Below are 107,055 nucleotides of genomic sequence, written 5' to 3' on the forward strand. Positions count from 1 at the left end.
ACACTAAAGAGCCTGGCAAGCACATTCAGGTGGAGGAAGAAGCATGTGTATGAAATCTCTGGTCACCTGTCTCTTCTGCCTTTCCACACAGTGCCCTTTTACATCTTCAGCACACTTTATAAAGGGAGGAAGTGTTCTTCTTCAAATGGCATTTCCCACAGTTGTATTTAATTGCTCATGCCCTCTGGATAGAAGTTTTTATTTTTAATCTTGGCTGATTGAAGTTGTTCCTAAAATCTTTGCCCCCAATTGCCCAATCAAGTAAAAGGCAAGAAAATGAATTCCACGCAAATGGGCTATTTTTGTTTTGTTGTTATTTAGGTGGTTACCACAACCAATTACACTCTTTCCCATTAGCAGTGTTGGGAAAATGTCTTTTAAGCAGCCACTTTTGGTTTTGGTGTTACTTGTTTTGTTCTTTAGTAGTATAAATGTGTAAGAAAAAAGATTGGTAGATTGACAGGCAAGTACGTGTTTACAACTTTGGATGACTCCGATAACATTTACATAGTTTGTATACAAAAACAAAAACATCTCCTGACACTGCCCTGGCAAGGTGGATAGGCAGAGCCCTGACACTTGAAGTTCCAGAAAATACATGTGCACATACTGCTCTTGGTTTCCCTACAGAAACTCTCTTCCTATTTGATCTACCAGAGAAACTAATTGATCTTGCAGTATCTCTGTCATCTACTGTCCCAGAGTATATAAAAGAAAGGAAAGAAATATAAAGCAATGGTGAAGTGCCGTTTACTTTAAGCCATCCTACACTGTGACCGGTTTTATAACCTAATGTTCGTTTCCTCTTCACACATTTTCATCTGCTGCTGTCAGCCGTTTTGCAGTTGCAAAGAGTTTTCATTCCAACACTGCTGAGCATCCCCCTGATTCTTTTCTTAGTCTCAAATGAAAGCAGGATTGGACCAGTCAGTTCAAGGGTCCTGATGATCGCCAGGGGACAAACACTCTCTCATTCTCAAGGAAATAATAGAAAATTCTTGCCAATGCATCTTGCAAAGGAATGCAGAATTGACTACTACTGCTACAGCATATCTGTCTGCAGCAAAATCCTGATGACGCCAAAGCTCTCTTGATGCTCCTTTTCCATAACCACAAGGACAGCCCTGTGCAAGGCACTGGATTCTGGCCAATTTTTTCAGTATGTAGACGTAAGAGAATATGAAAGCGCTGTAAAAAAGGATGCGAGAGGTTTCCAAGAGGCCTATTTTGTTTTTCAGTACACCTCCCTCAAGGACACCTTCAGTGATAACGTACCAGGTACTGTGCAAATGCATGGGATGCATGGGCAGAGGCTCTGCCTGCAACCACAGCCAGAACAGTAATGGTGAAGGAATATGAAGCTGAGCAGAGCTGTGGAAGGAGCCCGGTATTATCCTTCTGAGATGCCAGCCTCAGGTACCCCCTGCAGGGTGCAGCCACAACTGGATCAGCTCTTCCTGTCCTACACTCTACTTAGAGTTGTAAAAACTTAGAGGTTGGAAAAGACCTCCAAGTTTACCCAGTCCAATCATCAAAGGATGAGGATCAATGGGTGAGGAGCTAAGAGATACAGCTTAGTGGCTTGTGATAGTGATGGTAATGGGAAGACAGTTGGACTAGATGATCTTGTAGGTCCTTTCCAACCTTGTGATTCTATGATTCTATGATCAGCCCACACCCACCATGCCCACTGCCCACATCCCTCAGAGCCACATCCACATGGCTCTTGAATGATTCCAGGGACGGTGACTCCACCACCGTGGAGCGTCTTCAAGGAAGCCTTATATGGGAAAAAGATTGCCTGGAAACACCAGGCACTGGTCTGACTTTTCAAGCAACAAGAATTGACTTCAAATTTAAATATCTGGTATTCATGTACCTTTCTTTTTCAACAAGAGATACACTATGAATCATTGGCATAGCTAAATACTGTCTTTTAAGGTCATAATCACACCTGAGATCAAGAAGAAATAAGATTAAACATCATAATAGAAGCATAACATGGAATGTCCTGGGTTGAAAAGGGCCACAAAGATCATCTAGTTTCAACCCCCCTGTTATGTGCAGGGTCTCCAACCACCAGACCAGGCTGCCCAGAGCTACATCCAGCCTGGCCTTGAATGCCTCCAGGGATGGGGCATCCACAGTCTCCTTGGGCAGCCCATTGCAGTGCATCACCACCCTCTGTGTGAAAAACCTCCTCCCAGTATCTAACCTAAACCTCCTGTCTTGGTTTAAAACCATTTCCCCTTGCCCTGTCACTGTCCACCCTCATAAACAGTCATTACCCCTCCTGCCTATACACTCCATTTAAGTACTGGAAATCCACAGGGGGGTCTCCCCAGAGCCTCTTCTCTAAGCTAAACAATCCCAGTTTCCTCAGCTTTTCCACATAGGAGAGGTGCTCCAGCCCTCTCATCGTCTTAGTAGCCTTTCTCTGGACCCACTCCAAGAGCTCCACGTCCTTCCTGTACTGGGGGCCCCAGGCTTGGATGCAGTACTGTAGATGGGGCCTCACAAGAGCTGAGTAGAGGGGGACAATCACCTCCCTCTCTCTGCTGGCCACTCCTCTTCTAATGCAGCCCAGGACATAGTTGGCCTTCTGGGCTACAAGCGCAAAACCTGTAGTCTAGCCACAAGCAGGAGCTGAGACAGGTATATGCCAATTGCAAAAAGTGTATCTTAGATCAGCAACAAGGTAGGATGCTGGTTAGACTAAAAAAATCTCCTGATAGGATTGCACATTTTAAGATAAACTTTCAAGCTGTGGCACTGTCTTATGAAAACTGCATGTGTGTATAGAAAACTTTCCCTTTTCTATACAAAGTGACTGTTTATTTCATCAATGCTCTATTTATAAAGGCCCACACTCAGTCTTACAAAACTTCTATTCAAACACCAGTGACTCAGATCTTTGGGACTTTCCTGCTTGTCGGGGAATAATGTTTATAATACAAATGTCTAGTTAATAAAATGCCATTTTATGTGTGTCACCGATCTTTTTGTTCTGCAAAAAGCAGGGAAATAGCACCAGTCCTTCTTTATTCTTGGAAACACGGAATTACTGTGTTTCACTAGCAGATAACAGTGACAGATTCCGTGTTGATCAAGAACTACTTCTTCTGTACATGTTACTGCAACCAGAAAAGTTAGCACAAATGAACACACTGCTTTCCCTGAAGTAGTAGTGTTATTAGGTTGAACTGAAAACTTTTCCTCTGTTTTCACAGTGCTGAATCCATCAGTGCCCATAAGAAAGGTGCTTAAGCATTACAGTAATATCATGTTACGGTATAAGACACGCTGCTCATTTCTTACCCAGGGAAGAACCCCTCTTAGACTCACCCAGAATGAGTCTCCTCATACAGGTGAGAAGGATCTCACTTCTGTTGTCAGCACCTCGTCTGCTTTGTAAAATATTCTTAACAGAGCTGCTGTGCCTGCCTAAACTGCTTCACAGTATTTCACTGTCCCACTTACCCTTTAGTTTATTTAGAGAAGCTTCTTCATATATCATCAGCCAAACCAGATTTGGGATTTCCTGTAATTTTAAATGACACCATCTTAAATGTACTGACCACAAGTTTGAGCTTCTTCATGGAACCACCATCTGCCAAAGACCTCAGCAGGATTAGGTGCACAAATCAGAAAAGCAACATTTCAACTTCTGGAGGGGATTGCAAGCTTTCCCAGCATGATTTAGGAGCAGGGTGCAAAGTATAGATGCTCGCAGATGTTAGAGCAGTGCCAAATCCTGGCCTTAGTCTTCCTGTACTCGAATTTGTCTTTATCTGCTTTTGTATGCAGTGGCACCTGCACAACTGCACAGGTTGTCTTCCTCATAACACTCTGCAAGATAGCTGTACTGGGTCAGATAAAATGTCCATTCAACCCAATATCTTGTTCCTGGCAACAGCCAGTAGCAGGCGTCTGCTACGGGAGCATAAAACCAGAGTTTTTTCTGTGCCAGCACCTCCCTTGGGGGACATGAAGGCTGGGGTGGAGGTGGTGACATTCCAACATCCCATTTGTCCTTATGAACATGTCAAATTCCTATTGTCACCACTGCTCTGTGACAGTGGTCCCCACAGCTTCACCCCACACTGGGCTGGCACACCAGTTTTGACTGTAAATCTTCCATCTGCTAGTTTAATTTGTGTTCCCTTCCTGCCTCCCTGCTTCTTGTATCAGAAGAGACAGCAGCCTTGTTAATTTTATTTCCAGGACTTCATTGGCTTTTCCAGTAATCAATGCCAATTTTCCTCTCCTCTTAAATATCTTGGTATTTCCCCTTTTTAAACTCTATCTGCTCTAACCCCTCATGTTTTCTTTAGGAGGAAGAGCCTACAAAAAGGTGGCAATAATACTGAAAGCAACATCAAGTTTTTTTGGAAGGCCTAAAGATTGTTGAAAGTTTTCCCAACATTTCAGTTCTCCAAAGGACAAAAGACAGATGTGAATTTATTCCAGAATAAAAAGTACAGGATGCAATCTGACCCACTGCAGCACTGTTCTAGCACACACAGATGATGGATGGAGAGATTCAACAACAACCCACGCTGGGAAGAGGGCTGGCCATGCAGTGAGCAGAGCTGGGCCTCACCAGGCCTGGACTGGGAGGAAGTGAAGATGATGGGATTGGTGGTAAATGCCAGAGAGTGATCCAGGTAAAGTGACCACACCTGACTTATGGTGAGATGAGACCTTGAACATGGGACCTCCAAATTTTAGTGCTCTTAATACAGAACTCACAGAGGACCCATCATACAGTCCCTGGATCTGGCTCCTTACAGACCCTAGTCCCAGACAAGGAATCATGTGTGTCTCCCAGAGGTCATCCCATAAGCTGCAGTTCCTACATATTCAACAGCAGCACAGCTGTTTGGGTTTACTTATATGTTTCTGAAGGGCTTAAATACAGGACAAGAAGCTAATTGTCCCCAACTTCATAATGTTCTCCATTACCAAACTGGGTTGTCATTGGCCAAAATGCTGGGAAAATAGAAGTTATAAGAAGAGGATATATTGCTAAACAGAGAAACAAGAACGTAGAATCCCCCTAGAAGTAGTTTCTACTGCAAATGTAAACTGCACTCTGAGATGCTGTACTCCAATAGACTGAAAGAAAACAAATGATCTGGCAAGACAGACCAAATTCACAGTCCTCCCTCTGCTGCTGGACTGGGAGACTATTGCCAGCAAACCCTGGAGCACTATGAGGGCTTGCTACAGGCAGAACATACGCTGGATATCTAGCCAATTTCTTAAAAGAAGTTCTAGCTTCTTCTACTCTTTGTACCTGATTCTGAGTCTTTCTGACAGCACTGTTTTCCTCTTTTTTTTAATGTTCTCATTTTTTTTAACACTCTGTAATATTTGGAAGGTAAGTGTTAAGAAGAGGAGAAACTGAGTGGTTGATCAGTAGTCAGGGCAAAGAGTAAAACAAAGCCTTGCTAAGTATCTGCCAAATTAATAAAAAATAGAAAACAAGCAAGCACTTCTGTCTGTACTCTCTTTCAGTACTCTTATATACCATACGTATAAAGAATGTACAAAAAATTTACTTCAGGTCAGGTGGGCTACTTTATACTGCGTACTATTTTGGACTAGGGTAGTTGGACTAAATGATCTTAGTGGTCATTTCCAAGATGAATGATTTGATTATTCTGCAATTCTGTGAAATGTGGAGCTGCATTTTACTCATGTTATTGGAGTTAACTGAGTTCCCTCAGGACAGAACGTGTTTGCAGATCGGGATCTGAAAGGGAAGAATCCACGAAGTGTACAAGCTACTGGTAGGCAAATCTGCAGACACTGTGCTAGACCGTCTTCTTGGTTTAATGAGTGATTTGGGTTTGCACATCTTGCAGTATGTGGCAAAGGAAAACAGCCATTAACACACTCATAATTTGCTGGCAAGTCACCTGTAAGGCATGTAATGAAAAGAAGTGTGTGACTAAAAGCACAGACTGAATGAAGGCCTGCCAGTTTTTTGCAGGATTTATTTACCATATACAGCATGTTACACACATTCTTTTCGCTGGCCAAAGAGTGCTTAAGAGTGCATCAATGACAAGATATAAATTGTTAAGATAAATGCTGCAGATGGAGCTGATAGACAGAAACACGGCCTGGCATCCTCACAGAATAGGAATAGAGCAACAAAACCCTCTGGAGTCTTACGGGAGCAAGAACCCCATGGGAAAAGTTTAAAAGAATACATTTTTTTCTGCTGCAGTTCTCCTGCCCCTGGCTGAACAATGCGCACTTAAATCTGCCAGCTTTCTCTGTGTTTCCATCAGCTTGTCTCCCATTGTTCATTATCCAATATCGCTCAGCCTTGTAACGTCTGAACAAAACCAGGGCAGCAGGCATGACACTTAGTTACTGCTGGTGATTAACTGCCTGCTCCCTGCCGCCCCCAGGGAAAGCGGAGATTGAGCTCTGGGGAATTCCTCTAATTAATTTAAACTCTATAGGCTCCAGATACACTTCTCCAACTGCCATAGTTTGGAAGCTCAGCACCGTGTGCCCAGGGCTGATGTGGATGCACACACAGCGCTAAATGGAAACCCAATTGGAGCCTTCTCAGATTTTTTTCTGACAAAGGATTTCCCAGGGGCTGTCTGACACCATCACTGATCCCTTTCATGCCTCCAGCTCCCTGGGGATGGTATTTGTCCCAGGAAACAGAGCTGGGGAAGTGCTTCAGCATGGTATGTTGGCCTTCGGACGTGGCCGACATGACCCTGAGCTGGCACCCAAGCACCGCAATGTCCATGCGCCCTTATCCAACGTGTCATACACTCTGCAGTATCTGGACAGAGAAGGCTGATGTTCGTTAGGTTGGTTAATTATGGGAGTTTTGCAGCTCATTGCTTAATATCGAACAAATTGCCAGTTTGGGTGCACACAATTACTGTCCAGATTGATAAATAACTCTTTAATTGGCAAAGCTTGCGTGAGATGAACTTTTAAATCACAGCATTTCCACACAATACAGTGTGAAATTTCTTCCCCCTCCCCTGCCCCCAGCTTTTTTTTTTCTTTTAATGAGTCACAAAGAACTTGCTTTAAGATATATTGCTATCTTCTTTTTAAGTGGAGTCAGAATGGCTGTACCATAGCCTAATATTGCCAGCGCTTGGTGCCAGCACTTTGATCCATGCACATGAACTGGATATAGACATAAGAGCTTACTAAACAAACTGGACAGAGTCCCAGTGGGAACACTCAAAAATGTATTAATCAAAGTCAAGAGGCAGAGCAAATTGAACCAGTTCATTAATTATGAAAATTCTCTCACGAAGTGACATGTTGTTAACTGTGCGGAGACTTAACACATTTTAATCTGTAGAGCTCTCTCCATACATGCAAAAATCAGTTAGGGATGGGAATTTTCATTTTTCCTTCCACTTCTTTCAATTTTAACACCAAAAATAAATGCAGTATAAGTACCATGTGGGCATGGCCGTGAATAGCGTATTTTTTGCTGCTTTGCAAAGGTAGGTGAATCGAAGAGTCAGGAGATCTGGGGAAAAAAACACTGTGTTCAGCAGTTTTGGGAAACACACTGGTGATTTTGGGAAGCGGGCAGTCAGCTGCACTGAAGGGCAGCCCTAAGCAGCACTGGTGCCTACACAGTCCCAGCAGGACTCCATGGGCTGCTGAGCCCTGAAATCCATACACAGAGGCAGGTGATGGGCAGAACAGTGGGCAGGGGATGGTGGCAGGCAGACAAATGTTATGTTCCTTGTCAGCTTGGAAAAAAGATGAAATAAGGCAGAAAATGTCCTTATTTTGCACGCTGATGTACAAACGTCACAGGCAAGTGGTTTTCAGTTCCTTGTGTTTGATGAATTCTGTTACCTTTAGCAGACCTTTTAAATATAGACCAGAAACCCACATATTACAGGTTTAAAACAAATGCCAGACAATATTGTTTCCCTTTCTCCCAACAATGGAAAAGAAACAGTCACCCCCAGATTAAATTCTGCAGCAAAGTGGATAATTTTAGAAGAACTTTTGCAGAAGGTAGTCTCAGACTCCTTGTGGGATGCAGAGCACACATCCTCATGGTCCCCATAGTGAAGGAACAATGGAGAGCAATGCAAGTGGGCATTACTGAAAGAAGTGATATCAGTTATATCAGAATGCTGTGATTATCCATCCCATGGATGCTGTGATTACCAGCCCTGTAATACACACTTTTTCCTAATCACCTTCACTTCTGTACATGTGGTAGTTAAATATATACATGACCAAATGAGAGAATGTGGTTTTAGATATTTCCCATCTTTCAGGCTGATTCACATAAACTATCCTTCTAGTGCAGGAAAGAAGATGATGGAAATTGTATTTCTAAAGTAAAGATAAATTAAAACATTCATATAGCCCAACACAGCATACTCGTTCTGATGATAGCTGCTTTTGAGAAGAATAGAGATGCTGGTTTTCATCAGACAGATACAGTTTAATCGAAAAAATGTGTTTCATTCCAAGTTTTCAGATTTATTCCGGGTATTTTCTGTTTCTTCCCAAGGTTTCCTCTGAGCTCTTTCAATTTTTTTTCCTTGTTCACTTGGTTAGAAATCTTTATTCTTTCTCTTTTTCTCTCTTCCTGACCCCCAAGAATTTTGAACAAATAGCTACAGTTTCTCACTTTAAGAAATACAGTAATCAAAACAGAGTAGCACATTTCGTTTCGGTGTTTTCAACAGGAGAGAAAAGCACTAGCTGCCACACACCAGCATTTTTTTACAGAAAGACTCAACTTCACTTCAACTAATTTCAGTCTTCCAGAGGTCAGACCTTTAGTAAACCAGCCCTTTGGGTTTCCTCTGTCAACAGCAGAAGCAGACACGTGCCCAGGTGGTTTCATCCTGCCCATCTTCACCACCTCTCTCGGGATGGGATGGATCACATTTGGCAGAGCTGAGCTGCTGGCTTCCATTACGCCTGGACCTTGAGGCAGCCACAGCCTGGCTGGAGGAATTCCACCCACAGTGAATGCACACGTTGTGATGAACTGCAATGCTTCTGACACTAAACATTCCAGTAAGTCTCAGCAAAGCGGGAGGGCATTTTGACTGGCAACACTTGTTGCTATATTTAGTACAAATCTAGTTAAATAAACACTCTACTCCACACTTCTACATTCTTCAAGATTGTTGAGTATTTTTCCCTCAAATTGCGTGTTTTCATCTCCAATTCAAATCTGAATTTCAAGTGAAAGATTCAACATTTTAGTGAAATTAAAGTTACTTCTGCACAGCTTGGTTGAGTAATTACTGTTCACAAATTCACTCCACAGATCCCAAGAAAATACCACATGCATAAGCTCTGCTGATGTAGGAGATATTTCAAAGAAAGATCATGCTTTGCAGTAGGGGAAAAAAACAAAACAAAAACCAAAACAACTAAACACAACCTATTTGACACATGAGCCAAATGGTATGGGAGTTCATGTTTGGGAGACTAAGATTTCCGCTGATTTATGAAGAACTTTGGTTCAAGGAATAGGTGAATTCAAACTCAACAGGTTGAGGCACCATCCCTGCATGTGTTTAAAAACCATTTGGATGTGGTACTCAGGGACTTGATTTAGTAGAGTTAGAGTTAGTTAAGGTGGTATGGTTGGGTTGTGGTTGGACTTTATGATCATTAAGGTCTTTTCCAACCTGAGCAGTTCTATGATTCTACGATTCTATTGTGACTCTGAGCTGAAGGACAGTGGCCCCGTTTTGCCTTCCTTTCCGAATGGAAAGGACAGCTAGCTCTCTTTCTCATGGTACCATAACACATTAGCCCAAATCCTCCCAGTATCCAAACAAATCACTACATCCTTTGGAAGCATCTTTTCTTGAGTGGCAGTGATCTGATGATCTGCTTTGCTCAGTAGCGTCCATCCATAACAGGAGGACACAGCTTTATCACAAAATGAAGGCAGAAAGGGATTTTTTGTTTCTAGCATTTATAAACCAAGGGAAGTAACTGGTTAGGTTATTACTGATACAACCGTTCTCTTGTATTTGCGGAGTTGTACTGCTACAACAGCCAAAAAGACCACTAACGCAGACACCTAGCAACATCTAGTGACCAGACCAGGCTAATGCAGCAAAATATCAGGAATGCGCTCTTGGAAAAACACTTAAATTTGATTCCAAAACTGGTGATGATTTTAAGCTATTGATCCATATGCATAAAATTCACTTGATTCCTGCATAAAGTGTGCTAGTTTTAAAACAGTCATTGGCTTTAATTAACATATAGATTTTGGGAGAAAACTCTGTCTCTCTCTATAAAAATTTCCAAAGTCCCACACAACCAAATGGGTCAAAAAATGGATATGAGATTTCTGGAGGTTGTTGCTCATTGGAAAAAAAAAAAAACAAAAAAAACCTCCACATAACATATCCTGCTTTTTAGCAGCACTGATGGTGTAGAACCATTGGAACCGCCATGATAGAATTTGAGAATGTTGTTCTATCTTTCTTTAGGAGTTCAGAATGTAATATATAGCATATAAAAACGTAAGCAATAAGATATTTTAAGCAATATGTTTAACAGATGGTGATTACCCTCACTCAGTGCATGAGTGCTGGAGTTACATACAGGCAGCGAAACTGTTCTTTTTTTGTTCTTTTTTTTTTTTTTTTTCCCTTTTTCCTTTTGCTTCATTTTACTTTTTTCTCTTTTCCTCTTCTGTCTTTTTCTTTTTTCTCTTTAAACATTGATTTTACTTGAGGGAAAATGTAAATGGAGGGGTGAGGTGGGGGTTCAAAACTTACTGCTGCTTTTTTAAAACAAATGAACCAATCAGCTCTTTCCCATATTAAATTTAACAAAGACCCATGGGGGAAAAATGTGCATTTCTGTGGGTAGATAAATTACCAGCAAAGAGACAGAAGTGGCTAATTTGTGACCATGTCAATAGCACTAATTTGGGATATAAATCTCTGGGGCTCTGTTCTGAATTTCTCAGACTTCCACAATTCTAAGAACTTGTCTACTTAAAAAATTAATTCCAACTAAGAGACAACATAAATGTAAAGCAAAATAGCTATTATTTGACATTAGCATGTGTATGGTGAGGCAGTGGCACAGGCTGCCCAGAGAAGTGGTGCAGTCATGGTCCCTGGAGGTGTCCAGAGCCGTGTGGATGTGGCACTGAGGGACGTGGGCAGTGGGCATGGTGGGGGTGGGCTGGTGGTTGGACTGGGTGATCTTAGAGGTCTTTTCCAACCTGGATGATTTTGTGTTTCTATGGTTCAGCTCCCAGCTGAGAACTACAACACCTTGTTTTAGGTGAATTAGCTGTTTCCATTAACAGAGCCCAAGACATGTGAGTGGCCCTGGTGCTGTCACCCCAACACCAGCTCCCTGGGGTAGCACAGGGTTCTGACTCTCTTCCCAAGACTTCGATCATATATAGGGAAATCTACTTCTTACCTGTGCATAAAAAAAGTGAATTTAATGAGCACAGATTCTCTACTGTCTTTTCTGGTACCTTCTATTTCTGCTAAACCAATTCCAAAGTTCAGAGCAAGAAGGGTGCGTGAGTAGAATAACTCAATAGGATGTACAGGCACAGGCACATCAGTGAGGGTCTTCGTCTTGCTTTTGTTTTTGAAATAATTAGATATCAGCTTAGACATGCTCAGCAAAGCAGTGTCCTATTGCTGCTAGCACTCCTCTCCTGTTCCATTTTACTGATCTTCAGTGAATGCCTCTTTCCTTCCTGCACAGAATTTTTTTTTTCCCTGCAAAGACATTATAACACAAGCTGACTCATCCATAATGTAAATACTGAAAACATTATAGCAGAAGCCCACTTTGGAAGAGTTTTGCAATCATTTATAAGAAGAACAAAATGAATACTCTCACATCATTGCCTACGAAGAGCAAAGCAGCTTTTGCGTCTATCATTCATGTGAGATCTACCTGTCTATGTGGTAAATACATACAAAAGTTATATGCATAGCATCAAACCCCAGCTGAGTTCAATATCACAAGGCAAGGACAAGATACCTCATTCCAGAGCATCACTTCCTTAGACTCACACATTTTCTTGGGAAGAGACAGGCAAGAAACATACTCAGAGTCTGTTCCAAAGCCTCATGTCACTCTCCATCCACAATGGGTGAAACACTGCTTTTTTTTCCCTCCCAAATGATGCTAAATATATATTTAGAAAAGTGAATGTACACTCTGATTATTACCTAATCTATGAGTAGCTCTCACTTCCTAGGCAAATGGAGCAACTCATTACATAATTATTGATTTTTAAAATTCTGGGTAAATGCAACAGAAAATTCCCATGAAAATTCATTTGACTGTTTAAACGAATTTCCTATGACCTCGTTCCTGATTTAGTGGTTGGCAGCCCAGCCCACAGCAGAGGGATGGAACCAAATGATCTTTGAGGTCCTTTTGAACCTCGGGCATTCTGTGAATGTATGATTCTATGACCTCTTGAACTCATGTTCTCATAAGTAGTTTTCCTGGCAAAAAGGTTTACTAAGACAGAAGCCCTCCAGTGAACACTGCGGGATGCATCAGAAAGCAAATATGCACCCACAGCCTGGAGAGCCTGCACCAGGAAATCCTCAATATGAGGCAGACATGGGGTTGTCCCACCACATATCATGCCCAGTCAGATCAGGTCCAAATTTGAGTTTAAAGTCTGCTTACTTGGTTCTGGAAGGACAGTTTACACTTTTGCCCACAGTCTCTGACCAACAACCTGATCACCTTTCCCAGCCAGCTCCTCATGAAGCAGCAGAATCATAAAAGAGCTTTATCAAACAGCTCTTTGCAGAGATCTGCTGCATGAGAAATAACCTTTGGCAGTGGCAGTGAAGTAACATTAATAATACAGACAATCTAAATATTTCACATCTAAATACATTTATAAAAGTGTTATTTGGAGGCATTTTTGTTATGATTTTGCTCAGAGACTACTGAAAACCAAAGGCTGGCTAGTCTTATAGAACAGGTTAAGCTCCAATTCTGGAGAGCAGAAAGATTTCCTTGGGTAGTTTATGGTAAAAAACAAGTTTAAGTAAATAAAATAACATATTTTATTCAAGTAAATTAAGCTTCTGAGATCAGTGAGATTTGAATCAATATATTCAGGAGGTTGATGGCCCTGCCTGTGGCAGAGGGTTGGAACTTGATGACCTTTGAGGTCCCTTCCATCCCAAGTTATTCTATGATTCTATGATTGTATGATCCTATGATTCTAGGATTCTGTAATTATATATGTGTTATAAAATCTGCTAACATTCTCAATCTATCTGCTACAAAATAACAAAACTCAGCCTTGTAGAAAATAAAAAAGGGGTTAATTTCTGTAATAAAGGAGGCCAGAAAGGTGAAACTTCTCAAATTCACACATGCAAATGTTTTTCTGACACTGTGAAGATACTCACAAACCTCCTTGCAAATGCAGTGCAGTGTCCACATGTGCCAATTTTCATTCTTTCAAAGACTTCAGAAGTCAGGCTTAGTGCATATGAGAGCAGCTGATGACTTTGATTGAGGATACTGTTATTACTGAATGCAATTCTGTCACATTTGCTCATCTGAATGCAACCTCTGTGGAGCTGTCTGTGCACAAGCTGCTTTAGAGAGTGTGCAGCGCAGACCTTTTCTTTTTGATATTACATATGTTTGTTCTCTTGAAAGGCTTTTAGCCCTGAGGTAAGGATTAGACAACAATTTAGCAGCCTTAAAAGACATCATAAAAAATAGACTCAACTGTCATCTTCAGAAGAAAGAGGCCTCATTTGGTTTTCAAGGGTGTTGCATTGTTTTCTAATCTAGGTTTACTGCTGCTTACAGCAGATGCAAAACAGAATCGTTTATGTAGATGAGAGTAGTCTGAGAAAATCCACTGCTGTAATCATATCTATCTGATTGCTTTTTCTTCAACCAATGCTCTTCAAACACAAAATTTGCAGTTCACCTGTTAAATGGCATTCTTTGAAGTGAAACACCAAAACAGAGCCCACTGCCTTGCCCATCTGAAAATCCCATCACTCTTATTTTTCCCACTGCTCCCACTGCTCCAGACAGAACTCCCACCCCACATCAGCTGGCGTGTTATCAGATCATCTCAGCAGCCCTCCTGGGGAGTGCTTGCTCCCTCCTCAGGCAACAACACTGAACAAGCGGGAGGGCAAGAGCATGGCAGCGTGCTTTTTTCCTGGAGTATTAAGTTTCTGCAGAAACTGCATTCTCTTTCACAGAAATGAGATACATTAGTGCAGCCAGAAGGAGCAGGGATGTGATCATCCCTCTGTACTCAGCACCGATGAGGCCACACCTTGAGTGTTGTGCTCAGTTTTGTGAATCTCTCTACAAGAAAGACAATGAGGCCCTGGAGCATGTCCAGAGATGGGCATCAAAGCTGTGAGGGGTGCAGAGTACAAGTCTTACAGGGAGTGGCTGAGGGAACTGGGGTTGTTGAGTCTGGAGAAGAGAAGGTTGAGGGGAGAGCTTAGCACTCCTGAAAGGAAGTTATGGCAAGTTGGGGTTCAGCCTCTTCTTCTGTATAACCATCAATAGGATGAGAGGGAACAGCCTCAAGTTGCACCAGGGGAGGTTCAGGTTGGATATTAGGATAAATTTCTTCTTAGAAAGAGTGTTGAGGCAGTGGCACAGGCTGCCCAAGGAGGTGGTAGAGTCATCATCCCTGGAGGCGTTGAAAAGCCATGTGGATGTGGCATTGAGGAACGTGGTCAGTGAGTGTGGTGGGGTTGGGCTGACAGCTGGACTGGGTGATCTTAGTGGCCTTTCCAATCTAAGGTTGGATTCGATGTTTCTATAATTTTACTTCAACCTTCTCCAGACAGTGTTGGTGGTCAGAAAGGTATGCTTTTAGATATTTTTTGCATTGCCCGCAGTACAGGGAACCACAGCCCTGTTGTATCTGCACAGACAGGCTCGGGTGACAGTTTGTGTATTAGAAAAGCAATTAGAGCAAGAGAAAGCATAATATGCTTTAAATCAGCAACATGCCAAAAATGCTGTTACATTTTACATTAGTGACAAGTGTAATGAATGCCCAGATTTGATGTAGAAGTGCATAATGAATCCATAAACTTCATTTCTGGAGCCAGGTGACTATAAGAGTGAGAGCACCCACTGTTGGTCAAACATTCTTATAGAAATAGTCCTGAGTAAAAAATATCTGTCATAAAGGCATTTGGTACTGATAGAGAACATGCAGAAGTTTGGCTACTAACTGTTAGTGGAACTGACATTTGATTTTGCTCTCTGCTAGGAATTCAGAAAAGAAAGCAGAAAAAAAAAATAACAACAGAAAATGTAACAAAGAAGGCAGCAAGGAAGCACCAAACACAGGCTTTGTGGCTGTGACACAGAACAAAAGTTGAGAAAGTGAGCTTTTAAGGCATGGCTTGAATCTGTTACAAAGATGCTACTCTTGCTTGATCCAAAGACATAAGAGATTGATTCAAGCCTCAGTTTCTAATAGGAAACACCTGGTGGGGCCCAAACTGCTTACTAAATGCTTCAGGCCAAAAAGGGGCTAACAGGATGTACAATCCAACATTTGGAAGCCGCTCCAGAGCACTATTTTGCCGAACATACTGCCCTGGGCATCATATCAAAGAGGTAGACCTCAGCTAGATAGCCAAGTTAGAAAGCTGGTCTCCCTTGGATTCTCTTGGTACTGTCATTCAGGACTGACAGAGTCTAAAAAGGGTCTAAATGAGCTCAGCAATGACTTAACCCATGATGTTCCAGTTACTGTGCCACTGTGGTTACACTCTGGCATGTCTTCGACAAGGTTTGCAGTGAAAGATAAATTTCATCTCTTTCCTCCTTCAACAAAGAGAAAGGGGAAGCAACTGTGCAAAAAACATACATTCTTCCTCAGAGCTCCACCATTTTTTGAATGGTTGATCAGACAGACTATGCTACTGTTAAGTCCTTCTTGCTTCCAACAGGACAAAGATGCCCTTGTTAATGTTGAGTTTTACAGCTAATTATACATGAGTATGGTCCACTATAATACCTCAGAGGGAGAAAAGAATGCATGATTTTAGAGAATCCTGGAATAATTCAGGCTGGAAGGGACCTTAGGAGACTCCAGGCCAGTCCTTTGCTTAGAGCCTCCTCCTCCAACTAGATCAGGCTGAGATCAAGCTGGACACAAAAACTAGTATGGAATTCTCCAGCATGGAGCCTAATCATTGCCATAAAGCAGAATCCTGCAAAAGGGACCAGAATAAGGCAGCACAACAAAGTGCTGCAATGAAATGTGTGGAAAAATGTGTGGGAAATATCAGGCTGGGCTAACATAGCACAGGACAGCACAGAATTCCCATTGAATTCTTCAGCTACTCAGACACATTCCAAAAAGGTTTTGTTGTTGTTTTCTAACTTGCAAACATTGAGCAAAACAAAACAAAACAAAAAACCTAAGTTTCACATTGAGGTCTTCACATCTTTCACGCAAGTGGCTGGAATTTTCATTCAGATTCTGATGCTTGGTGTACCATACATAACAATGAGATATGAAACATATGTCCCACTGAGCATGTCCCTATCAGGTTAGTAGAGAACTGGGATCACAAAGAGGGCTTTAGTGATTACTTGCTTATGATTCAATAGGAGAAAGCAAACATGAAACTGGATGGTGGAGAAAAGTCACTGATACTCAAGCTGAATAGAGGACAAAGAAACTGCACAACTGCATTCAATCGAAACCTCAAATGTGATTTTTGAGAAGTTCTAAACAAAATGAATTATCAGACATTGAATCTTGATGAGGGCAATGTGACATTAATACCAATGCAGGCACTTGTGCCAGTACCTGCACACAATGCTGCCAGTGACTCAGAAGCGTTAGCTGACCTTCTCAACAAATTAGCCAGGGCTACAACAGTCATCAAAAGGAAGACTTGAAGTCCATTTTATCTTGAATTATAGTAGATATACTGTATTATTTACCAGACACTGGGAAATGGCTTATACATCTGAAAAATTAGATAAGAGAGAGAGACAGATACCTGATTCTGCTATGAGCCCAGATATCAGAGCACAGATACCTAATTCTGCTATGAGCCATGCTGAAATTTTTCAGAAGGCTCTTGTTCATCTCAGTGGGTCTCTGAGTCAGTCTGTAGCTGACAGGAGTTTAGACTCAGTATTTTGCATTTACATTCCATTGTTGAATATTCATATATTTCCACAATAAGCATCCAACACCAGCCTTGTGAAGTATGTTTATCAAATCATATCTTTTCTGTTACGCCACTGTTTTTATGCTTTTTTTATTTTATTTTATTGCTTTTGCATTTTTCTTCCATATGACTCAAACTAATAAAATAACTCACATATAGAGGTGAATGAGGACAGTCTTCTAAACTTAGTTTGCGCAGTAGCACAAACTTCCCTGCTGTCAGCCCTGCACTTTTCAGCCAGGTGCCAGGACTGATTATATAATGATTCCACATAATAAATCCCCTAACTAAAGCAAATAAGAGCTTACCTCAGTCAGGGACTGCCCAGTACAGCTATTTATCAGAGACCTGAGAAAACTGGATTACACTTCTGGCCTCCTCCATGTGACAGTTTCCTGACCCTAGGCAAGACTCTTGCTTCCACTCCTCTCTCATCCTGCCTCCTCTGATGAAGTGGCACCTCTCCAGGACAGTCATTCTTCATGCATCGGTGCTTGCACATAGCCCAGTGCCACAACCAGCTTGGCAGAGACAACTGAGAGTAACTACTCCATAGAGACTAAAGGTCATGGATATGTAGGAATGATTGACATGGTGATCTAGGATGCCAGGAAATAGTCATAAAAACAATAATAAAAGATGTCAAGTAAATGTGCAGGTTAAAATGTTATTGATTCTTTCGTATTACACTCGTCGGTAATATGTAGTATCCAAAACATTCTGCACTCTATTTGTACAAGTTCAATTTGAACAAGTCTTGAGAAAGCAGGAAAAACAATAGAATCATAGAAAATCCTGAGCTGGAAGGGATCCATAAGGATGATCAAGTTCAACTCCTGGCTTCACCAAGCAGTGGTCAGATGCAGCTCCTTGCTAGAAGTCATAGGTTGGAGCCAGACATACCTGGCAGGGGAAGGACTGCTGAAGGCAGAGAAAGAGACTGAAGAAGTACACCTGCATCCCTTAGTTGTCCCTGGAACTATTCACCTATCAATGCAAGATATGGCCCTTAATCTGTATGGAAATCTTATTATTTCAACGATCTGACAAAATTATTATTATTGGTTACATGAACACTGCAAGACAGAGATCTAAACAAAATAGTACTTTCTGATTTATTTTTTTTAATTATGATTCCTGGTTCAAAGTGCTCCAGATAACATGTCAACACATTTTTTCTTTCATTTCTTAAAGCATCTACATGAGATTTTGTCATGCATGCACAGAGTAAATACAATCTTAACACTTAGGAAACGGTCTTTGTTAACTTATAATCTCTTGAGCTTCACACTATATTCCACCTGTCAGTAGAGAGATTAAACTGTACCTTTTCTGTGCCTTATTTATTTTAAACATTCAGGACTCAAACCCATATCAAAGGTAAGATTTACTGTACCAAAACAGAAATGCATAGTGTTGTCTGAGGGAGACAATGAAGGACTGTGTATGCTTTCACTGACATATTAGCACTAATTTGGAAGTAATCCCAAGTATTCATTTCACCCACTGGGAGCCATCTTGGTTTACAAGTACAATTACAACCCACTTGTTACCTTGTTGTTTTTTTGTTTTGTATTGTTTTGGTTTTTTGTACATTGTAGATGGGGAGGATTGGACTTCAGTTTGCTGTAGTCATTGACATGAGCAGTGCAGCAACCAAGAAAGCACTAGGACATACACAGGTCTTGGGGGGCGGGGGGAGGAGGGGGGGGAGTTGGCATGGGAATGGGACGGTTTAATCTAGAGAAGAGAAGGCTCAGGGGAGACCTCATTGCTCTCTACAACCACCTGAAAGGAGGTTGTGGTGAGGTGTGTGTCTGCATCTTCTCCCAGATTACAGCGACAGGATGAGAGGAAACAGCCTCATGTTGTGTGAGGGAAGGTTCAAGGTGGATATTTGGAACAATTTCCTCCCAGAAAGAGCAGTGCTGCAGTGGCACAGGCTGCCCAGGGAGGTGGTGCAGTCACTGTCCCTGGAGGTGTTCAAGATCCTGTGGATGTGGCACTGAGGGACGTGGGCAGTGGGCATGGTGGGGGTGGGCAGGTGGTTGTACTATGCATAATCATACATAACCCAGAGTACTGATAGTTTTAAAACCTGTTTAATACATGAAATAGAAGAAGGTGTTTAAAGGACTTTGGTGGAGAAGAAATTTGTCCATTTTCTATTCTGTATGAGTTATTGCTGAACAATGAAAGGATAAAAAAACAGCAGAACAAGAAAGCAATGGTAGGTCTGGTTTCCTTGTGAGGCTTAACACCAGAAAACTGATGCTTTAACTTTCATTCAAAAATCAGATCTGTCCTTTTTTGATACAAATCAAGTCTTAAAAGAAGGGTTGCACACATTCAGATATTGCAGGATTAGTGTCAGGCATCCATCAGAATAAAACTTTTCTTTTGAGCCTTGGTTTTAAGCTTTCAGTGGTAGTCTTGCAGACAATATTCTAAAATATAGCCATTCCCTCTAAAATCTACCTCTAAAATGATACACCGAAGAGGATGCTGACTGAGAGAAATCTTGGAGAGAGGTCTGATTTTTTTCTTATTACCAATAAAAGCATGAAGTGTTTTTGCCACGACCTTTACTGTGATTTCTCACGGCTCTTGTGTATTCTCATTCTGTATTTTTTTATTAATAAGAATGATAGATTGCAAATAATTTTTTACTCTTGAGATATTTCAGAAAAATAAGTGACACATTTAAAATCCACACGCTTAGTGGGTCATTAATTACTGCATTTAGGAGTTGACAGCTCTCATGTCATACTAAACATTGTTTTTCAAACTGTCACACCCACACTCTGCCTAAAAGCTGTTGAGTATAAGCGTCATCATTTATAATGCAAAATGGGTATCATTGATTATGTCCTGATTATTCATCATAATGCTTTCTTTCATGTGTACTTAATCATTGCGGTTTCTTGGAATATGCAAACCTTTCAGGCAAATCTTTCTGCAGACCAACCCAAAGAGTGATCTGAGCTGACACCAGCTGGGCAAACAGGGCCAGCAGGGCTGCGAACAAAGCCATGGCACTCACTGCCCGCAGACCAGTGATCTGGGTGCTGGGAGGGGGCACTCAGGGGGGAGGATGTGTCAAGCTACGAGGTATGGGTTTGATTCTAATCCCAAAGCCACATGCAGCTTGGGTCCATACATTTGTGGTGGCCATCCTACTGCCATGGTTCTGTTTCGCAACAGAGTGAGGACCTTGCTGACACTGGGTAGCACCAAAGTGAACCAGAATTTGACTGTGTATTGTTTTAAAGCAGTGCTATGAAGAAAGTAACAAAGCTTTCCAATGCACACTTCGGATTTTAGAAATCACAGAAAAGGGAGACAAGTGTCCAGCTTGTCATCTCTCGTCAGGACACCAGCACAGACATCATTTCTCCTATTTACCTGAGTGACATCACAGCACTTTTCCAGATCTTCTACATGTCCTGTTCAGAAAGCATCCCCACATCAGGAAAACAGCTTGGTATTTACCTGGTATCTACCATTTACTTCGTATTTATCAAGGGAAAACAGGCCACTCCCAGTTCACCCAGAGGTAGCTCTGAATTTTGTGGCATTAACACTCTGTGTACAGGGCCAGGTCCAGCCTAGCCAAGCCTGTGGCATGCAAGCCACACATACATTAACACAAAGACTTGGAAAGAAATGTCTTTAATGAGACAGTGACTACAAAGACATGAGCACATCCTTTTCTAGGAAAGCTGATGAAGCAGCAAAATCCATTCACATTTGGCCTACCTGGAATATGGAACACTGGCTAGCAGTGGTTCCCAAAATCACACTGCTTTCTTCCTGATTGCACCTAAAAGTCCTAATTTATGGTAGATGCTTAACAAGGTGAGCATGATCTCAAAGACATTTGTGAAAAGCGAAAGATAAATGACCGTGTTCTAGGGCTTTACCAACCGAGATGGACATAAATGCTAAGTACAAACAACTGACGTTTAACTAACTAATGAGAAAAAGTTACCCAACACATTTTTAATTATGAATTATAAAAATAATCACAAATCTATGGTGCTGTAACTGTTTCTTGCTATGTTTCTATTTTCTCCAATGAGTTTAATAGTGATCAATATCGTCTTAAAGTTTCATGGAGCTACTTAAGACCCTTCTGTTGCAGAAGCTCCTCGCCAGCCCCATGGGTCATGCCCACCATTTTGGTCTCATGCTCATCCAAGAACACCAAGTGCTGGAGCACAGCAGGAAATTGGCCTCAGGAACGAGATCTGCTGTGCCTGGAGTTCAGCCTTTGCTTCTGTGAATGCATTTTCAAAAGAAAGCTCAAAGCTTAAAATATTTATTGGTTGGAGGAGAAGAGCCCTGCGGTCCTGAATGCTTTCAGTCTTTGGGAAGGGGCCTGAGGAGTGAGTTTTTCTTCTTCTAAAAAAGGGAGCGAGAACATCTCTAAATGCTAGCACAGGCAATGCTTCAGTTGACAGAGATTAAATTATTCCCAGAGGAGCTGTATTTCTCCTATTAAAAAACCTTGCTTTTCACATCTGCGCGCATGAGGCTCCAGCTATTTGGCAAATGCATACTAAAGTTATTTTAAAGGCAGAACGTCACCTCCTGGGAATATCACTATGTGGTGCTAGTCAGAGCAGGAGGGAGAGGTTTGCCTTTTCATTATTTTCAATGTGGGGATCAAAGAGCCTTGTCTCCATCCTCTCCTAGAGGCCAGCACAGTCACATGAAGGGCAGATGCAGGGATAGGCTGTAGAGGAGGAAGGCTTCTACCTCTTCACCCCTGGGAACAGCTGTAGGTACCCAAGCCACCAAGCCTCTGGTGTAGGAGGTGAGGAGTGACAGGGGTTGAAAAAGCAGAGCCTAGGCAGAGCACAAAGAAAATCCACACAGGGAGCAGCATCAACCTGGGAAGTTATACCAAGGAAACACAGCAGACAAAAGCAGATTGCAGCAGTCTTGTGCTTTCTTACTTACAAAGCACTTAACTCCAGACAGAAAATGTCAAACTAACTTGAGGTTTTGCATGTACAGCTTCCATTACAGGTACTGTAGAGGCCTGATCCTACAGGAATCCTTCCAGAACTTGAGGCAGGCCCTGAAAACACAGTGCCTCCAAGCAGGGTGCAGGGAAACATACAGTCTTTAAAATGCTTCAAAGTGTCTGCCATGCCTTTACCAAAAATAATTGTATAGAGTATTTCATATTATTTTTCTATTTTTTATTCACTCTAAGGTAAGCAGAGGCCTTATTCAGGGGTTGAGACTCATTTATGCTGCGCTATGAGAATTAGAAGAAACTGTTCATGGGCCTCTGAAAATCAAGCTGCAAGCAATTTTCTTCCTGAACATTTTAATTAAGCATCCTGAACTGTTTAATACATAAGGCAGGTCTGAACCAGAACTCTAGAATTAGTCATTCAGGACTGAGATTGAACAGGGAAAGACAAAGCAATCTAAAACAGCGTATGGCCTTGGTGCAGAGCCCTTTCTTTCTGAATAAAGCAATTGATAACTCCTTCTCCAAACACCCACCCTATCAACAGTGAGGCTTAAGGATATGTTTTCCAGTTAAGAAAGCTTTTCCCAGGCAACCCTGTAGACCACTTCACTTCATATTGATTATTTTTAAATCCTAATACAGTTTCCAAAAATACCAATTACTTGCCTACAGGAATAAGTACATATCCGTGTTACATCTTTCTGCAGGCAATTCTGTGTTCCTCTGAGGACAGGACAATTTCCAGTGTTACAGAGGACCCAAAGGTATTAAAATATCTCCCACATCAGTGGAAGAGAATCAGGGAGCAGAACAGACACCGTTGCTGTTTGCCATCTGATCAATTGGATACTTCCTTTGCAAAACACAGTCTTGCAAACTGCTGAAAACATTTCTTTTGTGAAGACTACAAGACATGTGGAAGCTACTAAGGGGTCCTCAAAACATCAGACCACAAAATTCACTACAGTTAAGTGCTAAAGCTACGCACATGGTGTCAATGTTAAGACTAAAATGGAGAACAGTGTTACAGTTCTTAATGGCAGAAAAAGTAATGCTGATAACATTATCTGTAAGGTTAATTAATGCATAATTGTTCGTTGGAAGTCTTTTTCTTTTGTTCCAAACCAGGTTGTTTGCCAAGCAAATGCCAATAGATGTGTGAACCACCTACAGCAAATGTTCATACAATGAAAATTTCAGAAGTGACTGGTGATATTTGCTCAGGTATTATTTTCAGCCACCTGCATGGAGTTTACAAAGCGGGCGGGCAGCCGTCCTATCTTTTGTGTTTCCAGCTTTTGTTGCTGAGTTACCACAAATCATTCCCAACAGCGAAAATAAACTTATCCGTTTTATTCCTCTGCCTGAACCCCAGGGTTTCCAAAGCGAGATCATGGACCTGAAAAACGCGAGAGGACCCTGTGCCTTTTAACTCCTTCATGTGTACAGACAGAAGCTGCCTTTAGAAACCCAGAGCAGTGAATGGTGATCTAGGGGATGTATTGCTATACACCCGATGAATGTGAAAAGTGCTCCAAACAGCAACATCAGATCTTTGGTATATTTTCTCTGATCACATCTTCCTGTGGCCCTTTATCTGATTTTCACAAGTCAAGAGGGAAATGATTGTGAGAGATTACAAGTGCCTCCCTTCTTAGCAAAAGCCATGACAACCTCTTTTTGAAAGTAATCTTCAGTGTGAGTGTACAGCACACATTTCAGAACAGGGATCTAATATCTGACCTAAACCCAAATAATGGTGACTGAGGAGCCAGAGGCAGGCAGTGCTGGAGGCTGTGGCAAGTCGGAAAAAAATTTAATACAAATGTAAGAATGAAGGAGAAAAGAAGCCTGGAAACTGTGCAAAGGAAGTGCAGAGATGGACACAGTGGCCATGGCTAATAGGACAAAGGAATATTCTCTATTAAGAGGTGTAAGGGAAAGAGCAAGGCAGCCATAGAAAGAGACACACATTAAACTGTCATAGAAGTGATCAGACAAGTTTTGGCAGAATTCTTCTTTCCAGTTGTGAATGTGTTGAGAATTTTTTAAATAAGGCTTGCTGTTCTTTAATTTCTTGTCAGTTGATCCCAGGAGGATACGAATGGCAAGGCAGATACAGGAAACATCTTAATACAAGATGCTTGCAAAGCCCAAAGTACGTACTCCAGGAGCTCAGTAGCTAGGTTATAGATCACACTGCCCAGGAAATGTGCCAGGCACATAAGCAAACTTGCTGATGGCCCAGAGCAAGTATATCAAGACCACTTGATATTCAAGCCCACTTTACTATAGATTGTATGGATTCACAGTTTGGTTCCTACCATAACAGTTCTGTCTATCCAGAGTGTAGACTGAAGCTTGAGTTGTGATGCTATAGAATCATAGAATCATTAAAGTTGAAGATCACCCAGTCCATCCACCAGCCCACCCACACCATGCTCACTGCCCACGTCCCTCAGTGCCACATCCACATGGCTCTTGAACAACTCCAGGGACAGTGGCTGCACCACCTCCCTGGGCAGCCTGTGCCACTGCAGCACTGCTCTTACTGAGAAGAAATTGTTTCCAGTATCCAAAATACATTTGTTCACGTGGTCATCTACTTTGCAAAGAGGCATAAAACTACCTTTGCTGTCTGTCTTCTGAATAACCAAAGGTTATTCAGTTATAATATTCAGAAAAGTTATTATATTCAGAAAAGTTATAATCATTAACAAAAGTGTTAAGTGGCCCTTTGTCTGCAGTTGTGCCTTGAAACTAAAGAGAAATGCCCAGAAACATTATTTTTGAATGCAGTTTTTCAAGATAAATCTCAGAGAGATATAAAGTACTAGAAATTGAAGCTGTTCAGTGGTTTCAGACAGACTCTGAATCCAGGTGACTGCAAGGGCTAGAATGCCTGCAATGCTTTGTAGCAGCAGGGTGTCAGCATAGAATACTCAGTTCTTCAGTAGTTTTTAATAATTAAGTAATTCAGTGTAGCTTGTGTGTGTGTGTAGGTGAGAACTAAATTAAGGATGCAGGGTGCTGGGTTGTTGTTTTTTTTAACATAATTGCAAAAGACAAAAAAAAGCAAGGTAAAAAATGACCAACATATATGTTATATAGACATCTTGTGTGCAATGTGGCTTGCAATTAGCACATAAAAGAACTGCTAAAACCAGTGTGAAGTATGGGAATTGTTTCTGAATATCTTTGGAGCTTTTTATTTTTCATTTGGGCAGTATTTTGTTGGTGTTCTAATAGGACGATAAATTGGCCCCAAGTCAGAATGTTGCCTATAAACTGAATGACAATCAGAATGATGGTATTGTACACTTCCAGTTAGGCTGTTTTAGAGCTGACAGATGGACACCTATAAGGAGATTGCTAAGAGGCAGCCAAAGTTTCTGTTTGGACAGAAGGTGATGACCTGGATTGAAGGGTATACCTCTGACTCATCAGTGTGAAGATTAATGTGTTTACGAATAAGATTATCTTGAGAGAAAATGTAAAAGAGCATTTCATAGATGGCAGGAGGATTAAATGTGAAGTAAAAGTCTAACGTTCCGAGAGAGTAAAATTATCAAAATTTGTCTCATAGTGGTGCATATAGCACATCAAAAAAACTTCAGCAGAACAGCAGCAGCTATCTTTCCTAAGATAGAGTCACTTACTTTCCCCATCATCTGTATGAACTAATTCTTTACCATGTTTTATATTCAAGCAGGTACAGACAATTCATATGACGCAAAAAGGGAGCGTGTGTTTGTTTTGGAAAGTGCTGTGTTAAATTCCACATTCAACATCACAATACAACACACACACATACACACAAATAAATATGCACTATTGCCAAAATATGACAAATGTCTCAGTGCATGAACTCATATGCTTCCCTGCCACCTGCTGCCATTCCCTTCTGCAATGGGACATGCAGTTCTTCCTTCCTTGCGAGGGAGCAGGCATTTTGAGCCCAAGGCAGCAGCTTTTCCACGTGCAAATAGCACAGGCTTTGAGAAATCCTTTATCACAGAAAACCACAGTGTGTCATCAAAGATTTTATCATCAAGGAGTTGTTTGCTCTTCAGAGCGGAAGCGTGCAGTTATCTCCACATACTCAAGAGGCTTGCTACCCACATCCCTTCAGAACTAGTGAAAGCAGATGGAGGCCTTAGTGCAGGAAGAGGCACACGCACCAGAGTGGTTTATTCTCATCCAGACATATGTGTTCAGTGCATTTCTCCAGCAGCACTGAGCAGTGGGTGGGCCACATGACTGCTGCTACTACTTCAAGAGCTAGGATTTTATTTTTATTGGCTCAAACTGTACAAGTTTGCACTTCAAGGCCCTGAGGTTCAGGTTCAGTACCACATGCAAAGACACTGAAAAACAGCAGCACCCTCCATTCACAGAGAGAATGGGCTCTGCAAATAAATAAAAAATAAAATAAAAAAATAATAAACCACTGAGTAACTCTATTAGAAGCATGAGTCTGTCTCACCATTTAGTGGTACTAAGACTGAATATTAGGATAAATTTCTTTTTGAAATTCATTCTTTTTGAATGAAATGTCCAAGAGTCATCCTCTTGGATGTGGCACTGAGGGATGTGGGAAGTGGGCATGGTGTGGGTGGGCTGATGGTTGGACTGGGTGATCTTAGAGGTCATTTCCAACTTTATTCTGTGGTTCTGTGATTCCTGTCTAAAAGGTAGAGACTAGCTCATGTTCAGCTGGGCACAAGATGACTATCAGGTAGCTAAATCAGGTTCTGCTTAATTAGATGGCTTCTCAGATTGGAGCTGCAGGCTGCTCCTTGCACTAGTGCTTTGGCACTAGCACTGAAGAAACTAGCTCAGATATGTTTAGAGGAGATGCCATTATACACCTCCAAAATCTTATTTCCTTCATATTGATCCTATGAATCAATCAGAAGTGTAATAAAGAACCACTACTACAGCAAGAATGCTGTAAAACCCTGTCCTTTAAAACATGTCTCTGGCACAGCTGGAAGTACAGGCCAAGTTACCACCTCAGCTTTGGGTGCTCAAGGTAGCCAAGGCCATCAGGTGCTTGACGTCAGTCTATTTTCTCTGTATACATCTGACACAGCTTCAAACCCCATGCTGCCATACCTTTCCAAGCAGCCCTGTCCCTCAGGAGTGTGACCCTGGTGTTACCACTCGCATGGCCACACAGCACAGGCCTCCCCACAGCCCCATCAGCAGGAGTCAGCTGGGATGCCGCAGGAAGATATGTTTTCCAATTACTCTCCTGGTCTGCACGTATCACCAAAGTGTATCAGTGCTGAGGTTTTCGTGGTAAGTGGGGAGAGGAGTTAACAGAGTGCTACTAGCACTATCTAACCTCAGTTGTTTTATCCCAACATGGCTGTGGTTTAGTCTTTAAACAAGTTGAAAGATAAGCAAATAGCTGATGTGACCCCTCTTGCATCATGTATGTTTTATGAAAGCAAACAGCACTGTGTAATGTTGTGATTCATACCTTACCACCAAGCACTCAACAGACTAATCATTTCACCAGAACAGGTGTTGAAAGTGTTTTTATTCCTCCCCAGAATTAACACTGAGGAAACTCCATGCAGAATCATAGAAGCCTAGAATCATTAAGGTTGTAAAAGACCTCTAACATCACCCAGTCCAACCATCAGCCCACCCCCACCATGCCCACTCCCCATGTCCCCTAGTGCCACATCCACATGGCTCCTGAACACCTCCAGAGACAGTGAATGTATCACCTCTCTGGGCAGCCTAAGAGTGAGCATCCAAAGGATCCTGTATTGATCTTTCGGCAATTCTCATAGACAAGTGACCAGATAAAACACAGGCAAAGAGTAGTGGCACATAGTGATAAAATGATAAGACAGCTTTTGTGATTCTCTTCCTTGCTTAATGGGGCACAACGTCTTCCTTGTCACTAGATCCCCAGAGTTACATTTCCATAATCGTTCACTCGATTTCTTTTAAAAATAATGCACGGGCTACACAAACAGAAGAATCTTATTTCTATGAAGCATCTCATTGCAAAGGCATCCTGAAAAGAGCAGAAAAAGGCAAAAACAAACAAGGAAAAAAAAAAAAAAGCAGCATTCACGTCATTAGTAGAATTACACAAGTCAAAAACTAAAAACAATTGAACATAGTTCTCAGCTCCCTTGAGAGCTGACATTTAAATCTCACATATACTTCCTGAAAGGCTTACAGACCTTCTAAAAAATACTCTTGTCTGCAGATGAGTGATGAAGCACCAAATCCAAGCCATACACACAAAGAATCTTAAACTGATTTTTCCTTAATATCTACTGTTCTAAATAATTTTAAATTAAGAACTGCAGTTTTGAGTAAGAGACACTCTGAGCCAAGGATACTAATATCTTTTTTTTTTAATTGCATTTAGGTTTGAAAACATCTGGAGGAAATCTATAAGGCAGAAATAAAACAGTGTTTTAAGGTGGACTTCTAGGATCCTAAGGACCTGAAATACCACTGAAATCTACTAAAAGATCATGTTTCTCTTTTAAACATTATAAAATTTAAAATTATTTGCAGTTTTAAAAGGAGGAGGGGATTATTACAGTGCCAGCACTATTCCCTTAAAAGCTTATCCTGACTAAATGAAATTTGTAACCCAGAATGAATTAGCCAAAGAAAAGTTATGATTTAAATATAAAAATGTTGAGGATCTCTTAAGTTTGTTCTTGAATTGTAAGGTTGGACAGCTGAAACAGACACAGGAGACTCATACATTTAATAAGCACAGCTGAGTAGATAAAGGGTCAGGCACTGCAAGTTTCCGAAGTGCAACCATATCAGTTGCTAACCTGTGGACTCTGTATTGCATTTTCAGTCCTTTGGAAACATTGGATGCCCTGTGCCAATCTGTTCTTTTGTTTTTACTTTCTCATGTATTGCAGTACAACAGTATTATCCAGTAATTCTGGGAAGTAATAATTTCCTTTCACTCTGCCATGAATAATTCAGTTTGTTGCTCAGAGTTGTCTCTCAGGTTCATCTTTTGCAAAATCAGAAAGAAGCTCTCCATCAGCACATGTCTTGAGCGCTATGCTAGTGCCACAGACACCTCTGAGAAACTAGCTGTGATGAACTAGTTCTGCTGCGAGCTATACTACTGGAAAATATAATCAAATGCTAAAACATAGACAATAAAACATAGACAATAAATGGTGATGCTGTATGAGAACTAAGAATATTTGTCCCAGTGTCCAGTCTCTGACTGCAGCAGTAACTCAAGGAAAAAGCATAAGGCACAACATAAGTACGGTAGTCTTGTTGCAGTTTGCATCCAGACCATTGTGCCTGTTGTTGTCTTGCCCCTTTTGGAAATCAAATCCTTTTGGCCTCCAGGACATCTTGAGACTATAAGCTCAATAAACATATTACATACCACTGTGGAAAAGTTTTCGTTTTTGTTTTTGTTGTTCTTTTTTCCTTTATAATCCCACTAGGCACCCCCTACTGTTTGTATTTTGAGAAAGAATAAGTATTCTTTTCTTATCTGCACTGTCCATACTATTCCTGATTTTATAGTCTCCTATCACAGCTTTTTACCATTCTTTTCATCTGTTTTCCCAGACTTATGAAAACTGGTACATTTAAATTCACTTCTTGCAGGGATCATTTCAGTCTCCGCTCTTCTCTTTCCCTTTTCTAGTTTTGTAGTATTCAGTTAGTGGTAACCAAAGAGGGGACTGTTCAGTTATTTAAGCTATACTGCATTATCCCATACTATGCTGCATTATTTTGTTATATTCAGAGGTTACATGTTGGATATTTGGAGATGGGCTGATGGTTGGACTAGGTGATCTTAGAGGTCTTCTCCAATCTTAATGATTCTGTGCTTCTATAATTCCTATCTAAAAAGTGACATGAGTTGTACAGTGACTAAAAAAATGCAAATACCATACTATAGAAGATGGACATACATTGTCCTGAAGGGGCATTAAGATGAATTAATTCAATCAATAAAATAATTCAAACTAAGCTCAGCTGACATGTAGGTGCAGTGTGATAGCGAGATGAAAGTTAAGAAGTAGACTTTAAAATACTCTTTAAATTAAACACACTTAACGACGAAAAAAAATATGTTAGCTATTAAAACATTAAGAATTTTAAAGCAACACACATCTGTATAACTTATAAGGTCTAAGATATTATACAGAAACTATACCAAGAAACTTAAAGAAAATGACAGCTTCAAATCCAAGAAGTCTTAATCTTGGTTGGAATTTCAATGCACTTTCAAGTATGATAAATTATTTAAACAAAACCCAGGTTACATACTTTATTTAAATAGTTGTTTATAAAGATATTTGATCGACTGGCACCTAGGGAAAGCTATATCGTAAACTGTGATATCATTTCTGCAGAATATTTCTGCTGTTTAAAAGTCCATTACATACTCAGAAACACTTATTCATGTGAAAACCATGACTAATGCTGATGAAAACCCTGTGAGTACTGCACGCACTGTTCTCTTTTTCTATGCCTTGCAACCGTCTCTGCATCTTTCTCAGCAAGAGAACCAGCCCATTCTCCTATACAGCCTATATTTCCAGTGCCATGACTGAACAGTCCATTCTCCCTTACCTTACTCCTCCAGTTTCTGACATGCCAAGATGAATATTCCAGCACTACCAGGTTCATTTGCATGAGGTTGTTCCTGAGCCATTGTCAGGAGATTGATCTGAACTACCTAATCCAGACTGACCTGAAACATCCCTAAACTTGCAGGTTTTAGACCCTGAACTCTCATTTGGATCTATCCCCACTGTGCTCTCCTACTTCTGAAGGATGCCCTAACCTCTCCATGGGCCTCTTTTGCTGGGTCTGGCATCACCTTCTAGACCAAAGGCCTTTTGGCCAAAAGGCTTGAACAGAACTATTTTGTAAAAGCCTGTGATCATCTGTAAGGCACATCCCTGAGCCATTAGCTCCATGTGAGACAAATGGGTTTTTTGTTCATCTATTGTTCTTTTGATTGGTGATAAAAGTAAAGCAAAGTGTTTCCGAACACTCTCACACAAGATTTACAAGAAGAAAACAGTAACTGCCTGTGGATAATAATTAAACGAGGCCCACTAAACTTCTGGGGCTAGAAGGCTGTTGCAGCTTGTCTTTAATTTTGCTCATGAGCTCACATAGTTCTGTTGAATAATAGTGCTATTGACTTCAAAATCTCCAATGTGCCGTTAATTCAGGAACTGTGAAAAAGTGACAGTCGGATCTGCAAGCAGATGTGGCTGAATAGCTCAAGTCACAGACTGCAGAAAGAGAGGTATTTCTTACTGAACTCTGCCCAGCAAGAGTGAATGAGAATCCCTAGAGGCAGGAGAGAACAAGCTCTCATCGCAGACAAGTGAGAAAACACCACCAGACCACACTAAAACCAAGTTATTCCGTAGGTGGCAAAATGAACAAAACCCTACTTCCTTTGGGTTTGTGGCATGGATGAAGCAGGGTGGTGAACACATGCCGTGTCCCTGCTTCCACTGGGCTCCCTGAGGTGGCATCCCACCCTCTGAGTCCTTAGCCAGCCCTTATAATGCTCCAAAGAGTAGCCTGTGAGGAGTCTCAATCCACTACGTGCCCACAAGCACACCAAGAGGGGCCCTGGTGGCACCCAAAGGCCTGCTTTTATCTGACCAAGTCTCTGGTTGCAACCACATGAGCTTTATCTGACCTCCCTTCTTAGCCAATAATTGCACAATGAATCAGTGCAAAACCCACAGTTCTGAGTGGGGGGAAAATAACTCTGGTTTGGTACAATGTAAACATGGTGCTGATTGTAAATAAGTTATCCTTTTCCCTCTCATGGAATTACACTGTAATTTTAAAGGTGAAAGGAAATGCTGATATGTAAAACTGTCCATGTTTGTGAATATTTTGTACACAGCCACCTCACTGTGAGCAGTGTGTCATCTATAGGCATGGCCACATTTTGTTTAACTGGAGCAAACTAAGACGTGTTATTGTAGTTTTCTTGCAGATAACCATCATTTTAGCGTGTCATTAATTGTTGGTCATACAGCCAAGGTATAGATACAGAGCACCTCATAGCTGCCCACAGTCTTTAATACAGAAATTAAAGTCTCAGTGTGTGAAAATAAATAAAATAAATAAAAATAATTCTAATGTTAAAGTGTTTGCAAGATGGGAATTGGCTTTATCACACCCTTCACATGGCACTGGGTTTCTAAATTTCTGGGGAGCAAAGAAGAGGTATTTTGAGTAGTGCTGGAGGCTGTCAGAGCTCTGGGAGTCTGTGCTCATCCACTACTGTGTCCTCCACTCCCTTGTGCTGGGCTTTACCTGGCACTAGGGAAATCTCAGCTCTCTGGGCTTGAATCACAGCATTAATGTAACATGCTCTCCATCCCTTGTCTCGATGACCGAAAAGCGCAGGGGCAGAGGTGACCAGAGCAATAATACATTTGTCCAATTGCATTAAGGAAAAGTGATTTATCGCATGGCAATCTGTGAGGGAAACACTATTTAGAAAGAGCACATCAGGAGAAATATGTGTCTAAATAGAAATGCAGATGAAATGCAATAGCCACAGTTATCATCGAGAGGATCTGAACCTTGCCAGTGAGCAAAACCACAATAAATGGCTAATAAAAACGAATCCCTGTAAAGCATTAAAAAAATGTACATTACCATTATGTTGTGGTTAATTCTCAGACAATACTGCAAAATAACATTGAAGTGTTACTTCCTGTCATTTAAAGGAAAAGAAACCCAAACACCAAGAATTCTTTGGGCTAAGGAATGCAGACATACATCATGTCTGTGAGAATCATAAAAAGATCAAATGTAATATTTTCTTTCAGCGCAGACAACTGCTTTGAGATTTTCCATTCAGACAGCCTTGAAAACCGCCTCCAGCATTTGCCAATTACTACTGACAAATACCATTTGGTAGTGAGTGATGTTTTAAGTGAAATAAAACAGTGAAGAAAACTGAACATGATGAAAGGATTTTTTTCTCCCTCTGAAGTGACTGTAAGTTATATATTCACAAGGTAGGGTTTACGCTTCCTGCCAGTGACAAATTCCATGTGATGTTGAGCGCGGAGGTGAAGTTTGTTTGACAGTAATAGGAAAGGAAGACAAAACTCGTTTTCATGTTCTTTTAAGCAGTCAGATATTTTTTAGCTATAAACAAAGGAAGAGTTGCTAATATCTCTGTTCCACATCATTCTTCATAATATAAGTGCACTAATGGAGGGAATGATTCTCTAATATTAAAGTGGTTGGAGTGCAAAGAGGGTATATAGTGGATCTTCCTGTCAGGAGCACTTGATTTACATACAAACTACAACCTGCAGCCAGTAACAACTAGCATATACCATATTTTTAAAATATTTATTGTTCACGGAGAGCTTTGAGACGAGGAAAAATAGCTCAAGCCATACAACTGGAAGAGGTGTTTAAAGAATGATTTAACTAACTGACTATTAGTACTCTTTTGACCTTTTTTCCTTTTAAACACAGAATAGCAGTCCATTTAGATCTGCATTTACTACCTAAGATTGTCAGAAGCATTTCTCACAGGTCCTCATATCATGATATCTGCTTTCCTCACATTCTCTGACTCTGCAGCCCCACAGGAGGCAGGCAAGTGTTTATGAGGAAGGCACTGAGACCCCAAAGCCCTGACTTCAGAGATATCCCCTCCGATCTTTGCCTGGTCAGGGCTCACAAAGCATCACAGCAGTGTTGCTGTTGGCTCCAGGATACCAAGTTACCAGAATTCTGTCTCTTCCTCCCAAGGGGAGTAGCATCTTTTTCTAACTTGTACAAATCTACGTTGCTGCAGCAGCTGTTTTCTGAATTATCCAAGTAATGTTCATATTTTCCCCCCTGTTTGACGTTCAGCAGTTGCATCTTGTTATTGACTCCGATTCAGATCTTACTTTCATCTTGAAACCGTGGGGAAAATGGGGAAAAATCCAGAGAATGTGGGTACATTAGGAACATTTTTCATGCTGTTTCATTTCGCTATGGCCTGGGGTTTCTTTGTTTCACAATCCTTTGCATGTTAAAAATGAAAATGCTTAGCAGTGCTCAATCTATCATTTTTCTATCACCTCTTCTTTCTTTTAGGTAGAGAAGCAATCATCAGGGGATTCTTCCAATACTTTTGAAAAAAAAAAAAATTAATAAAAACAGTCAATGTTGTGACATGAGTTTCCACTACTTTCAATGCTACAGTTGAAAACTTCGGCAAGGATTTTCCTTCAGATCTCAGGAAAGGACTCCTAGCTCAGGCTCCTTGATTATTCTCAGAGAGGCACAACCCAGGGACTCTCTTGACAGCCAGTCCCACAAGCACAAACAAAGTGATGCATTTATTGTTTGTCCAATGCCAGGTGTCCAGATCATACACAGATGACATGAATCAGGCTGCACACAGGTGCAGAGCTATTGCCTGACACACATACATGACAACCGTCATGCATAGGTCACACTGGACTTAGAGATGCCGCGTGGCTGTGTGCATGTGGCTGGCCAGCCGCCATGTGCCACTGCTACATAAAAGGGGCTCTCTGCCTTCTGGACGTCCCAGAGTAAGAACCAGTTTCTGCTTTTTCCACCTGAACAACATTCCTTTTGGGAATAACAGACATGTGGCCTACCTTCAGCACTTCAGCTGCATCAGCATGTAGCTTTGTCCCTGTACCATTACTGGAGGAGAGAAAGAGCCAGTGCAACAGCAGGTAAATGGAAGCCATGTGAACCTTGCAACTGTGAGAGTTACATCCGCAGTGGAGGATGCTGGTCCCACCTCAACACAAACATGACATGCTTCAGGATAGCCAGAGTGACCTCTTAGGCAATCCAGCCACACTGCACGAGAGGGAACTGGAGATCAACATATTTGGGATTCCCCATGCACCCAGGTGCTTCCAGTGCACACAGTGGGTTGATAGACAAGTCCTGCTCTCTGATACTTCCACGAGGCTGCAATAATTCCCATATAATTGCAAAATATTATATTATTTTCTTGTGAAAAATGAACATCAAGCTTTGACCCCTCCCAAAAAAAACAACAATTGATTTCTGTCAGGAAGATTTGGACCACAATTATGCCTAGTGAAGCCCTAAGGCCAAATATCAAAGGTGAGATGTAGCTCCATTCAAGCTAGTGGAATTAAACTGACATAGTATGAACTGATTTTCCAGTTTTAGCCAGAAGCAGTCAGGGAGAGACAATACTAGGTCTCCTGTGGTTCAGATAAGACTGATCTGTGCTTGTGCCAACCATGCATACTTTTCTAGCTGTATCTAGAAGCGGAATGGCCATTCCCCAAGGGCAGGGACCTCTTCAGAGATGTACAAGCACCTATCATTGCAATCATCTCCAATATAGTTATGCTCAAGTTTGGCTTCAAAGCATATTAAGTATAATTTTCTGATTTTCCGATGTGAATTTAGCTTGGAGTCACAAGGAAGCAAATCTCTGTATATCTGACTGCCCTATCTTCTCCTTTTCTCCTTTATTTTTCTGAATACATTAACCAGCTTATACCAATGTGACATAAAAATAGTCTCAAAGCAGCAGTCACACCCATGCTGTCTCTTTGAGTGCTGTTGGCTGTACCCACAAAGCCCAGCACTCTGACTATCCACTGTCTTAGCCTTGGAGCATGCTCAAAGAACTGATCATGAGTGCACCCCATTGGAAATGCCTGAGGAAACTTGCCAAAGAGGACTGCTCATTTCTTTCCAATACATACTCCTTACTTCCCCAAACAGCTCCACACCTAAAGTCATCTTAACCTGAGCAACTCGTGTCCTCCCAAATCATATCCCGTACAGCAGGACAGCCCCACCAGTGAACAATGGTGGGATGTGCTGCATGTCACAGACAGGCTGATGCTACTTCCATACCAGCAGCAGCATGACTGACATGACGAGGTGAATTTCTCACATGGAAACATGGAGGGATCCATCCCCATCTCCTTGTGAATGACAGCATAGAGAAGAGAAGCATCCTGATAGATCAGCACAACCACGGGGCTCCTTCTGTCACTGCAGTTCTGGCTCATACAGGGCTGTTTCTCCCTTGCATTTCAGCCTAGGGACCCAGCTCTCATGCTCTAGTGCTGTGCAGCCAAATGAACCCAATAGCCCTGCTCTCAGGGAGCTCAGATAGCACTTGCTAACCACAGCATGTCACACACAGACACTCATATATGCTTGCCTTATGCTATATCATTTTCTAATGGTTACTGATCCATACTGTGTGCTAATCCCCCTCACCTTCCTACCCACTGCCAATCTGTACAGAATTGGTGACCCTGACCACCACGCCATATGATGTGTGCTCTTTATGAGGGTACAAAACATCCCCTGTCTAGTGGGACCATGTTGTTCCTCCTGTTCGAGCTCACCCTTTCCCTTCCACCTCCACAGCCCAGACCACACTGCACTTCCAACAGTCCTTTAGGAGTCTCCCATGACCCACGCAGAGTTTTCCCACTCCTGAGCCAGGGGCTCAGCATCTAAGTAAGTTCTACTTAGAAACATTTCAAAGCAGTATGAGTCATCTTGGGATGGCAGAGTCCCTTATGATCTCTTGCCAACATCCTTTGCAGACCAGCCCACCCACACCCAAGCAACTTTGTCCATATGAAGTTCATCTCATGGGAAGGATACACAAATGCACTGGCTCTTTATTGTTACAAGGAGGGCTGGCTTCTTAAGGATAGAGATACAGACTCTGGAAGCTGGCCCAGGCTGGATGGTACAGACAGGCATGGCACCAGTCTCATGCTGAGAACGTCCCTCTGTCCTCTCCATGGTCATCACTGTCTGACAGAGGTCAAAAGAGCTGAAATGCCACTGCCAGCTTCTTTCAAAGCAGCCCCAGCAGGAGGGAGCAACTAAAATAACACATCTGCTCATCTGGATGTATCTGCAAAGGATATGGTGCTAATCTACCAATTTATCCAGCCCAACCCTAGCACTCTAGCAGAGGGTTCTGCACTGGAAATGTGCAGGTGTATGTAAAAAGGAAAAGTAATCTTCAAAATTGCACTGAGAATTCCTGCCTCATGCCGTGCTCATAGAATAATATATCATAGAATGGCCAGTGTTGAGAGGACCTCAAAGATCACCGAGTTTCAAACCCCCTGTCACAGGCATAGTTGCCAACCACCAGACCAGGCTGCCCAGAGCTACATCCAGCCTGGCTCTGAATACGTCTAAGGACAGGAGATCCACAACCTCCTTGGCTATCCACCCTCTGAGTGAAAAACTTTCTCCTAAAAACCAAACCAAAACAAAACTACCTCCTCATGGCGGTACTAGAGCTCAGTCCACTTCAGATCTTTCAAGATTGGCACATTGCAATATTATGCAGCACTGGAGACAGAGGAAAAAGAAGATAAGGAACAGGAGAGAGGATTTCAGAAGAAAACAGTAGCTTTGCAAACAGCATTTCTCTTCACTCCTCTCTTTTATCTACAGGACAATTGGAACAATTCAAAACAGCCCCGAAGATGTGCAGTGTAGACACACACCATGTGTTTTGGGAGTCCCTTGGGTAACAAATATACATCAGCAGTAGTAAGCAGTCTCATGCCTGACCAATCTGAAGGCTTTCTATGATGGAGTGACAGCATTGGTGGACAAATAGAGGGCAACTGATATTGTCTACTTGGACTTGTGCAAGGACTTTCATGTGATCCCATACCACATCCTTATCTCTAAACTGGGGAGAGACAGATTAGAAGGGTGGACTGTTCTATGGATAAGGAATTGCTTGGATGGTCACAGACCAAGGGTTGTAGTCATTGGCTCTATGTCCAGGTGGAGGCTGGTGACAAGTGGTATCCCCCAGGTGTCCATCTTGGGGCTGGTGTTCTTTAGCATCTTTATCAATGATGTAGACAGTGGGACTGAGTGCACCCTCAGTAAGTTTGCTAATGACACCAAGCTGAGTGAGGTAGTTGCTACTATAGAAGGGACACCATCCAGAGGGACTTGAGCAGGCTTGAAATGTGGTCTCATGGGAACAAAATGACATTCAACAAGGTCAGGTGCAAGGTGCTGCACTTGGATTGGGGCAATCCCAGATATGAGTACAGACTCTGAGAAGAACCCACCAAGGGCAGCTCTGTGGAGAAAGACCTGGGTGTCCTGATGGATAAAAAGCTGGACATGAGCCAGCAGTGCATGTTCACAGACAACAGTATCCTGGGCTGCATCAGAAGAGGGGTCCATAGGGAGAGAGAGGGTATTGTCCCCCTCTGCTCTGCCCTTGCGAGGTCCCATCTGGAAGTATTGCATTCAGGCCTGGACACTCACTACAAAAAAGACATGGAACTGTCAGAGCAGGTCCAGAGGAGGGCACGAAGATGATCAGAGGGCTGGAGCATCTCTCCTGTGAAGACAGGATAAGGAGATGAGCTTTAGCCTGGATAAGGCTCTGGGGAGACCACATTGCAGCCTCCCAGTACTTGAGGGAAGCTTGTAAACAGGAGAGGGACTGACATTTGCAGAGTCTGATAGTGGTAGAACAAAGGGGAATGGTTTTAAACTAAAAGAGGGTAGATTTAGGTTAGATGTCAGGGGTAAGTTTTCATTCAGAGGGCAGTGAGGCACTGGCAGAGCTGCCCAGAGAAACTGTGGTACCCCATGCCTGGAGGTGCTCAAGGCCAGGTTGGATGGGGCCCTGGTCAGTCTGAGCTGGTGGGGGGTTGGGGCAGTGTGGGCTTTGATGTCCATCCTACTCTATGCCACTCGGTGATTCTATGAAAACGGGCAAGGAAGAAATCTCCAGGGAAGGAAATTAATGGTTAAACATCAGCTTATTACTATTATGCACTAGAAAACAGACACTAGGCAGAGTCCACAGAAACACTGTGCCCAGCAGAAAGATTTCAATTGGAGTTCATTCAGCTACATCAAAGGTCATTACTGGAGACTTGTGCAAATGATTGCATCTGGCACCTAAACACTAACAAAAAAGGTGCACAAGTAGATATTGCAACCCTACTAACGAAAGCATTAGGATTATGATAATAAAGACAATGTGACTCATTAGTTATGGCTCGGGTGATAGTTTCATGGAAGAGAAGCCAGACTGAACATGAGAAAGAGGAACTCAGGTTAAAAACTGAAAGACCTAAGTCTATGCATCCTCAAGTTTCAACTGAACTCATCAGAAAGAAAACCACATCTTTTAATTATTTATGTAATACTAACTACGGTGTACCCATTGAAAACTACATTGTCTACTACTAAAATATAATATAGTATATAGAATTACAGTTGCTTGTAGCTACGCCATGAATTCTATTTCTCTGTAATGCAGCTGCATCATCTAGTGGACAATGAAGAAATTGCACCAGTTTTATTCAGTGCAGTTTGAAGTTTGTTAAATATCCTTCAGTTTCTGCTTCATATAGCTCATCACAGTGATATCTGAAAGTTAATTCCCGAATTAAACGTATGCTCTAAAACATTCAAGTGCAAATCTTGGAGACGTTTTTTGTTTTACTTTCTACTCCAATCTTCAGCATGCAAACACTGCCTACATTTTGTTACAGGCAGGAATACAATTGAGTTCTTTTAGTTAATTCCAGTCACTGAGCTGGGATTTCCTTTTGCGCTGAAATGATACAAATCATGACCCCTCAGGTGGCTCAAAACCAATTGCTGTGCCAAACTCCCCAAGAAAAGGAGGTAATCCTTGTAAATCTCCTAATAACTTTACTTCATATTTATTGCCTACACAAACTTCTTGTTTTGATGGGAAATTTTCCTTCAGTCATAGTGTTCACCCTATCTATAGTCACATTTGCACCAAGTGCAAACAATCACTTCAAATTCTGCCAAAGTGTGGCATTTTTTAAAGGGGTATTATTTACCTTCCAGGTAGGGAGGGGCTACATACCCTGGGAGACATCACTTTTAAAAGCTTCCTTTGGAAATGTCATCTTTGAAATGTTTTCATAGAGCATCTAAAAGCTTTAATTATCAGAGTACGAGAGTTGATACTCCCTTATCTTGTCCTGAATAGACAGGCCTAAAGGCACTTAGCAATGATGGATGAGCTCCACACATTACAGCTGAAGAAAACTGTAAACTAGAAGCCACTCTCTGTAGAAGATCAAAGAAAATCCATGCTGTATTTACATAAATTGACACAGGAAAGATACTATCATAAGGTTTCGTGTTTATCATTTTTCAGTGACTTGAGGCTGCAGTAGATCAACTCCCTCTACCCTGCAAGTAAAAATAAAATAAATAAAATAAAATAAAATAAAATAAAATAAAATAAAATAAAATAAAATAAAATAAAAATTTAAAAATGAAGTTGTACTGTTTCTCACTTTTTAATCACAGAATATAAAGCTTCTCTCGTTGCACCAATTCAAACTCAGCGTCTACTCTGCAGGCGCACAATGCAGTCCTACTTCAGCTCGCTTTAAGCAATAGGGCACAAGCTGGAAGATAATCCAGCTCACTGCCATGGTCTATACTAGATTTGTATTGCCAATGGTGAAAAGCTGGGGCTTATTCCTGCTATTGGTGAGATTTGCAGATAGGATCTGAAAGGAAATTTTTAACAAGAAGGAAATAAATCATATCTTTCCACACTAGAATCACAGTTAAATTCCTTTTTAGACTAACAGCCAGAGCCAAATGTTAACAGCAAGTCACTAAAGCTACAAGATATTTGAAGCTCAAAGGGGTTCTGGATGGAGGCTGACAGTAAGTATCTTCGCTCTTTGAAAACGACTTAATGTTCTCTAAAACAGCTGGAGAATATTCCCAGTGCAGTTCCTTCCTCAGGCACCCTACCTCATAGATCAGCTTAGGATGTCCCTTTGGCCAACAGCTCAGGTCAGATTCAAAAGAAGCATCCAAGCTTTTGCTGATGACACCTGTAGGCATACATATAAATGCTGATTCATTACCTATGCTATGCCAGCTTATTTCTGTTAAAAATACACTGCTATTGATGCTTTACAAAAGTGCTAGTCTCAATTCCATAATTTATTTGGGCAGGAATTTGTCTTTGACATTAAACACACATGGTTCTACTCAGAACACTTGCTGCAGTGCTTAAGGTAAAGCTGGGGGCTTACTGCTGTGTTTACATCCAAGAGACAGACAAGCAGTTCAGGCTGCCTACTATCTTGCACTGCCAGATCTCCTTCCAATAGTCCCTCAGGGAGTGTAGGAGTTACAGAAGTAGATAGAGCCCATATTCAGAGCAGCTGGTATAAACGTGTGGCCTATATTGCAATAAACTTCTGTCAAACTAGTATCCATTTTGAAAGGCATGAAAAAACAACCACTTATCTTTAAGTACAGTACCTTCTCACTAAAAAATTATCTCAAAAGCTTCAACTTAAGGGACAAAATAAAAACAACGTATACTTGTTATACTTGTATGCATGCTAGGGCTAGCATGGCCCTACTGACTGCAGTGGGACTGTATAGCTTTACCATATCTGGGAAACATATCTTTTCTTAGAGAATGAAAAGCATACCACAAAAACAATCTAAGAAGGCAACCACTTCAGTGCTAACCATAAACACAGTAGAAGGTATTTACAGCAAGTGTCCCTCTAGCCCAGTACCACCCTTTCTCAGAGTGCCCACCTCAACAAGAGTAAGAACAGGTCGAGCATATATAATACCAATATGCATACCAATATCTCCTTCAACTATCATGCAGCCCAGGAACTACCCAAGACTGAATTGTTTTTTGGGGGCTAGTAACTGTGAGTGTCAGGTTCTCAGCACTGCTATCACTGCTGTAGCCATGCTCAATGATAGAGAAGGCCTCTTAGGCAAGCATTGCCTAACATTGCCCCGGTGGGATTAGCAGAAAAGCAGAAAGTCATCTCCTCGAGGGGGTACTTCAGCACATGACCAACCACAGTATTAACTGTGGTGCCAAGTGATTTACGTGGGTTAAAATCACAGCTTAAGCAAACACAAAATTAAGTTGGTCCAAAGGATATAATATATATTCTTCTAGTTCCTGGAAGCACTCCAGTTCTTCTCCCAGTCAATTCACTTTGCTCTCTTCTGTGAAATACAAAGAAACCACAGACTGGCAGCATCTCCACATGAACGATCCAGAAAGCGTGGGAGTACAAGAGTCTCAGCACACACAGGTAAACAACTGCAAAAACAGCTCATTTTCACAACTTCCTAATCCCAGGTATAAGTTAGGAGGACAGCACCTCAAAACCAAGAACAACTTCTGTTTTCAGTGACACAGAATCTCATTAACAAACAGTTACTTCCCAGTTCCCCTCCTTTTAAATCCAAGCCAATATACTTTTCTATTTAAGACAAGGCCTTTCTCAGAGCTCTGCAGTTTGGTAAATTTAACTGGGGGGAGGAAAGAAAAGAAACAGATGTCATCAATAGGACTGGGACGTAAGTGAGATTGGGACGTAAGTGAGATGCAAGAATTCTGGGAGATGACAAATACATATACAGTAACATTTGTTCACAAAGAATGTTCACAAAGAAACTCAGAAAGTACATTTATGCTTATTTCTTCACAGTTTTCACTTATTGCATTTTTTTCTTTAAATGATATTAGCTAGACTGCCTTTATTGCCATATATTACTTCATTGGTTTAAAAAATAGATAAAGGTCTTGTAAAAAATCCATATAATTACAAAAATAAACATTCTCTAAAAGTACAATTCTTTAAAAGACCTAAAAGTACTAATGAAAAACTACAAAATGAGAATCTCCATACAATGGGAAATATTTACAACACAACAATTACAGAGTTTACAACACTTAGACACAGATCCTGTTTGGAAACACTCCTAAAAGAAGCTTCCTTGAGACCTTGAGCTCCTTATTTAGGCTCAACTAATAGAAAGGCAGCTTATGAGAATATCCCCTTGAAGGCAAGATTAAAACATCTGTCAGTGTCATCACCAGAAATGACAGAAAATAGTACGAAACGCCTGGGTGGGCTTCCAAATAAGAAACAGAGTTCCGACTGATGCATCCTTTCTGTTCTGATTTCCAGCAGGAGGAGTCAGAACAAAACCAAGTGAGTCTGGAGGAAGCACTGAGAGTAAAGGAAAGAATTCCCCTTTCCCTAAGTTCAAGAAACATAAACTGAAACTGTGCAGGGAACAATTTGGCATCAGTCACAAAAGGGCTGATTGCAATCTCAGTTCTAGCCCACATTTATTGAGTCCATGATGAATTGATACTATGTGAACTACTTATTCTTGGGCACATGTATCAGGGAAAGGATAAAGGATTAGTTCTAGGTATATACAAGTATCTCCCTCCTTTCCCTCTCTGTCAAGTGCCAAAACTCAAAATATATGCTGAGGAGCGTCTGCCTGACCCTCTGATCCATCCCTCTGCCCCACAGGCATGGATCAGAGAGTCTGACTACTGGAGTCCCCAGTCCTAGAGCTGCTCAAATTACCCCATAAGCCGTTTTGCTCAAAGCAATCATGATTTGAATGAGATGTGATGAAAGGTGACAATGCTCCTCCCTACCCCTTGGGCTAACCTTTTGTTTAATGAAGATCAGTAAAGAACAAAATAAGCCTGTCGTGCCCATGTGATCCTGTAAACTAAGCTGGGCATTTTATGATGACTTTAATGTTATTCTTTTGCTGCCCAGGTCCATTAAAACAATTGAGCAAGGCATGTCCATAGCAAATGAGATCCAGTCAGCCGCAGTCATCACATCTCCAGGTGGATCAAATTGTCGTCATGTTCAAGTTGCAAAGAATCTCTGCTGATTTTTGTAGTATTTTCAGATCTTCCAAGCGTAGCGTTTCTACCAAAGTCAGCTGTTGTTTGAGGTTCTCTTTGTCCCTCTTCATCTGGGAAATCTGAAGTTTATACAAACGGAATGAAATTATTCAAAATTCCATATAGAACGTGAACAGAAACTTTATGGAAAGCTCACCTACCATTGGGATCCCATGTAATTATGTCAAAATACAGGGTGTTTTTTATCTTCATGTAAAAGTTATTTATTAATACTGCAGGTACAGAAACATTAAACATGATTCACTTGTTTACAGTGTTTTGTAATGTCCTGATGTTTTAGTGTTGCTGAGCAGTGCTCTACATAGCCAAGGATGTTTCAGATTTTCAGCTTCTCATACTGTCCTGCCTGTCCTGTCAATAAGGGGTTGGGGGGAGTACAATTAGCTGGGGGAGGACAGCACCAGGACAGCAGACCTAAACTGGCCAAAGGGATATTCCATACCATATGATATAATATGATAAAAAATAAAGAACTGAAAGCAGTTGGCCAGGGGGCTGCCATTGCTTGAGGACTGGATGGGTAGCAAGCAGCAGGTGGTGAGCATTGCTTTGCACATCACTTGTTTTACAAATGTATAGATATAAATGTATGTAATTACTATTGTTACTGTTATTTCTCTCTTCCTTTTCTGTCTTAGTAAATTGTTTTTATCTTAACCTGTGAGTTTTACTTGGTTTTTTTGCAACTCTCTCCCCTAATCCCCTGGGAGGTAGGGGGTGTCAGGGGAAGGCTGTGTGGTATTTAGCTGCTTCCTGGGTTAAACCACAACACACGTCAGCTCTGTAACATGGTTTGTTTCTCTGCTGTAGCCATGAGTTCTGCTGAGTAATTAACTTAGGGGTGTCAGTAACCCTGGCAACAAACCCTATACCACCCCAGTGAAGTAAATTACCCCCATTGCTCCATTCTCAACCCTGAAGATTAAGCTGCTTTATATTTATACTAGGGATAGAAAATGTCTCAGCTACCTGGCTCTTCTAGCCAAATTACCTGCAGAAGGACATGCTGCGTCTCCTCTGTTAAAAAATGACATATCTTTGTTGTTATATTCAAAGCCTGCTGTTCATTTCTGGTTGAAATTACATCGCCAAGTAGTGCTCTCCTCCAGCAAGTACTAGAAGCAAAATGTTTGAACAACACATAATCACTTGCTGTATCCCACAACTGAATAATAAACATGTGGTTGTATTAAGAATAACATCATTGGCATAAAGAAATGCAGGTTAACATATCTGAAAAAGGCACGGAGCATACATCAGATACAAAGCAAGAGAAAAAGAAGATTTAAGGGTCCAGAGCAGCAATTCCAGTCCTCCAAGCTTACCCTTTTGGATGAAGACACAGTCTGCACTTGGGCCAATGCTTTACTGCTCTGGCATGCAGCCACCAACTTCAACAGCACCAGTTAGGAGTGCAAGCTGTCCTCTAAGAGCTTAATAGCACAGCTTCTGCCACACTTCACATATCAACATATTTTATGGGCCCTAAAATTGGTGTAGCTGGGATTTATTTTTAATTATTATAACCATCTTATTTCACTCATCAATCTCTGAAGGACAAACAGTTATCAAAATCAATACCAAGAGTAAATGTTGGGGTTTTTTTTCTACTAATCCTACTTCAGACAAATTTGTCAATTGGAACAAATGAACAAAACTGCACTGATAGCCACTGGAGACGAATTTCAACAACATTTTCGGCCCAAAAATTTCAGAAACAGCCTGTGGAACACGTCAGAGAAATCAAGCAAGGCTGATAGCATTTAAAAGTTCCATCAAACCAACCGAAAGATTGACTGCTGTCAGAATCTTAAAGAAACATTTGGTTCCTGAAACAGAAAGGGAAAACCACGGGGTTTGTATAGCACTGAATACAAGAAATCAAAGATCAAAGCAACAATTTAAAACCTTCAGTCCTTAAATCCTACGCAGATCAAAGTGAGCTCTATTCTAGTTCTTAGAAATACACATAAATATTTTGATAAAAGACCAAAATGCCTAATGACTTCACAATATATCCTTTTCTCATAGTCTCATAGTCTCGTGTGGGTTGGAAGGGACCTTAGAGACTATGAGACTATGAGAAAAGTCCAGCCCCCGGGATTCGAGCCTCTGTGTAGCCGAGCGGCACTTCTACCACTTGCGCCACAGGGGGATTCGAACCTAGGGCCTCTGGTGTTGCAATGCGGCATTCCTAACACTTGCACCACTTTCTCTGACATTCTTCTTTTCCTTTCCCATACTGAGTCAGTAAGACTGATATAGGAGATCCAGAACAATTGCTCCCAGCATCTCACAGGCAGCATAGAACAAATAAAGGAAAATGAAACATGCACATTTTTAAAACATTCTAAAAGTACTGAAACTTACAATTCATCTTCTCCAAGACTTAACACCTTGAGGGCTGTAAGAAGTCTCCAAGATGGTCCATCCCATCCAAAGGTCAAGTTTCTAAAAAGTCAGAAGTGCTGAGATACAGAAAATACAGGGTATCTTCTACAACCTGACAGCTTTCTTCCTGGCAGTTGCCAACAAGAGAACACCTACTCTTCAGAACTAGAAGATTCATTGACTAGCCTTACTCTGCTACTATCCACAGTTAGAAGGAAGACAGGCTGGACAATGAAGCCTATCTCACATTTTGATATTGGTATTTACCACTCGCGTGTTCTCTCACAAGCAGCAACCAAACCAGTTTGATACATAAAAATGACTTTATGGTGGATTTTTATATCAGAAGCAAAAGTTGACTCTCAGAAAAAAATGAAGAGTAAAAAAGAAAGCTCACTTAGAAACAAAAAAATTCAGATACCTACTCTAATAAATCATGATCCTTCAGAATGGAAAGCTTTGCATTTTTCTGCTTGTCCGCTGGTGGTAAAAATTTTAGGAGAGTATCTGCATAAAAACAAATTTAAACATTTATGTAAACCATATGTAGATGAAACCACAACTCTCAATTCTGAAATGACATTTCATCTGTATTTGTCCATTAGCTAAAGGAGAAAAGTACTAAATTGGGGGGAAATTTAACATAATATATTTGGGAGGTGCTCACTATTTCTCAAAAGCAATCAGCAACCTGCAGAACTGTATCCTTACAATGAAAATTATGACTAACATAACACCTCCAATTTAAAACCTTCAGTCCTTAAATCCTATGCAGATTAAAGTGAGCTCTATTCTAGTTCTTAGAAATACACATAAATATTTTGATTAAAAGACCAAAATGCCTTAGTATGCATTGTGCATAAACATATATGCAAGCATGTGAAGCTCTTCACTATCCTTTAGCTGTCCATGTGTCTAACCACACCTCCTATTGAAGAAGCTCTGCTCTCTACTATTGTACCTTTCAATGTTAAGTCAATCAATAAATCCAACCTGATGAGACATAAACACTGCTATGAGGGTTATCAGTGGCAACAAATCCATATTCTAGTAGCAGTCGCTGATTGTCATGAGGCCCATAGCAGATGAATACCTCTTCATACTTCTTGCACTGTGAATCTGTTTGAATTTCATAGCTTCTTGACTGTTCATTAAATGCAGCCTTTACCTATGATTAATAAAAATAAAAGGTTTTACTCGCAGCAGGAAGACAGGGGGACAGGAATCAGATCTCTAATATTAAAATCCAACAGAATTAAGTACTTCTCTAATTCTGCAACATCAGGGTGCAAATAAGTCTTTTAGATGTCTGAAAAGGCAATATATTTGCATACCTGCACACTAAAATTACTCTAAAAAATATGAGTATGAAGAATGAAAATCAAAACCTTAGTGTGAAGAATGTGCCATCCACTCTGTGGACGTACTTATTACAGAAACCCCAAACCTGCAAATAAATCCAGACTGTGCTGTCCCAGAAATATGCTAGCACACAGAGTTCCATCCCTGTTATCAGGTGGAGCTACTCTATACACTTTCCTAAGACTACCCAGAAGCTTCAAGCCAGAGGTGAAGTAACACAAGGACTGTGTGACACAAAATTTGTCTGAGGAGTTGAACCCATGGAAGGAGAAGGGTAAGGTTATATTTGTGGATGGGTTCTTTCCAACAGTTAACCTGGAAGCAGACTGCATCCAATCACTGTGGGCTTTCCCTGTACCTCTGCTTTACTGAACAACAGTCTCCAGGGTATATATGAATCGTGCACCCTCAGCTTGCACGTGTCCTCCAGATAGACAATTTCTCCACTATAAGATCTCTCACTGACCTCCAGACACTCCTAATCTATCACATAAATGCATACTGTATTGAGATAGCGTGCTCGTATATGAAGAAATTACATGATCTATTTTCAGTCTCTTACCTGAACATTTGGACTGTGGTTTAGCAAATCTAAATATGGTGCCAATGCATAAACATCTGGCTCAAGAGAAAAGCATTCCCTCTGGGAATGTTTCATGTATATTGTTCTGGTATTAATAGTGCACCAAGCCCACTCCAGGGCACTGTAGTTAAAAATAGTTGCCGTGTTCTCAGCAAATAAAGATTGCAGAGAAGAGAAAAAAGCCTTGGAAGACATGTACAACTCATGGACCGTTGTTCTTTGCTCCTGAGCCTGCTTCCTTAAAGGTTCAGGAAGAAGTTGTACCACGTCTTGCTCCAAACAAACTGGGCAAGTATACATCTTAGGGAGAACATCAAGATACGGTTTCCACAGAGACTTCTCACCAGCGTGCTTCTCTGCTATTAAAAACGTGCACAGTGCTATCAAAGGAGATACAGGAGGCTTCCATCTATTAAAAAAATAAAATAAAGCAGGTATACAGAAGTGAGACAGGAAATGGATGCAGTAGTATTTTATCTCTTTTTTAGTTTTTTAAAAGGTTGTAAATAGCTTAAATTTTAAATTTCTTTGTAGTTAATCTCCAAGTCCTTTTGATGGTTTCAAAGGGGCTTTTGACTCGATTTTACTGAAAAGCTATAAAAACTGGTTTGTGGTACAAATTTCAGGTTCACCTCTTGTGTTTTCTTTCTGCCAGCTTTTTTTTTTAGGCCATATAACAAGTACTCAGCATCAAGCACAGGCCGGGTTCTGCATTTTCTAAAAGGCTGCATTCATGTGATTGCTTTGCAGCCTCATTTTATTCTCCTCTTACTGAAGGGTATTTTGTAATCCCCAAGAAGCCACTCATAACTGACATTTAGGTCTGAGCTGGATCTAGAAACAGGAAGCATTCAAACTTGTACCATCTCTCCAACTCTATATTCAGATCTCACTTCCTGAACATTCTGAATGCATGGAAGTTCACAATAAATGCTCACAAGTTAGGGCAAGCAGTTATGTCCTACCACCACTTAGGATGATTCATCTACTAATTCACAATCCAGAGGAAAGGACAGCTGTAAAAGTCTTGTTTTCCTTTCTTGCCACAGAACGTCACTTTTCACTTACTTCATAATATATTCTCCTAAACAGCTGTTAAGGACAGTGCTGGTGGTGACTAAGCATTTTTCAGGCAATGAAATAACCAAATCTCCTGCCTTTGAGGAAAACAAAAACAAAACAAAACAAATCTATGAATAATCAAACACATATACAGAATAGTAAAGGTCAAGTATAAATGGCTATATGATTTATAAAGAAAGAGAGAGACATTCCCCAGAAAACAGTAATTCCAAGAACCAATCAGATGTGATACTGAATTTAATGGAAACTAGCATCGCTTTATGAGGGTCAAAGTCAAGGGAGAGGATGACTGCAATCAGTACAAACTTTCACCCAAAGAAAGTCAATTGTTCACAGAGAGTTTGGCGCCTGGCTACTCAGCTTCACTACTTGCTTTGTACTAAGATATATGAGGGTTGCTCCAAAAGTAATCCCTCCAGTTTTATCATGTTGGCCCATGATATCAGAGGTGGATATTGGTGGAATTTTGAGTTTCTTTGTTATAAAAGGTATCAATGATTCCAGAGAAGCTCTTGCATTAGAATCAATATTACTAACCTGAAGAGCTTTGGTTGTCATCAGTCCTCTTCCTGTACCTAAAGTAGGAACGTGGAGGATGGTTAGAGTAAAATACAGGAGATAGTGGTAAACTGCAATAAACTAACAAGCCTCCATGGAAAAAATCTATAAGAACATAAATATCCCATTCAAATAACAAAAAAGCAATAACAGAATGTTCCAGGTGTACATATCATTTGTTTTTTTCTCTGTTGGTCTCTTTCCTACTATTTTTCAGGACCTGGTGAAAGCCCTTCCCTTGCACCCCTGCAACAGTTGTTCTCCAGTTCTAGCAATTCTCACTTTTTTTTTTTTTTTTCTTCAAACACATCTTTTTATCACTGGTTCTTGTTACTGCTTTCAGAGTTTTAACTCTACTTTACAATTTCCATTCCCAGTACTTTTCTCTGACTTGTACTACTCTCTCTACTCTCCCTTTAATATTACAAAAAGCTCTGAAACACTACCTAATTAAAGAGAAAAAATACACATAAATACATTTACTTCAAACAGTAGTAAGTGAATCCAACCTCTAAAATCATTTACTTGTCTGTTACACCAGGGCTGCTGAGCATGCATGGGAAAATAAGAGATAAAGCAATGATACCAAGGTTGGGTCCTAACACTGTAACCACTTAAAAGACAATACTCCCCTTCAAAACTTACGCTTAGGACTTAAGGAGTATCTTTATACACAGTAAGTAGTTCATGTTAAAAGACTTTCACATGCATTTGCAGAAAGTCTTTAGAGGACTAAGGGGCTCTTTTTCCTGATGCTAGGCATGTGTGAGACTCAAAACAGAAGCAGGAACCCAACGTTCCTATAAGAATCAGATGTAAGTAACATCAGTCAATCATTAAAACATTACCCCAAAACTGCGCTGGCCTTAAACTACTGTCTCCAAATCCTCTGTCTTTGAGCCACTTCTTAAGTTTAATGTATTCCAGTTTGTGACTGCAGTTGACTAAAAATGAAAAAGGGATGAATGTTATAATATCATATTTTAAAACAAAAGAAACAAAAAACATTGACTGTACAATCAGAAAAACTGAATTATGGACTCCTTAGCACAGTATAATAGAAGAGCAAGCAAGGCTCTCCTTGAACCAGTTTACAAAGCTGTGGGCCTCGGGGTACTAGAAGCTCTCAGAACTATAGGATTTATTCAACTTACTCGAGGGGCAAAAAATGTGAGAAGGCAACAATACTTTCCACTACTCAGAAAACAAAGCTCACAAGATTCACCCTCCTCTGACTGGGACGGTAAACTAACACACACAGAAATTAACATTTGCAAAAGTTATTTTCAAAGCACAGAGATGTTTGTGAGACTATACGGTGATACTCAGACAACTGATTATGTTATTATTTAGCATTACTTCCAAGGATAGTACCTCCATACATAAATCTCTGCAAGTGTTTTCTTCTTCTCTTTCGACTTGTTCGGCCTCTGCTTTTCTTCATACTAAGAAACTGCTTTTTCCTTATTCAGACTGTCTGAATTTAAAAATATATATATATATATATATAAAATTTCAGGCATTGCATGTATCTTTTCATTTAATCAAAGAACCATTAAGGTTGGAAAAGACCTCTAAGATCACCCAGTCCAACCACCATGCCCACTGCCCACGTCCCTCAGTGCCACATCCACATGGCTCTTGAACACCTCCAGGGACAGTGACTGCACCACCTCCCTGGGCAGCCTGTGCCACTGCAGCACTGCTCTTGATTAGAAGAAATGTTTCCTAATATTATCCTGAACCTCCCCAGCACAACTCGAGGCCCATACCTCTCTTCCTGTCACTGTTAGCTGGGAGAAGAGGCTGAATCCCACCTCGCCACAACTTTATTTCAAATAGCTGTAGAGAACAATGAGTTCTCCTCTGCTTTTCTTCAGACTGAATGATCCCTACAACACTGCAAGCAAAGTCATAAATGAACATGGGTGAGGAGAGAGGATAAGCCTGTATCTGCAGCATCGTCTTGGCCAAGATACAAACCTAACAGTCTACAGGAAATGGGATGTGGGTCCTTATGAACACATAACTAAAACTGTTTTCAAACAGCAAATGTATTACAGTTAGAGAAGACCCTATCAATTGTCTCTGTCGTTTATCTGAAAGTAACAAGAGCAGAAGAATCAGGGCACCGGATCACACAGAGAACACCCCCACACAGCCCCATACCACAGGGCGCAGTAACACCACATGCTTGACAGCCGTACTGCATCGGCCCGTCTGGCTACGACTGGGGAATCCTATCTCCCTCCAGCTCCCCATTACCCCAGAGAGAAAGAGCATAAACAGCCACACAACACCCCACCACCTCCTCAGACCCACCTAGCAAAGAGAAGGAATAAACCCCAACTACCGCTGCCGAGTCCGACCCGACCCGCCCCAGCCGCCTCGGGGGGCGGGGCCGATCGCCGCCATTTTAGGTGTGCCCGCCTTCCCTCACGCTGTGTGCAGTTGCTGTTGGTCGGTCGGTCGGTCGGTCGTTTCCAACGCTGAGCTGAGGAGTGGGGGAAGGTGCGTGGTGCTGGAGGTGGGTTGGGAGGGCTGCAGCCCCTCGGGCACACCCCAGCGGGGCTCTGTGGGTTTTGCAGCGGTGTGGTGTGTCCGTATGGCCCGCGGGGTGGGTAGCTGCCCTGGGGTGGTTGTGGGGTGGCTTTCCAGCAAGTTGAGTGCTACGTGTGGGTCTTGGGATGCTGTTTCAGGGTTGGCTGTGAGCCTGTTTGGAAGGGAAATGGCAGTTAATTCTAAAGTGAGCAGACCTAGTTCCTCACCCTTTACTGAGTCCTTGTTTATCAACCCAGATTACCACAGTGCTTGCACTGAACCAGCTGCCTTGTCCTCACAAGAAAGAGATGGGTATTCCCTGTGAGGTGGATGTGCCAAGCTCACTCCTATCAGCAGCTAACATAGCACTGTGGTGTGGTTACTCAGTGATGAACAAGGCTGGTTGGGTGTTCTGTAGAGCATTGCCACCTAATGCATTTCTTTGCCAAAGCCTCGTGCTACTTCAGTAAATTAATGTGCACTTACAACATGGACTTGCATAACTCAAAGTGGAATTTTGAATAGAACTTTTAAGAAAAAAAGAAAACTAGCTTTTCTTTAGATCTAGGTTTTCAACCAAACTTTGCCTCACTGCCTGTGGCAGGGTGTGAAGCTAGATGGTCTTTAAGGCCCTTTCCAACCCAAGTCTCCCTATGATTCCCTGAAACTTTCCTCTTCACCATTTGCAGTGTCGGTTGCTTTGGTGTCCATCCAGAGAAGACAATGTCCAGTGTGCCCGTGGCTGTGGTGACTGGCTCCAACAAGGGGATTGGATTCGCAATTGTGCGGGATCTGTGCAAGCAGTTCAAGGGGGATGTGTACCTTACTGCCCGAGACCCTGCCCGTGGCCAGGAAGCAGTGGCAAAGCTCCAGGAGGAAGGGCTGCATCCGCTCTTCCACCAGCTGGACATTGATGATCTGCAAAGTATTAGAGCCTTGCGAGACTTCCTAAAGGAGAAGTATGGAGGTCTGAATGTGTTGGTTAACAATGCAGGGATTGCTTTCAAAGGTAGGAATTGGGCTGTTTGGGATAGTCATGTTAGTCATGTGTATGACATATTATACCTTGCCAAGTTACGTGGCAAGGTATAATATCTGCAGCAAGGATTTCATGGAGCTATTTTATATGGAACTTCTAGGCTGTTTCTTGGCTGAGTAGGCTGCCTGCACAAAAAGGTAATGTGAAATGACTCTTCCTCTGGCACCCATTAACTGTATGCGTAAGGATGCTTCCCTGGAGTATTTTATTTGCATCACATATAAAGCATGAAAATACTCCAGGTGTACAGTTGGGTTTGTTGCCTCGATCCTCTTGAGTTCCATCAGACCCATGAGAGCCCATTATCTGCATGAATGTCAGCCACGTTCTTCTGGGATATTGTTTTCTCTATTCTGCAAGCTTCATAATTTGCTCTGTGTGTTAATTGCTCAGAGATTCAGGGTGGCACATGGGAAACCTTTGGTCTGAGTGTTTTTGTTATCTTTATTTAACTTTCTCAGGCCAGTTGGTCACCAATGGAATGATTAACTAAATCTAACTGTGCTAAGCAGGAGTTAAATCCTTCTGTCTCCTGTGTGTGTGTGTGGGGGGGGGGAGGGGGGGGTGCAAAAGCAGTCAAAGTAAGGAAGGCACAGTAGTTGTAAGGTAGAACAGTGCATTCTACATGTAGATGCTTATGAAAAATCATTGAAAATCAAGTTAGCTCCAGATGGAACAGATCATGAGCATGACTACTGGTTCATTTCTTTGCCAGTACGAACTTGCTCATTCTGTGTCTTCTGGTCTTCTTAAAAATCTCTTTGCCTGATTTCTAGCTAGGACGTGTTACACTGTTCAAGCACGGCATAAGTGTTCCTTTACCTGCTTGCAGTGTGGGTTAAGGCAGCCTGTTGTGTAGTATGGATCAAACCTCACTTGCTGCTTGTATAATGGGAATGTAGCAGCAGTGTTCTGAAGTCCAGTCAGCTGCCATATTTTGTTTGGTACCCTGCATGATAATACAGCAGCTTGGGTTGAAGTGAACCTCAAAGCTCACCCAGCCTCAACCCCGTGCTGTGGGTGAGACTGCTATTAAGCAGCTCAGGCTGACCAGGACCCCATTCAACCTGGTATTGAACACCCACAAGGATGGGACATCCAGAGCTTCTTTGGGCCACCCATGCCAGTGATTCACTATTCTCTCAGTGAAAACTTTCCCTGACATCTAATCTAAGTGTCTCCTTGTTTATATTAATCATCAGCCCAATAGAGGGTTATTACAACTTACTGTGACTCAGCAGTAGGTCATACGGCTGAGAATTGTGATAGAGGAGCTGTTGCGTTAAGTATCTAGTACAGAGGGTAGAGGGTTTAACACCTGTATAATCACTGCTCTGCTTATCTCATATTTTGGCACTTGTACTGAAGCTTGGCTTATTGGGTTTTTGCTGGCACCCCAGAAGTTACGCTTTCTTTATTGTAGTACTGTTTGTTATTGCTGTTAAAGATTAATCACTTAATCGCTGGTTTTGTACTATGCTACACATAGTCTGAAGTCCTTAGTCCACTGAAAAAAAAATGATTTTTTTTTTTTTTCCCCTTGATGAAATGAATATGTATGGATGAGCTTCTGTGAAAGCAGTGATCTGCTGCTGTTTCTCTTTGGAATCTACATAGATCTGGACTATGGAGACAGGTGAAGACCTACTTCATCTGTATAGGTGGCCTTTATCACTGCTGAGATTGAGCCTGTAGCAGATCAGGAGGAGTACTTATTTCCCTGCAAAGTAGAGGTTGCATAGCATATAGCTCACTGCTAAGCCAGGTTGTCAGCTGATGGCATGTCCTACCCTACTTTTGTTGGTGGCAGGCTGTCAGTTCTGTCTGAAATTGCAGCCTTAAGCAGACCACAGCACTGCACTTAAGACTATCTATGTCAGTTTGCAGTTCTTTCCTAACTGCTGTTTCCCATTCTTTTACTCCTGTCAGCTCAGGGGAATGATTTATGACACTTGTATTCCACAACCTACTTTTGAATCTGAATGCTGGGGTGGTAGGCTAACTTCTGCATCTTCAGTGTCAGTACCCAACATTCAGCATCTCTTTCCCTTTTGATTGTCCCTCCCCACATACATAAGGTTAGTGATAAAGTGCCGTGTGTTTAAGAGGAGAGGTGGTCTCTCCTTTTTAGTGTGGTGACAGAGGCAACCTTTTCTCTTGAGCACTGGTTGGGGACCAGGTAAGTCAGTGGATTAATTGGGCAGCCATAAGATAAACTAATGGAGTTTTCTGTTCATATTTATACAGTAACCTTCTTTTTCAACAGAAGTATAATTCTGATTTATTCTTTCTTTTTTTTTTCCCCTCCTTTGCTCCCGCCACTTAAAAAATAAAAGTTAGTGACAGAACTCCATTTGCAGTCCAAGCAGAGGTTACGCTGAAGACAAACTTTTTTGGGACCAGGAATATTTGCACAGAATTGTTGCCTCTTATGAAGCCTTATGGTAAGTATAACACAACAAGTAAAGGAATAGTTTTATGTGAATCTTGGTGCTCATGACCCTCAGTACAAAAAAGACATTTAGATTTTGGAAAGGGTCCAGAGGAGGGCCACGAAAATGATCATGGGGCTGGAGCACCTCCCCTATGAGGACAGGCTGAGGGAGTTGGGTTTGTTCAGCCTGGAGAAGAGAAGGTTGTGGGGTGACCTCATTGCAGCCTTTCAGTACCTGAAGGGAACTTACTCCTAGGAGGGGAGTGAACTCTTCGAAAGGGCTGATAATAGCAGGACTAGGGGAAATGGTTTTAAGTTGAAGGAGGGAAGATTTAGGTTGGATGTTAGGGGGAAGTTCTTCACTAGGAGAGTGGTGAGGCCCTGGAACAGGCTGCCCAGGGAGGTTGTGGATGCCCCGTCCTTGGAGGTGTTCAAGGCCAGGTTGGATGGGGCCCTGGGCAACCTGATCTAGTAAAGGTTTCATAGTTTCATAGTTTCGTGCGGGTTGGAAGGGACCTTAGAGATCATCGAGTCCAGCCCCCGGAATTCGAGCCTCTGTGTAGCAGAGCGGCACTTCTACCACTTGCGCCACAGGGGGGATTCGAACTCCGGGCCCCAGTGTTGCAAGGCGGCGTCTTTAACCACTGCGCCACCGGGGTATGTTTGGTGTATGTTTGGTGGCCCTGCCAGGCAGGGGGGTTGGAACTACATGATCCTTGAGGTCCCTTCCAACCCGGGTCATTCTGTGATGACTGGCTATTACTATTTAATGTCTTGAAGTGCATCTCCCAGCAAGGAACTATATTTGTTGTCTTAATTGTTGTGAACTAGCAAGGGGGAAAAAAAAGAGGGAAATGAACTACTTTGGTACAGATGAGTGAATTATTGATTCATCTGACTCATTCCTGTGTACTGAAATGCTAGGAGAGGAAAAGCTTACTGTGGTTTTGCATGCTGGGATCTGTATTCTGGAAACAAGCTGATAGCTCCAATGCATTAGTGACTGAATTGCTTTTGTTGAATTCTGCATTGTTCTGGCATTTGGGCTACATTTCAAAAGCTGTCATAAAACTGAGGTTATTTTCTACTGCAACTAAAAGACTGTATTCAATATCTGGCTGCCATTTTTGAGTAAATCACCTACTATTACAGAATCGCAGAATCACAGAATGACCCGGGTTGGAAGGGACCTCAAGGATCATGTAGTTCCAAACCCCCTGCCTGGCAGGGCCACCAAACATACACAATACTACATACACATGCTATTCTGGATATGCTTATAGATTGTAACAGCCTGTTTCCTAGAAGCATATCTGAAATTCAGTGTTGAGCTTTTGCAGATTCATATTTTTTTTGCAGTAAAACTCACTACAAACACTGAACATAAAGTGAACCACGATCAGCTGAGTTCACATAAAATACTTTGCAGGCATTTGTTGCAGTGAACACACAGCTGTAGAGTCAGCAGACTTGAATTCTGGGTTTATTTAGTGTGTACAAATATTTTCCTTTTAACAGGTAGAGTGGTGAATGTCTCTAGCATGGTAAGTGTCTCAGCTCTGGGCAACTGTAGCCAAGAACTGCAGAAGAAGTTCCGCAGCGACACAATCACTGAGGATGAGTTAGTGGAGCTCATGAACAAGTTTGTGGAAGATACTAAGAAAAGTGTGCATGAGAAAGAAGGCTGGCCAAATACTGCTTATGGGGTATCCAAAATTGGCGTCACGGTCTTGTCCAGGATTCAAGCTCGGATGTTAAATGAGAAAAGAAAAGGTGACCACATCCTTCTTAATGCCTGCTGTCCTGGATGGGTGAGAACAGACATGGCAGGTCCAAAGGCCCCTAAATCACCAGAGGAAGGAGCTGAGACTCCCGTTTACTTAGCACTTCTGCCTCCTAATGCTGATGGTCCTCACGGCCAGTTTGTTAGTGAGAAAACTGTTCGAACCTGGTAAACTTAACATCTGTGGACCCTTGCAAGTGGAAGTGTGGCTGTGGATTAATGTGTGCCTTGGTAGGGATATACACCTAGAACAGTCTTACCCTGTCCACTTCAGCACTGGGTCTTTTGTCTTTGTAGTGAGGGCTGCAGTTACTGTGTTTCTCTAACATTTTGTCTGTAATATGGTACTTCCAGCAGTGTCTGTTGGCCTGTTTGCAGCATTGACTGGGTAGCCTGACTTGTGATTTGTGGGGTGTTCCAGCCTAATTACCATGAGTTGATTTGATGTTACCCTAATACAGAGGTGCCTGACCTTGTTTTAAGAGAGTTTAACCTTAGTGAAATCATTGCTAGCCCTTCTCTTTTTCCTTGTAAGAGAGCCTACAGATCTCTGTGATATTGGGCTCATATGAGGAGATGGACAGATGCCTTATGCTTTCTCTGTGCAATGGATCTTTTGGGGGGACCATTGTTACTTCTTAAGATTCTATGTTATTTCTTAAATAGAGGAGTTTTCCTCAGAGCTACAGTCTCAGCAGTTGGGGTTGGGAGGAGATGATCGGATTCAAAACTGAATCACTGTTGTGTAGAGATTGCTTATTGTTATAGAAGGGAATTCGGTGAAAATAAAAATAGCAATTATGTATCATTAATAGGGGGAAAATGACTGTTGGCATTGTTATGTATGTAATATGATTACTTACAGACTTGTATTCATACAGCTGGCTTATTCTGATGCTAAAAGTCTATGTTTGTTGAGACTATGCTTTTGTTTTCTGTATCCAAGTCTGTAACAGAAGCATGTGATGTTTGGAACATATGGAGTACAAAATAAACTACAGCACTGTTATAGCAAACATCTGAACTTCTGCAGAACTTTGGTTTCATTTATTGCACAACCTGAAGTCTTAGTATGAAGAACCCAGATTAAATGCTGTTACGGGATGGAAAGTACCACAATAATAGTGAGGTAGCAAAGGCTCTTGCTACAGCAGATAAGAATGAGCAGCTGAAGACACAGAAATGAAAGAGCTGCTTACATTCGGAAGGCCTCAGGTAGGCAGGGTTCTCAAGAGAGATCCCCTTGCCTTCACTGCCAGCCCTTAAATGAGGTCTGGGAAGGAATGGATCCTGGCTCCATCCCTTCTGGTTAGTCAGGTACACTGCATGCACTTGAGATCCCCTGGGTTGGCCCTGCCTTCCCACCAGGTGCTCCATCACTGGTTCAGGCCGAGACTTAAGTGTTTCTGCTACAAATGCCCTCTGTGTAGTGGAGAAAATGAACTAAGAGCATAATTATCACAGTTTGAAAAAAGTTAAAAGGTCCTTCAAGCCAAATGACAAATAGAGGAAGCAGACAATTGCTGACAATAGCGGGACTAGGGGAAATGGTTTTAAGTTAAAAGAGGGAAGATTTAGGTTGGATGTTAGGGGGAAGTTCTTCACTAGGAGAGTGGTGAGGCCCTGGAACAGGCTGCCCAGGGAGGTTGTGGATGCCCCGTCCTTGGAGGTGTTCAAGACCAGGTTGGACGGGGCCCTGGGCAACCTGATCTAGTAAATGTGTATGTTTGGTGGCCCTGCCAGGCAGGGGGGTTGGAACTACATGATCCTTGAGGTCCCTTCCAACCCGGGTCATTCTGTGATTCTGTAATATGGAGAACGTTGTTTTAATGCTTGGTCATTGTGTTTCAAATGCCTTAACTCCATAAGGCAGAGCTGTGAGGCAGCCTCTGGGTAGGGTGAGGTAACCAGTCACTGCTGGTAGGAGTGAGGAGGGTTTTGGTCACACCCAGGCACTAACCCCTTGAACTTCTCCATAATGTCCTGGTTTCAATGCTTCTTTAAGGAGAAAAGTAGTCCATCAGAAATGCCATTTTCATAGTGGTTGATTATCATCCAGTTTCTTCTGATACAGACTGAAAGAACAGAGGAGAACCTTTGACAACCTTTCAGTTGAGTGCTGCTATACTTGAAGAAGGAGAAGCCAAAAACCGGCTGTTCACAGGACCAGCCTGGGGCAGGGAGGAGCTTGCGCAAGAGACGTACACCCATCTCCTTGTGACAGCAGGACCAGGACTGCATATGGGAACAGAGCTAGGGCTGCACATGGCTGGCTTCCAGAGGAGGTCTGTTTGCCAAGAGCAGAATGAGAGGACAAGCTGTACAGTGCGCCTGGCAGGCTGAGTCTTTGGACAGGGCTTGCATTGTTCGACCATAATTTATTTTTAAGGCTGCTTCCCTGCTTCTCTCCCATGTCTGTTATGTCTGAAGCGTTTTGTTGCATTCAGATTCTGGCACACTTGCAGAGTGGTCATTGTATAAAGCTTAAGGGTTGGGAAAAGGATGAAATAATGATCTGTTCTGCTGTATATAACCTTTACACATGAATTACTGTTTTTACAGCATGTCACTAGCGTTTTCACTTGGCATTTTATTAGCCAAAGAAAATGGCTGGCAATGCAGTGACTGTGGTGACATGGAACAGCAAAGGAACTGGGCTGACAATTGTGAGAGCTCAGTGGAGGCTCTTTGTTGGTGATGCCATGGCTTGTTCAGGAGCCACTCAGGCAGCAGCAGCGAAGCTTTGGGAATGGAAGCTGTATCTGCTTCTGTAGCAGCTGGATATAAACAGTGCTAGTAGCAATGCAGTGTTTTCCTAATTGAACTTGGTTATGTTTACAGATAATGTTAATTTAACCCAACTCTTTTGGTAGCATGACCCAACATATAAACAGTCTGAACATTTTCCAGCTAGGATTGTCTTCTTGTCCTTGGGCCTTGCTCACCATATAGTCACGGTTATTCTACATTCCTAAAATCCTACCCTTGCTGTCTTCAGATATGTACCTGTACTCTAAGACACCCAGATCTAATAGCAGAGTCTGTCTTGTTTGATTGGAGTTGTACAGTATTTAGAGGGGATACAGCAGAAGTCCTTCTGGTTTGGGTTTCCCTTCAGTAGGCTCTGCCACAGCTGACTTGACACCCTGGAGGTGCTCAAGGTTAGGCTGGATGGGGTCCTGGGCAGCCTGAGCTGGTGGGGGGCAGCCCTGCCCATGGCAGTAGGTTGCAGATTGATGATCTTTGAGGTCCCTTCTAACGTGCAGAGACATGGAGATTTTGGAAAGGGTCCAGAGGAGGGCCATGAAGATGATCAGGGGACTGGAGCACCTCCCCTGTGAGGACAGGCTGAGAGCGTTGGGCTTGTTCAGCCTGGAGAGGAGAATGTTGCGGGGTGACCTCATTACAGCCTTTCAGTACCTGAAGGGAACTTACACCCAGGAGGGGAGTAAACTCTTCGAAAGGGCTGACAATAGCAGGACACGGGGAAATGGTTTTAAGTTGAAAGAGGGAAGATTTAGGTTGGATGTTGGGGAGAAGTTCTTCACTAGGAGAGTGGTGAGGCCCTGGAACAGGCTGCCCAGGGAGGTTGTGGATGCCCCGTCCTTGGAGGTGTTCAAGGCCAGGTTGGACGGGGCCCTGGGCAACCTGATCTAGTAAATGTGTATGTTTGGTGGCCCTGCCAGGCAGGGGGGTTGGAACTACATGATCCTTGAGGTCCCTTCCAACCCGGGTCATTCTGTGATTCTGTGCAGAGCTGAGATAAGAGTGTTATTACCACAGAACCGTCTGGGGGCACCTTGTCAGTTTGTTTTCTCACCGCAAAATCCACCTGCTCACCCCGGCAGGTGGCGCCCAGTCGCTGCGGGCCGGGCGAGCTGCCGTAAGGGCGGCGGCCTCCGTGTTACCGCCAGGGGGCTCGCGAAGCCCGGCCGCGGCGCTGGGCCGTGCCATCTTCCCGCGGGGGGGCGTCGTGGTTGTGCCGCTGTGCCTCTCTCCGAGCCGGGCAGCTTTCCGTATGGGTGAATCCACGAGGGGACGTGGCAGGGTTGGACGGCCGGAGGCTGGCTCAGAGCTGGGTTGCGCTTGGATGCTCTATGTCCCCTCCTCCTTTTACCCCCCGTGCTGCGTCCGATGGTATCGCCCAGCTGCCGACTGCAGCGCAGCCCGCACGGAGCGGGAGGGGCTGCTGCTCGGTGGCAGATTGGGTCGGGTTTTTTCGTTCCCTCTCGTTGCTATAGTGACTGCGGGCCGGACCGGGACACGACCCCGCCGTCAGCACAGCCACAACACAGCGGGTTTGCGAGGCGCTGTCAGGTACCGGCGGTGCGGGGGAGGAAGGGAGGGAGGTAGGGAGGGAGCGGTGGTGCAGCTTCCTGAGGCGGGCTGCGGGAGGAGCAAGTGAGGGTCGCTGTCAGGTGTGTGGGTTTTGGCGTTGTTGTGGGCTTTACTCTGTCAGCATGGATGCTGCTCACGGCCAGGGGTGGGAATGGCTTGTAATGCAGTCCAGCAGTCCAACCATTCAGGCACTTGAAGGAGATTTGAGAAACGGGGCTTTTTGCATCTTTGCTGTGGTGGGTGAAAAATACCACAAAAACAGGCAAATGAGAGCACGCAAGGCCTCACCACGAACTTAAAATCCATCATGGAATCATAGGCCTGTTTGAGTTGAAAGGGGCCCTTTAAAGGTCATCTGGTCCAACTCCTCCGCAATGAACAGGGATGCCTACAAGTAGATCATAATTTATTTATGTATGCTTTTATCATAGGGATGTATCTAGGCTGGACAACATCAGGTATTGCGTTAGCAGTGGCTGAGCCCTGTTGAATCCCGCTATTAAAGAATGCAGAAGGGGCTCCAACGTGCCTTTGAAATCCTGTCTCACTTTTGGGTGCATCTGCATTTTTCTGTTTCTGAGTTTCCTATCAGAATCCCCTCTCAGTGGAGTTATTGTTTCCTGTTGTAGGATAATACACGGTTTGGATTTTCTTCTGGTGTTATTTTTTTGTTTTTTTTTTAAGAATATAAAAGACTACTTTGACTTATTTTTGTGGCTGAAAAGCTGGAAACTGACTGCAGGCATCTTTCAGAAGCATGATACAATGTTACTACAGGACTATGCTCCACTTCCCGTGGCAGTGAGACAGCAAGGATGGACCTAAGCCTGGCATTCTGAAACCTAAGCGTGTGTCTAGGTGCTTATTTTGGTATTAGCCAGCAGTACTATTATCATCGCTGGTAGAGGAGTGCAGATAAGGTTTCTTGTATGCACGGTGCAACCAAGCCCATTTCCCATTGTTCTAAACCAGTTTTGGCTTGGTTGTGTTTTATCTGAACGTATTGTAGAACGTGAAGAAACCATGTCTGGAAAACTTGTTTTTCCACTCTGCAAAATAAATATGAATACGTTCTGGTGAAGTAAAGGAAGACTTGGACACATGGCTTGTCACCTTTGCGCAACACCTTGAGCCTTTTACGTCAGCATTTCCTGCTGGCAATTAAACATGTTGAGGTCTGAGGGATCTTTCTGGTGAGGGCTGGGAATCCCATTGAAGGGCCTCCTCTCAAGAGTCATATTTTGATATGAAATGTTTCACGTTCCACTGCTACAGATAAGCTTTCAGAACACGGCACAATGGCGAAAACTACTCGTGTCCCCCTGCTTGTCAGCATTCTGCATATTCACAGTGAGGCTCTATAGTTTCCTTTCTTACTGTGTGACAGATCCTTGTGCATAGTATTAAAGCAAACACAAGAAGAAGAAAAAAAAAAAAAAAGAAATAATTCATAAACAGGAAACTGTGACTGCAAAGCCACTAAAACAGGTGATGGAGAGTTGGAGTCATGCTTGCAAAATTATTTTTAACTTCATTTTGCTACTTGATCATCTGACCAGTTTACTGGGATGTCAGTGTTTCTATGTATCTATTGTTATTTATAACGTTTTAGGTTTACTGGGGCTTAAATGTCGATTATCTCTTTGTAACTCTGTACATATTTTAGTTTACCAGGAAATTTCACTTTGCTATGAGAGCTGAAGATGGACCCAGAGGAGCAGGAGTTACTTGGTGATTACAGATACAGGAATTATTCTTCAGCAATTGAGAAAGCCTTGAGAAACTTCGAATCATCAAGTGAATGGGCAGATCTTATATCTTCCCTTGGCAAACTCAATAAGGTACAGTGTCACAGGACTGTTTTTTCATTTGCTATGTTTTCATTCACTGTAACTCAGTTGAAACAGTTGGAAAATACTAGTTTATAAAGGAAGGGGTAATGGAAACAGCCAGATTAGTATCTGTTAAACAAATGTGAGAAATCCTGATAAAACCAGCAAAGGTTTTCTTCAAATGGTGTTTGTTCCCTTTGTACAGATATGTCTAATTTACATTTTGCTTTTAAACAGTCTCCCAGTCCTGGTTAAATTCAACCTAGAACAGTTGAATAAGGCTGTATGTAGAACAAGAGGCTGCAGATTCTACTATAGCTACTGAGTAAAAAATATAGATATTTAAAGATCGCATTTACTTGACCATGTCCTCATAGTTGGGGAAATAACTGATGTGTTGCTGGTGGTGTGCTTTGTGTGACTGTGGAAAATATGAATAAATAAATAGAAGTCTTATATTGGAAAACACCTACAAAGTGTTTTCTCCTCTTGCCTAAGAAGGGGAATGTTATTTGTGTCCCATTTGATCTATTTTAATATAATGCTCTTCCTGAGTGTACTTAGGGCGTAAGTGGTTGCATCATCGAGTAAATAGGGATGGGAGGAGGCAGCTCTTGCAGAATTCATAAGGAAACGTGTTGTTACCAGATGTGTGTCATGTGACTTTGCTGTTGTTGCTAAACCATAATGCTACGGAGGTTTCAAAGGGGAAGGAGAATCCAAATGAAAGGTTTTCTAAAGGGCAGCCACCTTCTTTCCTTATCAGCAGAAGGAAGCTGGATATTGCTTTGTTAATAGGGGTTGCACATTTCTGCCTACCCTGTTTCTCCCTTTATTCCTGCTGAGGACAGTCATAAAGAGAATAAAAGAATGCTTCTCTTGAAAGGAGAAATCAGAATATTTAAGTGAGATTGCATACCTATGGCAGAAAGTAGGCTTTGATCTTTTGTCTTGATCTAGGTGAATACACCACAAGTGACTAACACCTGGCTGAAATTCCTCTGCAGGGTACAGAACTGCCAAAATACATGGCAGCATAGTGGGAAACAAACAGAAAGGCTTTTAGCTGTTACATCAGTCCATCTGCTCTGGTATTTTGTTGGCTTAATCGTATTAGGAGCACAGGAATTGGTAGAACAGTGTTCATCCCTAGCATTCATCTGCTTCTGTCTGTTATCTGAAAATAGGGTTGATAACAGAAAAGTCAGGAGAGTGTGCCACCAAAAGGGAGACTGTGAAATAAGAACCTAATAATTCTACAGGCAGTTTCTGATAATCCAAGAATAAATGAATGAGCAGGAAATGAGTGGGCAGAAGGAAGGAGATCAACATTATCTTAATGACAGAAATGTCTGTAAAAATATATATGATTTTACACAGCACATGATTGTATTCAGGAATCTGAGTGTCAGTAATAGGGATGCCTATTACTAAGCAGAAATGAAAATGCTGAGAAAGGGAGCAAAGAGAAGGAGGCAAGGAGTTTTGGAAGGACTTTTCAAGCTTTTGGTGTTGCTTGGGAGATCTTTCCTAAGCACAAGCTTCATAAGGATCTTTGTATTGTTGACTTGAATTGTGAGTGCTCTGCTTACATACTTGTAATATTTTCTGAGGTTTTTTCTCCTGTAGGCAGAGTACTGGGTCTTGTAGTACTTGTGCTACTGAGTCTCTCAGGTTAATACCTGTGCCCTTATTTCCATAGAAGTTTAGTGGAATTACCCTTTCAGTACAAGGGCTGGAGGAATCGGCATGGGCTCCTCCTATTAAAAGATGGGAGGAAAAGGGTGGAGGAAGCTGATAGAGATGCCTTTGGCAATGGCTAAGAACAAGTAGCCTTGGAGCTCTTGCTGCTCTTAGTGCTGGTGAAAAAGAGACAGCCCTGATACTTTCTAATATTAAACACCTACTAAGGTTGCACTGAGTGCTATTTTTCACCATTTCTTTGTTGCTTCTGTGGTTCAGATTTCTGTTTCGTGGTAACTTGTAGAACTACAGAAGCAGCAAAGGAACTGCCTGACATCAGTCTGAATGACCAGCCAAAATGGTCAGACTGTAGATCTCAAAAGACAGTTTTGTCATTTAAGTGAGACAAACCTAATTTAACTTTTGATTTCTTCAGTGTGGACATCTTTACTTCGAATCACTTTTAACCAGGGAGAGAAATAAGGTTAAAGGTTTTAATTAGTTAGATGTGTCTCACCTCTTGCTACTTAAAGTAAGTCAGAAGAATCCTATACTAAAATTGCTTATGTTCCCTACTGGCTTTGTAGGAAGCCTGGGGTGAGTTACAGTTTTGCCCATGGTTTTATAGATGACCTAGACTTCTAAGATTAGGTAAGATGAATCTCCTGCAGTGTTTGAACAGAACTGCAGGTACCAGATGTGTGTATGAGTGAAAACAAAAGCTAGCATTGGCAGGGCCTGCTAACTTATGCTCCATCAGATATTTGTTTTTTCATTTTACAGTGTGCTACACATCACGATGATGGGTCCTATCTCTAGTTAAATAAACCAATCATTTAGTAGCTGCAGCATGGGCTGCTCTTTGCTTCAAGAAGTAGGATTATCATTAACAAAAATCATTGCTGCTGCACAGCTGGCATTTATTTCAGCAGTAACATTTGATACTGTGTTCTTGAGGGGAGAGAAAGATTCTTCTGGAATACATGTTTTGTCAGCAAAGCTCTTAATGATGCCAGTTGGTTTGTATGAGAACTGTGACTGCTGTGTCTTTATGACAGCTGTTTGCTGGGTTACAAACACAAGCACCACTTGCCTTCTGTTGAAGACAAGTGTATCTCTGAGAAGGGAAGCCCAGCCTTCTAATGGCTTTATGGAGCTTTACCGCACCCAGTGCTTAAATGCAATGTGCAGAACTGGGAGTGTGTCTCCTGCTTTTGATATAACTGAAGTTCCCAGTTTCCTTATTACTGGCTTTGAACTTTATGCTGGATGCTGGAGCTTTGTTATGGATGTCTCTCGTGTCTCTCAAGCTTATATGGAAAATGAATGAGTGGAAAATGGACTCACAGGCTGGACTTCTCCCTCACTCCTCCCAACCACTGTTGACTTTTATAAGAGTTATAGGATTTCCTGGTTGAATATACATGTTGCATTTTTTTTCCTGGATTCTATTTATGTGAATATAAATATTTACTTGGTTTGCTTGCTTTTCTTAATGTGAAATTGATGCTGATCTCTGGTCGTGCTATAAGGCAGTGTAGACTTTAAACCAGTAGCTGTGGAAGTAAAAATATTCCTGCATGTGTGCCTGTGTTTTTTATGTTTTCAGCCACGTGTGTACACTGTAAAGCCACGTGTATACACTATAAAGAGTAGATAGTCTTCTCTTCTGCCCTTTATAGGTCATGTTCAAAGAAGCTGTAAGGATCCTTGTGCATTAGAAAATGTTTTATGGGTATAATGTAACTCTTCTGGCTATCATAATTGCTCACATGGAGGACAGCTGGAGAAAAGTAGAAAATGTACATCAGGGTGGGCTTCAGCCCTTATGTAACTGAAGACCATCAAATTACACTCACAAGAATTAAGAAAGAAAAAGGGGTGGGGAGAATAATGTCAGTTCTCAATCCTCTGAGGACAGTCGTCCACTTGCTGTTTCCCATGTAGTTAATATGAAGATTTTAGTGTGCTAGGATGGTATCTATTTGATCCTAAACACAGAGAGAAAATATTTACCACTGTTGTGTTGTTTTTTTTTTGTAGTCATCTTCTTTTATATTTACCGAGGGTGTGGACGAATATATGCCAACCAATATAAGCAGTGTAAATAGGATGAGAGTCAACTCTTTGGAAAGGTAGTTAATGGCAGGAGAAGGGGAAATGGTTTTAAGTTGAAAGAGGGAAGATTTAGGTTAGATGTCACAGAATCACAGAACGACCCGGGTTGGAAGGGACCTCAAGGATCATGAAGTTCCAACCCCCCTGCCTGGCAGGGCCACCAAACATACACCTTTACTAGATCAGGTTGCCCAGGGCCCCGTCCAACCTGGTCTTGAACACCTCCAAGGACGGGGCATCCACAACCTCCCTGGGCAGCCTGTTCCAGGGCCTCACCACTCTCCTAGTGAAGAACTTCCCCCTGTGTCAGGAAGAAGTTCTTTACAATGAGAGCAGTGAGGTGCTGGCACAGGCTGTCCAGGGAGGCTGTGGATGCCCTGTCCTTGGAGGTGTTCAAGGCCAGGTTGGACGGGGCACTGGGCAGCCTGGCCTACAATTAAATGTGGAAGTTTGTGGCCCTGCCTGTGGTGGGGGAGTTGAAGCTTCATGATCCTTGAGGTCCCTTCCAACCCAGGCTGTTCTATGATTCTGTGGAAGCCCAGCTTTCAAACAGTCTTCAAAGTTGGTACAAGACAATCTTTTAGCTTTTAATACCTATTAAAATGCAAATCACATCATGGGGGAAGGAAGAAAGGAAATATAATGGCTCCAAATGGCATTTGGACTGTATGCATTTCAAAGTAATGTGACATTTCTTTCTATTTACTGTTGTTAGGAATGCAGCCTTTTTCTTCTTACTCTTAGAATCATAGAACCATAGAATTACCCAGGTTGGAAAGGACCTTGAAGATCATCAAGTCCAACCACAGCCTAACCATAGTACCCTAACTCTAACAACCCTCTGCTAAATCATATCCTCTTCACTTACAGCTAGTCTCAGCTTAGGTAGGGCAGCAAAAAGAAATAATGCAGTGTAGTAAATTTTAACTTCTTGTGCCCACCTACTGTTAAGTCTTGAATGATGCATTGCACACACCTTTGAAATAGAATGAGTTTTATCTCTTCTTCTGAATGCTGATGTGAGTATTCAGGATTCTGCATTGAAGTGAATGCTGTGATCATTGCTGTACTATGTTTTTCTTAGACCTGTACAAGCATGACTTAGTTCCTTTGTGTACTGGGTTTTCAAAATCTATTTTTCTCAGGCATAATAGAATAACATGGAGTTTTAAAAGGTTACACAGGATAAGATCAAGACTTAGCCTTTGGGAGAGTCAAAATTCTGCCTCATCCTGAAAACATCCCAAAAGGCAGCCTGCAGTGAAACACTTGTTTGTGTTAACAGTCAGTGATTAAAGGCCAAAGTGGCGTTTACTTGCAACCTTTTTCTTTAATTATTGCTTTCTCAATTTTAGAGACATACTTATTTGTTCTGCTGAAATGCTCATGTGCTTTAATGAAAAGAATAATGTTTCCAAAGAAAGGCAATGTAGTTTGGTTTTCCTGAGCCTTAGCGTATGTGCAATACTTAGTTGTTTCCTATCCTGAATATCTTTTACTTATTCATCCATATAATGGCTATAGTTACTAAAGCATACTGAATAGAGCCACACAGGTTTACAAGTAACTTCAGAGATTTTATATGCCTACTTTGGTAGGAGGATTATTTGTTTATTTCAGCTATCAGTGCAATGTTAATTTAAGAGGAAAAATAGTTATTTAATTCTTACACTATTCCTTGTCCTTAAAAGCTGAGACACTCCTCTTGTTGCTTTCCCACTTCCCTTGGAGATAGGATGAGAGTGCACTGACTTCCATTTCCAGTCCCTTGGAAAGCAAGACCAGACTTTCCTAGGCTGTTCATGACTGATTTCATGTGAAAACTCAATTGTAGAACTCTGCTGTTGAAGTGAAACAATCTACATTTATGAGAGAAAAATCTTGAATGTTATTTAGTTCTGTTTGCTAGTAGGAAACCTTTGAAATACATATTATTATGTATTTCAATATTATGACTTCATAATAAGTCATATTATAAACCATATTTCACATTACAGATATTCAATCTATCCTGTTTGCATTCACAGGCTCTTCAGAGTAACCTGAAGTATTCTCTATTGCCAAGACGTCTGATCATCAGTAAAAGATTATCTCAGTGTTTGCATCCAGCACTTCCTAGTGGAGTACATTTAAAGGCACTGGAAACCTATGAAATAATCTTTAAAATAATTGGGACAAAATGGCTTGCCAAGGACTTATTCTTATACAGGTAAACTTCTCTTTAAAAGCTTATGCATTTCATGGCCTACTTTAATTAATGATTTTTCTTTTCTTCTTTTTTTTTTAGCTCTGGTTTGTTTCCTCTGCTGGCAAATGCAGCAATGTCAGTGAGGCCTGTTCTTCTTGGTTTATATGAGAAATACTTTCTTCCTCTCCAAAAGTCCCTCCTGCCTGGTCTTCAAGCCTTCGTAATTGGACTGCTGCCTGGATTGGAAGAAGGGTCAGAAATCTATGACAGGTGAGGACTAATATTAATGTAAAAGTAATATACAGTACTTTGCTTTCTTAGGGAATTCTGAAGAAATTTCTGATGGCTGTCTGTGGAAAGAGAAAGTTTGTTAAAGGGCTTCTTAAGGGCAGAAGGATGATGACTCCTTGAGAGCTGCAATAAATAGCTTTGAAGTATTTCTTCAAAGGAAAAACCTTTCCTCATCTATTTTCATCTCAGGAGGAGGAAAGGAGAAGAGAAAAAGTAGGGATGAAAATCGATACGTCGAAAGAAGAGAATGAAAAAGCATTTTTCAACTCTCTTCCAAATTCCTGAATAATTGACCCGTCTCCCCAAACTGCTGCTCTGTAGGGAAATTCTATTTAATTATATATTGTGTTGGAAAAGAGTAGTTGAATTCTCTATTCTTTCCAGTCTCTCTATGCCAAATACTTAGCCTCAGTTTCTGAAAGCAGGAGCAAGAGGCAATCCTTTCAACATCTATTGTGGAAGGGCTGTTTTACTCATTCCCTGGTGCCTCAGACAGTGATGACAATGACATTTGGTACGATAAAGTCAGGATTGGGGAGTGTGCTAAGAAGAGCAGCTCAGCACCCACTTGTGTAATGGTTTTATTTCAATGACTGAAACTGTTTTGTAAGAACTCAGCTACCATGGATTTCAAACAAATGTTTCTTTCCTTAAACAGTTGCTAACCTTTGTAGTGTATTTCCATCTGTATTTACAGTCTGGATATATTGGCTGTTCTCACTTCTTTTTTGAATGCTAAGCTATATATAATATGGTTGATAAAGTAGTTGTAGATCTGATGTCTCTTCTTAACAACAAGTATTAGAATGAAAATTCTTATTAGTCACTGTAGCATGTAAGAATAGATTGCATGTATTTGCAACTTAGTAGCATTCAGTTGACAATTGCAGAGCATCTTATCTGTAGACACATGTTGTACATCATGCAGTCTGCTGTAGAAATATGGATTTTATTATGGGTTTTTTCCAGACAGGTTTACAAGACACAGTGATTTCCTCTTTCCAATAGAATTAGTTGCTGGGAATTTGGGAAACAAGAGAATCCTTTGAAACTAAATTTTCTGTCCATCTCAAGACTTAGTGAGATTCAGCTTATTTTGAAATTACCTATAGCTAGTGCCTATCTAGTGAGTCATTGGTTACTGCAGATTACTTCCAAGATCCAGCTTCTGTTTTTATACCCTTTTTTCCCTGTTCTTGATGGCACTGTTTGCACCTTGCACAGACAGAAGTTGACCATATACTTCACCATGAAAGATTTATGCTGAAATTTAATTGAATGTCATTTTATGAAATACACAGATCACATAAGAATATCTTTCTTTAGTTTCCTGATGGTAACGATTCTGGTACAAGAAAGATAGGCAAGATTTCTCTTTGGAAGCTATGGTGGGTTAATTTTAAACTCAGCTGTGTGAGAGAAGTAGATACTATTTCCTTCTAATGCTCACACACACACACACACAGAGAGAGAGAGAAAAGAAAATGTTGTCTTTTTTTTCCCCCCTCTCTTTGGTATTGAACTTCTCCCTTTTCACTTACTTCTGCATTCCTGACATGAGGTTTCTGTACGGCAGTACTGATGGAGTTGCCAAAGCAGAGAATGTGCCTGAAGTCATCTCCAGTGTGTTCTCTATTTAACAAGTTTCAGTGTTTCAGTTCCATGTGCAGTAACGGTGTTATTTTCCCTCGTGTTTTTGTTTGTTCAAGACTTAAAAATTGAGCCCGCTGATTTTTAAGTATGAACGTATGGGATATCTTCCAATACACAGACGGACGAAGTCAGCTTTCACAGCCTGCCATCAGCTTAAAGCATTTCCAGTTTAGCATCAGGCACATCTCACAGTCAATATTTTGCAATTAGAGCTACTGCAGTAGTTTGGTCAGAGCTTAGTGTTAGCAGATAATTAGAGGAGAAGTTTCCATAGCATGCAGAGAAACTGTTTCAATGAATGTGCACAGAGACAAAGGACTGAAGGTTGTTTGTTTGTTTCTTTTGTTGTTTTGTCATTGTTCTGCTTTTGTTGATTGATCACTTTTCTTTTGGTTGTTCTTTGTATAATCACATGCTGGCCATCATTCTGTGGAAAGGGGCAATGCTGATAATACAAAAAGGGAGAAAATAAATTAATTCTGTGACCTACAATACCGACTGTGTATAATTGCCCTTTTATGGTATGAAACTATAGGAACAGAAATCTTTTCTCACATCAAATATACTTTCTTACAGAACAGATGCTCTGCTTGTGAAGCTCTCCTTATTAATGGGCAAAGAAGTTTTCTATGGAGCACTCTGGGGCAGTGTTCTGGTCAGTCCGTCCATTAGGCTGCCTGCTTCTCTTTTTGTTGTCAGTCATATCAACAGAGAGCAGTCTGGAAAACAGCAGAAGTACATGCTTGGCACCGATTATAAGCTTACAGTAAGTTCATTATGCTTCTCGTGGAACAGTCTTACCTACCATAATGGCAGCATGCAGCAAGTTGCATCTTCTTTGTATTGAATTAGAATGGCGTGCTCTTATGAGTGAGAAAGTGTCTGAAAGGTCTGTACTTCAGAATTGCATTATTAGGCAATTGCTTCATGGGAGCATCTTACCTGAGATGTACCAGAGAATCTCTCATATACATTTGGGATGAAACTACAGCATAGGAAGTTCCTCACAAATGTGTGGAAGAACTTCTTTACGATGAGGGTGACGGAGCACTGGAACAGGCTGCCCAGGGAGGTGGTGGAGTCTCCTTCTCTGGAGATATTCAAGACCCGCCTGGACGCCTACCTGTGTGACGTGGTGTAGGGAACCTGCTTTGGCAGGGGGGTTGGACTCAAAGTATCTCTAGAGGTCCCTTCCAACCCCTACAATTCTGTGATTCTGCGATACTTTGTTCAGTCTGCAAAATGCAAACCTTCTGAATGTTCTGCACTTTTTGGTAATCAATATTACATACAGCCTTAGAAGACTGACTCGAGATAAAAATGACACCTTGTCTCTGCCTGTTCTGAATTATACCTTATATATAACTCTGAATATCTTATATACCATTTTTAATGTGGATTTCTCAAGTGTTTACAATCCTAGAAGATTATTCTGAAATTTAATGCCTTTTTACTTTTTCAGTAAAATAGAAGGCATCAGTAGATAGTAATTGATGTTGAAGTAATGGAATTACTGTAAAGTCAGCTTAAGTACTTAACACTGTCATATTGTTAGACTTCACTTTCTGTCTGATAGTTATTGGTACCATGTTGTGACATTCTGTATTGTTACAAAACCAGGTATTTTGTAAGTTTTAACAGTATTTTAACAGTATTCTGCAAAACTTTAGGCTTGGAAGGGAAGTAAGTGGGTGAATAATTATCCTCTCACATAAAATAATATTGTTCACATTTAATCAAGTCTGGTTTTTCTCCTTCTCCTCATGATTGCATTTTAGGTATGACCATGAAGTAAAACACCGTTGTGCTTTCTTGTTGTTTCACAGATCAAGTCTTTGTGTGTATCAGTACTGGATTCAAATGTCCTTGTGCAACGAAACACTCTCGAAGTGATTCTTTTCTTCTTTCCATTTGATACAGCTTTGGTAAGAGGACTGCTTTAGTACTGTCACGTGCCCTTTGTGCAGAGAGGTAGTTACTGTGAAACCAGTCCAGCTGCCATCTCTGTTATCACCAAATGTCTGAACTTTGTACCTTCAAAACCAGTAAACAGATCTTTTCTTACTTCTCCATCAATGCATTCAGACTCCATAAAGCTAACTTAGTTCTGCATCATCAGAGTGCTTCAAATGAAGCTGTGCTTTGATGGTGAATGTTGTGATATCTGGAATGCGCTTGAAATGTTCAGGAGTGGGAAGCTGCATAGAGAAAAATACAGAGCATTTGGAATTGTGCTAAACTAAGATAACTTCTGTGAATAACTAGAAAAACAAATAATACTTGAAACATTAGCTGTCCCCCCCATCATTTCCCAGCTTACCCTGTTGTGTGGTAATTTGAAGGTACCAAATAACTTTAAGTCTTAAGATGTAAGACAATGAAGTCTTCAGTATTATTAGCTTAACTGTGGCTCTGTACTGTAAATAGGAAAATAATCACACAAGTGTGTCAGATTCCCTTTCCTGAAATTTTTAGTAAACAAAATATTTTGTCATTGATGGTTCGTTATCCCTCTTTTTTTCCCCTCTCCCAAAACACTAATATTACCAGTTTAAAAACTAATACAAACCTTGTTACCAGTTTGACTTGTTTCAGTATTCGTTAACAATAAAGCTGTCTTTTTTGTCCTAGGACTACAATGAAAATGCAATTCTACTGCGCAGGGCTGATCTGGTTTATGTTCTGTCAGCAGCTACACAGACACTGTTGAGGAGAGACATGTCACTCAATAGAAGATTATATGCATGGTTGCTAGGTATGGTACAATATACAGGAATATTCAGTATTCCAAGTACATAAGAGAAAATTGTTTCAGTGCTTAACAATGTAGTATGCTTTTTCAGCAGTTAATGAATGATGATGAAGTAAAATGTTGTTCTGCTTCCATCTTCAAAGTACTCGTTTGTCAAATGAATACTTGATTCTTATTAAATAGGTTTTCTCTTCAGAGGTTGAATTCATTTCACTGTCCCAAATCACTGGGCATCTGATCGATTTCTGATCCCCTTCACAGTTCACCCCAGAATGGTTCAGTGGTCTGAAAGGAACAGTGCCATTTTAACCTTGCTCTTCTGCAAGTAATAGCCTGTCAAAGATTCCTTTGTAGGCTTAATAGTCCTTCCTTAATAGGAAGGAGCTATAAATGAGCTATGGCTTCTCCCAGTCTGCCTCTTCTTAAATGCTGGAGGAGACTGAAAGTGATAGGACAAGAATTGCAGCTGTGTAAGTGCATGAAGCCTGCCTTTTATGACCTTGTATCTGGACCTGACCTTGGTTTTGATTTATATTTGAAATTCATTATAGTGCATACACCTGGTTGACTCAGACTGTGTTGCAGGAGCTGCCTTTGGGCACCTTGTGTGTTAGTTTCAAGTAAAGTGTTAAAATTATGAAGATAGAAAACGCAGTGTAGTTTCAATACTTTTATAAACAAGGTGCATGTAGTTCTCTGTAGGTAGTGCTCTGTAATGTAGTGTTTTCCTGTACTTGTTATGCCACTGTTTGTCTTGTAGGCTCTGATATTAAAGGGGGTACTTTTGCTCCAGAGTCAACAACTTCTGAAGACCATGCTATTTATTTTTTTGGAAAATACTCTAGAGATCTTTTAGTTGAGGTTGGTATTCATTCTATACAGATATTTTTTATGATCCTTTTACATTTTAGTGCAAACTGTGTCTGTGGTTCACTGTGTCACTTCGTTTGTCCTTCAGAGCTTTCCATCCCTAAATATAGCATCTCATTGGTGGTATTATATTCTTTGATCTGAATGCCTTCTGTGCTGTATTTGTCCCAATATTAAATGTGCTTACAAATACAAATAGAATCTAATTGAAACTAAATGGTAGCATCTGTTGATGAACTACTTGAATTATTAAAAATGCTTCCCTGAATAAGATCAACTCTTGAGTATGCACGATAAGATGATGTAATCAATTATCGATTTGTCTACCCTATGTGGAAAATTAGTGTTCAGTTGTAGATGATACTACACAAAATAAAACTTAGGAATCATAGAATGGTTTGGGTTGGAAGGGACCTTTAAGATCATCCATCCAGTTCCAACTCCCTGCTGTATGTAGGGACACGTCCCTCTAGACCAGGTTACTGAAAGCCCTTGAAAGATAAACTCTTAATAGAATGGAAATTTCTCTTCTAAGTATAACGTTTTCATTCTTTCTTTCTACTAGAGCTTGGCTGAAATTTTACATCAGAAGTTCTCTGAGTCTGATACAGAGGAACAGCATCAAGCTTATCTGAAACCTTTCCGCATCCTTATCAGTCTCCTTGATAAACCTGAAATTGGTAATGTTACTTGTTGCTGCTATTGTGACTGTTAAAACTGTTATGACTTCTTGTTCATCAGCTTTGGAATTAGGACTCAGGACAGCACCCTGCAGGGTTCTGAATGCTGATCGTATGTGTTTCATGCATTGCTGTTCAGGGGGACTATTTTATCTGCCTTAGAACTAGCTAAGAACTTTGCTTTAAAGCAAACGCCCTTGAGGTTATTTCTGGCTTTTCTACAGAACGCTGCACTGGATGCAGTGCACTACAGCCTGTAAATATCATATGGAGAACCCTCCACTGTGCTCAGAACTGCAGTCAGAGTCCAGCTCAAAAGAACCACTACTATCCTAGCTTCAGTATTCTGCTCTATTCGTTCCTTGGAGCTAAATCTCTCAGGTTTAATGTCAGACATCTCTACTTTCTGGGTTGTAAGGAGGCTTCTATCTGAAAAACTGCCAGTAGTACTTTTTCTTGCATTTGTTTTTACTGTTTGGCTGTTTACAGGTCTTTCCATAGGCCTACATCACTGACTGCACTGTTTTTCATAGAATCATAGACTCATAGAATCACTCAGTTTGGAAAAGACCTTAAAGATCATCAAGTCCAACCACAACCCAGCCATACTACCCTAGCTAACAATTCTCTGCTAAATCATGCACCACATCCAAGTGTTTTTTAAACACTTTCAGGGATGGTGACTCAACCACCTCCCTGGGGAGCCTATTCCAGTGCTTAACTACTCTTTCTGTTAAGACATTTTTCCTGATATCCAACCTAAACTTACCCTGGTGCAACTTGAGGCCATTTCCCCTCATCCTGTCACCAGTGAGAAGAGACCAACCCTCCTTTCACTGTAAGCACCTTTCAGATATTGGAAGAGAGCAAGTTTTTTTTCTTTTTCCAGACAGTTTAGTCCCCCACACAACTTGTTTACAGTGCTACTGCTGCCAGAATGGGCAGTACTGTTTACCTGCAGCTGCTCCAGCTGCAAATAACCTGCTCTGGGTATGGGAGATGGAGGTGCCTCTATAAGTAGCACTGTGTGCCTGCACTGACCTGCTGCTGCTGTGGGAGCTGTGGGAAGCTCGGTGACTGGGCTGTGAAGAATTTCCCCCACTTCCTTTGTCACATGTCTATGTGTTATTTACATTAATTTTCCAGCTCTGCAAGGGGGAGACCTTGCCAGCCTGCCCTTCAAAGGTCAAGTTCTTCCTGTGTCAAAAATAAGTAAATAAATAAAATTTAAGGGACTTGATAGAATTTAGGTTTTCAGAATATTCTTATAAGGACCACCTACAGATAAGTCCTTGAAACCCTATTATGCAAATCTGATGAATATGAGAGGTTAACAGGTAGTTTTTAGAATGACTGACTGTATTCCTCAGCATTCTGGGTGTTATTCTGGAGAAATAATTTACTGTTGTCTAAGCCTGTAGTCTTTATGACAAATAAAACTCATATACTGAGACTAAACTCTTTATTTGTAGGCTTCTGTGTATTAAGACTATCTTTATTTATGGGTCAGGAAAGTCCTCTTAAGCACATCTCCCATTAAATTATTATCAAAACATCGCCAGGACAAAGGAGAATTCTGTACTTCTTTCCTATTAAATGAGTGGCACTTTAATAGAGGCTGCTGTTAGTCTGTTTATCAAATGGTGCTTACATCTCCTTCAGCTGTTAATCTTAAATTTTTTTTAAGGATATCTGAAAAGCAGTTGTGAATATTATATGAAGCACTTTTATTTCTTGAAAGAAAAACTATTGAAGGAAGGTTGTTTGAGGTTTTTGGATTAGTTGAGTACTTTATAATCTAAATTAGAATGTGGATGACTGATACTGGCCTATTGTATGTTATATTTTGCTGATGGTCATTGTTAATCCGAACCACAAATAAGGGTTATTTAGCTGAGCTGCATTATATGGTTTACTCTTTCTATTTCAATCAGCACACAAATTATAACTTCTTCAGCCTTAAACTTGTACAACTTTTACTTCCTTTTCAAATTAATTAAAATAAAAAGGCAAAATAAAACAGCAAGAATCTTTGACCTTTTGTGGTACTTAGTCATTAGATTGTTTTTTTCATGTGGAAACACTCACTGGAATGCTTCATATACTCTTCTTCAGTAGTTCTGTATTTGGGATACTGTACATATAAATTGTTCATCCTTATGTACAATTTTACATAGAACAAAAGTGTGCTTATCCATGTAAACTGGGTGCAGATGACAGCACACACCAAACTTGTGGGTTCTTCTTAAAGCTGTGTATAAAGACACGTTATGGTTATGTTTGTGCAATTGAGCTTTATCAATTGCGATTGTTTCCCCAGATTTTGTTCTTCAAAATTTAACCATGGCTACTGTGCTGAATGTGTGTTGGGAAATGTTCTCGTTTTCCTCATAGAAACGGTGATTATTTCTGGCATGTGAACTGCAGGCTTGTGGTATGCTTAGACCCACTTACAATGGCTGCAGTACTTGTGCCTTACTGAAGTGTCTTAAATGTAGTGTAGAATCAGTGCTATGGCTTTTTGAGTACCTCTTAAAAATGTTCCTAAAAATGAGAAACAGGGAAAATTTGACAAAAATAAAAAATAAAATCCTGTAAGTAGTTAATTTCACTTTAACTGAGATGTTTCCAAAACCTGATGTTTTTGAAAGCCACATGATCATTTTCTTCATACTTGAAAACTCACGTTGTTGTTGTTTTATTTAAACCTAGTTACCCCCAATTCAAGTTTATACAAGCTTGTAACTGAACTACCTAGCAATGACTTTGATACAATTGCAGGATTTATTTATTTTTTCTTAAATTATAGGGCCACAGGTTGTTGGGGACCTCTTCCTTGAAGTTATTAGAGCCTTTTACTCCTACTGCAAGGATGCTCTTGGTTCTGATCTCAAACTTAGCTACAATCAAAGTGGCAATGTACTTGCAAGGTACAGCTACAATTTTTCAATTGTAAACTGACTGTCTCATATATATATAAAGCCAAGTTAATAAAAACTAATCTAATTAAGCAAATTCTAGTTTTAAAAGCTAAGTATCCTTCTATATAAAACACCAGATTTCTTGTGACTTCCCTAATGTTTTCCACACACGTGCTTGATTTCTGTGATTAAAAGAGAGGAAACTAAAGAACACTGCTTATCATTGGTGTTAAGTTCAGTAAGGTTTGATTTCTTTCATCTTGGAGGATACACAATGTTTAGCCATTCCAGAATTGCTTAGTCCTCGAATTAAAGCAATCAATATCTCAGAGGAAAAATAAGTGTTTAGAGTACATCAGCTAGTGCTGGAATATGCATGCCCTTAAAATCTTTGCTGACATCTCTTTCTCTTGTTGTTGTTGTTGTTGTTGTTTTTTTCCCCTTCCACGCAGTGCAATCAAAGAGAACAAAAATGCTTCAGAAATTGTCAAAACAGTCAATGTGTTGATTACATCCTTAAGCACAGACTTCCTTTGGGATTACATGACTAAATGTTTTGAAGACTGTTTCAGGTATTTACGTTATCTAAAAGTAGAGCACCTTCCTTCCCCAGAAATGATGCATATCAGCTATCTATGAAAGATCATGAAGTTTATCAGAGCATTTACGTTCTGGTAGGACCTCAGTACGTGTTTAATTCAGGTAGCTGTATGTGTTGCTTCCTGAAATACTTAAAGAATTCAAACAAATAATAATTGCATGCAAAATAATAATAATAATAATAATAATAATAATAATAATAATAATAATAATAATAATAAGGAAAAGAAGAAATTATGTTTAATAGCAGCTGGGGCTGGAAAAGACTTAAAAGGAGAGGTGGATAGGGAAAGATAGGGAAAATGCTTTTGCCTTTTTTGGAAGAACAAGTGTACCCTTTGGGTTTGTTTTGAATGTAAGACAGAAGGTTACACTTAGTAAGAGTGTCTATAGAGATTTGGTCTGAAAGTTAGTAACACATGAGCATCTCGAATACATGTACGAGCTTAGATGGTTTTTGTCAGAATGCTACTGTATTAGAAATCCCTTTTTACTCGACTTTAGAAGGCTTAACTGTTCTGCTGAAAGTAGTCCATTGTAAGGAGAATTTATACATGATAAAAGTTTTTAAAATGGTGTTTATCTCCATGCTAGAAAGAAATCCTCTCAGACCAGAGATCCTCTTGAAAATGTTAGCATGCCTCCTACAATTTCAGAGCTCTGCACATTACTGGTGTTTCTTCTTGACGTGATTCCTTTGGTAAGGCAACCTGCAGTTAACTGCTTTGATGTCTTTAGATGCCTAAGAACAAATAGTAGATTATGTATAATGAAAGCAAACGAGCATGCATATGTGTATGTATGATGTGTTTGGCAAAGTATAGTTTCATGTGCTGTCTTCTATATGGTTATCCTTGCTATTGCCTAGCAAAATAATTGTTTGTCATTTCAAATTATGGTGATTCAGTGAAAGGAATGAGTCGTCTTTGTCACTTAGTATCTGGCTGGCTGTCGTAATTCTTTTAGGGTGTGATTTGTTTTTTATCATATAGAATGAAGGAAGAAGGATAGCTCTGAAGCAAGTTTGCACAGTTTAACTATTTGTGAACTGAAGTTATCAACGATTAGCCAGTGTTACTACACTGTTAAATAATAATGCCTGGTAACTATTTTAAACAATGCTTATTTATTTTAGGAACTCTACTCTGAAGTGCAGACTCAGTATCTTCCCCAGATGCTCAGTTACATGGTGCAATCTCTCCTGGAAAATGTGGAGGTATTAAGTTTGCCAGAACTCACTCATGCCTTAAAGACATGTTTTAAGGTGCTTAGCAAAGTGCAAATGCCTCCTTCCTATTTGGACATTGAGACAGGAAGTAGAAATGGGGTAAGTATTTCACAAGTACTTATCGATATGAAAAATTGATTGTGACAAGTCTTGTTTTTAAATGCTTGTTCTTTAAACTTAAATGTGATAACTTAAATGTGATGATAACAGAAGCAATACAGATTTTCAAAACTTATTTTGTCCCCTTCCAAATTATTCAGTGTCCTGTAATTATTGTTCCATTTCTGACTTGAGTTATTCCTGATGGTGAAGCACTATTGTCTGAAACAGTGGCTATGATCCTATCTATGTATTAAGAAAAATGTGCTTTTAAATAGGATCGAAAAGGCAGACAGCATCATGCAGTTCTTAAGGATGAGTTGGCAAATCACGCCCAGTATTACAGCTGGTTAGGTCTGTAAGGCTTTTTGTGAATATTTTAGTTTAATACAATGTGGAATTACTTGGTTGCGGGAGACTATGATGGCAAATAAGGAGCAGATGGTATGAAGTGGTCACACAAGCACAGCCTGAACATTTTTCAGTAGAACAAATAAATGCATTTGACTGAAAATAATCAAGCATAAGTAATACTGTTCCAGTTGTAAAGTGGATTTAAGGAAACATTTCCTTTTGCTAAGCATCTGTAGACAGGGATCTGTTGATGTTTGAGTCAAAGTGTGAGGACAACTCAAACATTTGTTATGTTTTAAACATAATTGAATTGAATTAATTATAGTGACTAAGTACTGTCACATTAATTAAGTTAATGTTTCTGTTTTAGAGCCCGGTGAAGAAGGAAAATGGGGATGTAACCTTGGAGACTAAGTCTGTGCTGCAGGAGGAAGACGAGACTCCATTCCCTCCCCTGAAGTCAGAAGACAGTGGCATTGGTCTAAGTGCTTCCTCCCCAGAGCTCTCTCAGCACTTAGGAGTGCCAACTGTAACACTGGAGAGAGATGATGTCTGGAAAAAAGGGGGGAGCATTCAGAAGACTTTGCATTGCATCCAAGAGCTGGTTGCCAAGTTTTCCAGTAAATACATTTTTGGGATGCAGTTTCAAGAAGCAAATAATGAAAGCATCTCAGCAATTAATCTGAGTGGAAAAGAGAAAAAAGAGAATGGCTACAGATTATCTGAGGGTGCCAGCAAGAAAAAGATTGCAAAGCAAATCACGGTTCCTCAGTTTAAACAAATGCTTTCGGAATTGTTTTCAGTTCGAGGGTCACCATTCAAGAACAAGAGTTCTAATCTTCTTTCTTCTGATTACAATTCTGATAATAAAAAAGAAAAGGAGGAAGACTGGGACTTGGAACAAGTGATGCTTGTTTTGGGACCCCTTAAAGCTGACTGCAAGGAAGCTTTTGCTGCAGCTTGTCACCTTCTGTTGGATTGTACCACATTTCCAGTCTATCTTTCAGAGGAGGAAATGGAACAGTTGTATATGTCTTTGTTTCAGTTTCCTGGTAAGAAAAGTTCCCTTTCATGGACAACTTGTGCATTTGGGAATACAAATTACAATGTGATCTCTGTTGTTTGCAAGCGGTGTGATCACTAGTAATGCCTTTTGACTGCGCTGAAAGCAAGTTGCCCGTGAATTCAAGATTTACCACACCAGCGTATATCTTGTGTCTTGGGGATATGGGACGGTTCTTCTCAAGCACTGTTAATGAATTTTTGAAAACTTTCACTACAAAACTTGTAGGTGACGAGATAAGAAGGTCTTCTGGCCTGCGGTGTTTTTGGCAGGGTTCAGAAGTTTCAACAGATCCATGAAAAAGAAGCATTTAGAGGTTGATGGACCAAATGGCAAATAGGAGTTCATAATAGAAGCAAAACATCCATTTTCCTAACCTTAAAGTTCAAAAGAATTTTATTTAAGCTAACATATAAAAAACAAAACAAAAAAACCCATGTGTGATTGAAGGGCCTGTCTGTGCTAGGAATTTTCATTAGGTTTAGGAGCAGTTACTGTCTTGAAGGTTTGTTGACAAGACTGTTTTGTGGTGAATGGAGAGGAGGGAAACTGAAATTTGTCTCAACCTCACTACAAATTTCTGGTGTCTTCCTTAGCGAAACAGGGATATCTTTATCATTTACGTGGGTGAGCTCTCTGCTTGACATAGATGCTTACATATCTGCAATGCCTTCCACTGCTTTAAGCAATGCAGCTGAACTTAGTGTACTCAGAAAGCTTGCTTACATACTTATGTTTCTTTGGTATATTGTCATAGGATTAGAGAAGTTCATTTTCAATATAATTTTCAACTGTGTAGCCCAGAGAAACAGTGAGGTTTAAAGGCAAAAATAGGGAGACCTGCTAGTAATGAAGGTGTAGTCTGAATGCAGTACAGAAGTTGTCTGATGTGGAGAAGGAAGAGTGTTCATTTTATTCTCGTAGTAAAGTAGTTAAAACATTTGTCTTTGAAGCTGGAGATGTGAATTCATACATCAGACTGTATCCAGTCAAGTCCTAATAAAACCTTATCTGATTGTTCATGTAGTAGAGCTAGAAGTAGCTTGACATGCTGTTAGTTGTATCAGTTCCTTGTGTGCTTTATGGTTACGGAAATGATATGCCTCAGCACTGTTCCAGGGATCCACTTTAGATCAGCAGATCTCTGTTGTTATCTTTGAAAATGACAGCTGAAAAATGGTAGCTGTATAAACTAGCTGTGTCTAAACAATCCAGAAAGCAGAAGTGCACTTGCTGTTGTGTCACTGAGGTCCTTTCTGCTAGGAGAAGTAGGGAAAATTTACACTTTGTTTTGAAAAGAGCTCTTCTGAAGCAAGGGACATTATGATAGCATTAACACTGAATCTGGGTAGTCATTTTTGCCTCTTGATCCTGTGAGCTAGATTGAAGATTGAAGTTGGAGGTAAGACTATAACCTTTGAGTAACCTAAGCCTCTTTCTCACTTGTCTTCTGAGGAGGTTGTGATGCCAGCTTCCCTCTGTGGCTGAAGTCCTTAATGACAATATGCTGCTGTGTGAATGACTGCTATGTTCAGAACGTGTCCATCTTCACACTGCTGGAGGTGATCAACCATTCCCAGTCACTGGCGCTTGTGATAGAAGACCGAATGAAGCGGTACAAAGTCTCTGGCCACAACCCCTTCCTTGGAAAGCTGCAGATGGTCACACTTCCTCCCATTGCCCCTGGAGTTCTAAAGATCATCTCAGAGAAAACGGATTTCTACCAGGTGTCGACCATCTCTTTCTTTATTACTGCCCAGCTGTAAATCCAAGGATGGGGTGGGAAAGGAAATAGTATCCATATGAATGTTTGGGGCAGTATGTTTACTTCATGTTTGGTGGGCTTTTTTGGCTTACACAAGCATTTGAAAGAAATTGTATTCTTACTTGTGTGCTTCACAACAAGATGTTCAAAAGTGACAGGTTATTTTTAAATTGCTGGTTGTTTGTGTCCAGATTCTTGAGATGGAGGTAGACTTGAAGGTTTAAGTTTCATTAGCCTAAGCACTATACTTCAGAGAACTTAGATACCACTCACATTTTTCAGTAAGTCAGTGCTAGTGGGTAAATAATAATGCGAACATTCCTTCCTCTTTGTTTTGATTGCATCTGTTTCAAAGATGCTTTCCTCATCTCAACCATTTGTTGGTATGAGAGTTCATTCCAAGCTCTTACTGTTTATTACTGTGCTTCCAGCTGCTGTGCCTGATGTGTTGATCTGTTTTGACCCAGAAAACAGAAGCAGAAGTGCTTTCCTGAACTCTGGTGCACATCTACTTGAATTACCTACCCTCTAATACCAGAGTGAGAAAGTATATTCCTTTAGGTCTGAGTGTATGACCTGAATTCTTGCTCTTTACTAAACTAGGAAGATTTGGAAATATCTTTCAGCAACAAAGAGCTTTTATGCAATAGAAAGCTTTGAAGTCAGTGAAGAAACGACACTGTTATTGCCTATTGCCTATTCATTTTATTTTATTTATTGTTTTACTGTACCCTAGAGAGTAGCCTGCGTGCTCTGGAACCAGCTGAATAAAGAGACACGAGAACATCATATTGCCTGTGTGGAACTCTTCTATAGGCTGCATTGCCTGGCACCATCAGCAAATATCTGTGAAGACATTATATGCCATGCACTTCTGGATCGTGATAAAGTAGGTTTTGTATTCACTGAAACCCATTTGTAGAACTGTAGCGTTCTTCTAGCGCTTCCTAAACTGCATCCAGTTCCCTTCCATGCCATGGTCTTTGCTTCCATGGTCCCTCTGTCTCTCAACAGACTCTGTCCACTCCACTGCAATTCCTTGAGACTACTGCTAAACTTAATCCCTGTCTTCAAGCTGTATCAGTCAGTGCTGGAACACCTTTAATTTTGGCCCAAGTAATTTAGCATCTCAAAACTTGCGGTGTTTGTCATGATTTCTAAGATGACCCAGCCCCACAATTGACTCTTAGTCTAACGCAACATTCTTTGTGTTTGCCAGCATAACACTGACCCCTTGTCTGCCTTAGTATTTAGATCTCATATTAAGTAAGTTGTATTTAATATTGTTTTATCTCATATTAAGTAAGTTGTATTTAAATAATGCCAGTTCTTAATTACTTTAATTACCCAGTTTTTTACTTTAATTACTTTAATTACCTGGTTTAATGACAAAACAGTTCAGTAATGACTTAGTGTTTATTTGTGAGAAATAACTTGCACAACAAAGCTTACAACAGCCTTCTTCATTCTCCAGTGTTGTTTTTGTATCTTTCTACTTAAAAGTTTACACTTAAATTCTTAAGCTTAAGAGTCTGGAAATATGTTAAAGCTTTTCAAACAAAATCACCTATAATAAACAGTACCTAATACAGCTGTCTTTCCCATTTGTCATCCAGCTCTCAAACCTCCCTAACATCAAACCATGAGTAAATGTTTATAATACATTTAAGTCCTGAACTACATGCTTGGTGTATTGGTACATCTTTGTGGCTGTCAGGGTTTGGTTGTGCATTCATGGATATTTGTCATTTTGATTTAGTCTACTGCAGAATATAAACGTACTCTCAAAATACCTGAGAAGGATTAGTAGTCGTCTTTGTAACAGTTATTGTTCTGCTAGAGGTTTAAAAATCACTAAAACTTTACTCAGAGATAAATACTGCAAAAAGTAATGTTTGTGTCTGGTTTCCTTGCAAAGGGAACAAGGCTGGAAGCACTGTTCAGATTCTCCGTCATGTGGCATCTGACCAGAGAGATCCAAGGCAGCAGAGTATCTTCTCACAATCGGTCCTTTGATAGGTATTTTCCATTTCCACTTGCTTGTATTTATGTTTATATTATGCATTATTCTGTTATTTTTTTCTGGGATGGAAGAAAGTTCTGTAGAGCCATATGAGCAAAAGGAAAGCCTTCAGGCCTCTTGCACTCATTGCATGGTGCACTGAAGAGTAACATTATGTCCTGGTGTAAAGGAAGCTTTTGTAAAAATATTCAGAGCTTCTTATATGAGGAATAACTTGCTGACAAATTTCTGCATAGCTGATGCTTTTTCTCTTAGAGTGGGTTATGTTTTTTGTTTTCTCAAAGAAAACAACCTTATTTTTATTTAGAATGACTTAATATTTATGAGACAACAACTTTCATAGAAAATGGAGACAAAAGTATTTTTAGTTTTCCTGAATATATATATATATGAAGGAACTTCAAAACATGCTGTTCTTCTACAATGTGAACTCATGCTTGGCCTTGCTTCTACAAATGCATGTGTAGTTGACCTCAACTCAAGAAGATGTGCATGATGAAGCTATTGTTAGCAGAGATGAGCTATTGGCTGATGCTTACATGAACACGTGCTAAGTCTTCCACGCAACTACTTCGTTGTTTGCTTTATCTTTTCTAGGTATTTCAGTCGTACTTATTAGTTCTGATTTCTCCATTCAGGTCTCTGTTTGTGGTACTGGACAGTCTCAATTGTTCAGATGGTGCAATTGGTGCTGCAGCACAGGGCTGGCTGATCCGTGCTCTTTCACTTAATGATGTTGCACGGATTCTTGAACCAGTCCTGCTGCTGTTGCTTCATCCAAAGACACAACGCACGTCCATCCACTACATCAAACAGAAAAATTCAACAGGTAAAATTGTTCTTGGGCTGAAACTGTAAGTGTTGACGTAGCATTACATACTTCTGAACACCTGCTGAAGGTGGTCTCTGGACTGTGAAGGCATCCTGTTGCACTAGGTTATCTTGCCTCAGTTCTGTAGATTCTTCCTCATCCACGTACCTCTGGTGATGCCTAAAGCAGAATTCAGGAGTATGTCATGCTAACTCAAGGACTAATGACAATTTCTGTTGCAGTGGTTGCACCTGCACTGTTGGTTTGGATTGCTTCTTGCTTTGCTCTGGGATCTTGTCCCACACTTCTCATCACCATTCCTAGATGATCCACACTGCATGTGTGTTCACTGTTTACAGGATCCCTTCATGAGCAAAACTAGGTTTGCAACCAAATGAAATCCAGGAGCAGTTTGGTGACTATGTCAGTCCAGGAGCTGTTCCAGTAAGTGGGATGGACAGGCAAATCTTACTCTCCCTGCCAAGTTTTGCCCCGGCAGACCGTGCACCCTAAATATCAGATTCCTTTCTTTAATCAGTATATGTTTTTTTTTGTTTCTTTGGGGTTTTTTTAGTTTGTTTGTTTGTTTTTGTTTGTTTGTTTTTAGTTTGATTTGACAATAGTTTTAAGATCTACAGTGAGAAGCATTATGAACCACATGTGGCAAATGTGGAACAAACAGCTTGTGTGACAGAGACCTCTAAGGAGTAGCTGTGGAAGACTTAGATAAATCTAGGTATGAACTCAGGATTTGCTCCAAGTGCAGAATCCTGTGAAGGCTGGCAGCCTATTTAGGCTTGGGACTGCTGGGAGCAGTGGCTATGAGATGCCCTGTATCATTTGGCTAAAATAACCAAGGCTTTTCCCTGGAGTAGATAAGGAATATTGTGTATTAATATCCAGTATTTTTTTTTGAAAATAAACTTCTGTGTCACCTGTCTCCCTCATTCTGCTAGCCTACCTATCTGTATAATACTTTTTGTCATGATTGGCAAATAATTAGATGACAGACACTGATAGAATCCAGAGGGACCTGTTTAGAAGATGCTGTAGAAATACCAAGCTAATATATTCTTTCCTTGTTTCACAGCATGTAATCAAGGAAAACTGCAGCTCTTTATTCTCATTTCCTTCCTGATCTTAACAAATGTTTTATGCTCAGAAAGCACAAAAAAAAATATATATTTCCACATCTCAGGCATCGTAGCATAAAGAAAACAACACATGCTTCTTGCCATGATCCTCTTCTCTTGGGCTTAGAGTAGCTTGGTACTGCTCTACCACTTTAAAAAAATTGCTTCCAAAAGTGATTTTTTTATTTGTAGCTCTGTTCACTACAGTTAATAGCAGAGTAGAGGAGAGTAGCTTATTAATAAATATATATATATATTTTTTTACAATAATTTACTCAGTATAGATAATGTTGTGTGTAATGACCCTTTGCACATTCTTATTTATTTATTTATTTTCAGAAGACATACATGATTGGCTTTGCAAGAAAAAGGTCTCCTGGAAAGAATCTGGTATCTCTGAGAGCAATTCTGAGGAAAACCTCCCATTGAGTCAGTTTACTGCTGTGGACAGAGAAGCAATTTGGGCAGAAGTGGAAAAAGATCCAGAGAAGCTGGAGTTAAAAACTGAACAGTCTGAAAATGATGCCTCTTGTAATCCTGTAACTTTGCATGAGGCAGATGGTGACCAGGATTATAGTGAACACACAGAATCAGCGGACACCAGCACGGGCCATGACACTGAAAATACATCCTCTTTTTCTCCTTCTCTGGAGCTGCAAGAAATGAGCAATGAGGACAATGACAGTGCTGCAGCTGATGGCAAAGAGAGCACAAACCAAGCGTTCCTTCCTGAAAGCTCCAAATCTAGTGTAGCACTAAACCTTGTGCGTGCTGACTCTGAAAGGACTCAAGCTTCAGAATCTCTGTCAAGTGATGAAGAGGTTGACTTGGAGCTCCAGGAAATTACAAACTCTAGGTTGCTCAAGCAGCAGAAGGAAAAACAGGAGATGGCTGAGGCTCTGTTCAAACATATGCTGTTATATTTGCAACCCTATGATTCCAAGAGGGTACTGTACGCTTTTTCTGTTCTGGAGGCAGTACTTAAAACGAACCCTAAAGAATTTGTTGAAGCTGTAGCTAGTACTAGCATGGATACCAGCTCCACTGCACATTTGAATCTCATTTACAATCTCTTAGCTCGTCACCAGGAAGCTCTTGTAGGGCAGAGCTTTTATGGTAAGCTTCAGACTCAGTCCCCAACCATGTGTCCCCATTCTCTCCTAATAGAATTGCTCACTTATCTCTGCCTCAGTTTTCTGCGCTCATATTATCCATGCTACTTGAAGGTTACACACAGAGACGTGCTTGGCAACAGAGATGTCCAGGTAAAAAGTGTGGAAGTCTTGATTAGGATGATGACCCAACTGGCTACCATGACAAAAGCAGCAGAGAATAAGAATGTTGAATTCATACGGAACTTGCTAGGAAGATGCAAAATTCAGGAGTTTGTTCTTCTTTCCTTATCTGCATCTATGTACACAAGTCAGAAACGGTATGAACTGCTTACGGTAGGTGGAGTTAATAACATTCCAGAAGAAGATCTTTTTGAAGAGAGCCTAATCAATTTTGGACATGATCAAATATGGAGTGAACACCCGCTCCAGATTGAGTTGCTGAAGCTCTTGCAAGTATTGATTGTCTTGGAGCACCATCTTGGACAGACTCCAGAGGAGCAGGAGAATCAGCCAGACCTCTCCAGGGAATGGCAGCAGGCTCTTAATTTCCAGCAGGCTATTGGTGCAATGCAGTACGTCTATCCACACCCAATAACGTCACAGGGATTATTTGTCTCTGCTGTTGTTAGAGGTTTACAACCAGAGTATGGTTATGGGATGCATCCTACTTGGGTAAGCTTAGTCACGTGTTCGCTGCCTTATTTTGGGAAGTCTTTAGGTTGGACTGTGGCACCATTTGTTGTACAGATTTGTAAAAACCTGGATGAGCTTGTCAAACAGTACGAAAATGAAGCTGTGAAGATATCTATGAAAACATCTGCAAGGTAAGAGCCTGCAGTATGGGCTTTCTAATGCTGTAACTTATTATTAAGTCCCCTTTGCTGCAGACTAGTGCACGGTAACTTACTTAGCACTATAACTCACAGAGTTTGGTCTTTTGATCCTTAAACCCTGCTGCATGTACAGACATGTGACCCTCAGGCCTAGATGAGGTGGATGCAGTTCTATTGATGTAGGGCTTATAGCAGTTGGATGAAGGGAGGAAAGGGGACCAGCAGCAAGGATGACCAGCATCTGCAACACTGCTTACTATCCAAGTTCAAAGAAAGGTCTCTGTTCTGGCAAGATTCAGGATTTTAGAGAATTAATTGAAGACAGAGATCTTGCAGAAGTAAAATACTGTGATACTGTTCAGAACAGACAGTAAGCAAAAGGAGCGGGGAAAAAGAACTGAACACTAAAGATTCATGTTGAGGTGGGGAATAATATTCTATAAGATCTAGACAGGTAAATGGAGTTGTCCAAGCATCATTTGTGAATGCTGTGTTCTGATAATTACTGTCTGTCTAGTCATTCCAATATTCCTTTGCAATGTTCCTTAATTACTGAACCAAATAGATCTCTCTTGAAATTTTTCATCATAGAGTACCATTTGGACTGTTGAGGTTTTTTTTTTCCTTTGTTTTTTTTTTTTTTCCTCCAAAAGCTTAACCTCTAAAAGAGAGAATGTTACACCTGATTACCCACTAACCCTTTTGGAAGGTCTGACAACTATTGGTCACTTTTGCCTCCTGGATCACCCTAATCAAACTAAAAAGGTAACTGCTTAATGCCTGCCATTTCCTACCATTTGCTTGGCACCTTCATACTAGTTTGTCGAAGTATACATCCATTTTTCATTCCACGGTGAATGTAAGTAGTAAAGGCAACCTTGTAGAAGAAAGGTAACTTTAGGGAAGCCCGATAATACATCAAAAGAAGTGAACTATGTAAATGTGTACAGAAAGAGATAATTCATTTTCTTTTATTTGAAGAAAGGAAAGTTGATTGTGATGATCTTAGTCCTGCATATAGTAGCCCTATGTAGCTTGTCTACAGTTGCTCTGTCATTAACCAAGTCTTCTATTTTCACGACATAAGGCAGGAAAGGATATAATTCTAACGGTTTCCTAGATGAATGTGCACAAAAACATTCAGCAGCCAATTAAATACTCATAACAACAGCTGTACAATTCAGAAATAGAAAGCTTTGATTATTTGTGAGGTTATCATTATAAAAGACTTCTAATTACAGCATGAAAGCAGTCACTGTGGTGCGCAGTATAGTGTATTTTAATATTCATATTTTTGCTTTCCTAGTCATCGTGTTCAGCTGAGCCTGCAAACTTGAGAAATGCTAGGAATGCCATTTTGGAAGAGTTGCCTCGTATTATTAATACCATGTCCCTTCTTTGGAACGTTATAAAGAGGGAAGACTCTCAAAAACGACCAACTGACTTCTTTGGAACTACTAAAGGCTCTTCCTCTGTCTACTTTAAAGCAACCAAAGTAGGAGTTCTTTTTAAACTACTCTATATCTCATCATTCTTATCATCTCATCTCTCACCAGTGTGTTTTAGATAGAGTTCATAGGAACAGCTTTGCCATTTCCAGAATGATACTGGGACATAAAGAGTTTCTGAAGAAATCTTAAAAGCTATGAACTTCCACAGTACTTTCCTACAAAAGAGCATATTTCTCTGTTCCTTCTGCCCATTTGGACTCATTCTTTACCTGTTTAATATTTGTTTAGTTTTTATCTTTTTTCTGTGAGCTCCCATTACTAACTGCTGTACAGCCTGAATTGTCTGCACTTTCCACAAGCAGTAGAACATTTATCTTAGGGAATAAAAATACTAGGCTTTTCCCTTTTTCTGTAGTTAGTGATAAACTGTAGTAGTAAAAAAAGTCAGTAGGAGAAAAAAAGAATACAGCACAGTAAGTCTGTTTTTCTATTTCAACATCTGTTTTCTAAAACATGTGCCTCCCTTTTGTAAGAAGGACACAACTAACTTATTAAAACTAGCCTGACTGACAAATACATAGAGTGTATTTGTTACCATGTTTTAGTTTTATTTAGCATCTTTGGAAAAGGACAAATATTTTACAGACTGAGAATTAGCCTTTACCTCGCAAAGTTTAGCATACTGTTGGTTTTTTTCCCTCCCTCTACAGACGTTAAGAACTAAAATACTGGACTTCTTGAATCCATTGACAGCACAACTTGGAATCCAGTTGATGACAGCAGTTGCAGCAGTATGGAATAGCAAGAAACCTCACAGGAGTCAAAGTAAAATAAAGGTAAAACTGAATAAAGGAACCCTTAGGTTTCCAATGTAAAGGCAAATGCTGCATTTATATGATTAGTTGTGGTCTCATTTATATACTGATTTGGGGTGGTTTTTTTTGTTTGTTTTTTTTTCTGTTGTTGTTTACATATGACAAAGGTAAATCTAATTTTTTGTTTGTTTGTTTATCTGCAGTTCCACAAAGCATCAGGCCTACAATTAAACCTAATTAAGTAATCAGATTAGAAGGACAATGTGGCAGTTTAGGTCTGAGGGTAGTAGTCATATTTTTAAATTCAATACTGGATTGTAATCTTAGCAACTACATATTGCCAGTTTTACTTTATCAGCTTTATTTTCAGAGAAAGCTTAGAGATACAGTGTTCTCTGGAACTACACATGTATTCCAAGCAGAAGACTAACTTTTTCTGATTTCTTTTGGAAACCTCATCGTTAGAGTCAACTAGGTTGAAAAGGACCTTTGAGATCATCAGGTCTAACCATCTACCTGACTTCCCAAGTCCTATCACTAAACCACATCCTTAGTGCCATGTCCATGTATCTCTTGAATATTTTCAGGGATGGGGACTCCACCACTTCCCTGGGCAGCCCTTCTTTGTGAAGAAATTCCCTTAGTTGGTCCTCATAAGCAACTCAGTATCCTTACTGTAGAGGGGTCCACAAATAAATGCAGTATTGAAGGCACAGTCTCACCAGTACCAAGTACAAAGGACTGTCATTTCCCTAGTCCTGCTGACCACACTTATTTCTGTCACAAGCTAGGACACCTTCTTGGTCAACCTAAGCACACTGCTGGTTCCTGTTCAGCTGAGCATTGACCAGCACCTCCAGGTTCTTTTCTGCTAGGCAGCTTTCCAGCCACTCTTCCCTAAGACTATACTGCTGCATCTGGTTCTTAGGACTCAGCTGTAGAACCCTGCACATAATTGTTTTCAGGAAGGTTTTGAAAGAAATCTGCATGTGGCATATGGTTGCATGGTTGATGTAATTTCCTGATTTAAGTCTTGTGTATTTTTATGTGAGCAGTCCCACTGAAAGCTGCTTATCAACTTCAAGGTTTACTTGGTATAATGATCTGACAGATCTGTTTTTTGTTTGGTCAGATTCTTCCAGTGGCTAGTGCATCCCAGCTTATTCTTGTGGACTTAATATGTGCACTTAACACACTGAAAACTGATACTATATTACATCTAGTCAAAGAAGTGGTCAAGAAGCCATCACAAATCAAGGGTGAAGAGGTAACTGGGAAGATAATTTCATTTTCTTAATGTGTTGGGATAGATCTAGAATAGCGTGCATCTTTAGATATTACTAGAAGGAAAGCAACTATCAATTTAAGTAGATTCTTTAGAAGATTTTTCCAAAAAAAGTTAACAGTAATGAAAAGGTGTGGGTACTCTTGTACTGAAGATGATTCAAAGTATAAAGATGCTGCAGATATACTGCTTAGTCAGATATTTCTATTTCTTTACCCTTATCTAAGCAGATGGAAGTACTTTTATACTGCCCCGATGTTTTCCTCTTAGCAATATTGGCTTCCTTGAAAGCTGTCATGTATACCATCATAGGAGTTCCTACAGCTCTGAAAAACTGTAGGGGATATTCAGAAGTAATGTCACTGATCCAGAACTAGAGTTCTCTATTAAAGCTCTGAAATCCCTTTCACTCCTGTATATGCAGTTGTATCATAGTTGCTCAGCTGTCTGAGTACAAGCTGCTTCTTAGAAGTGATGTATTTTCCATTGAATGCAGGTACTCAGCAGTTAGACCTTCCTATTCTTCTGAGGGCAAATAATAAAATTTTCGCTTCTATTTTTCAGAAATCCTCTCTTGTAGATATCCCGATGTTGCAGTTCAGTTATGCTTTCATTCAAAGGTAATTCAGTTATTGTGAAAGGTGATTTTCTGTTTTATTCAAAGTACCAGGATAACAGTTAACGTTACTGTTTTTGCTCTACTTTGATCTTCTTGTTGCAAAGTCACAGAACACCTCTAGGAAGGGAATGGACATCGACACTTCACTGTTAAGTAGGCACAAAACAACTGGGCTAAGATTGTTTTCCAGAGATATGTTGCTAATGCCATTTGAAAATCTCATTGCATACAAACAGAGCAATATAGACCAGATACTTCATTAGCAAGACACTTAACAAGAGGTGTTACAATCTGTCTCTTTATGTGGTATGTGTTTCTAGATGACTGGACTGTGGATGCAGTCTGTACTGGACACATAGTGGGTCAGGCAGGTGATTGGAAATGTTTCTTGAATCAAAGTGTTTCCTCACATATTGGCTTTTCTCATATGGATGCTTTGGGATATATCAGACTGCACATGATACTGTATGCAGTAAGTTATGGAGATCAAGTGAGCTGGCAGGCAGTGGATTGGTTGCTAAGCTTTACTCATTTTCTTTCCCCTGCAGAACCATTCCTTTTACTGAGCTGGCATACTGCGCATGCTGCTAGCCCTTACTGATGTAGGCATACAGGCTGTGTCACCAGATACTTATTCCATATTGTTGGGTCAGATAGTCCTTCAGTCCTTTCCAAACACTGATAGAAATTTTTAGAACACCAAGTTACACGTGGCTTTTTTTGTTGTTTGTTTGTTGCTTTAACTCTTAATTTCATGCTTGAGTGTGTTTGGTATTGTTGGGTTTTTTTTGGCAGATTGCCTGCTGCAGCCTTACAGGAGAACTTCCAGTCCCTGTTAGGACTTCTGAAGGAGTCTGTTCAGTTGAACCTGGCTCCTCCTGGACACTTTCTGCTTCTCAGGTACAGCATAAGAGAGAAGGTTTATAGATGCACTGAATAGACCTATCCAGTCACTAACTTGGAGCAAATTGATTTTCCCACAGTACTCTGAATGACTTTGTGACTAGGACACCTACTCTAGAAAACAAAAAAGACCAAAAAGACTTGCAGGTACAGTCTATACATCTATAATTTTCTTCTAGTTGGTTTACTTGGCACATATATCAGAGTAAATGTGGAGATGGCCTAATCTGTACTTGCACATTTACATGTTGTGACTTAGATGTACTTAAATACAGGAGACTGAAATACGAGACATGTTGCATAGAATGTCTCTAGCCAAATTTTCTCAAAAAAATTATGAAATCACAGTAGCAACTATGGCTTATTCAAAGCTAGTTTCTGTGGGTAATCGTATGATTTTTCTCAGAGTTAAAATCATAACAAAAATTTGACTGCCGTGAGTTCATATCATGTGTGTAAAATATCAAAATCTCAAAACTGTATAGAAAATTAGTAGTATAGTTATTCTTGAAGAACATAGCTAAATTTTGCAATTTCAATAACTGTTGTCTCACCTTTTATGTAAAGAAGGGACAGAGCAGAGCAGTATTTTCTTCCTCTATTAGTGATTTCACTAGAACAACTTAAGCACCACTTGCATATGTGTAGTTTTAGCCAATCTAACACTTCCAATAAGGTGAGACTCTATTATGGTTATGGGAATTCTGTGTCCCAGCGCTTCTGTGTATATTCTGCTTCAGAGACTGACAGCAAAATTACATCTTGTCTCTTCACAAATAACCTCTGCTGTAATTGGGATAATTAGGATTTACTTTCCTTAAAGTGTGACCAGCTTTTCATTTTGCTTGGAATGAAATGTGCTAAAATATGTATATAGTTTGATACTTAATTACCCCTAGTAGAAAGACATATAGACAGATGAATTTCCATAGAATAGAACTCAGGCTCACTAAATGCTCTCCAGATGTGAAAGGAAGGAACTAACAGGTCTCAACAGAGTATATAAACCCTGAGTATATAAAGTATGTCAGGACTGATGCTAAGCAGATAGATACTGTATTAGTGGTAATGGCCTCCATGGAAATTAATTACTAAAACCTCCATGGTAATCTAACTTACAGGTTTCTTTCTTGCTTCCCATCTTCTTGTCTTATTTGAAGTGAGCAGTAATGTATATTGAGAGCACAGATAAATAAATGTATCATTGAAGTATATATGTTTCTAAGAGTTAAAAGTGCCTGCTGTTGATTTTAGTTCCATGTGAAAAGGACTTCGTTGGATTTCACAAGTGACTTCATCTAATGACAGATTGTCATGTTATTTTATAGGAAGTGACCCAAAAAATCTTGGAGGCTGTAGGGAATGTTGCTGGTTCTTCTTTGGAACAGACTAGTTGGCTGAGCCGGAACTTAGAAGTGAAAGCTCAGCCTCAGATTTTGCCAGATGAGTTCAACACTGAAGATGTGAATGGTAATGTGCTTTTCTCTGACTTTCCACTGCTTTGTCTCTTCTAGTTAAGTCAGTAAGAGTACAATGAGTTTGTGTGTAGTTTGCTTCAGAAGGAAGTAATACAGATGAAAGTAAAAATATGCATTTTCTTCCAATAGCAATGCCAGCCTCGGTGGGTTTAGTAAATACTATACTAAACCCAATAGAGAGGAAAACTTATTTTACGTGCATTCAAAACATGGGACAGAACAACACAAGGCATGACGTATGTTACTGTGGTGAGATGCCCAGAAACATTTAATTGTAATACCAACATGCAAATAACAGTTCTGTTTGGGAAGAAAATGGGTCAACAGCAAAATTTAAACATGTCTAGTCTGAAATGAAAACTATCTGATTTTGCGTCCTGTAGATACTTCAGTGGCACCGTCATCAATGGTTTCTGCTTCTGCTCCTTCAATATACAGTGTCCAAGCTCTTTCACTCCTTGCAGAAGTAAGTAGTGTTCTGTATTGCAACTGCTATTCTCATCCATGGTCCTTTGTCAGAGATAATTACTATAGGTTTAATGAAACATTAATTTCATTTTTAAGGTTCTTGCTTCACTTTTGGACATGGTTTACCGAAGTGATGAGAAAGAAAAAGCTGTGCCATTGATTTCCCGTTTACTATATTATGTATTTCCTTATCTACGCAACCACAGGTGACTTCTCTCTCTGTATATCTGATTTTTCTGAAGTTTAATTTTAACCACATCTCAGACTTGTGGTTTTTTTTCCTTCTCAGGGGTACTTAATAGTTGGTAAAGTACCATAAAGTTGATCTTTTGCTCTAGGAAATTCTCAGTAGTCTCGCTAACAAGTGAACATTTCCTCACTGAAGGGTTTCTGTTACAAGACCTGTAATACTCCTTTACTCAGAGACTGCTGTCCTGACCATTGTTCTAATAGATTAAAATTCAGGATAATACATGATGGCTGTGTTTACATAAGCAATTTGGTTAGAGCAGTAGGTTAGTTTTGAAGTGAATCCCTTGATTTGTCTCCATTTATGAAAAGCAGAGAGTTCTTAAAGCAGTTTCTGTGCATTAACTAAATTCCTTTTGGAGGAAACTAACATAAACTCCTCTGCAAGTGTGACCCAATTGGGCTTACTAATTCCTGACTGCACTGCCATGAAGAGATCTAGCATACGTACTATGCTTGCCAATGGAAGGCTGTCAAACCTGGGACATCCTGAAGCAGTTCTTGCTAGTCAGATAATCCGGCTCTTCTATTTGCCATCCACCATGATCCCTGCAACTACTTGTCAGCATCCCTTTGCACCCAAAGGTGTATTCCTGTTAGTCTGAGTGCCACCACTCATTACTCTGAAACCCGGGCTGAGTGATGGTCAGAGCAGCTGCCATACCCAGGATCTCCAGGGAGCTATTTGACAAGCATCAGTTCATTAGGGGTCCCTTCTCCTTGCTCCTACCACTTCAGGCTTAAGCCCAGCACTCCTTCCCTATTATACCTTGCAGAGCCTGTTGACCAGTTTGTGTGCTTCCTTTTGGGGAAGATTTGAACAACAGCTGTAGTTGAGATGGGCAATGCCATGATATGTCTAATCAGAAAATACCTCCCCAGACAAGGTACTCTGGAAATGGGAGGAACTCCTGCAGAAACTGCTTTGATCAACTGATCTGTGACTGTTCTGAATTAATGAGCTAATGTAAACACAGCCTACTCTCTTACTGAGATAATTTGTTTAGAGGTTCTAGGTAAAACAGTTAATTTTCTAGATACACAAAAGTACCTTTTAAAAAGATTGATATTTATCATTTATTTTCCTCTTGCTCCAGTACCTACAACATTCCTAGTTTCCGTGCTGGTTCTCAGTTGCTCAGCTCATTAAGTGGATACGCCTATACCAAGCGAGCATGGAAAAAAGAAGTTCTTGAGTTGTATATGGATCCGGCTTTTTTCCAGATGGACACTTCATGCACTCAGTAAGTCATGAGATAGTAGCACTCTGAGATTTTAGTTGGTGATTTGCAAAGAGAGACTTAGAGGGTGGGCTAATACTGAACATTCTCTATAGTACTTGCTCACAGAATTTAGTAACAAAAAAAAAAAGTGGATCTCAACGACAAACTCAACTAAATGCATTATAGATATTTAAGTTATCTTTATGGCGCAGAATAATAAAATTCTCTCTTGCTAACAACCACTGTCAGCATTTGGAAATGGCATATAACGAATTTGAAGGACCTGGAATTTAGTATGTGTTAAACTAGGTAAGGTTCTGCACAGTGAATACATGTTGGAAACTGTTGTCTAGTATGAAATGTTTATCCAAAATCTTAATATGTGAGTCTACAAAGAAGCTTTCTTTGGTTATTTTTCATGTCCTTTATGTTATTGTTGGAATTTTACATTATCCAATTCCTTCTATATCTTATCCAGTTGGAGATCCATTATTGATCACCTTCTGACGCATGAGAAAACTATGTTTAAAGACTTGATGAGTAAGTATTAGCTACTGATGACTTATTTCTGCATTAATTTTAGACTTATTAGGATTTGAGCTACTTGGTGTCTAATATGTCAATAAAATGCAGGCAAGGCCGCATCCGCAGAATGGATTATGGGACCAACTTTAGTCTCCACTAAGAACTGCTCTAAGTTCAGACTATATTTTGGTAATGTTAACATTTTAAAAAGATTTACTCTGGAAATGCTAGTTTTGGACTGCTGCAAGCACATTTGGCCATTATTTTAAGTTGCCAAATGGTGACTGTAGCACTGTTGCCTGTTAGAAAGCAAGGAGACTTCAGTTAAGTTTGCATGCATTTGTATACTCACACAGAGCTGCAGGAATATGGTGCACCAGTACAGCAAGCCTCTGAGCAACATGCTTTGATATCTAATTCAGGCTTCAGGACAATACAGAAGAATAAGTCATTGGGGAAGAGATGGGATAGGACCCTAACATTTGCCTGGAGCTTTGAAAGATAAAGCAGCTTTTGTCTCTTGTTCAAATCTTTTAAGGGAATAGTTTTGAAGGCTTACAATGCAAATTTTTAATGTTTTGTTTTGTTTTTTTTTTTAACATTGTATATTTTTAAACTTACCATTTCAGTTTTTTCTCGGTAAGAATTAAAACTCTTGAAATTGTTCATCCACAGCTTTAAGAGTCTGAAACGAGAAGGAGATTTGTGCATGTTACAGAGACAGGGCTTTAAAATACTGGACAGCTGCAGCATACGCTTTATATAATTCTCCTGCAAGCATGAGTAGATCAGGATCAACAAAAGATCTTGGGATACAGAATTATTTTCATCTCAAATCACTAGTCATTGTATGGCAGATAGATAAGCAGTAATTCTTACGTGTGTTACAGATATGCAGAGCAGCGCCTTAAAACTCTACCCAAGTTTTGAACAAAAAGCAATGTTGTTAAAGCGGCAAGCTTTCGCTGTCTTCAGTGGAGAAATTGATCAGTATCATCTCTATCTTCCCTTAATACAGGGTAAGATTTGTGGTCATCTGTCTTTTTCATTCATCTCTAATACATATGTGAACGTTAACATAAATATATATATAATGGAAATACAACATTCCTTTCTTACAAAATTTGTTTCAGAACGACTGACTGAAAACCTCCGTGTTGGGCAGACTAGTTTAGTTGCCGCACAGATGTTCCTCCTCTTCAGAGTTCTATTGCTAAGGATTTCTCCTCAGCATCTAACCTCCTTGTGGCCAATTATGGTAACTGAATTGGTAAGGAATAAGTGGTAACATAAAATTAGTTTCTCGCATTCTTTGCATTTCACCTTCCTCACAGATCCATCCCTTGTGCAAAGAAGGAAATGTTTTCATAGGCCTGCATTAGTTTGATCATTTGGAAAAAGAATTAATGCTGTCATTAGGGAATACCTTTCTGATCGATGTTGCTGTAGTTGCTAATGCAGTTTTTTATGCTTTGGTAATTTGTTTCAAGTCGTTAAGAGTACACTCAGAGCCTCTGGTTTCTTATACTGCTTAAGCTACTATGTGAAGTATACCTTTTGATGACTGAGTTGTACAAACGATTCAGCATTTCCATACGTTTATTTATTTCAAGATTCAGACGTTTCTACAACTGGAAGAAGAATTAACTGAGGAAGATGAACCATCAAAGTAAGAATTAGCATTTACCTGATGGAAGCTTGTAAAACCTGTGAAAGCTGTTAGTAATTGTGCTTGTTCTACATCTGCCTTTCTTGCCACTTGTGTAGTTCTGAAATTGGTAAATCAGTCTTTTGATAAGCAGATGAAGTAATTATAGTTATAAAAAACTGGTACTTAACTTTTGCATACAGGAACAGAAAAGAGGCAAAGTCAGTGTTTGAATACTGAATATATTAACATTGACTTTTTCTGAATACTTTAGATATCTCTTTGTATGTATAGCCTTTTATATAAATCTCAGTGTTAACACAGAATGAAAATAAGACTTTTGTGCACAAGTGCAAGTGCGCGTGTGTGTAAATGTGTACGTTTCCCTTTTGCTGAATGGAAAACAGTGGATTTATGTTTAATTGTGCACTTCTCAATTTTCACTACCGCAGAAGCAACAGCAAGTTAAGCAAACAGAAAGTCTCAGGTGATGGCAGTGGGTCTGACATCCAGCAGAATGAGCTGTCTTTGTACTTATCTGCTTGCAAGTTTTTAGACACAGCGCTTTCATTTCCACCTGATAGGATGCAGTTGTTCCAAATGTAAGTCCTGTAATGGCTTAACTGTTCTCCAGGCTGTTTCTGTTCTTGTTCTTTAATGTAATTCCAGATATATCCTAGGCTTAATTTTACTGTTTGTTCTTTTTACAAGTGCAGGCTTTGATTCTAGGACAAAAGTAATTTGGGATATTTAGAAAAGCAATTTGGTCTTGTCAGTGTAGGAAGATTTCATGTTGTCTGAAAGTTATCTCACGTGGGAAAATGGGGAGAAGAGAAAGTGTTCTTTGTTTTCCCTTTGCCACACTTGGGAATTTTTTGGAGACAGCTGCATTTAAGTACTGATATAGTAGTAACTTCCTTGTTTAGCTCTGGTAATAGCATAACTGTATAGTTATGACTGCTCTTTCTGTGAACAAAACAGTGCTTTGCTAACCACGTCTGATCCAAACAGGGAGTTTTTCTCCTGTCTTCTTAGCAATGTAATCCTTTTGTTTCAGGTATAAATGGGCATTTGTCCCAGAGGTGGACACAGAGTCCTCTACCGTGACTTCTCATCTGGTAGAAAACCATCAGGAATGTAGACCACACATAATACGAATCATGGATCTGCTAAAGATAAAATACGGGGTAAAGAAAGAGTGCTTTACTTTTTTTTCTTTTTCAAGCCTTTAACTTGCTTTTCTAAACTAGTGGTAAGATTGTAAGTTGGGCAAGAGGTTTTTAGATGTTAAGATTGAAAAGGGTTTTTAAAATGCTCTGCCTGCTTTCACAAATGTATCTTGAAGATGCCAGTTTTCTTTTGCATGTGGAGTAGCAGGAACTTTACCATTACAGCATTTTAAATTGTCATGAAGGTTTAGTATTAGTACTTACAGAAGAAGTCATCATTATTTATCAGATACCTCTCCATTCTGCAGGTTTCTGAAGGCTTGTCCAAATTTCCAGTATTCTGAAATTTTGGGACTTCCATTTAACAGAAGCTCAAATCTGAATATAGAAATAACTCAGTACACCAACTGTACAATTCATATTGTAATGGAATTGTAGGCTGTGGACTTTTTGGTATAAAACCAAGTGTATAATACAGGCTTCAAATGAACCCTATTTAGTAGGATACTGTGTCTTAATGCAGTAAGTAAATCTTGGTTTGCATGTTTACAGGAAAGAAACAACGCTGATGAGGGAATTTCCAAAAGGCACAGACTTCCTCTTTTGAACTTCCGCAGTATAACCAGCATTACCCAGCTTATGCCCTTCTTCAAGACGCTGTGTTGTGCATTTACAACAAAAGGGAGCGAGGGCCAGAATTCACATAGTTCTTCATCTCTTTCTGTGGACTATATTGGTGGCAACAGCGTGAAGATCTTGCAACAGCTTGAAGAGAGTGTTGAATGTGACTTCCTTGAAAACATGGAAAGTTAGGCTGCATGTCAGACACGTGGTTAAGCAGCCAAAAGAAAAAGGGAAAACATTACTGCGATTCTTCTTTTTTTTTCCATTTTGAAACTACATTTTAGGTTTTCTTCCTGCTTTTTATGGAATGGACTTTGATAATTCAAGCTTCCCAGTGGTGATAAAAAGCAGGATTCTTTGTGTTCTGGGGAGGCAGGAAGGAGGATGTACAGCTTAGCGGTAATTTACCATTGTTACTGTATTCTTCTACTTCTTTTCCTCGTGAAGGATTAAAGAGATTTGTAAATAATGGTAGAAGATTTTTAACTTGGTGAAAGTAGCAACTGTACCATTTATCTAGTAATTTCTCAAGTAAGTATTTTATGCTACTTTTGGAACTGTGGTCTGAAAGTAAATTGGAGAAGAAGCTAATGTTGCATGTCAGTGTACAATCAGTCTGCAGAAAAGCCATGTCTTGTAGTTAAAACCCCCTTCTATTTCTCCTTCCTTTATCTGATCCTAAAACTTAGCAACTTGTGAACAGACAGTTTAAATTTCAGACAGATCTACTTTATAAGCCTTATTACGCAAAGAGCTGCAGACTTACCCATGTTTGTAATTTCAGCTTTGTATTATAAGGGCATTCTTCAGGATTAGTGATTCCTAAATAAAAGGCAAGTACATGCATAAGTGACCAACCTATGCAGTAACATTTTATAATTTGCACTACTTTTGAGGGCTTTTGATTTTAATCAGCTGACTAATTAAAGAATATTCTAATTCAGTTCTTAAATGAAAGAACTCTGTTCTTTCAGTGGCTAAGATCATCTTGCAACTTACGAAATGCAGTTAAATGAAGATAATCCTGTAAAAATAAAAATTACTGTAAACCCACAGCCTAATTCAAAGGAAAAATCATTTTTTAAGGAACACTTTTTATACAAATAAATATATTTGGCTGTTCCTAGGTATTAAAGGAGGGAGGGATGTCATTCACAGCACCATGAGTACGATAATGTTCAAGGTGCAGCTTCTTTTGGATCTGCACTGCTTCCACTATTCAGGACCTGGAAGAGACAGCGATTAGTTTTACTACCATACAGTGAAGCTGCTTGTCTGAAGGACACTTCTGACACTTAGTGGATAAGTACTACCATAGCCACACGTATACAAAAAAGCTTAGATGAACGCTTTTTCCATGAGGAGGTGGACTACATTGAGGTTTTCATATTTATTGGGTTTTCTGACTGGATTTGCAATGCTGACTTGCCTGGAAGGGAAGTTTATCATAGTTTTCATGATGAAAAGCTTTGTCCGGTTCTTTATTTAAACAACTTTGCCTCTGGATAAATGGATTTATAAGGTAAACCTGCAGACTGGTGCTTGATTTACTTGAAACATCTCAACCAAGGCTGAGTGTTGGACTTCATCATTTTTGGTTGTTTTTTTCCTAATTAATGGGAAAAAAAAGAAAGAATGAATGAATGAAAGAGAAAAGGACATGCCAAAGGAATGGTTTAATGTTGTTAGGTTGTGAGATCATGGATTTTTATTTTATTTTATCTTTTCAAAACTCACACAAGAAACATGGAAGGTTACTCAGCAGTGTTTTTTAGTTTCAGATGTATGAATCCACCTTTGGATTATAAACTAAAATAATGAAATGCTAAGCAACATGCTTTACAACTGTAATACTGTAACGCTGTATGAAAGCAATGTTACAGGCTCGTGCTAAATTTAAAGTTTCTGTGAATTTTGATGGTTAAGGTAAGTGATAGAATGAGGTGTGATATTGTGTAGTGGTAGGGATGTGAGTTATTCGTATTCATATAATTTATTAACAATCTAATGCTGTTGGAATAAGCACAAATGAAAAAATGTTCTTTTTAAAGCATCGCTTGAAAATTGGAACAGGATATTTTTAAATAATTTTGTTAATTGCTTACATAAACTCAAGGACTTTTTTTTATTTTAATAATATTGCTGATACTCAGGATGACTTGGTAGTTTGACTTTTAGCTTTCTGGTGGTTGTATTCCATGCTTAAGGACTTCTTTTAAATAACGAGATGCTATTGAATTGCCATTAAAAAAATCTAAGCTTTCTGCCACTAAACCTTTTGCTTTACATTCTCCTCTAAGCTCTAAAAATGTGTCTTCATGTAGTTTTCTCGCTAACGAAAGGTGATAAAGCATTAACTTAGATGGGAGGGTTTTATCATCCTTCCCTTTGGAACAGAATGTTCCATTCTATCTGCCAGAGCTTCAGATGCGCATGGGATCAAACATCACCGTCCCACCACCCAGGATGTGGCAGTAAATGTTAAGAATTGAATCTGTGACTGAGCTGCTTGGAACTCTAAGATGATCTTACCTTCTGCAAAAATAGCACTTGCTTCTCTCTTGCCTTCTGTGTGTACTTTTGCCTTTGTGATTCTGCAGATTGCTGCTTTAAGTGGCCTGCACATCTTTTATTACTATAAAAAGGGTTCTGAACAAAAAGGAATGGGCTCAGTTGAAATAGTCTTGGATGGCAGAGACCCAACACTGAATATGCTTATAGGTATCATTAACAGCATAACTTTGTTCGTTTTCTATATGGGCCATTTTAACTTTTACAGCACCACAATTAAATCCACGTGAAGGAAGAGGGTTGTACTACCAAAGCGGTACAACCTAACTATAGATACATCTGATGAACCTCTGCCTAAAGCTCAGTAGCAAGAGCTGGAGAGAAAATGCCTTTGCTGTGTGATGTAGTTTTTGCTTGTTTTCAAGCTTAGTTTTCTCTTTTTCATACTTCGGCTTTGAGATAGCATAGCAACAGTGCATGATGCATAGAGGGAAAAGTATTTAAATATTCACAGAGGTTTCCTTTTCCTGAAGGGAAGTGAAATACAGTTGGTACAACCAAGATAACTGCCAAAGAACAGCAGAACTTTAAATATGGAGCATTCAATAATGGCTAATTGTATTCAATGCTACATTTGAATGTAATTCTAAATAATAATATTAAATGTTATTTTGAAATACCTCTTCAGCCGCAGTTCTCATTTTTAGACGACTGCTGATGGATTGTCTTTACTTTTTCTCTGATTCTGTAAAAGTTCTCAAATTGGATCTCAGTGCGCATAGGCTTTTGTGCAGAACTCCAGACCTTACCTGGATCCCTGCAGCCGCGGCTGTGTGCCAGCCCATACATCTCCATTGGACAAGGCTGCACCACCCCCCTTGTCTTCTCATCACCCGCCCTTCCTGTTCCATGAAGCCTCCGCATCAATGACGTCTGAAGTTCATACTGATGTTTTCATATGTTCTGGGTAAAAGCCTTGAAGGTCCTGCATTTTCATCTTCATACAACTCGGCTTGAATTTCTAATGCCAGAGAAGTATGGTTTTGATGACCCTGACGAATAAGTTATTTACATACTTCACCATTTCCCCCGAGTCTTTGTGCATCTGTTGTAAGGTTATGCAGTGTATCTCACACCTCGCAAGCAGGTAATATTTGGTTATATTTTGAAAATGCTTGCAATATGTTGCATGCATTCTGGGACATATTGTTGCTTAGTACCTAATTCATGAATACTAAAGTACTCAATGCTTGTTGAGTACCTGCTTAATCAAATAAAGATGCTGGTTGTCTCCTGGCACTCAGCAGCAGAGCTTTAAGAGGAGCTCATAGCAGAGGTGAGCGCGCAGCAGACCAGGCCTTCTGATCCCATTGCTGCAAACAAAGGGATGATGGTGGGAGCAGGCAGAAGGAAAGAAAGGGTTGATCAAAGCTGATGGTGCTTCCAGGTAGAGGCTGAGGAATGTCTGCCATAATAACTTCTTGAGCAGAGGCTTGTAAGGTTTCGGTCAGTGTAAATTACTGTACTTCAGGCTTTTAATTCAAACTTTTTATTTTGCAATACCTGTATCTTTGGTTGTTGGGTTCTGTTTTTTCCTCTTTGTCCTCAACCAAGATAAGAGCTCCTTTCTAGTAGGAGAAAATTGAGAAGATAGGATGAAAAGTCGGAAGGACAAGGAAAAAAGGGAGATGGAGAGGAACACGTAGCATAGTTATAATAGACAACAGGGAACTTCCCAGCTATAAACACATATACAAGACATAATTTCAAACCCCACAACTGTCTTAGGTCTTTCACAAAGAAAATAGTCTGAACTCAAGGTAAGTAACTGTGCACTGCTCAAAATACCTGCAGATAGCTGAAACACAGTAACTTTAAAGAAGTGGCTGAGGAATTCTGTTCTGTGAGTAAAAACAGGATGTGAAATATGAACGTTG

General features: G+C 40.5%; 3 protein-coding genes across 18 annotated transcripts; 2 read left to right on the plus strand and 1 right to left on the minus strand.

The window, feature by feature from the left end:
- Positions 1–42,197: 42,197 nt before the first annotated feature.
- Positions 42,198–52,461, minus strand: SETD4 (SET domain containing 4). Of its 10 annotated transcripts, none has more exons than XM_015882146.3 (11): positions 52,326–52,461; positions 51,378–51,480; positions 50,852–50,947; positions 49,983–50,020; positions 49,431–49,519; positions 48,342–48,771; positions 47,411–47,585; positions 46,843–46,924; positions 46,397–46,477; positions 45,018–45,141; positions 42,198–44,085 (listed from the first exon to the last, which is right to left on the minus strand). In XM_015882146.3, exons 2-11 carry the CDS (start codon positions 51,445–51,447, stop codon positions 43,951–43,953), a joined length of 1,320 nt encoding a protein of 439 aa, XP_015737632.2. In that variant the 5' UTR covers positions 51,448–51,480; positions 52,326–52,461; the 3' UTR covers positions 42,198–43,950. The 10 variants fall into 10 exon arrangements, 6 of the variants coding, with proteins under 6 accessions (XP_015737632.2, XP_085404185.1, XP_085404194.1 ...); XM_085548059.1 differs by lacking the exon at positions 52,326–52,461 and adding an exon at positions 51,776–51,902; XR_014946290.1 differs by having other exon boundaries at positions 42,741–44,085; positions 47,379–47,585.
- LOC107323279 (carbonyl reductase [NADPH] 1-like) lies at positions 52,451–58,824 on the plus strand. 2 transcript variants are annotated; one of them, XM_015882186.2, is made up of 4 exons: positions 52,451–52,530; positions 53,234–53,553; positions 55,920–56,027; positions 57,536–58,824. In XM_015882186.2, exons 2-4 carry the CDS (start codon positions 53,268–53,270, stop codon positions 57,970–57,972), a joined length of 831 nt encoding a protein of 276 aa, XP_015737672.2. In that variant the 5' UTR covers positions 52,451–52,530; positions 53,234–53,267; the 3' UTR covers positions 57,973–58,824. The 2 variants fall into 2 exon arrangements, with proteins under 2 accessions (XP_015737672.2, XP_015737665.2); XM_015882179.2 differs by having other exon boundaries at positions 52,451–52,514.
- Positions 58,825–61,720: 2,896 nt separating this feature from the next.
- Positions 61,721–105,797, plus strand: DOP1B (DOP1 leucine zipper like protein B). Of its 6 annotated transcripts, none has more exons than XM_015882200.3 (37): positions 61,721–62,117; positions 63,805–63,979; positions 69,799–69,980; positions 70,059–70,229; positions 72,480–72,669; positions 73,730–73,828; positions 74,535–74,658; positions 75,416–75,516; positions 76,091–76,205; positions 79,015–79,135; positions 79,579–79,698; positions 80,321–80,426; positions 80,862–81,053; positions 81,778–82,459; positions 83,926–84,197; positions 84,972–85,124; positions 86,154–86,254; positions 86,897–87,087; positions 88,542–90,141; positions 90,804–90,915; positions 91,457–91,645; positions 92,312–92,437; positions 93,549–93,683; positions 94,266–94,321; positions 95,116–95,220; positions 95,304–95,370; positions 96,552–96,693; positions 97,085–97,167; positions 97,266–97,375; positions 98,516–98,662; positions 99,120–99,181; positions 100,057–100,185; positions 100,300–100,436; positions 100,780–100,835; positions 101,267–101,416; positions 101,872–102,001; positions 102,536–105,797. In XM_015882200.3, exons 2-37 carry the CDS (start codon positions 63,842–63,844, stop codon positions 102,794–102,796), a joined length of 6,855 nt encoding a protein of 2,284 aa, XP_015737686.2. In that variant the 5' UTR covers positions 61,721–62,117; positions 63,805–63,841; the 3' UTR covers positions 102,797–105,797. The 6 variants fall into 6 exon arrangements, with proteins under 6 accessions (XP_015737686.2, XP_085404060.1, XP_015737696.2 ...); XM_085547934.1 differs by having other exon boundaries at positions 88,545–90,141; XM_015882210.3 differs by having other exon boundaries at positions 83,929–84,197.
- The last annotated feature ends 1,258 nt before the right edge of the window (positions 105,798–107,055 follow it).

Source organism: Coturnix japonica, chromosome 1 (assembly GCF_054131305.1).
Source record: "Coturnix japonica strain WE chromosome 1, WE-NBRP24, whole genome shotgun sequence".
Taxonomy (NCBI): Eukaryota; Metazoa; Chordata; class Aves; order Galliformes; family Phasianidae; genus Coturnix; species Coturnix japonica.

Excerpts from the sequence above, each read along its gene's own strand:
- SETD4 (XM_015882146.3), bottom strand. The coding sequence starts at position 51,447 with ATGAAGAAAAGCAGAGGCCGAACAAGTCGAAAGAGAAGAAGAAAACAC. Across the intron at positions 46,478-46,842 it reads AAGGATCATGATTTATTAGA|AAACTTGACCTTTGGATGGG; the intron begins GTAGGTATCTGA and ends CTGACTTTTTAG. Across the intron at positions 44,086-45,017 it reads CGCAGCATGTCCTTCTGCAG|ATTTCCCAGATGAAGAGGGA; the intron begins GTAATTTGGCTA and ends TATAAACTTCAG.
- LOC107323279 (XM_015882186.2), top strand. The coding sequence starts at position 53,268 with ATGTCCAGTGTGCCCGTGGCTGTGGTGACTGGCTCCAACAAGGGGATT. Across the intron at positions 53,554-55,919 it reads TGCAGGGATTGCTTTCAAAG|TTAGTGACAGAACTCCATTT; the intron begins GTAGGAATTGGG and ends AAAAAATAAAAG. Across the intron at positions 56,028-57,535 it reads GCCTCTTATGAAGCCTTATG|GTAGAGTGGTGAATGTCTCT; the intron begins GTAAGTATAACA and ends TCCTTTTAACAG.
- DOP1B (XM_015882200.3), top strand. The coding sequence starts at position 63,842 with ATGGACCCAGAGGAGCAGGAGTTACTTGGTGATTACAGATACAGGAAT. Across the intron at positions 90,916-91,456 it reads ACCCTAATCAAACTAAAAAG|TCATCGTGTTCAGCTGAGCC; the intron begins GTAACTGCTTAA and ends TTGCTTTCCTAG. Across the intron at positions 101,417-101,871 it reads AGGATGCAGTTGTTCCAAAT|GTATAAATGGGCATTTGTCC; the intron begins GTAAGTCCTGTA and ends CTTTTGTTTCAG.